Raw genomic sequence first — 144,179 nt, 5'->3', positions numbered from 1 at the left:
GTGTAGCAATACTAATAATTAAATTATGGGAAACACTTTAGTCTTAAATTATGAAATTCTCTGTGAAAGCAAATCTGGGTCTGTAAACAATGGCATTTATTTAAAAAAATGAACAAATACTGGAAATTTTGAATAAAGGCACATATTTCTTGAACACTGAGTGTTAGGTCTGTGTTTCATAACTTCTTTCAAAGTACTTTATACATGTAAACTTAAACTTCACAAGTGTTCACTGGTAGATCATTTATCTACAAGTATTTGCCAGTAGATCATTTCCCCCTGAGATAGGAGATGAAATCGAAGATATAACTAATGGAGCCTGGAATCATAGTTTTCTTACCAGGAGCAAATGTGGTTTCCCTCTGAATAGCCCCAGACTTTTAGAAAGAACTGGTAGGCATTTGCCTAACAGCAATTGCATTTAAGCATAGACAAAAAAAAAACCTCTGAAATAGGCTGTGACACACAGCAAGTGTATTAAGTGGCCTGGCATCACAGAAACCCGTTCATTTGCAGTGTACAGTAACCCCGCCCTGTTTCCGATGCTGTCCATCCCAGAGTCATGCTTCCTCAGCCACGTAGGCAGGGAGGCAACCTCACGCCTCCCAGCTACCAAGAAACTGCTGTCATTACATATCTGTTGATAACCGAGGGGCCAAGCATGCCTTGTGGATCTTAACTCAAGAATAGTAGTCTGCTCAAAGCCTTTGTGGAGCCTTCCTTTTCAGCATGACTCATCAGGAAGTTTTCTCAGAAACTTAGTGGCTGTCTGTGAGGTCCAGCCACTAATGACCTACCTTCCTGTTCAGGCAGGATATTTTCCCTTAGCCAACTACAGAAATCCCTTCTATAAAGAGTTCTCCCGCTGAGCCTTCAGGGGATTAAGTGCCTAGTGGAGTGCCCACCACCAGGGAAAGCTGGACTGGTTTCAGTTTATTTCCGAACTCTGCGGAATCCGTTTTTGAAAACTTTCAGCCAAAGCAGATTAACAGAATGATTACCGTAAACTATCTGTGGATTCTACCTACAGTTCTGAGGGCTTGCACTGAAGACTTTCCTCTCTTGAATGTGATGCATTTGAACAGGGAAGAGTAAAACGACTCATTTCTATGAATCTTGGCGTTGTATGAGAATCGGGTCTAAGCTAACCCAGTAGGATTTGTCAAGGGAAGTCTTAGTGATAGAGGAGCTATTTTTCTCAGTGTTTCCCCAGCCAGCAGGTTACCTGAGGTCTAGTTTATTTACTTCTTCCACTAGGTGGCGGGACTTTTAAGCAATGTTGCCCATGTGTCCCAGAAAGTTCTCTTGTTCTGACAGAGGAGTCAGAATTGTCAACATTTGATGCAGGTCAAGGAGTGTAGCTGGGTTAGCCTCTGGGTTCCGGTGACGGCCTTCCTCTACATTCCTCCCCGTAATGCAGTTTATTTTTCCAGGCAAACGTGCATTAAGAATGTGTTTTTTGTTTTTGCCATCATGTCTCAATTGCAGGAGTGATTTAAATCACAGATCTTTGAAACATCTGTGGTTTCTTGTTTTCAGGAGGAAAAGGAGCTCACTCTTGACTTTGAACTGACAAAGGATAGAACCTTCCATTTCCATTTAAAATGTGGCAAGGGAGGAAGATGGCATGTTGGTGTTGGTTGGAGAAGGCTGGAGTCTTTGGGCCTGAATAGAATGAAAATACTTAAAAACAAAAAGAATAATAATTAGGATGTGGCAAATGCTACAAATATGAAAGTCAATTGTTTTTATGAATTAGGATCTTGTGGGTTATTGGGTTCAAATTAAGTTTTGCTTAAATTTCATCACTGCATAATGGCCTTTTGGGCGAATGATTTTATGCCAGAGGCATTTGGGGTGATCCTGGCTAATTGAGAAACTAGTCAGGATGGTTTAGAAATCATATCATCACACACAAGTGGAAAATATTTCCCCAGCTATCTGAAAACAAACTGGTGAAAAATGAAAAGGTCAAATTGCCATAAACCCTTTGGCTTTTGTTATGGGCAGTTGTGAATAGCATCACTCACTCTCAGATAACTGGAGCTTGGGTTACATGAAACAATCCTTTGGAATTAAGTTGATGGGTGGTCTTTAGTTTGTTACTCTGGCACGTGGGTGCCAATACTTAATATTCATGATTAAATCCAAGGAGGAAAATGCTCGAAATTACAAGTTCCTTTTGTGTTTGGAGAAGAATCTAGTTTCAGCCGAACTTTTCATTTAACCAACGCGTTTTAACCTTCCTTAATGGAGAAGGGGTAGAGTTCCAAGTGCTATTAAATGTTTACCTTTGGTTCACTTGCTGTAGAATGTGACAGGTTTGCAGATGTGTTTCCAATACAAAGACGAGGCACCAGCTTCCTCTCTCTTCTGCAACACAAACCTCACTGAAGGCTACACAGCGCAGCCACAGCTGTTGGGAAAGTTCAGGCACAGAAACTCCCTAAACATGTAATCCATTGTCCTCCCCTCTGCTCCTGTGAATGTCTGGCTTCACAGACAGGTGCCCTTGTTGATAAACACCTCCCATGAAGGCAGCCAAAGGTGCAAGGCGTGCCTGTCAGTGTGAGTGATGGGTGCCATATGAATGAGTCAGTGGGGGGCAGGCGCTGGTGGCGAGGTGAAACCTGAGCTCCCCTCTTCCCTGGGGGCAGGACACCTGGAAGCTCCTCCTGCCACTTCCCCTACCAGCCCCTGGTCTTGTCAGCTATAGGCTGGTGGAGAGAAGCAAATAAATAGCCTGCGTTTGTGGAGGGAGAATGGGATGAGATGTTTGGGGAGTTTAATCCCAGCCAGTGAACTTCAGAAAGCCTCTCATGGCTGAAAACAAAAGCTATCAGAGGCAGTGCTTTGGTTTTCCATTTTGGTGGTCCTTACACTCTACAAGGCATGCCTTTGACCCCGCTGCCCAGCAGCCTTGCTTCTTCTTCCTGCTTCTTTTGCCCCTTGAAAGTCTGGGTTGAAGTCAGGGCAAGGTAGGGACACATTTGAAAAGAATGGCCGGGGTGAAGTCTGCTCAGCCTGCTGCGTGATTCCCTCGGTGACTTTTGAAACACCGGTTGGGTCTTCCCCAAGGGGGATCATACATCATACAATTATTTTCATACTTGCAAATAAGAATATTCTTTTCTTCTCTACTTTGAACTTATGTCAGTACTCAACCATGTCCAATATTTAGTGCCTGACAGTTTAAACAGTGTTGTAATTGCATGGCTCTGTGTTCAGTTATCTTGAGAAAGAAAACTTAACTTAGATGGCGTTAACTTAGTATTAATAAGCTAATCTCCTCCAAGAGGCAAAGCACTGCACAAGCAAGTTCCTAGGTTGTAGAGGAAAGGCTTAGGAATTAGGCACGTTTCTTTTAAATTTCTGTTCTAGTATTCGTTGCATATAAGCGACCTTAGATAAGTTACTCTACTTTGTGCCTTGGCGTTCTACCTCTGTAAAATGGGGATGTTACTATCTCTCTGTAAGCATTGGGATTAGGTGATTCAGTGAATGGTAAATGTGGAACATTCACTCCGATGCAGACTGTGGGCTCAGCACCCGCTAGCTCCTTCCTTCAGCGCCGCGCAGTAGAACCCAGTTTAAAACAGGGATTAGCTGGGGAGCAAGGCCTCCAAAATGTTCTCCTCTTGGTTGATTTTTCGTCACTGCAGAAAATGTTTCTCTGGATGCACTTGAGTTTGCCGCTGTTTTCACTCTCTCGGAAGGAACCCTGGGTCTGGAAAGCAGCGAACGTTCGGCGGCTGGGAAATGAAGAGGAACAGGAGTGGTGCCCAGATTGGTTTTTTTTCTGGTCATAGAACTTTTGTTCCCCCCCTTAATACCCATCTCCAGGTAGAAGCATGCATGTACCCATGTGACAGCCATTTTTGAAGATACACATGTGTTTCTGCCTGTTTAATAGAAATCTAGTTTTAGGGATAATAAAATGAGGTGACGAGAGCCAGAAGCAATGATCCTCGTGATTACGACGAGTGTTGGCGGACTCAGAAGGAGCTTGAGAACCCAGGGATGCCACCTTGTGTGGTCACACGGAGCAGGAATGAAAATCTAGATTATTTGATTTTTAATCCAAAGTCCTATAGTTTAGAAAGGATGTTTCAGCATACACATTGGTTTGTCTGGCTTTTCTCTCAGTTGCCACTCTTGATTGACTGGAAAGACGAAAGCCAACATTGAGAAGGTGGGGTTTTTTTACTGGCCTCCAAATGATCCTGTACCGGTCTGGAAGAGAAGGAGGCCAGTAAATTCAAATGGAAAACAAGAATCAAGGATGACTTCCCCGGGCTGGATGTCTCACACCAGCTTCTGTTTGGGGCACATATTAGAATATTGAATCTTGAGTTTGTCATTCATTCTATCAATTAATGATAAGCACAGACTCACTGATGTGAGGAATAATTCCTTCATTTCATTTTTTGGGGAATCAAAAGGTGTATTTCTTACAGGCATATTCTCGTACATGGATTTGTTTTGGTTTTGGCTAGTGTATAAACGAGGTCACAGTGAGATTTCTCAGGCTTCAAGCTAGGAATTAAACGTTAACAAGCAGCCTCCGGCCCTCACCTTCCCGCTAACCTGCGTTTTGCATCTTGTTCCAAGCGCCGGGTGCCTGCCAAGCACACCGGATGCACCACCAGCAGCAGGGACCGGAAAGGAGGCTTTGGCCCCGAGTTGGAAGGTGTTGTTTTTCCCAGGGTTTGATTTGCCTGGCATTCCTCTCCTGGCCCTTTTTCCCTTTTCCTCTGCAAGGAAAGGGCGGAATGGGGAGCGCTGGTTGCTGACGAAGTCAAGAGGGCGCGGAGGCTGGCGGGCTTATTACTTTTGGCAGATGAACGGTGTGATGTGGTTTCACTTCCCATTTGCAGAGCCTTTCTAGAAACCTGGACCCTGTGCTCTCCGTGAGCCCTCCTCGTCGGCTTCTACAGATTCAAAAAAGAGAGAATGGAAGTCCAAGAGAGGGAAAGGAATTTTCAGCAACAGATGTGAAAGGACAACAGGGGCAACCAGATGGTAAAGAGCAGGAGACGATCCTCGGCATGTAGACATTTCCTTTCTTTCCCGTAGAGAATGTGTAGGGTTTGCATGCCTCGTGTCTCTTGCAGCCCAGTGCAGAGAAATAGGGATGAGGACATCAGTGACACGGGACGTGTGTGGTGCATCCCGGGTTATAAGTGACCTGTTTGCAAACACTGCTGCATTTAAACAAAGAAGGTATGAAACACAAGGATAATTTTTTGAGTGTTCACATTAAAACCCCCAGAGGCAGGGTCCCGGACAATTGTGACGGGCCAGCGTGGCACAGAGGAGGTGACAGTGGCCCTGGCACCTGGGTGTCTGCATGTGGCCCAGTTCAGTCATTAGGCCTCTGTTTTTCTCATTTTTTTTAAGATTTTATTTATTTATCTTTAGAGGGGAAGGGAAGGAGAGAGGGAGAGAAATATCAGTGTATGGTTGCCTCTCGTGCGTCCCCTCCTGGGAACTGGCCTGCAACCCAGGCATGTGCCCTGACTGGGAATAGAACTGCGATCCTTTGGTTTTCAGGCCCGCACTCAATCCACTGAGCTGCACCAGCCAGGCTGTTTTTTCTCATCTTTAATAAGATAAAATTATGTTAGGTGTTCTCTAAGAATCCTCCTGACACTGTTATTCTAATTCCATGGGCCACTCCCCACAGTGGGGAGAAATGTCCACCCCAAACAAGGTGCCCTGCGAATGGGGCAAGCAAGGCGGACTGCTCTTCAGGGAAGTCCCTCCCTGGTTGTGGCAGCAGTTTGCTTGGAGGTTTGGAAAACCAGTATCTCTTCCAGTGTGCACCTAGCTAAAAAATACCGCTTTCAACACCACCATTCCTATTTCGAGACGGGCAACCCTCCCCGATGAGACTGACATGGGAGCATGCATGGCATGTATGAACTGCCCCGCGGTGTAACTAGACGAACAAAACCAGACTCGCTCACTGGATGCCGTTGGCCAAGTCTTCTGGAATAGCTGCCGTCTGCGCACATACATCCTTGCTACGTTGCGTGCAGAGAGTGTTCTCCATGGCTGGGCAGGAAAGTGAGCAGAGAGTGTGCAGAAAGGAAAGGGCGAGCTAGCTGTGCTTCAGCAGTGACAGAGGAGGGGGTGAGAGGGAGTAGGTGTGTGTGAGTGTGTGCGTGTGTGTGTGATTATGAGCCTCTGTCAGTGTGTGTGAGTACATGTGTATGAGAGTCAGTGTGCATGTGATTGTGAGTCTGTGTCAGCATGTGTGAATGTGCATGAATTAGAGACGGTGGCAATGATGGAAAAAACAAGTGTCGTGTACTCAGAGTTAAAAAATGAAAAGATTGGAGTGTTGCCCCCTTAACTTGGAACAGACGATTCTTCCACACACTTGTGCCTTTACACACCTTTCAAAAGGAGATCTTAAAACTAATGAGGGCAACCTGCGAGCAGCAGGAGCGAGAGGGCGAGGTATCCAGCGAGACTATCTCTTTAGTAGACTATCAGCTTCTGGGTTTTGGGTTTCTAGACACGTTTCTCCTGAGTTTCAGGAACAAAACTGTCACGTGTCCTTGGGAGCTGTATCTTTTTCCCATGCCTACTGTTCACTTTTTTTAAGTGGTATTTTGTTATTCATTTTAAGGATTCCATTTTGAAAGCAAACATTTTTAACATAAACTTTTTTTGGGGGAGTAGTTTGGGAAGTAAAGGTGCCAGGGTAGTACAGAGAGTTCCTAAAAATGCTCCCCCTGTTTCCCTCGTGAGCATACCTTCACTGCCAGGGCATGTTAGACAAAACGAAGACATTGACCTTGGCGTTGTGCTATTGACTGAACTGCAGGCGTGGGCAGGTTTCGCCAGCTCTCCGCCCCCTCACTCCTGTGCTGCAGACACCGCACTGCAGTGAGTCCGCCCTGCCTCCCAGAGCCCAGCAGAGGGGTCTGGGGAGATGCCTTTACAAGGTGTTGGCTCGTATCTGGTTTTCCACGTTGTTCTACAGGTAGTGTGGCACAGCGCTTAGCCAGACTTCGCTTTTCTGACCAGGCACCCGTTGACCCCAGGCTGGCTCCGGCGGCCCTCCTTGATGATAATGCCCGTGACAACTCTCTCAGGGCGCTCATCAAGCTGTGTGTGGCCTCACTTACAGGTAATGGGAGCCACTTTGCATCAGAGCTCCTTCAGGGCCCAGAAGAAATGCAGCCCGTTCAGGCAACATAGTGCACCGCACAGCGGTTGGTTATTGAGTGAGGGAGCCTGGGGCCTTTATTTATAGTGAGACCTAAAACTACAAGCCCCATGAAGGAAGGGACTCTCTGCTTCAGTCACGACTCTCTTTCCAGGTCCACCTGGTGCCTGACCCAAAGGAGGTTCTCAGTATTTGTTGATGGAACAAATGCATCACAAGGTGCAGAAGATGCAGAGCTGTAGGAACACCACGTTTGGCAAAGGAAGGGCGTTTGGCCCTCTCCGTCCCCACCCAGGTGGCCTTGGCAGTGAAGAGGAAGGAATCCTCCGTAGCGGAGCGGGGGGAGCTGGGGGGCCTCAGCTGTCCTCAGCGGGAAGGCTCCCTTCACGACATCACACCTGGCCATGTTTCAGAGATTAATGAACAGCTTCTTGTCAGGTTTAATATACGACTTTGACGATGTATCATAAATTCCCCGAGCTGCGAATTACACCTTAAGGACTTCAACGAAGTTCTAGTGAGAACCCAAGAAACAGGAATCGCTGTGAAATGTAAAAAGTGCCAGTTTTGAGAGAAAACTGTAAATTTTCTAGGACATTAGGTTTCAAAAGAAGGATTACACACAGACTAAACAAAGTAGAAGTCATAAAAATTTAAAGACACCACAAAACATAACAAAAATAAGATCCTTTTTAGTTATGACAGAATTCTAAAAGGAAACTTACACCAAATTATGCCACCCAGGCAGAGCCATTAATTAACCTAATGAGAAAATATGTTCCATTTCCACGGCCAGAGCACGTCAGGAAGCCTTTGACATTTTAAAATAGGAAAGAAAAAAAAAAAAAGAAAGAAAGAAAGAAAGGCAATTGCACCATTCTCGAAAGTTTTAAATATTAACTTATCAGTTCCTGAAATCTGAGGTACTTTTGATTATATCCTCAAGGACCCCTTGGGGAAATTTTTGCAATTGTTGCATAAATAAAATCTGGATTACAAAAGCAGTACTGGGGAAAAGAAGCTGGACTCTGTGAACAGTCAGGAAACGAAGGGTCAGAATTGTAAGTGCAAGTTTAGCTCCTGACCTTTGGGCAGAACTTCACAAGATGACCTTGAGCAATGAAGAGAGTTAAAGCAACAACCTCCCTACCCGGCCCCGAATAAAGACCAAAGCAAAGCATGGAGATATAAAAATATGTATCCTGAAACAAAACAACAGCAACACAAATCCAAAAGCCAACCCTGTTCTGTTTTTCAGTAATTCTGTTCGCCTAACCGTTCGTTGCTTCTATTTCAGCTGCAGTTCCCTCCTCCCCAGGTTGCCGTGTTTCTGCCCCCCCCTGCGCCCCCGCCGCACCCCACAGTTGTCCACCTGCTCTCAGCCTCGCTTGAGCGAAGGGTGAGACCCCGGCGGTTCGCAGATGCCCTCTTTTTTTCTGTCTGAGAGATGGAGATACTAGCATATCCCCTTTATTTCTCAGAACTTGTTTCAGGGGTTTGTGAGGTCATATGGGAGGTCGTCACACGGAAAGGGCCACGGGAGTCTAACGTGTTATTAGTCAGCACTATTCAGTCGCCACGCAGCTTTGTGCTTGCCTCATCCGAGTCCAGAAGGAATGAGTCAGGGGTTTATGTATTTCTCCCCAAGATTACTCTTAAAACTGAAATTGCAAAGTGGTCCCAGTTGTGAAAGTTGAAACCAGAGAAGGTACGAAGCCCGTAGGCCTGACTCACACTGGGCGGTGTGATGTGGCCTGGACAGGCTCCAGGTCCCACCTTCTCTGGTGACCTGTGGGGTAATGTGCCCTTTTGCACTCTCCGAGGTGAGAGACAGTTAACAGGGTCCTGGCAGCCCTGGAAATTTTGCCTCAAGGCCTGAGGTGAGAGATGTTTTTCCAGCCTATGCTGGGAAGCTAATCTAATTATTACTAGGCTATTGATCCTGTCAGTCATGTCAGGAGCGGTCACCCATTTGGTTTACCTGACAGGAGCAGAAGAATCGCCTCCTGGGACCACTGTTTTTCAGTCTGAGATACCATTGAGCTGTCTCTGTGCCTCCCCTGAGGACAGCCTCAGGTCCCTGGGAATGTTTGGAGGTGTCCCTGGGCTCCAGGGCCCCAGTGCTTCCTGGCCTGGTGTCCACACCTGGGCACCGAGAGCCTGGCTTTTTGGCTGTTGGACTTGCCCAAAGATCGTATTATTGAACCAGAGGACCGTTAAATGAGGCCTGAAGGGATTAATCTTTTTATTTTATTTTATTTTATTTTATTTTTTTTATATTTTATTTATTTATTTTTCGAGAGAGGGGAAGGGAAGGAGAAAGATTGGGAGAGAAATATCAATGTATGGTTGCCTCTTATGAGTCCCCTGCTGGGAACTGGCCTGCAACCCAGGCATGTGCCCTGACTGGGAATCGAACCGCGATACTCTGGTTCACAGGCCCGTGCTCAATCCACTGAGCTATGCCAGCCAGGGCTGGGATTAATCTTTTTAAATGTGAAAAGATGCTAAGGATTTTGATGTTGAAATTTCTTATTGATGGTGAGGATGAAACACCTTCAAATGAATTTAAACTCTAAACTCTAGATTTGTGTTCAATACATCCCACTTATTTTAGAGTTGTGGATCATGAGGTCAACGTTTGGAGCCAGTGGCTAAAACTCTTCAGTTCACCTGAGTGAATCTTGATCCTCAAACTCAAGGGTGCACAGGAATCCCCAGAGGGCCCTTCAAAACACCCAGCGCTGAGCCTCAGCGCTGAAATTCCTGGTTTGGGCTGGGGCCTGAGAGCTCTCGTTTTTAAGAAGTTCCCAGGTGACATGGATGCTGCCAATCTGGGGACCATGCTTGGGGAACCAGTGTGCTAGGAACATGGGCTGCAAGATCTGGGGTATAAATGACTTTTGTCCCCCCAAGTGTGGCCCTGGACTAGGGCGGATGTCAGCAGCACTTGCAAGCCTGTTAGAAATGCAGAGACTGAAGCCCACCCCCTACCCACCGGATCAAAACCTGCCTTTCCTGAGATGCCCCGGTACTTCTTATGGACAGGAAAGTTCGAGAAGTGCCACCCCCGGGGCACCTGTGATTGTTCTGGATTCTCAGGGTGGAGTTCTCTCTCTGAGTCATATAACCTTCACTCTGAATACAGCCCTGATTGGTCAAGGCCAGGCTCTCCCTGAGAATCAGCTTAATACAATGTGGTTTAAGGTTTCCCTCAACTCTCACTCCTGTCTCATCAAAGAGTGGATTGGGACCTGTGCAAATGGCCACAGAACAAAATCAAATGGCTTAGGCATGCTGACAGGCTTGCTCTTCCCTGCAGGAGCTGAAGGCACAAGGAGGGCCTCCGGTACTTCTGCCATGATGGTTGGAGTGGTTCCTTTTGAGTCAGAATCCTATGAACCAGACAGAAGCTTGTGGGTGCCCCCCTTGCAGCCGCACTGCATGATTCTGCAGAGCAGACCCGGCCACGCCACGCTAGGCAGGGATGCCTGCTGCGCTCCCTGTGTGGAGGCAGGTGCTCCACATCAAATAACACTGCCCCGGATCTGAGCAGCCCAGAGGAAAATGTCAATGAAACTAAACAGTTATGATAAGAACCAGTAGACCACCCGGTCCAGCCTGGCTCAACTCATCCCACCCCCCTCCACCTCCCTCCTCTGCTCACTGAGCTGAAGTGCCTGGGACCATCTTTAGAATTTCCAAAGCTCTTTCAAAGAACAGGCTCCACAAACCTGGGGAATCGGGGCAGATTGATGTATGGAAGGCCTTGGGCACCAGGGACCTCACCCAGAAGAACCCATCGGGATATGCAGTTGAGGACAGGGTCTTCAGATTACAGTTTACTAAATGTGCAAGATTTGGCTACAAAATCAAGCATTTTGTGTGTGTCTCGTGGTTTTGCATTGTTCTAGCAAGTCATTCATTCAACGAGCATGTATGTGGTGGTAGGATCTGTGGGGTAATACAGAAATGAAGTTCCTTGTAGGGCAAATGAGTGTGGAGACAGAAATAAAATGGTGTGCAAGGTTGAGAGAGTTAGGACTGTCCTGGGCACCAGGAAAATGTGGAGAGGAGTGGGTTGATCTCTAGGGAAGACATGGGCTACGGCAATGTGGGCAGAAATTGGTGGTGGGGGTTGTGGATGTACTCTCTTCGATGTCATTCACTTTCAGTCTCCAGAGGACACCGGGCTCATTTTGGGGATTAATGGTCACATGCCAAGGAAGCTGTGACCCAGGGGGAGAGCCTTGAAACCAAGGCGGCTGGAAAAATGAGCATGGGCTGGTGGGAGTGGCTTTAAATCACAAGAGGGCTTTCCCAAGTATTTAAAATACAGCCCAAGCTCTTCATCGGCGCCTACAAGACCTTGCATGACTGTCTCCCGCCTGCATCTCCAACCTCATTCTTCCCTTTGCTCTTAGCACTCCAGCTAGTGTGGCCTCCAAGGCCATGACAGTCCTTCCTACCCTCCAGGTCTTGGTTTTGCCTTCTATTAGGGATGCTCCTTTCCAAACTCTGCACCGCTTCCTCCTGAGATGAAATTGCTGTGGCCTCCCTGTTTAAAGTACCTCTCACTCCCACTTTCTCTCTGTGCTATCACCCTGCGCCTTTCCCTCTGAACTGTCCTGTTTCTCCATTACTATACAAGAACACACTCCAAAAATTAGTGGTTTAAAACAAAAGCTATACTTTTGTTATACCTCTACCTTTCTTTGGGACAGAAAGGCCCAAAGAAACCCTTTGAGGAAAGGCTTGGCCCGTGGTGTTTGCTTGGGGTCTGTCATGCAGCTGCAGGCAGGAGGTGACTGGAGCTGTGGCAGTATGGGGCTGGAGCAGCTGGTCCGGATGGACATCACTGTCCTTCTTACCGTCTCCTGATCTCTCCAGAAGGACTAGTTGTAGCTGGTTCTTCTGAGCATAGTGGGCTCAGGGGAGTCCCACTGCTTCTGTGAAGGCTGAAGGCTTCCAAAGCCATAAGTTTTTATGAGCAAAGTAGAAGTCATGTAACCTTCTATGGCAGTGGCATTGAAAATCATGTAGCATCACTGCTACTTTCTAACGGCCCTGATTTAAGGGTGGGGGAGTAAGACTACATGTTTCGATGGGGGGTGACTCTAGGGAAGCACCCGTGAGGGGAGATCTTGGTGCACACCACCGGAAAAGACAATCTGCCACAATACCATTTCTTTCAGCGTGTAATATAGCCTTCATTGTTACTTTCTCTATTGTCTGTCTCCTGAGAATGTGTGTTCTCTGAGGGCTGGAGCCTTGTCCCTCCCGATTATTCCTGTGCCACCAGCCTAGAAGGGTGTGCAGTCGTGGAATGAACACCCAAATGCCAGGACAAGTTGGTGCTTCGGTTTCTTTCATGAAACCAACCACATCACTAGTGAAATGGTCTTTCCCCTTTGACCTGCCCACTTTCTAAAGCATACAGCAATACCTGCACAGCAGCAGTAAGAAGTCTCCCCTGCCTCTTCCTTTGAAGTCGACATTTTCTCCAGTGCTACTGAGTCCTCATTTGAGAGACACAGACATTCTGAAGCTGTCTGTGCTCCTTGGCCATCTTGCCCTAGGAACGCATGACCCAGACCTAATTAGAAATGCAGCATTTGCTAATCAAGTACCTTCCTTCCTCCAGTCTTCTACTCAGCTAGCTTTCCCAGCGACTCTCCAAGTCCTCCAGTGCAGGGCTGTGGTGAGGGAATTCTCTCAACAGACACCTAATGAAATGATTTTCTTGATCACATTTTACCTGGCCAGGAAGTGAGACAACTGGCCACTGATTAGCCTTCCATATCATTTTCCATGTCTTGGTAAGAAACTGTTTGCTGCGCATTTTGGGGCTGCTGTGAAGTTTTGCTTTTCCCCCTCCACTAGCTCAACTCTCTAGTACATATGCCTCAAGTGTCTTGTTAAATTGCTTCGAAAGTCATTTGGGAACAAGTGGAATTGAGGTTGAATCGGTCCAGTCGAAGTTTCTCAGCAGATTGGGAGGTGGTGTGGGTCGTGTGAGCGCTTTTCAGGGATGTGCATGGAATGCACTTTGAGTGCCTTTGCACGGTGGTTGTCAGGTGAGGATTCCTAACAAATATTAGCATTGCTGCTCTTCTTCTACAGTGAGGATGGAAGCAAATTGGATAATGATGTAAGGCTGGCCGTCTGAGGTTCTAATATGGAGGAGCTCCACACTCCTGTTTTGCTTCTGTAGCAATATTCAGGTTGTCTTTTTTTCCATTAGGGGCTTTAACTTTGTAGAGCATTAACCGAACATGTTCTGTTTGGAGCAGTGTGACCATGCCATCCTCTCCCTAGTCCAGGCTACCTGTCTGCAAATAAACTTCTCTGAATCTGGGTTTGTATTTTGTTGCAGTGGCTTCTACCTCTTGTGAAGTGGCTCCTGAACACAAGAACAAAAAGAGGAGTAGAGACCTTGACCTGGAGATGGATAGGCAGGCCGACCCATGAGATTGGCATTGGGAGCGTGTGACACTAGGTGTCGGTGGGAAGATACTGTTAGGCTGGCCCGGTCCTGCACTAGGCCTGGACAGCACTGTGGGAATGGCAAGGAATCTTACGAGTGCCCAGGGTGACAAGTGATGATTCATTTACTTAGTGGACTAAGCGAAAACCTCACCTGGATTGTAACACAGGATCTCACACTTCTCTCTTGGTTGGCCCAGGCCCCAAACACGGGCCTTAAATAAATAAATAAATAAGCAATATGGATTGGAATGAATAACAAATTTTGCTCTACCTTGTAGGTGCTTTCAGACACAAGTAGTGTTATCTTCAATATCCGGGTGTTACTTCCCCCTCCGCGGTCTCAGCATTCTGACCGTGAAGAACCTGCCCCGGGCGCACCTGTGCGTTCCCAGCAGGGCCCAGACTGGGTGTCAGTGATGGTGAGTAACTGATGGTGGATTGCTGTGCGTGTGCGTTCTTAATGTGATCCTGGGAAGAAATTGCCGTTTCCTAGTCCCCATGTCAGGCTTTGTGGTGTTAATGAAACGAGAGAGTCCATACAGAAAGAAAGCCTCCAAGTTTCTTCTCTCCCTCCCTCCTTCCCTTCCCTCCTCTTTGTTTGCTCTCTCTCCCCTTCTCTGTCTTACTTTCTCTTTCTTCCTGTGCCCTCCTTCCTACTCCCTTCTTTCTTTGATTTTCTCTCCCTATAGAAATGTAGGGCTGGGTTCCTTTTATTTTATTTTATTTTTTTTCAAATCTGGTAGTCAAACTTTCTCCCTTTACATGTCTGGTTTGTGTAGTACATCGATATGAGGTTTTTTTTTTTTTTGAAATCTAGTTCTATAGAGGGAATCAATCAGGAAAGCACATTAATATGAGATCCCAAGTCAAAACAGGTGGAAGTGAGATAATTTCAAACAAGCTTCTAAGAAGCCAACCAAAACAAAGTCATTTCCTACAACGAAACAAGGGAGGATAGAGGCCAGTCTTCCCACATGTCCATGGTGGGGAGGGGGTTAAGTGAGCTCAGGCCCAGGGTGATAATACCATGGTGTTCTGTGAGGTAAACGGAACAGACCGCCCACGTGACTGCCATGTCCAATACGCAGCCTGCCTCTGAACATCCCTGCAAACTTCGTTTTTACCCAAGTTGGTACCAAAGCGAGTCCAGCTAGATAACAGGCAGACTTACCACCACAGTGTGACTGCGTTGCAGTGCAGTAAACTCATCACCAGAGACAGATGTTTGAAAACAAGACGCGGGTAAACATTATCATTAACTTGGCAGCACATCGCGGCCAGCAGCACAAAGCCCTAGAAGCCTGGAGTAATTAAGTCATTGTAATTGTAATTAAAAAACCAGATAGACAAATTTAAATGAACTCCAAGTCCCCCTAGTCTTTTTCTCCTTACCAGAAATAAACAATGCCGTCTATTTTGCCAACGAGATACTGGACCGGTCTGGTCCATCGACATACGCTATATTCTTATCCATGGAACACCATTTTCAAGGTCCTTTCATGGTGGTATCTCCTTTGATGTTGGCGAAACATGTGGCAGTTGTCCTTGTATCCAGTTTACCAAACATGGAATCAGCATAGATGCTGATTTCTTCCTGACGTTAGCTTTCCGACTCCCCCTGCCCGTGACATTGGAAAGACCACTGATCGGTGACGGCTGAATTCTGACTCAGTTTCCATTGCTGGCTCACAATCCCACTGCCATGCCACTATCCAGTCCAGGTTATTGTGGGCCATGAACTATGAACACCGGGTAATTTATATAGTTATCATTAATCCATAGATATTCTATATTATTAGAACAGCACGTGATCTTACATTATACCCGAATGTCCAGGGAGTATGAGAATTACCACATTGGCCCACCTGCCCTGTCTTTCCCCTGCTGGGGCACACTCCTTAAAAGAACACCGTTGCTGTCTTTAAAGACATCCTTGAAATTCCAGTGCGTGTCAGCTTCAGTCTCCATTTTGGGTGTTTCTTCTTGTGCATGTCCACAGAAGAAAGAAGTCGACCTTTAGCTTACTGCTGCAATACCTTTTTCTAACAAGTTGGAGGTTCCTTTCGAAAGATTTGGAACAGTGGGTCAAATTTCCTAAAGTGTTGCTACTCAGAGAATGTCCGTGGGGAGGTGACATGGATGACCCAGGATCCGGTTGGAAATGCCCATGCTCAGGCTCCGCTTCATACTGTGTGAATCATACTGCTCTTCAGCAGATCCACAGGTAACCGGAAAGAAAGGACATTTAAGGACCACTAGGACAGACCTAAAAGAGCAATAGTGCTCCCAGCTGAGGGCCCAGGGTCTGGGTCAGATACAGGGTCTGGGTCAGGCACATATCTGAGCTTAGGAAATGGACACAGTCTTTCAGATGTTTGGTGGCCTAGAGGTTTGGTGAGGGACACTGGCTGTTTGAGGTGTTGGACACTAGAGGGCACTAGAGGGTGACATTGGGCTGCACAGCTAAGTCAGCAAGGCCTCTCTCAGGGAAGCCAATGGGCGTCTTAATGGTTGTGCTACTAGAAGTTTTTTGGAGGCCTCCTCGGTTACATATACTACAGTTACTAAATAATGACCGATATTTATTTAGCAAGAACGGGGTGCCGAGCACGGTGCCAGGGCCTTTACGTGAACAGCCTCATTGAATCCTCAGAGCTGCTGCTATTGAGTAACGTTATGGACAAGACACTGGGTTCTGGGAGGTCAGGAAGGGCGTTTGTGGTCACACAGCTGACAGGTGGCAGAGACGAGGGAGCCCGGATCCAACTGGGGTGGGACGGTGAGTCTGGGACTGACTGGGGCACTGCTCGGCTTCTCTGAACTGCCCTCCACAGACCTGCAGGGCAGGCACCAGCAAGCAGGGCCTGTGACTCTGAAACCATTAAAGCAGAAGAACAAAGAAGTAAGTTACCATGCTGTGCATTTTCGATGGACTTCCTTCGTGACGCAGGGGCGCGCAGAGGTGACGTGCTCGGGCTCCAGGTTGACCCGTGCGATGGAGGAGCCGTTAGCCAGGTGCGGCCATCGGGCACGTGCAGCGTGGCTACTGTGACTTAAGAACTGAAGGTTTCGTACACTTAGTTCTAATTAGTTTACCTTCACAACCAAGACTTGAGTCGGCTCCTGGAATGGTGTTAAGTATGTTTGGAACAGCTTGGGTGTGGGAATCTACCTTTTCAACTGTCAAGTGTTTTGATAAAAATTTCCTGTCTGAGTTAATATGTGCTCTAAGTGTAGAATACATACTGTTTTTTCAAAGCCTTAGTATTAAAAAACGAATGTAAAATATTTCATTAATGATTTACACATTAATTACATGTTGAAACGATCATATTCTGGCTACCTGGAGTCATATAAAATATATTGTTAAAATTCCTTCCACCTGTTTCCTTTTACTTTTTGAATGTGGCTACTAGAAAATTCAAAATGATACATGTAGCTCGCATAATATTTCTGCCGGACCAGGCTGCTCTCGAGCCAGACTGTTGGATTCAGATCTTCACTCTGCCACTTAAACAGCTGTGTCCCTCCATTCCCTCCTTTAGAGAATGGCACCAGGGTACCTACCTCGCCTCCATTAACCTCCCAGCCAAGAAGGTTAAATGAGTCTGTATTGGCGGAATGCTCACTGGATGGCAATTCTCCAAGGGTCTTTTGTGTTTCTGCATATCTTGTAAGCAGAAGCACTGACTGCCTTTCTCGTGAACTACTTCTTCAAGGGTGCTTGCCTAGCAAACAGCCTTGGGAGACAGAGATAGCTTCACCCTCAAACACAAAGGTCGGGTAGGTTTGCCTGCTGTCCGTTATAGAAGATGTAGTAACCCTGAGCTCAGAGGTCCTCTTCTGTAACTCAACCCACTGCTGTGCAAATATCACTTGGCCCTTCTTTGGGAATTGGGGCTCGGAGGACTGGCTACTGGTTATGGCCTGTCTGGTGAGTAATAAACTGTTCTTCGTCTTTGACCCAGGAGTCTTGTGTCTTCTGCCGGTGTCCATGAGATCATGGCAGGCTGCTGGTTAGCTCCTGATTAGAGTTAAATCTTAGACCCTTCCCAGTGCTTGATGGTACTTGGAAGAGGTGCCTCGCACACAGCGCCATGTAGATGGTAGGTGTGATTGCTGTTGCCCCACTTATTTCCCCTGGGATCTGCTGGACCGCTATTGTCTTATGCCCTCCATGGCCACTTCCATTTAGGGAGAGACCTGTTCCCCGCTCTCTCTTTGGACCTCAACATTCCCCTTGGCTGTACCTTCTTGCTTATGCCTCATGGGCACTTCAGGTTGCATGAGGTGAGATCCTTAGAGAGCTGAATAGTTTTTATTTTCTCTCTTTAAATTTCCAGGAGAATTTTATAGAACAAAATATAAAGGCACATAGTGCACCCTCATGCCACTGGTCCCCTGTCTGTGTTTTCTCCAACACAGGAGGGCTGGGCATGTGACGAGCGTCAGCCCCTGTCCCTTCTCTCCACCAACAGCTCTCTCTCTGTGTGTGGTGCTACACCCCTTGTTACACTCAGAGGGGTGTGTGCAAATGATCACTGGTGAGGGGTTTGAGCCCTGGCCTGTGAACCAAAGAGTTGTCAGTTTGATTCCCGGTCAGGGCACATGTCTGTGTTGCGGGCCGGGTCCCCGGTGAAGGGCACGTGGGAGGCAACCACACAGTGATCTTTCTCTCCCTGGTTCTCCCTTCCCTCCCCTCTCCCTAAAAATAAATGAAATATTATAAAAAACCACCCTGTGCCTAGAGTTAAGAATTTTATTGGTTTTGGTGAAAGGCCAATGTGAAAAATTTTGAGCAAAGAGTATGTGTAGTAGGATTTGGAATAAGCTACAGGACCAAAACCAAGTTCAAGGGAATGCGAAGCATTTCACTGTCAATTGTATACAAGGGACCATCAAACACACATGTCACCCAAACGTGTTAACTGAACTGTATGAAGTGCCTTTAGCACTGATTTTCAAAGTAGCCAATATAAAGAGACAGACTATTTTTCTACAGGCCACTTAAATTTAATTAAAATGAAATAAAATGAAGACTTCGGTTCCTTGTTCAGATCAGCTGCCTTCAAGTGCTCGACAGCCACACGTGGCCAGCGGCCGCGTGTCGGGCGCTGCAGCTACCGGACGCCTCCATCACCACAGGAGGTTCTACTGGGCGGCCCTGCTCTACAAATACACCTGAGTGTTTGATCAGATAGTAAGTCTTGTTCCACAGTGAACAGCACTGAAAGTTGCTTCCAAGATATTTTGATATAATTCTAGATGTGTTTACAACTTTAAGTTTCGTGATTATATCTTGGTGTTAAGATGAAGGTATAAAATCTTATTTTTGGAAATTCAGTATAACAGAGAAGTTCGTTTTCTTTTTTTTTAAGATTTATATCTGAAGTATAGTTATTCACAGTGATAGCCTTCTTTTTAAATTTTCTTCTTTTGATAGGAGTTGTTTGTAGCTTTCTGTCACAACCACACACTACCTTGGCAGAATTTACGCAGCTTAAAACAAACGTGCATTTTATTTTACGGTGTGTGTTCCTTTAGCAACCCTGTTTATCTTGACCAGACAGGTGGAGCCCGATGTTCACGAAAATATTGCCCTTGCCTGGCGACCACAATGTGACTGCGGCTGTTGTCATGGCAGTCAGGAGCCCCAGTGTGATGACACTGATGACGAAGGACTGCCCGCCCCCGCCACCACGTAGTCTCTCTGTGTGGCACCTCCTACTCCACTAAGCACAGCATAGGAATTAAGACATAGGACATAACCGTTGTTTGCTTTTTGGAGGCCGAAAGTCATCTTTCCATCAAGCCTTTTCCAGTATCCCTAGAGTCTGCCCTCGAAGTCCGCGCAGCCTGTAAAGGGTGTTTAGATCCTCGTGCTTCCAAGTGGGGCCCACGGACGAGCAGCACGAGCGTCCCGTGGGAGTTTATTAGCGAGGTGCGGCCTCAGCCCCACCCAGCCCCACTGAATCAGAATCTGTGTTTGGCCCAGCGCCCAGGTGACTGGAGGGACGCTGAAGTTTGGGAAGCGCTGCTTCAGACAGACAAATGGGACCTCGGGAAGTCTCATGTGGTGTCTGGGGCATGGTGTTACGGGTTGGGTGGAATTCTGTCTCCCCAGTTCATATTTTGGAGTCCTAAACCCCAATACCTCTGAATGTGTCCTGATTTTGTGATAAGGTCTTTAAAGAGGTAATCAAATTAAAATGAGGTCATTAGGGTGAGCCCCAATCCAGTATGGCCGGTGTCCTTGTGAAAGGGGGAAATGTGGACACAGACATGTATAGTGGAGAGACTCTGTGAAGACAGGGAGAAGACGGCCGCCCACAAGCCGAGGAGAAAGGCTGGAGCACGTCCTTCCCTCTTGACCCTCAGCAGGACCCGGCTCCGCGACGCCTGGGTTCTACACTTGTGGCCTGCGGTGCTGGGGGGCAGTGAGGTTCTGTTGTCTTGGCCGCCCGGTTGGTGGTACTGTTAGGCCAGCCCCGGCAGACTCGTGCTGGCACTTCTTCCATGTCATGGATCGTGTGCCCTTTAGATGACGTCTTGCAGGCATGTGTGTCCCCATCGCCCAGACTATGGCATCTCTCTGTCAGGCAGCGTGCCTGCGACCGTCTTCTTGGGAACGCAGTTCATGGGAGAGAGAGGCTGCTGACAGTCGCAAAGCTGGACACTAAGGGCCCTAGAGGGAGTGGCAGCCTCCCTGTCACGTTGCCTTTCTTCACCACAGGGACAAAGGACAAGAGAGCAGAGAGTACATTTAAGAGTGAGAGCTTTAGGGGACATTACAGGATTCGAGAACTGCCTTATGTCTCAGCGATTCCACTTGTGGGAATGTATCTGGACGAATCCAAACACTAATTTAAAAGAATACGTGTACCCCTGTGTTCGCTGCAGCATTATTTGCAATAGCCAAGAAATGGCAGCATTTCCAGTTCTATCAATAGACAAGTAGATCGAAGAGCTTGTGTCCCACAGAATTGTGGGACGTACACACAATGGAATATTACTCCGCCACAAAAAAGAATGAAATCTTACCTTTCGCGACAGCATGGGTGGACCTAGAGGGTATTAATGCTCCGTGAAGTCAGTCAGACAGTGGAAAGACAAACACCATATGATGTCACTTATATGTGGAATCTAAAGAGCAAAATAAGTGAACAAACAAAATAGAAAGACTCATAGACGCAGAGAACAGACTGATGGTGGCCAGAGGGGGGTGTTGGGGCACTGGGTGGAAAAGGTGAAGGTATTAAGAAGTATAAATTGGCCCTGGCTGGTGTAGCTCAGTGGATTGAGCACGGGCCTGTGAAGCAAAGAGTTGCTGGTTCGGTTCCCAGTCAGGGCACATGCCTGGGTTGCAGGCCAGGTCCCCAGTAGGGGACACATGAGAGGCAACCACACATTGATGTTTCTCTCCCACTCTTTCTCTTTCCCTTCCCCTCTCTCTAAAAATAAATAAATAAATAAATAAAATATTTTCTAAAAAAAGTATAAATTGGTAGTAACAAAACAGTTATGGGGATGCAGAGAATATAGGGAATATAGTCAGTAACATTGTAATAACTGTGCATGGTGCCAGGTGTGTGCTGGAAGTTTCAGGGGAACACTTTATAAAGTATGTGATTGTCTAACCACTATGCTGTATACCTGGAACCAATACAAAATAATGTTGAGTGTCAACTGTAATTGAAAAATAAAACGAAAATAAAAGAATAAACCGTACATAGATGGGAGGACCAGGAAAACACTCAGAGGACACATCAGAGAAAGCACCAGAGAACTACAGAGGGAGGAGAAGAGGCAGGGAGACCAGAGAAGAACGAGTAAGAGTGTCTTCTCTAATTATTTAGCCACCACAGAATTAATAAAAAGGAGTAGTTACTGGGCTCGTCTCTGAGATTTACAATGTCAAGTTTGCAATATATATGTGCATCCCGGGATTAATAGCATTTAATAACAATAAGTGGTAGAGCTTCAAGGAACTGAGGTCTCACTTTATACCCAAGGCAAGAGCCCCAGTGCAGTGAGGGATTTGCCCAGTGCCACCCGGCTAATCATTTGGAGACACAAGGCCGGGTCCTCAGGCACAGCCCCGGGCCAGGGTTCCTGCAAGCGCACCTGGCGTACCTGGCGTTTGGTTGCCGTAGCACATGAAACAGGGTATCTGTGATCATGTCAATTGACTTTACATGAACCACATGGACTTTGCATCAAGTAGTTTTAATTATAAGGCTGTAAATATGTGAAAGGGATCTGATGACATCTTATTAAATTGCAACAGTGAGCTGGTTTCTGATGTGGGCAGAGTCCCAAGAAGAATGAACTTCGTAGTCAGGAGCGACCAGGCTTCTCTCTCCTCCTGCCCTACCCTTCTCCACTTTTAAACTCTGTCTGCCTGTTTTATCATAGAGAATATTGTATAGAAATCAAAGATAAAGTTGTGAAAATGCAGAAGATATTTCATTCCGGTTGATTTTCTTCCTTTTATCCTTTCCTTGATTTGAGTGATGGTAGGATTTAATCTCCAGAGAGAACTCTTTGGGACTGCAAATAGAAAAAACTATTTTTTCCTGATCAAGTACTAAGTGTGGCTGCTATTTTAAGTTGTACTTCCACTGTCAATAGTACATTATTCTAAAAATTCTTTTACAGAAGTGAGTGTAAAGAAGCCAGTTCATAGAACTGTCTCTCACATTAGCTATCAGTTTCCTGGACAAAATGGAAATGGACAGTTTTAATCGTGCAAATGTGAGCTCTGAAACTCCTTAGGGACAACTGTGGGGATGACAGCCTTTTGCTCTGGTCGCCACCTAGATCGTTTAAGGGCTATAGGTTGGCTTTGGAGGTGGGGACCCTCTGATCCCACTTACTGAGATCACAGTGGGCTTCGAGGCCATGGTTTTTTATCGTGCTCTCCTGAGGACAGTCTTGTCATGTCCCTTTGTAATTCTACCATGTTACCTCTTTCTTCGTATGTCTTAACTCGAGTATGTAACTCGCTCAGTCTAGAAAGAGAACACAGAACCCACACCAGGCATCCACCACAAAGGGACAGTGATGCAGGGAACTGATGGCACAGGTGATGGCAGAGCTACAAAGTCAGTGAAGGGACAGTGAAGGACCCGATCTGCAAGGGCAAGAAACCCCGTCTGCCTCTCAGCTGTTAGGAAAAGAATATTATTATTCTTTTCCTAATGGCAAGTGTGCAGGTGCTTCTCTGAGTGTTGGAGAGTCTAAAAAGAAGAAGCATGCCCTCTGGAGACTTCTGATCTGGTTGGAGAGACCACATCTGCGTGAGAAACACAGAGGGCAGGTGACACGGGCGAGACCCCTGGGATGGACTCTGAGATGTGGGAGAGAGAGCTCAATGCAGAGAGGTCGCCGGGGCTTCCTGGGCCACCGCTTCTCCTGGGGTCTCGTTGCCTAACTTACAACTTCTAGGGAGTCACCCAAACTAAGGGACTCTGTGAATAAGCTTGTTACACATTTTCTTCTCTTCGAAATAGTCATAGAGAAAGAGCTTTTCTTCCTGATGAGTCAGAGCTGTATTTATCCAAGGAGAAAGGAGACTAGATGAAAGCATTTTGTTCTAAAGAATACTGGCAGATTTAATACCCGTGTTCAAAACAGCATCCCTGACCTTACATAAATACTCTTGATGGGGTTAATGAGAAGCTAAGTGGCAAGGTCAGCAAAGTTTGGGGGAACCTGCGATCCCTTTTTCTCATGCCCCGCCCTCTCCACTTGCCTCTTCCCTCCGGATTGGTCACTCAGTGCTCTCAGCTGCGCTTTTACACTCTTCACTTAATTCTTACTTACTTGAGAGGATCTGATTGAAGTCTTTTACAGCCTCAAATAAATTGAAGCCAATGAAACATCTTATGGCTGCCTAATATACCCATAAAATGAAGCTGAACTTCAGCACTAGCATATATTTGGGGAAGTCAAATTTTAAAATTGGAATATGAAAAATGACAAAAGGCAAGAATATTCTGAAGAAGTAGTTTGGGTATAGAGTGTCTAAAAGTTGGTGTTCATATTATCAGGATGAACATTTAGGAACCTTTAAAATACTAAAATAAAAAAAGAATTTTAAAATAGCACATGTGTATCAGGTCGTAAGATAAAGTTTAATACATTTGATCATGTTAAAAGGCACAAAACACAGTCAATCTAACCAAATTTCAGGCATGCATTTACATAAATATATTAAATTAAGAAAAGAAATTGTACACTTAAACATCCTTTTCACCTAAAAAAAATCATTAAATCCACAGATCAACAATAAAAACCAATTCTCTGCATTTACCACTTCAAGATACAGTTGTTCTATTTTAAAGATAACACAAATACACTTGTTAGAATTTATATGCATTATACATATATTATATATTACATAGATAGTGTGTATACATATGTTGTGTTTGTACAGATAGATAAATATATATACATGGGTGTGTGCACGCGTACAGATACACACAGGCGTACCTTCGGCCATCTGTACTCCTAGTGCTGGATTCTAATGCTGAGCTGAATTGTAGCTGGTTGGGCGTGATTAGTACCTTTCGATTCAAACATGTTTATCATACCATTGAGCTCACAATCCCCCACGATGAATGTCCTTGCCTGTCTATGTCACATAATCACACTAGGCACCTCAATAAATATTTGCTGAACTAATGAATGGATGGATGGCTGAATAGAAGGCTGATCAAAGAGAAATGTGCATTGTAATCACTTGGTTAAATAAACCAGAGTAATTCAAATGTAGAGGGATTATCTGAGCCAATGACTTTGTATGTTTCTTTTCAGGTGAACATTTGTAGAAATCCCAGCTAGTACATACATCAGCTCCGCTCCCTCAAACATGCACCTGCTTTTATACTTGTTCACACAGCCTTCTGCCTTTTGTTAACAGGAATTCAAGCGAGGATTGGTTCTGGTATATTCTGCATGTGAGATTATGGGCAAATTACCCTAATTGTCAGCAACCTGAAGGAAAGCGAACAACTAGAAATACCAAAATGGATTGAAAGAATGATAAAGTCAACCATTCTTTAAAACCGCACCAAGTTAATCCCAGATAAAGCCCAGAAAGACTAGGGAGTTTCTTTTTAGATTTCTCTTATGCTTGTTAAGGATAATAGTTCAGTAATGTTTTCATTTTAATTGGATGGGTTTCTTTTAAATAAATAGTCTTCTTTCACATATCCTAGGGAATCAAGCTCCACAAATTTTGTAATACCTCAGTGTCATTTATCTTGTTACTGCATAGTTTTTGGTGAAATGCATGTCCAAAAATGTCCTGTTAGTGTATTTCATATCTGATAAAGTTGTCACCTTAATTTCTCAATAATAGTATTATGAATAGAATGTATTAAGTAGTACTAGGCTCTATTATACATAAAATTTTACTGTAGTATAGGAAAGTTATGTCTCAGATTTTAAGAATATGATGTAAAGAAATATCCAAAATATATTTTGGGGCATAAACTACCCCAAACCTGACCATACACGGTCCACGCATTGGAAAGCATTGTTAGCTACTTTTCAGTTCAAAAGAAAACGGACAAGAATTAGTTTCTAACTGTGAAGACGGTTTATTTTATACTTAACTATTATGAATCTCCCATCACTGTCAATGCTCTGTTATTTCTATCCTATGTGCTAAAAATTTTTTTAACTCAAAGATTATAGTCAATTAGGATAACTCACCAAACTCTTAAGTTAACTTGCTTATATACGTGTGTATGTAGTTTGATTTTTGATACATCACCTACACTCACAAAAACATCCTGACTAAAATGTGATGTCATTTCATCCTGACTTTGTGATGTACATGAAAGGTAACCTTAGAATTCATATTGATACTTTTTTTTTGTAAACTACTATGTAATCTGGCTAAAAAAAGCAGTAAGGTTTGAAGCCTAGATTTTTGTGGATACAAAAGATCCATTAGTTATTTCTTAAACTTTTCCAACCAATTTGTATATGACCTATATAAGGTAAATGATGGATCTATCTTGGGTAGATATTTAATGAAAAATTTAAGAAACGTATGTGCTAATCTGATAAATGAAGAAATATCTCCCAGCCACACTATAGTACCCCCTCATATGCTCGGGAATATACCTTACTCTCCTAAACACTTATTCTAAGGCAGCTTTCAAAACTTATGAGGAGATATTTAAGAGAAAGAAGTGTTGAAGTTGGCTGGGACTAGTGTTTGACAGTTTCTATGGTCATATTTTTAATGTTGGAATGCTTCTGTTCTTAGGTTTCCCACCTTTGACATTCTATGAAGTATTGGACGTATGACTAGCCCGTGTTGCTGTGGTGAAGAGAAAAAAGGTAAGAAAATAAACATAGATTTTTCTTGGATATTCTAAAGAGGAACTGTCTGCAGGTATTGCCAGCATTCACAATAATGGACCCACTAACTTCCTGGGGGGTGTTAGAGAAATATATACATTTTCTGGGTATGGAATGTGAGTTCTCTGCAAATTCAAGTCTCATCTGAGGTGGGAAAACAAGATTCTAACGTCTCCACTGAGGAACTATTTCCTATTCTTTCCTCATAAATTTGGAATAATCTTCTTCTTGGAAATAGCTACTAATTTTCCCTACTGTTAGCTGAGGCTCTTTGCTGGGGGTATTTGCATGTCCCTTCTGTGTCTATGAAGGAATTCCGGCTGAACCAGAGCATCTGGCTGGTAGTCATTTCTGCTTTTGATCACGTCTTTCAGTGACTGTCCGAGATCAGTCTGGGAAGTTCATATTTATTTCCTAGTCTTCATGATACAGAGTCTGAGCAAATGTGAGACCAGGAGAGGGTATTTTCTAGGAAAATAAATAAAAGATCATAACCAGCAAAATCAATAGCAACCTACCCCAGGACATCTTCATTATGGGGTGTGTTAAGGACATGTTTGTTCAGTTAAAAAAAAACAAACAAATAGAGAAGGGAGAGGTTAAAAGGAAGAAGGCTGTAGTAGGATGGGCAGGAAGGCAGGGAGGGGGAGGGAGAGAGAGAGAGAGGTCTTGTAAGTAACATTCTATAGAGATGCTCAGAAATTTTATTGATCAGCCATCTACAACTGCCTGTGCTACCTTATTTTTTCTCTTAAAAATTTGGACTTGGTTTCTCTTTTATCTTTTAAAACTGAAAGTTAGACTAATAAAGTTTAAATTAATGTGTACTTTAAATGATCCTAGGTGTACCATCTAACCTCATGCCTTAATACCTAGTAGGCTTTCGTATATGATTCGGAGATACAAACAATATTCAAAAGAAATATATTAAAATTGTTAGTACATTATTATCTAATTATTTTCAAAGAAATAAATACAGAAGTGCTTGTTCTGAAGTATGCAAATGAAAAAGTTTTCTATTTAGGTTGTATGTATATTACATACTGGTGTAGGTTTCTTTGCTCTTTAAGAGCTAATCCCTTAATCTGAGAAAACATCTGAGTACTCTTTGTGATAAAGTAAATTTTTTATAATAGCCACATTAAAACAAAATTCCATGAAAGGTATGGGTGAAAGTACTTTTTATCATCACTCAGGTTTTCGAAATTGTCCTTTCTTTTCACCTTAATAATGTGTCAATCACCATATGTAACTGGCAAGAAATCAAGGTTCTACAAACTAGGGAAAAGTGGTGGAAGCCGTGGTAGAAAGTTTTTTCCCCCACTCTTTACAACCTACCATAACAGCAGTTCCTATTAAACTGGCACCCAAATATTAAGCTCTAGAACGGACAAAGGCATAACCACATACCTTTTCCTACTCCGCTACTTTAGTTCACACATCTGTGTCCACAGCAAGGGCGCTGTTCTTTTCCATCTGGACGGGGTGCTTTCTGAACCGAGTTGGCACAGATGCCGCCACGGTGTGACGTGACCATCGCTTTTCCTTAGCTCACACTTTTTAACCAGTTCCTCTCAGCCCTTCCCTATGAATCACTGAAGACAACTCTCCAGTCACATATTTTAAAAACCTACTTGAAAAGTTCCAAAGATTTAAGAAATGACCACCGAGTTCAAAACACATAGCCATCAGTTTAACCTCTGCTATTTGTGACTTTTCTGAGAAGGGCAAGACGTGACTTTCTGTTCTGTGCTCAGGCATAATGTCTGCAGGCCTCGCTCTCTTCCTTCTTGGAAGATGTTGGTCTTTCATCCCAATGACTCACAGTAGCAAAGGCAAAGACACCTGGGGTGCATGTGTGCCTGGGTCAAAATGTGGGTCTGGGCAATTTAATACAGATGTGTTTAAAGAGGAGAACTAACGGCAATATCACACCTTGTTTTTTGAAAGGGTTATTTTGGAAGAGGTGGAAAGATTAAACACGTAAGCAGAAAGGCTGGATTTTCAGATTTTGCTCAATCTATAGCAATATCGTTATTGTTTTCAGGGAAACAATGACTGCGAGCACATGTAATAAGACTGCACAATTTGACAGGTTCAGACAGCTGGCTCCCTCGCAAGAAGTTCACATTCTGTTAATGTCACCATGTTGAATAAGGGATGATTAGATGGTAAGGTTCATTCACAAAAATGGTTGTCAGGACATTTTTTTTTTAATTGTAAAACTTTCTGTGATGGAATTCAGTAAAAGGGCTACGAAGAGAAAGCCGTGGAGACAAAAGACTGCTATTAACCTACAGAGGAAGGCTACTGCAGGGTTCACTGCAAGATTGTCACACTGTTGGTCCAATGAAGTATTAGCGTGACTAGCAGGGACCACCCCTTTTCTGGGGTGAGAGGGCAATTTGGTCCCCATGCTCATTTAATCCTGAGATTTCTTTGAATGGACTGTCAATTGAATCTAAATTGTGCAAAATTATGCATGCACTTTTTAATGCAGGCCATTGTCCACTAGGCACTGAACCAGGATTTCTCAACCCATTTCCATTTGGCATGAGGTCACTTGAAACTTAAGTCATCATATACGGAAGACAAGCACAGTGCACTTAACCGATCTTTCCACATTGTGGTCCCTGCATAAATGCTCCCTGTGCTCTAATTGCATCCGTCCTGCTTTAAAACAGTAGAGAAACACTAGTGACGAGTTTTATTCTTTTTAATTGAGGTTCGTATTGCTAAAAGTAAGGAGCAGGTTTGGAAAGCCAGCCAGTGCAGCATAATCTATACCGCTCTGCAATTCAGATTCCAGAGGAACAGCGGTTTACTGAAGGGCAACCTATAGAGGGCATGTCTGTGTGTGTCATGATGGATTTTTTTCAGTAGTGCAAAGAGGCCTTACAGTTTTGTCACAATCCAAACACGGAGAGCTGGCCTGGAAAACCATTAAGAAAACTGTCTATCAGATTTTTTGCAACGTTAAGCTAGAACATAGCATTGCTTTCAAAACCCGGGCAGAACATTTACAGAAATTCATTCATACATTCACCAAGGAGGATTTTCCTTGAGTTCTGAAGGGACGTATACACGAGTCATATTTGGCAAGAATTACTATATTAAAAATTTGTCCCAGTGACTGCTTACACAACCAAGATTTGTTAAAAACGAGTGAGTTCTTGTCCAGCGGGGTTCGACTGAGTGTGCTCTCTGTGACATTCTAATCACAGCCACTGACAGTCTCGCTATGGTGGAAAGCACTTGACCAAGGTCTGATGCTGGAATTTTATAAGGACTGGCTGTTTTGTTGCTTTTTCATCCATCATTAATGATTACATGTTGGCGCAAGGATCCACTGCTAGGTTAGACCCACAGAACATTTAAGACTGTTTGCTTTCTCACTCCCCTGCTTTCCAATTAAGTTGGTGAAAAATGTAACTTTAGTATTTTACAGGACAGGGTAAAGGTGTTTCATCTAGGTGATGTCTATATTATAAAAATAAAATAAAAATATAAATATGTAACACAAACCCAGTGCCTATTGTTAAATAAAACATACAATAAAAGCAGACCTTTTAGGAAGATCGGTTTTAGAATATGCTGTTATGATTTAATTATAAAACACTTGAAAACAATCTTGATATTAAGCTAGAGTAACCAGATTTCTCTGCCAATAAAAAGGTAAGTGCATAACATTCTGTAATTGGATACAATGATAAAAACGAAGATTACAATTTTATATCAAGTTGCCCACACTGAAATCCATCAGGGAGTTCTGAAACATTCTCACATTATAGTCCTTTAATATAAAAATATTGCCTTTTTTATTAGTTCCATCAGATTGCACGGTAATGTTTCAAAACTCCATTAAAGTTGACTTTAGTTATTACAGACAGAAAATTCCTGGGAAGTCAAATAATCTCTTCTGGTGACATGAAAATGCCGTTATCAATTTACAGTGGAATTTCTGTGCGAACTGCTCCACACGAGGAAATATATGTTTTTAAAGCCCATCCGTTCTGCAACCACACGCACGTCCCGGGTTGTGAGTGGGCGCGTGTCCGTGTGCATGTGAGCAGATGCACCAAGACACACACACACACACACACAGATTCCGCACGTTTCTGGAAACTACTTTTAAATTAACAAAAGAAAATGAAGTCACAGGAGTGTGTAGCGGGGTAACAGTCTTTCTTTTTAATGACAGGATAAAAAATAAATGCCCACTGGAAAGGAATCTTCCAACAGTCCCAGAAACTATACAATGTAACTTGTTAGATCCAGCAAATAGGATGTCATGTCAATGATCTGGTCAAGAATACCTGCCCTGGTCACTCGGCGGACGTTTCTGTCCACTTGTTCACACTGAGGACCGAGGTACCCTTTCTTACAGAGGCACTTGTTGGGTCTGATGCAGACTCCGCCGTGGCGACATGCTGGCTCGCATTTTGCTGAGAGGGGAAAAAAAAGCAATAAAATCACACTCACATTGTGTGTGTCAGAAAGAGCCCACATATTTGATGAGTAAGGGAAGGGAGGGAAAGAAGGTGGGAGCCAAACACAAACTGACCCAAAAGATAATAAAGATGGGGAGGGAAGAGCACTCTCAGACCGACAGTTCCCCGGGGGACGGACCTCAGCGGAGAATGGGAGACCTTTCCGGAGAAGCATAGGTCATGGGAAACAAGTTCAATCCCTTGCATAACTGACTCTTTAAAACGAGGGTTTCAGTTCTTTCAACTCTTGGCCCCACTGGGGCAGTTCCAGCGCAGGGCCTTCCAGGTAACGCTCTGAGCCCACTCCACCAGGGCGGGGCCTCAAGGTGGAGAAGGCCTGGCCCAGGAGAGAGGCCCCCGGGCTCGAGCCTCTCCGGTGCAACATAAAGGGACGGTCAGTTCTCGACTGGCTAGATGGGGTGTCTACCACTCAGACTCCCAGGGTCCCTCCTCCATGCTCCCAGCAGGGACCCAGCTCAGGCTTCGTTTCTGTGCATTTGGAAGGTCCTCCCTGGGTCAGCGCAGTTGGCCAGCCAAGGACGGTCTTTGCAGTCCTTTTCAGGGCTGCTCTATAGTAGAGATCCTCTGTATAGAAGGACCTGACCAGCACAGTATCGGTGGGAGGGCGAAGATTTGCTGCTAAAATGGGATGGAGAGAGCAGAGTGGGTCTGTAACTTAACCAGCTTTTACTGATGGGCTAAATCGGGGCGGGTAGCCTTGTAGGCAGAATTGAATTCCTTGAATGCATTTCCTTATTCGTTCAGGAGACAGGGTCATTTTAATCTTTGTAAATACATTAATCAAAATCCAAGGGAAGAACAAAAAGGAAACGGAGTTTTTTGCTCCTTTAAATTTGTGGGAGATGAGTCCGCTATGTGAGTATAGGAATAAAATTCTTGCTTGGGTTGCAAATATCACAAATAGTTTACTTTTATAAAATGGTTCTGGTTTATCTTCAAATTATTTAAATAGATTAAGTGGAAAAATCAGGGTACTTAATAGAACTCCATGTTAACTCAGAGAATATCTGTGTTCATTTATATCATACATTATTATTAATGTCTGTCATGGTGTATATATAATGCCACCCATATTCAAAAAATTTGTTTACCTTCAGTTTAACCATAGCCTTGCTAGAAGACACTCAATAAATATGTGTTATCTAGTAGTTTGAGAAGTTAGGCAAAATGCAAAGTTTGGAAGAAAACAGAATGGACACGACATAAATGGAGCAGACAGAGTACATATCGTCAGGCATCGGGGGAGCAGATATAGTAGAGGGGAGATATAGTATCTGAATTTAAAATATGAGTGCAATTGAACCCCGATTCTTATTTTTTTATCAGCCAAGGGAAAGGGGGGCAGACTGGGACATATAAAGTGTGAGCATTTGTTTTAAATAATGTAATTACTTAATTTCTGTTGGATTTTAATTCTGATAGCTCTTTGCTGGATATGTAACCATAGTATCAATCAATCATGTAATGTTATTAATACTGAAGCAATTTAAGGGCACAATGCTGATTGTATATGCGGCTTTAAATATTGGCCACTTTTTGTCACACAATATATAAAGTAGGCAAGTTAGGGTTGTGATTTTTCTGTAACAAATACATGCTTAGGATTAAAAAAGATAAAATTTATGAGTTGATAGGGCTTTTCATTTTCATTGGCAAGAGATACTTTAATATTTGAAATAACAGAGACAAGATTGTTTTGTAAGCAGTATGTACACGCTGGTTGTGGAAAATGCACTTTTTTATCCCGATGGCGACTTTTTTCCAGTTTTATTTGAGGAATAATCGACATACATCACTGTATGAGTTTAAAGTTTCTGACAGGCAAAGCAGCATGTGAAACAGATTGTGAAATGATGACCACAATTGGGTTCGTTCACACCCAACATCTGACACGGAGACAGTGCAAAGGAAAACTATTTCTCCTGAAAATGCCTTCTCAGCATATACATCTTCAACTCCAAGTATCTAAATGTATGTAGGTTTTTTTTTTTTTAAATTCCACACCAAGTAGAATTTGAACATCATTGCATGTGAATGAGGAAAATCCCAGTTGAAGGACAGAGGAATCCTGGGATGCCTCCCTATGCATCCGCACACCTGGTTGATGGTTTACAAGGAGTGGCCAAAAGGAGTTAAAAATCTCACATATGCCCCTAGGTAATTGCGTTTCCCCCTTTTATTTAATAACACCCACTGGATACCCTGGTTTCGGTGCATTGTAGCCAGAGAGCAAGCAGTGAAGTTTGAGAGGTGTGTGTGGGGTGTCAGGAGACTGTGGATACGGCAGAGGGGCTTTGGCTGGTGGGAAATCTCCCACCCAGGACTGAGGGCCTAGACGGATGATCTGCTTTTAATTTTTACTTTTTGAAAGGATGTAATTACTTAAAAGTCTTTTATGTTTATGACTAACTTACGTATGTGAATTGTTTGCATTAAGAAAATGGGGAAGGTTTCATTTACTCCTTCTGGAGCAGACCGAGCATTAATAGTACCGGAAATGACTGAAGGTTGAACACTTGATAATTCTGGAACAAATAAGTTGGTGTCAAGTTCTTGAGTCCCTTAGGACCCTCCCATGCCCCGTGTTTCCCGGGGACAGTGGAAATACTAACCGATCCTGCAGAAGTCCCCTTCCCATCCTGGGCTGCAGCAGCAGGTCCCCGTGGGGGTACAGTAGCCATTGCGGCAGAGCCGGGAGCACTCGGAGGCCAGCGTCTGGGCAGGCTGCACGGTCGCTCGGCACGCCTCGGGCACCAGGGGTCTGCATCAGGAGACAGTGGTGGAGAGTGTGTTGTGGCTGAAAGTCACTACTGGGAGGAAATCTAGCGACTCTGCAGCTGACAAAGCATCACGCCTACTTTCACAGCAGAAAGGCTTTTCTAAGCATTCTTTTAAGTGACTCAGAAAGGTCAGCAACTCACTTTCTTTTTGACAACTTTCTAAGAATAGAAAACAAACTAACCCATTTTAAACCAGAAAGAACATGGCAAACATCCTAAAAATCTTGATCATGATCAAAATAAATAAATTAAAAATGTAGTTATATTGATATTTTACATTTACTGGCTAAGAACTTCTAGTAATTACACATTTAAAAATAAAGATGTATAGATATTTTTAAACTTTCCCCCCAGATCTACAAACATTTTTTAGGAATAGTATCGGAAACAGGCTTCACTTGTCATTGACATACTTGGCAATACCGCACAGCTGAAGGTATTCATCAAAATGAATGCTTGTAGCCTAAAAACCTTGGGAATCCATTTTTGTTTCAGTTTTACATTCGTTTTCAGAGACTTTTTTTAGACTGAGCTTCTTGAAGGGCTATCCCGTTGCACGTGTGCAATAAATAGCCCTATCAACTAAAAATTCCAACTCCTCATGTAAAGAATGATAGGCACATGGGTGAGCGTGTATCTATACATTTAAAATTTTAACATTTTGTCCTCCGACGAAGAAAAAGAATGCTATTGGTAGCAAAGAGAAACATCTTATCTGCCGCATAAAAAGTCATCAATTTCCCTTTATTTGCCCTATAACTGCCGTCCTTCAGAGAGGGATCCAGATGCCTTCAGGGGAGTTTTTCAGTTCTGGCTGCGTCTGGAGGAAGAGGCTATCTTTCAGGCTGTGTCGGGCTGAAGAAGGCATGGGCTTCTCACTGCCTGCTGATCTTTGGGAGAGGACGGGCGTGGTGCGCTTCCTGTTGGTGCCTGTGACCTGTGCCACAGGCCGGTGAGAAAGGAATGCAAACGAACGCCCTCCCCAGGCCACCTGCCATCCTTACAGCCGCCAGAGCAGTGGTTCTTTAAGGACCGTATCAAAGAAGGTGATAATTACAGGTCAGAACCACCATAAGAGGTAAACGATGTAGCTTTCTGAGATGAGAAGAATTAGGCCCTTTAGACGCAGCCTTCCCCAGTTTTGCTCCTATGGGCTCTGTGAACAATAATAATTCGGGGGCAGACCCCAGGCTGTTTCTACCATGACTCAAAACCATATTAAAAAAGCACAGTGACTGCTGTAGCTTCTCTCACCCATAAAAGTCCCAATCTAAGTTGAAAGTACTGTGTTTTACAACTAAGGTGACAATGCAGAAAACCCCTTACATCCATTCAACTGCTTATTTAAATATAGAAATGGTCTGTTTCCAGAAAGATCCCTAAGGCATTCCATGGACTGAGTGTATTTTCACTCCAAAAACATTAATGGATCGCTCCCGTGGGCTCTCCAAGGGGGTCTTTCCGGGGGTGAGGGCAGGGGTGGGGTAAGGTGGAGAGGATGTTCAGTGGCTACACGGAGCGGAGTGGGGGCATGATTTCTGCCTTCTCCTCATTGTTCCTGACTCGCTCAATCTGCCCTCCTTCTTTCCTCCTCGGAAATTCTCCCTCCGTGAGATGGTGGTGGCATTTGTGGCCATCCGAGGAGCCATCTGTCAGTAGCCATGAGGTCCCCGAGTCACCTGCCGTGATCACTTACTAAGTGGCATTGAGTACACAGGTGTCATTCAATGTTGACTGGCAACTGAGATTCTGTTTATCCAATCTCACACTCAACAACTAACACTCAAATGAGTGTTATTCACTCATTTGCCCTTCCTCTAACTCATTCGAGAAGGGAGACCCAGAAGCAGAGTGTGTCAAAAACATCTTACGTGTTTCGTGGGACCCAAGACACAGAGGCGCGTCACTTGTGTGTACTCAACAATGTGGCTTATATGCTTAAGCAGATGAGTCTAAAGACAAGACTCCATTTAGATCAACAGTGTAGGTGGCTACGGTTAAAGGGCAACAACCAGAAGGTGCTGCCTGCTTGAGGCAGAGTGTAGGGGCGTAGCTTCACGTGGGAATCCACCGGGAAAGGAAGTCGGACACGAGAACCAGCACCCAGTGCTGAAGAGCAGTCCCTTGGGGCGGCTCTCTGATCCTCCTTTGCACGCTGACCCCCCAACAGGATGCCTTGGCTACTTTTTATCAAGTATTCATACATATGGAAATACAGATCTGGATGGAATCTAACTTGTTTTTCTGCCTAAGATTTAGTAAATGTTTATCTACCTAAGGGTAACATTATTTTATATTTGGGCTTGTTTACTTTCACTTATAGAAGATGGTGTGGCTGCCACATACAGTTTGATCTGAACACCTCGGGCAATCATCTTTTTCTTTCTTTATGAAGTTAACAATGAACATTCCTCGCGTAGCATGTCCAATACATTTTCTCTTTCTCTTTTAAACTGTTATTCTATTGACAATACACTTACCTGAAAATTATATAAAACATAGCCTATTTCTCATAGGATTTCATTTCTCTTAAAGAATGGGTTATCCTCTCTTTTTCTCCTTCCCCATCAGAATGAGAACTTCCTCAAGATAAAACCTACATATTCAATCATCTTCAAGTCCAGTCATTACTTGGGCAAGTGCTGTGCTCTCCGTGGGGATGAGATACAAACAAGATAGAGTCCCGCTCCCCATGGCAACGACACGGGGAAGGCAGACGTGCAGACACAGAACTGGAACTGAGTGTGAGCTCTGCTGTGACACGGGCACAAATGAAGTAACACGGGAATACGGACGAGGGAGCAGTTAGTGAGGGACTGAGGGACAGTCTGGAACAATGGCATGTAAGCCACCAAAGTATTTTGTCTCCTTCAACTGCTTACAATCGTAGGAGCTAGGAAAACACTCTATAGGCATCCAGTAAATTTTTGTTACGTGGAATTGAATGCATACAGTAGAAACTTTCTCAAGCAGTTTTTCTGGACTATAAAGCACATTAAGATAAACTCCCAAATTTTGATGTTATACTTCTTGATTCATTTGTCAATGTTGACAAAAGCAAGTCATTGAAGCAACAGATTTTTTAACTCAACTAAAATGAATGAGTTTAAAAAATGATGCTAATAGGTAGTTTTTTTCTTTAGAAAGTACACTTTCCTCTAGAAAACACCTTTTTACAAATTTCTGTGGCTGTTTTATGTGAGCTAAAAGTCTGCCTTCGTCCCAAGCACTGTAGTGTCTGGTGATGTCCTTGCAGCAGAAGGGTAAGGTGCCCAGAGGTTCGATGCTATTGTCTTCCACCGGGCAGGGGAGAAACACGGGATTCACAGAAATGTCTTTCAGAGGTTTCAACTCTTTAACAAATGAGTCTCGTTTTCGAGAATATATCCCTCACTACTCACATTCTCCATTTTATGTCTTTTTAACAAATACCATTTATAAGTGGGAATTCAATCGCATTTTCATAACAATCTGTACAATTACTCTAGGAACTGATATTCCAACATTTAAACTATCCAACATTGATAGTTTAAGAGGGATTATAACATACATATAAGAGGAATTATATAACCATTTAACATGAACATGAGCATTAAATAACTTTTTCATAAATTACAACATTGCATCATCGTTTCTGTTTACTTTGAAACAAGTGGTGGTCCCACACGGCACTGCACGGGTCACGTAGGTATGGTTCACACGTAAACATATGCAAATCTTGGTAAAGCATGAACAAAAGCCCAGTTATATTTAGGCCATTGCTCTGTATATTGTATCCATGCTCATCCACTTGTTAGAAATGTTTACTTCGCTCTCGCCCCATTTTTCTGTAACTTATCTTTAAAATTTCAGATGCTGTATTACAGCTCAGAAAGGATTTGCTAGTTAAAAAGGCACTGTGCACCACCACGTGTGAACTACGGCCCGTTAAGAATAACAGATAACCTGGCAGGTATATCCATCTGCAGTTACTGGCTATGTAGGAAAATCACAGCAGTGGAAATGTGGAGCACACTGCCTTGTCATTTAGACTTCTGATCCACCATGCTGAATGGACTTTTTATAGGGCAGATACTTGTTCGTGACCTCCAGCGCTAAGAAATTCTGTCGTGTTTGAGAACTGGTCTCTGGTGGGGCCCGTGTCCCTGTTAATAGCTGGAAGGTCAATGGAGCTGCTAAACAGTTTGTGTTACCGTCAGGGTGGCCATGAAAACACCGCCCGCAGCAAGAGGACTTGGCAGCTGGGTCAACAGGCGCGGTGGGGATTTGTCAACCTAGGGGGGCCACTTGCATAAAACTTTGACTGATGAATTGGGACGGGACTGGCTCCGGTGGGCTACAGCCTCTCTATTGTGCATGACTTTCTCCGGGAAGGCAGAGCTGCCTGCTGGCTCCCTGGGACATATGCAAGGGATAAACAGAACCGACTTCCTCTTACGGAGTGATTAAAAAACAAAACAAAACCCGCACTCTTCAGCATACAGTATAATAAGGAGTAGGATGAAGATACTTTAAGAAAACAAACAAAGGGCGGTGAGTGGGGAGCCGCTCGCTTGGAGGGGAGCCACAGGGAGGAGGCAGGAGGAGCGGGTTTTGATCTGGGTCACCCAGGAGTTGGAGGTGCCCCCTCTCTGTGAAATGACCCCTCCAGCCTGGAATTTGCATTGTGAATTTGTAGACCTGGTCAGGGAATGGTCTGTCGGGCTTGGTAGGGGGACAGATAAGCAGTAGGTTAAAATGCTGTGTGACTGCGTATGTGGTAATTAAATCAACGTGATTAAGAACTTTGTTGTGCAAATTCCTGGAGAAACCATCCCAGAAACATTAAAAAACAAACAAACAAAAAAAGCCACTTGGCTTACGGTCATCTGAAACAAAAATGAAAGAATCTTTGTCAAAAGTGCAAAGGAGAGTACTGTCTGACAACAAAGCTTGGGAAATTCACAGCTCTCTAGAATTCTCCGGTTTCTGTCCTGCAGGAGCAAAGCTTGACTCTGAAACGATTTCCGAACCAGCAGGCCTCCAAGGCGTGTCTTGGGTGTTCAGAAACTAGGTGTGAGTACAGCTGCATGGGCACTTTCACCCTAATTTGGAACTAATACCACCTGAAATGTCGAAGAGATCACCTGAAAGTAATTCTTCCTGGCATGGAATGCACACCAACAATACTGAAGAGTTTAATATCTTTTAAATGTATTATTTAATGATCTTCAGAGAACGCTGCAGAGGGGAGGCAGGGCAGCATGATCACCAGCACCTGACCGGGTTGGGGGGGGGCAGAGGGGCACTCTGCAGGAAGTCGCTACGGGCAGGGGCTGGCCAAAGGAGGTTCAGAGACAAGACCCACTGAGTCCCAGTCCCACCTGGGGAGACTTGCTCCCACTCACGACCTGTCTCAGCCGCGGTGCTAAGAGAAACTAAAATGACTCCTCAGCTCTCATGCTCACTGTCCTGGAGTCTGCTTTCTGGAGCTGCTGGCAGAGACAGCACCCCAGATCGGGCATGCGGGACCCAGTACCACAGACCGTGGGGGACCCGGCACGTTGGCCCGACAAGCTGGCTTATGGGTACAGGAGATGTGACTGCTCCGCTGCAGAAGACCCTCCTGGGGAGTGTCCCATGTTACAACCTGGAGGCAAAATTCATCCCTTTTTCTGGGTTTTCCTTAAAGTAACTCCACAGTTCTAGTGAAGCCTTAGAAAACCTGGTTGTATCCTCATTGAATTTTCTTTTTCTTTCTTTTTTCATGTTAAATAATGGCATTTGGTTTTTATAAGAGGTTACCTGGCTACCCTTTTCTGAGGAGGAGGCGGCCCACTGTAAACGACTGTACATTAGTGCAAATGGTTATGTGATGTGGAGCCTTGGACCGCACTGTTCTCATGGATGGAGCTGATGATGCTGGCACCTTGGCCACGTTTGCCAAAATGGCTTAAGAATATTGCATATGGTTTATAAACTTCCTCATCTTTCTTGAATGTGAGTGAGCGGTGTGGGGCGGTTGTGTAGGGAAAAATAGAAGGAGCCAATCCTCTGGTAAGAAAGAAACTTCTATGACATCTAGTATAGAATATAAAAATTTTATAATTAGTCATTCTCTTCCAGGGCCAGGAGTCAATTGATGTTTGAAATTTGCTTTGAAAACATTATTCTAACAAACCTGGCTCCTCCACAAGAATACAATTAACCTAAGATTTTAATTTGAGGTAGATTTTTGACGTAACAAGAAAGGTCTCTATATTGTTTTTTCAGTCAATGAGGCCTTTTCTTTCATTTCTCCCTCAAAAGTTTTAGAAAAACACTTTGCTTTCAGGCAGACATCCTAAACACTGGGAGACTAGTAATTAGCTTGTGTTTTCAAAATAATCTCGCTCACATACACTAATGTGTGTACTTCTAGAGAAGTTCCACTTATCAAGGCAGAAATACTATAATAACAAACACTGGCATCCAAATCAAAACAACGTGAGGCCCCCAACAAATGTTTATGAAAACATGTGTTTTCCTACAGCCGATTTCATTCTGAAGAGTACCCCCACACCCCCACACCCGTCTCCAGTACAAGGACGGTGTCTCTGGGACTCTGTCACTCCCCCCACCTTCCGAAAACCAAACAGACGTTGTAACCCTGGCCCACACGTGACACAGGCACCACAGGGGGAAGTCGGGCCTTTCAGGTATGTCACTCTGAGACCACCCGACTAGAGGAGGCCCTCGGATCACAAAGCCAAGGTCCCGCATGGCCACCCTGGTAATTAGACCCTAATAACGGGTTGAAGGTGTAAAATTCACCTCGGTGCACCACCGACAGACTAAACAATCCAGATGAAGAGAGAAAGATTTTCGTGGGGAGGAGGGAGAATTAATTACACTGCTACCAGGAAGCTTGCAAAAGCAAATCAGCTCTGACACACGTAATGGAAAAACAATGGCTATTTTGAAACTAATGGCATCGGATGGGAGTGAAATCCCTAGGCCTCATTATGATTCATTAGATTGATGACATTTTTATGAATTAACATTAGTTTGAATTTCGTTTTCCACATTTCCAACTTCAACCATTACAGAGATGCCCGATATATATATATATATTTCATTCATTACTTTGTTTTTCTCAAAGAGAACACTGGTTTCATACTCAAGGAAGAAAAGAACACCCCCCCCCCCACTCTGGCCCCCGCAGGGCATAGAGGGGTACTTTCCTTACAGTGAATGAAAATGTGTCCCCTGAGAGAGGAATGCTATCACTCACTACGCGATCGATGCCTATATGTGGTACTGTGGAGAGGCTGTTTAGAATTGAGGGGTCTTCGTTTTGTTCTGCAGTACCAATGGCAACCTCTGTTTTTCTCAGAAAAGACAGTGTTTTGTGGTGTGGTAAAAGGACAAGAATCTCCATTTTGTTAGTTGGAGACTTTTTCAGAAAAATGTGCACAACTTACAACTTGCAAATAATTTAAAAACGGAGCTAAATTATTGCTTTTAGTAAACTTTTCAGATTTCTAGAATTTATTTTTCTAAAAGACTTGAAATTCAGGAATTTAAATTTGCAGAGGGGCTTATGAAGATAAGTGAGTACAGAACTAGTCTGAAATTCTCAGCGTGGTGTTGCGCGGCTCCGACAGCTACTGGTGTTCAACACTAGTCGTCCGTGTGAGGATACAGAGGTTCTGCAATAGTGGTTCCTCAACTTGTGGCCAGTATCTACTGGACAGTACATAATTTCAGTGGCTTCTGATGGTCCAGTTTTATACATGAAATTAACAACTGACTCATTATGAGTCAAGATCATTTGAACATTGTGTGTGTGTGTGTGTGTGTGTTGGGTGGGTGGAGAGGCTGGGGGGGGATAAATATACTCTTTAAAGGATTATAACATTCAGCTCTTTCTGCTGAGGTACATAACAAAACACTCTCAGTTTTCATTTGTTTCGTCACAGAAGCCTGCATGCGAGCTCTGAGCTTCCAGACAGTTTGGAAATGAGGCTCAGATGTTGAACTGCCAAAATAACTTATCCCGGCCGCCCAACAAAAATCAGAGTGGGCAGCTGCAACATCTGCCAGCACGTTTCTTAGTTTTCTCCAAAGACAAGGAGGGTTCGTTGTTTCCCACGGGAGAGCTGAAGCCACTTGCCCACAAACCCAGGTCCTCCTCTGCTTTTAACTGAGGACTCATTCCACCACCGTAATGCTGCTCCCCTGGGACAACAGGAATGGCGTGAATGTGGGGTGGCAATAAGGCCTTTAGGTTTCAGTGCAGCCCAGCCCGGCCCTCACGGACTCTCAGGGCCACCCATGGCCTGTGGACAGGACAGACGCATCCATCTTTCTTGGTTGTTAATTGCAACTTGTCTGTCATGCACGAAAACAATATGGAGAATAACATTTCTTGACTTAAGTGAATATAAAAAAATCTTACCTTTTGGGGTCGACAATTTTGTAGAGTTTTCCATTGTGAGTCTGGGTCATACTTTTACTACTTGATAGAATGTAAACTTCCCCTATGTAGAGAGATACATAGTAAATTAATCCACAGTATTACAAGGCTTTACTTCCTGTTCCCTGGCAGATTATTTTATTTTTTAAGATTTTGTTTATGTATTTTTAGAGAGAGGGGAAGGAAGAGAGAAAAAGAGGGAGAGAAACATTGACTGGGGGGGCCTGGTCCGCACCCCAGGCTCATACCCAGACTGGTAATCACACCAGCGACTTCTTGACTCACAGGCCGACACTCAACCCGCTGAGCCATGCCAGCCAGGGCAGGCATTTTATATGTGCAGTATGTGTATGTGTATATGTGTGTGTGTGCGTGTGCATACACACACAGCCCACCTCAGGAAGACCACCTGCCTAAAGACCATGCCCATTGCACATGTCCACCTTCACAGCCCCCCAGACTGTGCTCACTTCTCTTCGCCTCCCCCTACTGCCCCAGTGCAGACAGACAGAAACTTCTCTCCTGGATTATGGCAGCAGCCTCCTGACTGACCCCCTGCTTCTGTCCCGTCCTTCTACGTTTTCTCTCCACATACCGGCCGCGGTGAGTCTTATAAAGCCAGTGAGACCCTCTAGGATGGAACATGCTCTTCTTTCCCATCCTCCAATGGCCTCTGATCTCTCTCAGAACAAGAGTAATTTCCGAGAGTGGCCTGCACCGTCCCCCCCTATTGCTCTGACCTCATCTGCAACGATTTACCCCCTTGTTCACTCCTTTCTAGCCTCGCTGACCTCTCGGCTTCGAACACGTGAGACACATTCCTGTCCCAGGCTCCTGCCTCAGGTCCCGCTCCCTGCAGATCACCAGTAGGTCCGCCTTCCCACCTCCTTCAAGTCTGTGCTCATGTATCCCCTTTCCTGGCTGTACTATTATTGAAAACTGCACAGTCCCAGCCTCTAGCAATCTCTGTCCCTCTTCACGAGTTTTCTCTCCTAAGCACTTACTACCCATTGGCATACAGTATATTTTTTAAAAATTATTTTTAATATATTCCTTTAGAATATAAATTTCATGACAACAGTTAAGATTTTTAAAAAATCTGCTGCTATATCCACAACACCTAGGACAGAGCTTTGCACAGAATAGAAGTAAATATTTATAGAATGAGTGCTGAATGGCAAGTTTTATCTTGATTCGTCCTGCCTGAGACGGAAAGGTTCCATCACCAACGTTGTCATTGTTAATTGATAATTTGAGGCCAGATGGAATTGGGCGTACTTCTTTTTAATGTTCAGCTTTTTTAAACAAAATAAATAAAAATCTGGAAAGAAAGAGGGAGAGAGACCTTGATGCTCAATCCCAGCTCTAACTCTTGGCACAAGGTCATGTCCACGACAATGAAAGGTGACCTTTCAAGGTCATGACAATGAAAGGTGATGAAGGAACAGCCCTGGCAGGAGGTACCCGCTCTTGTTGATCACCAGCACTTTTGTGTAATTCAGTGACTGGAGTGGGCCACAGGAATGGGGAGTTAGCAGCTGTACTTATGATTACATGTTTATAGGCCTTTAAAATTTATATTTGGCTCTCATTCATGAAACAGTCCTTGATTTAGTCAGTGCTTCTCCATTCCACTCTATCATTGTGTACTGAGCAAACCCTACTGCTTTCTTAACTCTTGAAAAGGATGGATGAGTTTACATGAAAAACACAGACTTAACAGAAAAAGTAAAAACGAAGATGAAAAGCAAAGGAATGTCAGTGACAAGTTCATGTATTTTTATCAAGTACTTTAGATCGTTTACCTCATTTGATCCTTTCAACAAACCCATTGTGATTTTATAGTTAAAAAAAACACATAGAAAAAACAGACCATCAATAATTTTTGTTTCAAAAAATGCAAAAACTTACTCATTTTCTGATACGGCTCTTAAGCCGAAGTTCACATTAAAGCATAATTCAGGGAAAGTGCATTTAATTAAGAAGCACACACAAGGTTGTGGCTTTTGGACAGTAGGACTGCGTGTGCTTCCTTTGTTGGTCCTGCTCCCGACACAGTAGTCAGGGCAGACAGACACCTGGGTATTTGGACCAGTGGTGCTAAAAGGAGGACTGATGGCAGGTCATTGGTAGCCAGGCCTGGGGAAATCTAAATGCCTCAGTTACAACACCTAAATATTCATCTCTAACTCTGCCACAAGCAACTTAATCCTACTTTGTATTTTAAATCAACAGTATGCCAATGAAATTTAAATTACCTCAATTTACCAAAAAGGGTTATCTTTCTGGTTCCTATGAGTGGGGTAAGAAGAATACCAAAGGGGAAATTAATTGTAAAATGCTTTCAATGCTGGAACAAGAGAAGGACAGATTGGATTTCTCTTCTTTGACTCATTATAACCCTGTGGCTCTGAAATATGTGTTATACGTTTCAGGAATCTTGTCCGAGTTCCTCATTAACCTAAGTTAAGTCACGTGCAATTATTTCTGATGAATCCTGTGTTTGTTACAGGAAAACCAAAGAGAAAATGTTCTGATTTAGATGGAAAACACAGCTCTTGCTCAATACTGAGAAACCCATCTCCGATGTTAAAGGGGTATATAGTAGTCATGTCTGCTTGTGGGGGTCACTGTTTGTTTAAAGGGAGTCACTATGACAGTAACATTTATCTCCAAAGTTTAAAATTAGTATCATTTCCACTCTGATCACATTCCAATTTCAACTTCTTTTTGCAGACATTTTGATAACAAACCAACAAATAAATTGTATGTTACCCCATAGACCATCAATAAAGAGATAACTTCTACCCCATTGGAAAGCAGGTCTACAAACAGGTTATTCTGCACAAATTTCGTGCCCTGGTGGACAAAAATTTTTTTTAATTAGGAAATAAGGGATAAGGTGAAATTCAGATTGCATCAAAATTTTAATTTATTCCAAGAGATGTGGATAAATAGAAAAGTTTTCAGATAAAAATATAAACAAATGACTCGGATGCATCAAAAATATCACTAGACATTTAAAATTTTCCCTCTTTTCAGGACTCAAAACTTATTTGTTCCTGCCTCCCATTTCCCCGCATTGGTTACTTTCGTATTTCTGGAGTGGAAACAAGATGTAAAGACCCACACCCCCCCCCCGCCCGCCCACCCCTGAGACAGGTTATTGAGAGAGTTCACAACTGGACCATCCGAAAATTCTACAGCAGGCCCCCTTCGCTGGTACAGTCCCAGTGAATGGAGAACGAGAAGGTCATGCTTATTCTTCTGAGCAGGACACCACCTGTCCGGCAGGGGGGTGAGAAAGGAACTCGGTAAGGACAGTCTATACCGTACCTAGTTCGTCTTCTCCAAATCCCAGCACTTGACCGGAAAAGTATCCACGACAGGAAGCACCGTTGCCAAGACAGAGTGGTTTTTCTTGCCATTGCCTGGTCACGGGGCTTTGCTGGAGAGTTAAGAAATTCCTACAACACAAACATGCCATAAACCCACATGACTTTGCTTAAAAAAACACAATCAGATGTTTAAAATAATGCTCAATACATAATTGTTGTGCCATAGGCCTGGCTCCTAAAGGGAAAAATGGTATATGGCCCCTAACATGTGGGAATTCTGTGAAATTCCATGTGGGGACAAAGTCCTCCAGGATGAGATTTTGTTGGTGGGGGCACTGGAAGTACCTGTGCTGAGAAAAGCCCTCCCCTTCATCCAGGGAATGATACCCCCTCTCCAGGACTAGACTCCATGCTGAGCAATCAATCAGAGAAACGGACAGGGGAGGACCGCGGGGACAGTATGCTTTTCTCGGTCCTTGTAGCCACCAAGCAGATCAGCTCTGCCATTGGCCCGAACGCCAGCAGCGACTTGGGAAACAAGATGCTTACTTGGGGTTTCATCCCAGAATTTCTTAAAATTATCCACAAGGTGACCTCTAAACTTTAGGCTAAAATTTAACTTGGAGTATTTCTACTAATAGACACAAATTAACTTGCCAAAAGTTGTGAGTCAGGCAACAGCAAAAATTCTCGGCCTTCCAAGATAAGCTTTAAAATATTTACAAACTCATGTAAAATGACAGTGTTTCATATTACTCACCATCATGGTAAACTTATGGTAAAAAGGAAGGGAAGAGCCTAAATAATATGAAAAGCCCTTCTGAAGTCTTCTTTGTGTTTAACAAAATTAGTTTATGAACTTGATCAAGTCTGTTTAAAAAGCATCTCTTAGGTTGTTCTTGAAACCACTGTACATAGTGGAAGTAAAAATAAATAATATTTGTATGTGTCCTGGAGCTGACTCCCAAAGGGAGACACCCATTTGGACATCTCATGGCAGTCTGCTCGCTATTCCATGGGTATGTCACCTACCCATTGTGGGGTCGGGACACCTACCCGTCACGGTCTCCAAACACGTAGCTCCCATACAGCCTTTCCGACTGGCAGCCTCGGTAAACAAACCCGCCAACCAAAGGACCGTTACTGAATGGCTTGAATTCTAAAAGTGATGGCTCACTTTCTGGAAAGAAAGAAACAGCAGCATTAGATAAAAGTAACGTAGGCCATGCAACAGTTATTCCAGTCATTTACTTTTAACTCTGAAGTGTGTTCCGTGGTGCACAAGGTGGGGCTTTGCTATAGAGATTTAGTGAAAACAGTTACTCCTTTGCTTAAATGGTATAAAATATAAAGGGCTTCCATGTACAGAGAAATGAAGTGGGAAATGCTCTGAAATGCTTGCTGCTGTTGTAACTGCCAAGACATAACAAGGTTTCAATGAAATTCAAATCTGGACACTTTGGAAGTCATGGTTATTTACTTTAGAACCAAAATACTTAAAATAATAATTTTTTTAATGTTGAAGTTTTTGTAGGAAGCCTTCTGTATTCACTTAATAAATTGTATCAGACCTCTGTTAAGTTATAACCCATTTAAAAGCCCACACTTCAATGAAAATAATAATATAGTACATAAAAGATCTTTAAAACCACATTTGTACATTTAAGACATTGTCACTTAGTCAAGTAATATCTTCATTTAGAATATTTGATAGTTTTGCTGATTGACAGAGTTTTGTGGCTAATAAAGTCGCCACAGCCATTGCTTCTGGGTCCCCTGTGTACGGACCTGGCACCGAATCTTTCCACATGTGTTGTTACACACTGAAGACACGTATGCTAACTGCAATGGGAAAGAGCTAAAGCCAGCTGCAAATCAGCCTGAAAAGTTCTTATGCCTTATCGGGTACACCATGTGCTTAGTATCAGTAAGGCACTATCAACAGGCAGTATTTCAGGCACATACTTGTGTGGAAAGACAGTCATTTTAAAGCCCTCCCCCACCCCAGGTGGTTATGGTGAATACGATAGTATAGAAAATAGAAAAACAGGTTTTAAATAGCCAGTGCACTGAGAGGTGGAATAATCAAATGATTGAGGACATAAACTCGGGAGTCAGGCTGCAGGGGTTCAAACCCAGGCCCTCCCTGCCACTTAACACTGTGTGACAGGTAAGCTCTGGTGTCTCAGTTTCCTCATCTGGACAGTGTGGCCAATAGCGGTGCCTATCACATGGGCTGTTCTGTGCATGGAAAGAGTCAAGTCCATACTGTGCTCACTACCGGCTCTGGAGGGTAGTGAGCACTGTGGGTGTGGTTATCTGGTTTTTCTTTTTTCAGCTTTACTGAGGTATAACCGACAAACAAAATTGTAAGATATTTAAAGCGTACATCATGGTGACTGGATATATGTATACTTTTTTGAAAGGCTCTGTGGATGCATTTTTAATACACAAATGTAGGGTTGCCAATATTGTGACCAGTTTCAGCTGGACCCCCACTGATGTGCTTGCAGAATTTAGCTTAATTGACAAAATATAGCTGGAACTGCATCCAGCTCGTGACTCATTAGATTTGTTTTGCAAACCACATGATTCTTTGCTTTGGCTTTTGTAGGATGCACACACACACATACAAAAATACCTGAAAAAAGTAAAGTAACTGAATACCACATGAACCAACACAGCTGTTTCACTCCTGGTACTAAATAAATATCTGTATTGAATGAGTAAATAGAAGAAGCAATCAATTTAATAATCTTAATTTACTATGTTCCTGAATTATAATGTTTGATAAATTGCTTCCTCCAAAAGGGGTAAATATTAAAACATCGAAAATGTTAAGCATCTTTGACTTCATATTATCCAACTTTCTTTTTTATATGTCTCTAAGTAGTAGTCATGGCATTAAAAGGAATGTCTAAACATCCCATTTCCATGACTTGGGTAAGTGACGTTTTTGTAAGGCTACTACTTTGTTTTCTCAAAAAAAAACCACCCCACCACATTTAAAAATTACATTCTTATTTGAGACACTTATAATTTTCCTAATTGCTAAGACTAGTATGCTGGTTATTGAAAAATTTCTTACCTTTAACACTTGTTCTTTTCCTCTGCATATAAGATCTTAAGACAAGTTCTCCCTTACATATTAAATAAATAGAAGGTATTCATCTTGATTCTCAGATGAGCAAAATATAAACTCACTTTTGAGGGTCCATTAAATTTGGGGGACCTACAGAGCCCCATTCAATCTACAGGAAAGGCAATTACCCAGATGGAGCCCCCCCGGGGCTTGGAAGTGTCACAGGACATCTGGAAAGGGAGCTGTCTCATGCCCCACTGTTGGGCCAGTGTTTTCCTGCCTTCCCAATGCTCATGTGGCAGAAATCCTTTTCTCTTCCATTAATATACTAAATAAGATAAAACACGAACTAAAGCAGAGCCAACAAATGATGCTCTACTTACCATAATCTTTCCCCTTTATTATCTGTAGGATTCTGGCTGACGATCTGTTCTTTCCATTGGAGTCTGAACAAAGTATTGTTAAGTTGATGTTTACGTCGGTGGGGTGCCGATCCACAGCACACCTGGGTAGCAAACGGGATGCCCATGAGTTCCTCTGTGTACCTTCCGAGCTCTGCCCGGAGAGCCCTGATGGGTGGGCTGGCGAGGGCCCTTTGGGCTGTTGAGTTTGGCTTCTCTAGAAGAGGCTGAAGGGAATATCCTGATGTGTTTGTTTACTTTCCTGAAGCGTTATGATCTCTAGAGAATATTTCTTAATTTCCCCTAGCATCTTCCTCCATCGCGAATGTGCCTACTGACTCAAAATACTCGTTACTCCGTCATGAAGGGATTTCACACGGACACAGAGCTGCTGATGTGGAAGAACAAGAGCCAGCTGCTGCGTCCACCCACGTGTGCAACATAAAATACAAAATTAGTGATAATATTCATTCTGTGCATCTCCCATGGAATCGCTACCTTCTCAGACACAGGCTGCTCTACCAAAGGGAAACACGTACTCGAATTTAGGGAATAAAATAAACCTGGCCCCATGACCATGGGGGGCCGGTCAACTGTAAGACATTACAGTTGACTTTTGTCTTCAGGTTCTGGACCAGAATTTACCTGTGACTTCAGTTACTGACTGTGAACTCCATGAGGACAGGAGCTACTTTCAGCCTGTGTCTCTGTACCACCCAGCCGAAACCTGGGCATACAAAAGGAGCTCACTATTTGCTCAATGTTCAAGTCCATGAGGAGCTAGCCATGAGGGGTTTGGATTGGGGGAAGAATGAAGTTGAATAACAGAATTTTGAAGTTCTCACAAATATGGAAAACAGTGTTGCATTGTTTTTAGGTTTGTCAAACTCGTCGTTGTTGACACATTGGGCCAGATGATTCTTTGGGTAGGGGACAGGGTGCTGTCCTCGGTATTACAGGATGTTTAGCAGCATCTTTGGCCACTACCTGCGAGAGGTCAGTAGCACGATCCCTTCCTCCAAAGTAGTACAAACAAAATAATATTTCTGGATATTGCCAAATCATCCATTAAAATCACTGTTTTAGGCCACACACACATACAAAAAAGCCCTCGGGGCAATTAAATAAATTAAAAAATAAATCTGAGAGAAGGTTCTGGGTCTCAGGCAGCATGTAGCAATTATTTAAACAACAACAAAACAAAAACTACCGCCTCCAGATGATCTAATTCATCATGGGGACACTAAAGCCCGATCTGCTAAAGCCGGGTCAGCAGTTCTGCGGCAGCAGCCCCTCCACCGTCCTCTCTGATGGAAGGGTTCGCAGCTTACAGTGCCTGGCAGGGGTCACGACACTGACGCTGTGACTTAAGGTGAAACTAAATACATACGGGGTGAGAAAATGTCCCCTATCGTGCTTTTCTTTTAAAGAGGAAACTATAACAACAATAACAACAACAACAAAAAAGGTCTGACCTGTTCCTGACAAGAGCCAGCACAAGGCCAGGCCTCCCCACCCCCCTCCTTCAGCTGCTGGCAGCCAACAGGTTTTTTCTCTGGCTGAGTACTGGCTCCACTGAGAACCACATGACCTTTCCGACCTTGAATTTCTTATGTAAAAAGAGTCTGAGAGTGAAACTTCTGTATGATACTATAACAGGAGGCACGTGTTGTTATACATTTGTCCAAACCTACACACCATGCTTACCACCAAGTGAACCCCCCCGTAAACTGTGGGCTTGGAGCGGTTATGATGAGTCAGTGGAGGTTCATCAGTTGTCACAAACGGACCTCACTAGGAGGGGAATAGCAATAGTGGGGGAAGCTGGGCACACGTGGTAGCAGGGGGTCTGTGGAAGACCTCAGTACCTTGCACCCGCTGTTGTTGGGAACTGAAAAGTGCTCTGAAAGAATTAAAGTTTTATCAGAAGGTGGGGGCCTGAGGCCAACTCCCTCAGAGCACTCCCAAGACACGTGACCATGATGGGTGTAAGATATGTAGCTCGGTCCTGCGTACCAAGGTGCTTCATAAAAGTCTGCTTTACGTATAGCCAATCATTGTTTTAGTTCCCCTTCTGCTTTATTAAATCTTCCTCTGTTCAAAATAATCTTGGAGGGAAGCATGACTGTGCCTTCCACCATCTGCCACCAGGGGAGGAGGGACTTGCCTGAGCAGCTGTGCTGGCGCACGTAGGCCCGTAAGGCACCTCACCCTGGGCTTTTACCCTGAGGTCCAGGCCCTCCCCACCCCCCTTGGGAAGCTGCTGGAAGCACCAAGCACCGGTGGGACATGATGACTCAGGCTGCTGGACTTCAAAGTGCTGCTCTGTGGTGGCATCTGTGAGCCCTGAGCTGTAGCAATGGAATGTGACAGCTTCCTCCACATCCTGAACCCACCTGAAGTATTCCCTGTTGCACAGAGTTTAAGATCTGCTGAGATGCCAAAGAGGAAATGAAGTGTAGACTTGGACTTTGATGGGGGGGAGATGAAGGGCATGAGGGATTATAAAAATAAAAAGTTCGAAACATACTCACCTTGCACACAGTGAACACTCAATAAACATTAAACAGCAATAATACTTCAGCTAGTAAATGAATGAATGTGGCCGAGAGCCCTTTGCCTGTGGACCAAGTGAAGCTTTCATCACAGAATAGCTGCATGAGCCCTCACAGCTTTTTAAAGTGTACCCCAAATTTTTCACTCTACGTCCTTCCTAGTATGGCTTTCTTTGTGGTTCATTATAGTAAGTAGTCAATATTTCATTTAGAATTCCGTTAGTACTTGTAATTTTTTTTGAAGGAAAAGAATGTCAACATTTAGTCAATTCCTTACAAATCCATATTGAATCATCACTTATATTAAGTGAAGCTATGATAATAAAAGCTGTAATTTACTTAAAATCGACTATGTGTGTCAGACACCCCATTTCATACTTTACTTATACTATGTTTTAAATCATTACAACATCCTTGCAAGGTAGCTCTTATCACCCCTGTTTAATGCATAAGGAAAGCATCATTTAGTCGGATGGAAGGAGAACAGTGGTTATGCCTCTCGTTATTCAGGCTGAAGTCTGAATCATTACGTGGGCCTCTCTAATAATAACCCTCCAAACTGGAAGGTGATTTTTCTCCATGAATGTGTCTAATCTGCCGTCCAAATCTGCTTCTGGCATTAATAGAATCCAGGGCTGACTACTGGCTTGGATAACGAGCCGGTGCGATTTCAGAGGCACAGCCTCGCACCACGCTCTTGACTGCCCTGGGCTGGAAACCCTGTTTCTTCTCCCGGGTCCTGAACCCCAGCAGGCATTCTCACCTGCCTGGGTCGTGAAGGCCGTGGGCGAACACCTCCGGGGGCTGGTTGGTGCTGTTGAAGTGCGGGTTGCTGCGCGGGATGGAATAGGGCACGCTGCACACGTCCGTGTCCACGTCCAGCCGGAGCACTGACCCTGTGAAGTCGCTGAGAAATGGGAGGACGACATAAGTGCTTTCGCTTTCGTCACATACTTCACCTAAGCCAAATGTGGAGAGGCTGCTCTGCAGATCGCCCCCCTTTCTGAGACATGATTATTCAAGTTCCAAATCACAGACGGGGACGTCAGCTTGGCTGCACAAGACGGGGGCGCAGGACCTGGCGCTGCTCGCTTCCCAGGGCTGTGTGCGCACAGCCCAGCACAGCCCAGCGCGCAGTAACTCGAGTCAGCGCACCTGGCCCGGCACCTTGCAAAACTATGCCAACCGCATGCTACCCAATGCCTGCCTCTCCGTGTTCCGAGGGCAGACACCGAGAACCAAAGCAAGGCCTTTAACCACGAAGACACAGTGCAAAGACTGCCCCGCGCTCACGGGCTCTGATCCTTTCTTCCTGGCCCTTAAGACATGTTAACATCAAGTAGAACCTGCTTTTTGTTTTCTGTTTTTCACCTTAACCCGTCCATTTCCTCCATGTCATCCAGCGTGATCATCCCGTCGCCAAGAATGATGTAAAGAAAGCCGTCGGGGCCGAACAGCAGCTGTCCTCCCAGATGCTTTCTGTGCAGCTCTGCCACTTCGAGAAACACCCGGGCGGTTCTCGGGTCCACTTGATGGGGGGTTTTCCTGACGGCGCGGAGGAAACAATAGGACGACTGTTAGAGCCCTGTGGTGAATCCCCTGGAAAGCAGAGTGTGCACCCAGGGAAGCAAACACCTGGCCCGTAAAGAGGAAACACGTACTGGAGGTGGGGCTAATAAAAAATGACCCCCAAATTACGTTATTTTCCAAGTTTCAGAAGTAGCACCGAGGGTGAGAGGTAACTGAGGAAAAGTACCAAAGCTATTTTTCACATTTCTCTTTCAAGTCCCATGTGGGGTTTTAAGCAAGGTGGAGAGTTATGGGTTTAATTATTGCCACCGTTTGGTTATCTATTTATAATTTCTAGACAAAAAAAATGAAGAGATATAGAGAAAATAAGGTTAAAAATGTTTATGCCTGCACGCGTTTCAGGGATACCTGGATACGGTATATTCCACCACTCGGAGAATGTGGTCGTGAGGCCCCATAGCCCACCGCTCCTGGTTGGTGGTGTAAGACACATACAGCTTTCCGTTTTTCTTGTAATTGGGGTGGAATGCAAGGCTTAGCAGTCCTCTTTCATCTCCTCCCTGCAGTCCAATGAAAAACACAAAGAATCGTGAAGTTAATTATGTTCTTTGTTGTGTTTCAACTGGAACCCCAAAAGAGTCTCTTTCTTTCTTCTGGATAATCTTTGCCCAAACTCTTTTCTTTGCTTCCTGCCTACTACACAAAAAAGGATTATGAAACATTTCACTTTGCGGAACTCTTTCAGGGTCAGGGCGAGCCAGTTGCCCTGTGTGGTCACCTGTGCACAGGACACTTCCACTACTTTTGTCGAGTGATTTGTGTACATAATCTTGGGAAGCTAGGATGACAAGTTTTAAGCGCTGGGAAGAATTCTCTGCCGGGTTACTAGGTTGCCTGTAATCCATGGAAGACAAATAAAAAGGTTCATAATCAGCAGTCACTTCTAATCCAAGTCTCCAAAACCTAAAACACAGTGTGGGCTGCCAACTCCCACTGTCTTGGCATTATGTTTAGAAAACAGTTAAATTGCTTGTGTAATATGTAAACCTTTGTTTTACCCCGGAGGCATCTCCATCAGTTGTCACAACGATGGTGGTCTGTTCATCATAGCGAGGTAATAAGCAGCCTTGGCCTATCTACATAGAAATGAGGTATTTTTACATGGATCCCTTCACTGCTAAGAGTGTTCTTTATAGAAGGATGGGGAATTGGGAGGAGAGCGAAAAGCCAGGGCTGGGGGGGGGGGGTAGAAATATGAGAGAGGAGGGGGACACTAGGAAACAAAAATCCCAAACAACTTTCTTTTGTTATTATGTGAATGTCAAGGACTGTGTACATGAGGCATGCCAAATGCTGTACCAATTAAAACATCATCATGTTCCTAAATAGAAAGGCATTTTATCTTTATTTTCTGCTAATTCAGCTTGAAACTCAGCGTGGCCTTAGCATTTGTTTTATCCCACAAGTAGTCTAGGAATTTCTATAAGGAATCAAAATATCTAAAAATATCTAGATCAGAAACTGAGGTTCATATCCTAGGAAGCCAGAGAGCACTTTGCCGTTTGATGTTACCCAGAGTGGTGAAAAAAGCGACATAGACCTTGAAGGCTGCTAGTACATCCCCTTATACACACCCTCATTAAAAACACGCCTCCTACGGCAAAAAGTTATAGATCGCTCCTCAGAAGCATTAGAGGAGGGCCCACACTGTCCGATACCGCAGCCCCTGTCGATTATGCTCAGTACCGAGGCATTCTTGTGCATCTTGTTCCCAGAACAGCCTGTGTTACTAGCAATGCATAAATCTCTCTCGAGTTTGTATTCTAACAAAGATTTGAGAATTTTAAGATTTAGGCATAAAAGCTCAGTTTTAGTAAACATTGTTGATTCCCTGGATTAAAGCAAAAATGCTTTCAGGTATATGCCATCCAAAGGGGAGACACCTGAACTGTAAGACTACAGTTCATACGTAAATAAGAAAGTCGACTCGAATATCCCAGAACGACCAAACCATTGTTCAAACGTCAAACAAAAAAATCAGCCTCTTCATTTGCATATCATGATATGCTTAATATTAACTTTAATCAAAAGAACAATCTCACTGAAGAGTAAGGCTCTCATGACTATGATTTATGTATGAGCCTCTATCTTTCAGATTATCTGGTTATGATGAGTTTAAAATCAACTTGATGTTGCTGGTTGGCTTTTAACTTTTCCATTAAGCACATGTCTCTGGCCTTGCTTATGAGACTTTGAAAGCCGGGATGTGTAACTGAGGTTCGGTTGCAGAAAAGCCACTGCACATTTAAACCCCCTTGACCGCGGGCTGAAGAGGCCTGGGGGTGGGGCTTGGTCTGTGGCTAATTCCTCCTCTGGGCACAGTTCCCTCTAAAGCTGCAAGTGCAGGGGAAGCACGTTTGTGTTCCACTCTGAGAAGCTTTGCTTGAAAGTAGTTCTTTTGTAGCTTTTAATCAAATTGTCTGAAATCCAATTGGAGTTGGACAGCAACAGGTTTCGAGCTGCGTTGGTTGCCTTTGGGGATTTAGAAATGCAGAATTCATGGACTTTGGGGAAGACTGCTGGGAACAGAGATGAGCTCAGATCCCAGGTGTCACCTATCACATGACAGAATTTGGGGACATCGTTGATATTGATGAAAGTGACAAATATGGACAGAGAATGAGACATTCGAATGACAAGAAATAAATCAAAAAAGCAACTTTAAAATGTCAATAATTTTGAAATTTTTAGATTATCAGATTTACATTTGTTTAATCATTACATAGGATTTCGTATTTTTACATGCAGTATATTATTTATACAAATGTTTAAAAAATAATTTCAACCTTACAGAGAACTTGTAGAGTAATATAAAGAAGCTCCATATACCCTGTAACCAAATTCACTAACGGTTAGCACATTTTCCAAATATATGTTGTCACATGTACATATATGCACATAAGTATATCTTTTTCTTTTCTTTCCATCCTTTTTACACTTGTTTAATCACTAAATATGAATTCATATTTTTAAGTCAATGACCAGGTACAAAATAGTGTTCTGGCTGGTTAAAAAACATGACTAATTATTCTTATTGTATAAATATCCTAGAGTGTCTCTTGAAATTAGCTCTTCAAATTACATAGTATAACATGACCCCGAGATGTGCAGAGACCAGGAATGAGGGGTCTCTGACAGCCAGGGGATAAAAGTACTGACAGGCCCACCTCTCCAATGCAAACCTATTTTTGAGGTCTGGGTCATTTTTCCGGCTCTACATGAAGTGTGCTGATTGGCCACTGAAGGCTGAACTGTGGACCAGGGTCAGAGGCCGCAGCACCAGAAACACCACTGGGCATTTGAGGTCTCAGGGTTCTGTGGCTGCTGCAACTACAGCCTTTACCCCCAGGCTGCTGCCCCAGCCCGAGAGCCTGACCGGCTCTCTGGGGTCTCAGAAAGTCCTTGTGCCAATGTCACCGACTCTCTCCTTACTCCTTCCCATCCTTTCCCCTTACTACGTGCAGTTTTTGGAAATGTCAAATCATGAAACTGCTTCTAGGGAGCATCTGGAGGGCGTGAACCCCTGGGGATTAGCTCAGCCAAGCTGCTAACAGGGAGAAAAGTGCATTCATAGAATGGCAAATGGAAGAGGGCTTTCAAAAAAGACACTGACTTCTAACACTGTGCTTTTGAAAACTGGTAACTCACGCCCAGAATGTTCATGCTTACCCTCGTGCACAGCAGCGATTTGTCCAAATGTGCACAGGATCTCGGACTTTGGACTGCGTCATGCATACTGAGCACTTTGAGCGCGCCCTGTGCTCCTGGGAGTGTGATTGCTGTGCAGCCCATGGGCAGCAAGTGATGCGCAAACACATTAGGGCTTCCTCCGTGTCCGGGTCACGGTTTTTTGTTTTTGCTTTTTTTAAACTGACTGAAGCCTCCTTGGAGCATCGTCAGCTCCCAAGAGAGCCTCGTTCCTTCCCCTTTGCTCAGCCTGCCCACCACTACATCAGCCTTTAGACAGCCCCACGCCGAGCACAGACGACTCTTCAAAACAGGGAGTTGAATGACGGGAAAATAATGTCCCTATACCCTTTGGAACTTTGAGATTGAGCCATGTTTCAGAGTAAATCATAACCACCCCCACCCCCAGGGGCACTTAGTAAGTAGTTAATTGCCATTCAGTTATCATTCAGTTCTCAGGATAAACTTCACAGGGTCAACAGAAAAGAGGCAAAACTCCCAAAGAAAGAGTATTGATGACTTTAATGTGAGCACAAGATCAGATCTAGTCTTACGGTTTGGGGATATTTATACTCTTCTCTGATGAACAGATCAAAGTTCTAACCAGGTGACTAAGAATATTTCTGGTCTTTGAAGAAAACAAGGTATCTAGTATTTGAAAAAGAGAAATAATCACAAAATGATTATACCACAAAATGTTATTTTTTTCCTTTTTTAGAAAAATTGTGAAGGATAGTCTTTCATTGTGATACAGTTTTGAAGAAAACACTTCCTTCACACTTTCAGTGGGGTTAAGGTTCATTTTTCCTGATTGCTGTCCTCTTTAAAATTTGCCTTAACCAGAAGCACCGTTTTCCATTTTTGCAGTTTTTCTTAGTGACCTTTTGGCAACGGACTGGCTTCCAGTTTAGTAATCCACAAATCAGCCCTATGGTATTGGGAAATCGGTGAAGCATCCTCTAAAGTTAACAATGCAGTGCTAAGTTCAAGATATTCCTTGTTCTTGCCTTGTCAAAAAAAAGTTTGTATTTAACATTTATTCAACAAATATTTATCGAATGCTCTGCTATGTGTTAGGCATCGTGCTTGGCTCTAGGGCTGAGACAATCTGTGGAAACCAACTCTTGCCCTTAAGGAGCTTATATGTGGCAGCAGATGACAAAGGGCAGCTCTCAGTTCTTTTATTCCCCCCATACTTTCTCTTCGGGGGAGGTCGAGAAATGCTACACTTTCAGACGCATGCATGGCCAAAGACAAGTATTAAAGAAAATAAATAAAATATGCTGGGTAACTCTGACGCAAAGGCTAATGAGTGTATTAACATCTGAGGTTTTTTCTACTTGAAATTTGGTAAGGAAAAGAAAAAAGCTCAGTTGTGTCAAAGCTCAATTACATGAGGAATTAGGCAGCGTCTTCAAACATTAAGATCGTCTTCTAATTTATTTTACGTCCATGACACAGGCACATGGGTATGAATGAAGACCCCCAGTAGAATTGCTGCCTTCTTAATAATGGAGCAGCTTCTAAGAATTACCGTAAGAACAGAGTGGCGGTAGCGTTAACTCTATAAAACACATGCTTTTATTACAGGGCAAGTCATCACATTCCCTTTGTTAATGTCACTCACATGTCTCCATTTTGTGGGCACACATCGGGGGACTTGGCAACCACCATGGTCCCTTCCTGGTGCAAACCTTCACTTCTCTTAGGCTGGAACCTCTAGCTCTTCGGAAATGTGAAATAGACTTATTTTGGAATTGGTAGTTCAAACACAACACCAGATTTTGTTAGTTTTCTGTCACGCCGTAAAAAATCATCACAAACACAGCCGCCTGAAACCATGCAAACCTATAATCTTGAAATCTGCAGGTCAGAGTGCAGCATGAGTCTCGTTGGGCTACAATACAGGTGCCAGTGGGGTGGCACTCCTTTCCGAAGGCTCCAGCAGGGGTGTCCAACCCACAGCCCGTGGGGCGCACGCAGCCCAGGATGGCTATGAGTGAAGCCCAACACAAAATGGTCAATTTATTTAAAACCTTTTTTGCTCATCAGTTTTCATTAGTGTTTGTGTCTTTAATGTGTGGCCCAAGACAACTCTTCTTCTTCCACTGTGGCCCAGAGACACCAAAAGGTTGGATACCCCTGCCTAGGGGACAATCCATTTCCTTTCCTTTTCCAGTTTTTGGAAACTGTCTGTATTTCTTTTGTGTGTTCTCTTTACTCCATCTTCAGAGCCAGCAGCAGTGGGCTGAGTCCTCATCACACAGCACAGCTCGTGCCTCTGACCTCCTCCCTCTTCCAGTTTCCAGAATCTGTGATGGTGCGGCATTTCCCCCAGGTAGCCCGGGATAATCTCCCCATGCCGTCTTTAGTAATCTAATTCCACTGCCGCCCTCATTTCTTTTTGCCATGTAGGGTAACATGACATAGTCACAGGTTCTGGAGATTAAGATGCAGACATCTTTTGCAGAAGGTCATTATTTTGCCTGCCACTTGGACATATTAATCTGCTTTTTAAAAAACGATCTTTTATTTATGATTTACTTGAGCCATCTTGGCCATGGCCACAGTGAGCACCCTGAGAGAGCTTACTGGTGAAGCTCAGCTATGAGTTTACAAGGCAATACGTAAGAAAAGGTCTGTCTTTGTAAGCCTTTGCTTTCAGAGTCGTGGGGAGGAGGCTGTCTGCTAGCGTGGGCCTGGGACACCGTCAGAGACGAACTCAGTCAAGAGCAAAGCTTATCCTGTGTTAATCACAGGAGGCAAGAGTTGAGTGTCAGTTCTACTAACCCCAGGATAATAAGCTCACTGAAACTGTATTATTTTGCTTTGTTCATAAGTTTTGAAACACTGTAGAGTACTAATTTCTTCCCTATCCCTGGGGAAGATGAGAGGCATTGCTTTTCACTGGTTCCAAAGTCTAGTTTGGTCTCAGGAGAGGAGTCAGTCCCTTGAGGATCTGCAGTTAGCTTGGGGAGTTGTTGCGTGATCTGTTTCTGGGATAGGACGAAAAATACATTTGGTCTGTAGCCCCAGTGCCCGGCACACAGCTCCTAAAACCAGTGGGGTTCCTGAGTGAGGGGAGCATCTTTTGTTATTCATAACCCCCTGCCAGCCTCACTGGGGTTTATGCTAAAAAGGTGGGTCCCTAGCAATCTTCAGGATAGAGGCTGGTAATCAGAGGAACCAAAAAATGTGATTACAGGATTGGAACTTTCAGCCTCACCTCCACCCACCCCCAACCTGCTGGGAGGCAGGGAGGACTGGAGGCTGAGTTCAGTCACCAGCAGCCAGTGACTTAATCAATGATACCTATGTAGTGAAACTTCCATAAAAACCCAAGCAGTGGGGGATGGAGAGCTTCTGGGCTGGTCCACACACGGAGGGGCTGGGGGGGGCGCATCTGGACTGGGCATAGACACGCCCCCTCCCCCATGCATTGCTTCCATTCAGCTGTTCCTGAGTCATGGCCTTTAAAACATATCAGTACTAGTAAGTAAAACACTTTCCTGAGTTCTGTGAGTTGCTCTAGTGAATTCCTGAGCCCAAGGTGGGGCACTTAAGGAAACTCTGAGTTTGTAGTCAGCTGGCCAGAAATGTGGGCAGCCAGGGCACCCCATTTGTGGTTGGCACCTGACGTGGTGGCAAGCTGTGGGGCTGAGCCCTTAACCCCTGGTTAGCGTCAGGACTGAGCTGGAGCGTTGGACATCCAATTGCTGTTGATAACAGTTAGTGAGAGGAAAAAAAAATCTTATTTGGTGTCAGAAAATGTTACCTTCTCCCCACCCCGCCAAAAGAACACAGAGATTCCCTAGTCCATCCTCCTGTGTAGGAAGAAGGCAATCATGAATAACTGTACTGAAGTGAAAGAATATATGAAGTAATTTGGAAGTCTTCCTTTCATACCAATCTGACTTTGGAACTTAATGTTTTTATAAAATATCTTGCGTCATTTTATTATTCACTCTCAGCTTTTCTTACCTCCACTCTTCTCCGAGGGCGAAACCAGCCTCGGATGGCCTATCCCTCATGGTACCAGTTTTCCCCATTCCTTTCAAATTTCCTCTATTTTCCCAGACTTGGCTTTTCCTTCAGGTACGCCCTTCACTCACTTGAGTCATTCTCTGGTTCCCTGACCACGGAATGCTGAGGATCAGCTCAGCTCTTCAGGGGCTCTTTCTGATTATTGGTATTTACCTGCCGCTCCAGGTGCTCTAAGAAAGTACGTGAGATTTTCAAATGCTGGCAGGACCCAGACTTGCCGCCGCCCCCCCCCCCCGACAAAGAAACAGGCTCTTCTCCACATGCAAAGCTGCCGGGTGGTTCCCAGCAAGGCAGCATTTCTAGGAAGGGTCTCATGGGGTATAGAATGTCTGGTGTGTAGCAATGGGTCCGTGTCAAATGTGTGTTTAGGGTTACACCTTTTATCTTCTGCAGGTAGCAAATGCAAAGACAGATTAGAACATGTACAAATGGGAGAACAGAATATATTCTAGATGGAGACCAACTACCGGAAAGTCCCATTAGCTTTCTTCAGCAATTCTCTTCCCCACTCTTTCCAAACGTAAACAAAGTCAGTCAGTCACCTGGGGTTTAGGTTACAACCTACACAGAGGGAAGATACTGGAAGTGGTTATCATCTAGATTTCCAGCTTCTTAGCTGCTGCTTATTCCGTATACTAATGTTCTTTTGACATCTCATACCTATAGGGGAAATGTATAGGTATACTCAGTTATACACTTAAAATTGACTATGGTCACAACAGTTGATGAATGACTGTGCATGATTTATTTTATATAAGCTACATGTTTGCCACATCAAATTGATTTTCATATTTGCATTTTTCCTTTGGCATTTTTCCCTGTTTGAACTGTGGGATCTGACACATGACGTATAGTAGTTAGCAGACTGACCTGTCTTTCACCTTGTGCAGGTGGAGCGAGCCTCTACTGCACGCTGCCCGAGGAACCCAACACGGTGTCAGGGAATGGCTTGAACACTAGGGACTATTTGTCTCAATATGTGGCAAGTATTAATAATGTGGTTTTCCAAAGTTCAGTTTTCCAAAACATCCTCTCTAAAAGATAAATGCTTCAATAAAATCAAACTGTGAAACATCTTTTTGAAATGATAAAGTAACAAAATGGTAAAATGATGAAAAGTCTAAAGTCTTCTCAAAAACAAAATCCTAGCACTAAATTTTTTTTTGAAGAAGGAAAATTTATAGAAAAATTGCCAACACATAGAGAAAGCAAAGCTCTTATGCTTGTGTGTTTAGACTTCATGAAAATACATGGAAGGTCTCATAAAAATGACAAGGGTATTTATGGGAACTTAAAAGAAATAAAAGTGACAATTTAAAAAGCTTTGTAACTACACTTAATTCTTCTATTACAGTCTACAGGTTTAATTCTTCTTAGGCCTTAGATTTTTTAAAGTATACATCTCTAGACTGTAAAAGGGTCAATATTGGGCAGTTATATTGTTAGACATGACAAAACCTCAGATATTAAGGTAAATTAAGAACAAGATCAGTTCTCTAGACCATAAGCTTCCTGAAGGCAGGGCCTCATCTTGGGGTTTCTGGCGTCTTACAAAGGTTCTCATCTACAGTAGAGACCTCGTCATAAAGGTTGGCGTGCACTGAGCTCTTAGTATGTGCCAGAGAGGATGCTAAGTATTTAGCAAGCATTATCTTCTTCAACTTTATAACAATTCTAGAGTTTAATGCAATTTTAGGTCCTTATTTTCTGGGAAAGGATTTGAGTATCTTGCTCAACATGTACAACCAGCAGTGGCATAGATGGTCTATGATTGGAGGACAAATAATACCAACTATTGTTCTATCGCCCCATCGCATACATCCTACATGAAGAAATGAACCAACAAAGAATAGACTGTCTTCCCCCATCAGCACCCATTGTTCTCCGAGTGAGGTTTCCAGAGCCCTACAGGGGAATGAAAGGAAGCTCACAGCTGAGCCATTTTCTCTTGTGGGAGATATAATAAAGCTTATATCTGTTATGTTAACACATAAGTTAATTTCAGTTTTAGAGCAATGTGCTAAAAACACAGACAATCGGGGGGGAAAAGTCCTGACTTGTATACTTTTCCATGACATAAATTCTGTCTCCATGGCCAATTTCAAACGGACATCGTGATGTCACTGGTTGGTGTGGGAGGTGCCAGCCTGATGCAATGAGCCCTTCCAAGCCCGCGACCGCATTGAGGAATTTCTATTCTCCTTCAAACCCCTTTGATCCTTTCCCTCCAGTGATTCTGCTCTTTTCTTTATTCTCCTGTTTTAAACTTTTTGTCATTCCCGTTCCTTCCACCATGTAGCACCAAAATCTTTTTGTAAATTAATCTGGGGTTTAACTAATCCCATAAATCATTAATTAAAGAAAGTAAACATGAAAGAAAGGGTATCTCCTATCAGATTTTTCAATAAAACATAGATAAAACCTAGCATGCCACTGAAAAATAGAGCAGAACAAGCCTTTCAAGGAGTTCACTTGGCTATTGAATGGGGGAGAGGGGCAAATGAAAACTCCTTGGTAAATATCTTTCCTCTTTCACAGAAGGTTGCTCAGATAAGAAAGTCACTCTGTAAATTCCAATGTGGTATTTGCGTTGAAATTATAGCTTCTACAACAGAGACGTAAGAGCCATCCTTCAATTCCATTGATCAATCATCTAAGATTTTGGAAGAGAATGTGATTTGGAGGTAGAGAATATGTAGCCTTACATTTTAATCAGATAAGGAATGCATTTAAATTATGTAGGAAGTATTATTATCTTGCTGCCCACCATCCAAAGAACTTTTGGACTTCAGAAAATTGCAGGCATGGGAAGGCACATTTATATTTATATTTAGCATCTGGCTCAACACATAGTTTTGGTAAAGATCTGTCTCTGTCTCTTCAGGAGTTTTAGATGGTATATGTTACCAGCGGCTTATTAATGAATGATTTGCAAGACCTGAGTTGAAACATATGTATTTGGCCATGGTAGGGATATTACTTTCTTTTCAGTTAAAAAATGTATATGGTATTTTAATACTCTAAAATTAAACATAAGTAATATCTTTAGAAAACAAAGAAAAGGTGTCATGGAAACAAATCAACCCCAACACTTGTGTTCTCTAATAATACCAATGGTAAGTCACAAGGATACTCTCTCCCTATGCAAAACAAACTCTATGTAAAAACACACTTCCAAGATCTGGTTATGCATTCTTAATATCAGCAAACAGTTGTGACAATTACTGCAGGGCAATATTTCCACATATTTCTATAAATAAGGTAGTGAATTTTGATTCAGATTTGGATATCTGACTATGAACTAATGAAGAATATAAGATCTCTCAAGGAGTGTATAAGAATAAGCACATCGTTAAAAATACACGTATCCCCCCAAATTAGATAATGCTACAGGATAAAGAAAATATTTGCTTATGTTTGGGGAGTTTCAATTTTTGCTTTTCTCACTCTTTTAAAAATTTCCTTCTTACGATCATTCTTAAAATAAAATCAATTTTAAAAGTTATTAAATTGACAAATATGGGGCAAATCTTGTTGAAAAACAAGTAAATTCCTTTGGAACAAGGGAGACAATTTAGAAAATGTATTAACTTTTTCAAACCCAACTCCCCCACCCCTAAATTTATCTTGTTTGATGCATAAGAAAAAGGAGGTGTCCTTCTGTCGTCTTGCAGCTTGGAAATATCTTTCGTAGGGTGACTGAGCCTATAGTAAAAAAAATAATTTTCCCATTGCATTAATAAAAGTTTTATGAGCATAAGGACTATTAACTTTTATAAGAATAAGAGTAAATTTTTAATGGAATTATTTGGAATATTAAATTTTTGTATTAAAAGCAAATGAAGTAAAATGACTCACAGGATTTCATTTCCCATCTTGACAGCTAAAATCTTTGTGGCCTAAAGTCTGACCATTTTGTTTTAAACCTTAAACCCCAAAATATAAAACATGTTTCCTTGATAGTTTCATCTGATTTATACTTCTGTAGTTTGAAAAATACTTTTTTTCTCCTGTCAGAAAATGGAACAAAATTGTTTTTAATGAATTCGACCTCTTGCTTTTATGAAGTTTATTTTTTAAGAGGTGCGGCTATTGTGGTGGCCACAAAGCTAAAGCATTATCTTCACATCGCTATAGAGAAATATAACCCTCATATACTGGGGTTTCCTAGTCCTGTTTCATTACTCTGTGTTATGATGTATTTCCTATTGTTACTCCAAAGAAAAATTCAAATTGACTTATATGAGAACAAACATTAAACAATTAAGTAAGATTATTGCTTTGAAAAAAAACCCCAACAGTTTAGACCACCGAGAAGCACTAATAAATTTAGGAAAATACGAGGTTTCCTCTATGTGACTTCTCTTGAGAAGTTATGTAATAGATGGCTGGGACTTCAAGGTCATATAAAAATTATGGTACTTTTAAAATTATTTTCTGAGTAGAGTTTGTGTTTATGTGATTTATATGTCAGTTAAACTTGCAATTTACCAGAAGAACAAAATCAAATTCTTTGACTCTTTGATATTTTCATTAACCACTATTTTACAAAATGATCAAATGCAGAATTTTAGCAACATTAAAAGACTAAAAAGTGATCAATCCATTCTTACATTTAAAAAAATCACTCTAATTCCAAAATATCATTCATTACAAATCAGCATTTAGACAGCAAACATTTCCCACGCCTCAGATATCCAACTTGAGCAACTCCTTTTGATGTTTGGTATATTCCATACTTACACGAATTCTGAATAAAAACAATTAATATATACTTCTTAAAATGCATCTTTAACATTAAGTTATGTAACATTTAAAATATAAAGTTTTGCGGTTTCATGTTTTCCATGATCAGGAAACTACCACATTATTCCATTAAGATGAAATAAGTGTGGGAAGTTACATATTGCAGGTAACTGAAAAATCTGAAGTCAATATTAAAGATAGGAAAGTAATTATAAAATCAGAGTGGAATTTATGAAGAAAGACAAAAGGGGGAAGCTTGGATTTCTTAAGTCTGAAAAAAAATGTGAGTACCCTTAACTTCTTTAAATACATGAAGGTTTATTTTAAGCAGGACAGTGTCTTTCTATTCACCTTTTCCATGGGAGATTTACCGGTAGGTATTTTCAATGCAGAGGAAGCTGTGTTCCCTAGAATTCTTAATGTAATGGGAATGTACTTTACATATGTAAGAATAATATAATTTTGGACCAAAAGTCAGACCTTGGGGGAATTTCTGTTATTCAAATTGCATGAGATTGTGTTCTTAGTTAATCAAGAGCCAGTGACAGACCAGTTTCCTAACATGTTCATCATTTAACCTATAGAGCAATCTGGACAAAACGGATGACACATTAATTCTTCCTATCTTCATTCACAGAATCGCCACACAGAGACCAGTGCCTGGTTCTACCCTGGGGCCAGTGACACGTTTGTGAAGGTTCCAGCCTCCTGAACACCAGGCCCACTCTCTTCATCATCTGCAAAGTCATTGCCATCCACCCTTGCTTACTGCGCAGCCCTCTGCCCAGACTCCAGCCCTCCACTCAGTCATCCGGCGGTCAAGGTGGTAAGCCAGTTGCTTCCATGTCACTGTGCTCCAGTTGCTATTCATTCGTGTTCCAGGTTATGGACTCAGGGGTGTGGATTGCCTAGGGTTGCAACGGGGCTTCCCCACTTGTCAGCTGTTTGACAGGGGAAGGTTACTTAGCTTCTCTGTGTCTCAGTTTTATCACCTTCAAAACTCGAGTGGGGTGGGATGGGGGGTGCACTTCTTCTCCCACAGGCTGTTGCGAAGTAGTTAATGGACAGAGTATCGAGTGGGCCCGGGCACACTGTAGCTGCTGGATAGGAGCCAGCCACTGTTACTGCCGTGGCCGGGCTACTGTATTCTAGTTGGGGTCAGAGACTTTGAACAAGTGAGCCTGCGGGTCAATACATATGTTCTGAAGAGGATGATACAGGGGAAGAATAGGGTGTTGCGGGAAAGCAGGTCGGCAGAGTCTAGTGCAGATCATGATGTCAGGGAAGGCCTCTCTGAGGATGTACATTCAGACCGAGACTTCCAGTGGCCAGAGAGATGGAAGAAAAGTCCAAGGAAAGAAAGTACAGCGTTTCCCAGAGAGACATTTCACTGAGTGTGATTCTTTGGGAAGAGGGAAATGTCAGGGAAGAGGGCCAGGGTCGTCACATTGACTGGGGAGCTTTCTCTGAGGGCACGTGTCACAGGGTGGAACAGACGCGGGTCCTACACCCTGGGGATGGGTTCAAGTCCTTGCTTTCTGACCTACAGGCTCTTTGACTTTGCACGAGATTAGGTGCAAAGGTACCTTAGCACCTTTGAGTTTCTGGTTTCTCCTTCCTACTGTAAATGAATGATAATTTCTACTTCATAACGGTTCTTTTTAAATGAAAATATACAACGTAAAAATTTTAAATTACTCGCTCTTGGTGGGCAGTACCAGCTGTTCCCTTCTCAGGTCTTTTCCTCCTCGTTGTGGAGGGTGGAGGCGAGCTTGCAGTTGATGCACAGGGCGGTGGATGGTAGGGGTGCGGTCCTTAAATGTCAGTGCAAACGGAGTTTGAGAGTATATGCAGGGATCAATAATCATTTATTCGTTTATTGATTGTTCTGTCAGACCTTTGACCCCAGACCAAGATGCCTCCCCTAAAATGTATGAGGTCAGCTCTAAAAGAAATGATAATTCAATTTGTTCTCCTGAGCACTTTCATTTTGATGGGAAAAGCTGGTTTTTTTCCCCATGTCAACGGTATCAAATGGAGAACTATAGTTGGCTGAAGTGTTTGCTTTCTCCCCTTATTTGAGGGCACATGTGGCAAAGTGACTCTGGGAGTGTGAGCCCCGGTGCGGCCACCGCCGGGACACTTGGTTCTCCGTGTGAGATGCTGGCAGCAAAGCTGCTTGTTTTACTCTCTATTTTTAATATTTGAAATCGAAGGAACCAAGTAAAAAAGGCCTTCTTATATATAAAATCTAAGTTTACACAGACGCATTTCATTATGTAAATAAAGATACTTATGTTTATGAATATAAGCAATATAAACACAAATACATTAGCAAAAACTACATAAATATTTCAAGAATCATCATATGGTTAACACAGCAAATTTCTACAAGCAGCAATTCATCAGCCTAAGTACGACATAACACGAACTCATCAACAATCTCAAAAAACTGCCTTGTTCTGCTCTTTCTTAAATAATTTCAGATGCACAACACACTATGTTCCACGTGACACCTATATGCTTGGCTAGCATAGGGAATCAGGAAAGATAAAATTACCTATCAAAAGTAATATGCACAATATAAAACTTTTTTAGGATCTTTTTTCTTACTCTTATAACCAAAATGTAAGGCTATATCAAAGTGAATATTAAAAATCCAGGTATCTTGGAACCCATATTTTCTATGACTTAAAAAGTTATTTTTTAAAATTGAAAAATTGGTAATCTTCCCATCGTGTGACAGACAGTAGACCATCACAGATATAAGGAGATATTATCTCATGTGCTATCATACATCATTCCAGAACAGTCGAGAGCAGGGAAGGACCCGAGATGGGACTGCCCTGCCTAATGCTGGGGAGACCCGCACCCATTGCCGCTCAGCTGGTCAAACACAGATAAAGCTAAGTTTTCTCTGACCCAGTGCATTTCCAGTTATAAATCTAAACAAAGGTAAGGGAACCGTGGACAAGATGAGGGGCAGCTTGGTCTTCTTCCTCGGCTACAAGAGTTTTTGGTTTCTACTGGCCGTGTGCGATGGTAAGAAGAGCCTTCCCCTGCTCTCTTCCCACAGGTTTGTAAAAGACAGATGCCATCATTTTCTCTTGCCTCCCCAAACAGCAGCAAAACCAAACCACACTTTCTGACTCTCGTCACTTAAGCAGTAAGTCCACATGATTTAACAGGGAACACCAACCAAAGGACAGCCCGAGCTTGTCCTTCCGGCCTCAGCTCCACCATTCTGGCTCATGTCCTCCTTTCCAACACAGTCAAATTCGATGCTCCCTGGGCTTCACATCCTGATGCCTTTACACTTGGTGGTTCCCTCTGAATCCCCATTTCCGTAGTTGCTCCGGGGGGAATGCCCTGCGGTCCTCTGTGACTTGAGCTCAGCACACCCTCTCTCGACTCCGTGACCTTTGCACACCACCATGTCATTTGTGCTGATCGTCCCTCCCAGTCTTCCTACCCCATGAAGAAGAGATCTGGAGTGGAAATCAAGTCCGTTATCCTTTGACTGTGTCCCACCATCCAGTGCAATGGCTGCACCTACTAGGTTCTCAAATGTTTGTTGAGTGTATGAATAAAAGACAATAGGACTGTTAGCTCCAACTTACGCATTATGCACACAATTACCCCACACCCTTTCAAGGCTCAATTTTATCAATGAAGTCATTAAAAAGAATTAATTTAGAAAAGGTACTAGGGCAAAGCTTCAGTAGTAATAGAATGTTAACGACTTCCACTCGGTATTAGTAGAACAAAGGAGCATATTGCTTATTATGAGAAGCCTTTCTCTGATAACGGCAAATGGCTGGTCTATAAAATATTAGCCTGAGATTGTTTTTTGAGTTGTAGGCTAATCCAAGCAGTACTTCAGACAAAAATAAAAGGTAATTCTTTCCCATTGTGAGTTTTAAGAAAATTTGCACTTTACTACCATGCTGTTTTTCATGATAAAAGTGTAAAAGGAACACTAAAGATAATATCATAATCTTAGAATTACTGCCCAGGATTCCTGTTACTAGCAAACACCAGGTAGAATATATTAAGGAATAACACTAGACAATTTTTTTCTTTGTAACTATTTGTTTAGAGCTTCAGAGCAAAAACACTAATAAAAGTCAGTCATCATTATGATGTCATTTTCATAATTTCCTTAGAAATAAACTAGCAAGTACAAAAAATATTTATAATGTACGACATCATCTATGTGCCTTTCCATTGCTTAAACGTCAGGTTATATTTAGTGAGGCTTCCTGTTTGTTACAAAGAACACTTTCTGGGTGAAATAAAATACATTAAGAAAAGCGTTCTGAAGTCAAATTATCTTAATAAATCACAAGTAACTGAGCAGATGTAGCTTAAACACTTTGGACTGAGACAAATGTATGACCTAATCCAGCAATGTATGCAAAGATTGTTTTCATTTCTGCAATCAAAACTCTTTGGAAAGATTTATCTGTCACCAAATTTGTCTCGGTATCCAAAACCAGGTCCCAAATGATATTTGCCCACTGGTATGGCATGGGCCCTGCGTGACATTTGTAAGACACCAACCTGTTGGAGAAATGAGTGCCCAGCTGACATTTATAGTTACAGTTTTTGGTGCTCCCACTCAAAACCCACAAAACTTTCATGGCAATCACTCACATCCAACATATAAGTAATGACCGCTTACGCCGGATAGGAGACACGGGAGAATTGAGTTTGTGTAATGAGAATGGATTCTCAACCCTTCCGCTCTTGCAAGTAACTTCTTAGATGATGTGCTTTCTCATTTATCCCATTCTGTAACTGTTTCATCTGGCAGAGTTAATTAACATCTACCAGTTTATGAGTTCTTTGGCACTTAACACACTCTGGTGGCATGTGTCTTTTGGAGTACGAAACAGACTTGGGAAAACAAAAGAATAAAAGAGCCCCAGGTTTCTTCAAATACATTAGAAGGGTATAACCCTTCTCCCTACGTTCTAATATATGGACGATCAATTTATTTTGGTAGAAAAATCAAACTTTCCACCCACCCAGGAAAGGGAAAAGGCTTACCTCACCACATGAGCCTGTCCCCCAAGACTTTCATGAATAATGTACTTCCACCTGTTGGCTGCCTGGGACACTCTGTCAACCAGCATCAAACTGGGGCTCTTCTCACAAGCCACACGTAACTTCCTTGACAATTCCTGTTGCTCAAGGCCAAAGCCAAGTGTAGCTTCCTTTTCAGCTTCAACAAACTCTTCCAAAGTTGACCCATGCCTAGGGTCAGAGGCTGACGGGAGCAGGAGCATGACCCAGGTCTAACCGAGTACTGGTTTATTATGTAATGCTCGTAGGAGACAGCACAGTTGGGAATCGGTGCCGATTCTGGAGCAAATCATCTTCAAATGTTCACAGGTTGGATGGTTGTTGGATGGATTTTGCACAGTTACTTGAGTCACACAGACATGAGTTTGAATCCTAGTTACTAGACTGGGAGACTGCTAAGTTTTCTAAATATGAATATTCTCCTCTACAAATTAGGAATAATAACAGCCAGGTTATAGGACTGTTGCAAGGATTAAGTAGGGTGAGTCTTTTAAAGTCTCTGGAACTAGTAGGACTTGGCAAAGGTGCATGGCCTTCCTTAAGTTAAAAAGTGTGTGCAAATACAGTGTAAAGTACCACATTTAGCTTTAGCTTCGATAATGCTGAAATGACCTATTGGCCAATAGCAAAAATATTCCAAAAGGCACCTGGGACGTCTAAAGCACTCACGAGACCCAATGTCCTTTCTGGCTCTGTGGTAGGAAGATGATGTGGCTGATGGTGGGAGGAAGGGAGACGCCGAAGCACCAGCGTAACCTAGGATGGTTCTGCGTAGACAGAACCCAAGCACTGCACGGGGCTGGCATCTCCATTCCCGCATAAGGCTCAGTGACTTGTGAGCCTGTCTAATAAACTTTCTTAGTTCCTCCTTCTAGGAGGCCAAAACGGCCTCTGTGAAGTTGGTAGAAATTAAGCAGGAATGCAGCATTAAGTTTTACACTAGCGTAGGACTAATACCTTGTCTACATTGAAGGGACAGATGGAGAAGACTGGCTGTGTAAGAGACGGATTTGCCTGGTGGTACATTCAGTCCTGTGATCTGTCTGACCAGCACCACTGTGGGGTCGTGCTTCGCATTGACCAATGGTCCTTCTCCTCCTCCCCAAAATACTCCACTTACATGAAAGCAATGTTTTCATGTATTGCAGTGTAGCCTTCTCAGGCAGGATACATAAGGAGAATGGTATTAGGATATCGAAGGAGTCATCGCGCGGGTAGCTGATACCTAGACAGACACATGAGTAGAGTAACCCAGTTATTCAGCAACAACCAGTGAGTGGTATGAGGACCAATTACGTGAAGTGACAAAGCTGCGGTATGTTACCACAGAATAAATTACCCTTGTCTTTGATTATAAAATAAACCTCGATCGTTTATTTTAAACCACTCTGTCAGGGAGCCTAAGAGACAGAGAGCAATGGAAGGAAGTCCCGTCTAAGCATCTTTGTTTTCTGTGTTTACGCCTTCACACGTATTCTGAGGAGCTCTGGTCCCTGCGTAGCCGACAACTGCAGGGGCAGCTTTGTGGAGAATGCTGTGGCCATGGTGAGCCCGACTTCTCTCCACAACTTCATTCCTTTGTCCCCTTCTTCTGTGCAGAGTCTTTCCACCTTTAACAACCTTTTAATAGTCTGTACTAAGTCTATAACTTAGTAGTCCAAGTTCTTACCAGAAACTTTAAGTATAATTTAATTTGGGTAAGCAGAGAGCAAATGCCTTCCCCAAAATTCCTTTTAGGAACGCGTCCTATTTTTCCTTGGTCTTCAGTATTTCCCATACATCTGGAATCTCCCTTCTCTTCCCCATCCTAACTCCAACAGAATCTTTAATCCTTAAGGCACACTCCTCTTTTGAGAGATATTGACTTAGGGTACTCAGGATCGCAGAAAACAAAATATTGTATTTAACCAGCCTTTTTCCTTGAACAACTCTTATTCTGTTCCTACTGATTTTTTTTTTCTAACTTTGCAACAGTTCCCCAAAGACTGCTTCTCACTAATTTCCTGGCTCTTAAAAAATTCCCTGTCTTTAAGTTTGGTGTCATAATAATACTTCTTAGGGTCCCCAGGGAGGATACTGACCTTAATTATATTATGGCCACTGTAATTTGGTGGGTCAGCCACACTTACTTCCTTAACCAATTCATATGCTACTCAGGGAGAAACCAAGAGTAACCTCTCTTTATGCTTAAGCAACCAGCTGTTCCAAGAAAGCGTTGTTTATAGTATTGAGAAACTGTTCCTCCAGGCCGCAGCCCAGCGCAATGTTCAGTTGGCAAAGAGAAGGTTGTGTGTTGTTCAGCAGGGAAGTCTGTCTCGTTCGACCACCCAAGAGGGCAGCAAAAATAAGTCACCTAGTAAAGGTGGTCTTTTATACAAAGGTCAGACAGAACTTTACTGGAAACTTTGGGTGGACTGGAAAGTCCTGGCTTAATATAGTGAACTGCATAATTTAACATGTGCTCAAGTTTTACTATATAAGCAAAACCTACCGAATGATCGATGCATGCTCACCTCTGCTTTTTTCTTTTAAAAAGCCATGATTATTAAACAGGAAGAAACATGAAGCTAGATGGCTTGTGCAAGACATCGCTTCCTTATCCCCACACAACCCTTCATCAGCTCCCTTCTTCCTTCTGCTTTTCTCCCCCTACTTCTCGTGGTAATTGTCTGTGGTGACATCCACCTGCTGTTCCTGGGGATTGAAAGGGAGGGAAGTGCGGAGAAGGGACGGAAGCAGGAAGCAAGAGGAAGTGGCCGGGTCATCTGTTGCTTTTCGTAGACACAGAAGAACTAAATGCAAGTTTACTGGCATTCCCTCAACTTTGACAACGCTTTTGCTTTTGGTAATTTTGTTGCCATCATCAAGGTTATTGGTGTGTCTATTTTATAGTAAATATTTAATGATCAGATATGGTATAGTTAAGGATACTCTGTAGTTTTACAATGTGTGAAACTTAGGCTGACTGTGTATCCTAGTTTGCCTGGACACACTTCTGCTCTGTGTTCTGGTAAAACAATTCCAAGCCTCTCTCTACTCTCTCTACTGGAATACCGGAAGTATTCCAGTGAAGATGATAAATTAAAAAGTCACCCTTACTTTAATATATATTTCAACTCCTGGGCAAAGGAGGAAAATTCTAAAACTATATTTTTAAATGAAAGTATCAGCTCTGCATAGTCAGTGGTGCCAAAGGCTAGAGTGGAGGTAGGTGACGTCAGTATGGTCCCTGTCCTCCAGGAACGTGTGGCCGACAGTGGCGGTGGCAGCTGTTAAGGCTGTAAAGGATGTAGGTCCCCAAGAGCAGGCTTGGGCTACTGCATATAGTGCAGAAGGATGCAGCCGTATACTCAGGGGCGCGCTTGGTGGGGAGCAGTGGTATCGTCAGGGGGTGAAGACAGCGGGGTTGGGACTCGAGATGTACACTGTAAAAGCCTGGGTGTGCCAATCACCAATGGAAATCCCCCGTAAGTCATTTAGAGTAGAAAGTTGCAGAGTGCAATCAAACGCACCCCTACCACTTTATTCTCACTAGTCTCATATATGGAACTCTCAGAAATCGTTCTTTGTAATGGTGTCCTAAAAAATGCAAAGCCCTAGGAAATACAAACCATAGAACAATTAGCATACTTTCTGATAGAAAATGTACATGTAGAGAAATATACCAAGTTTTCAAGATATCCCTAATCTGTTCAAATATCACCGTGTAAAGGGTAGTCTAGCATCTTCAAAGATTTACAGCAGAATAACTTCTCCGAGAGGAGTGTTTTGAGAATAACTGATCTGAGATAAGCCAATTTTTTCTTAAAAGGCCAGATAGAGAATATTTAAGGCTTTTCTGTGCTGGCCATAGAATCTCTCTGTACGGCAACTTCTCAACTCCTCTGTTGTAGCTCAAAAGTAGCCATAGATAACATATAAACAAATGGTGTGGCTGTGTTCTAATAAAACTTTATTTATAAAAATATACGGTGGGCCAGATTCTGTCTATAGTTTGCCAAGTCTTAATCTAAGTCATTATTACACAGTATGTCTTAAGTGTACTTTACTCTGGTCCACAAGCCATATAATATCCACACGTGCGGTATAACTTATTGCAAAGTTTAAATTAAGCTATTTAACTATAATCTTAAATTTAATTTCCAAGAACCAGCTATTGTAACCACAGTGATCTTTTGTTAATTACTTAACATTACTAAAACAAAAAGAAAATGATATAATTAGTGCCATTTTTTAAACCATGGGTCAACTTTTATATTCACAAACTCTTCATAAATATCCCTCACTTACTCTTTATTTCTAAAAAATGAAGAATGAAGTGAATAGCATTTGCTCTGGTCATTTATCCCAAGTGGGAATGAAGATTGAGAAAATATTTTATCTTTGTTCAAGCTGATCCAACATTCTTCATTTTAAAATGAAAATGAGGAATATCAATCAGACCGCAGATCAGTAGTCTAAGCAAATGAATAAGGTTTAAATATTCCTAACTAAGAACATAAAAAGTCCTATGATCCAACAGTGGAGCTCGATTCTGGAAGGTGCTATTTGCATGTGGGCCAGATTACAAAACCGGAGCTTTGTTTCCAGTGCCCAGACTCTCTCGGGTCCTACCTTTCTTTCTCTGCTTAAAGCGATCTATTTCTACCCTTCTGAACACACACATCCTCAGGGTTCCTCCCCATCCAAATCTGCCCTTGAGAAAAGAGCTGACATTTGTTCTCATTAAACTAAAAAGCCTGGTAAAGAAAGGAGTCAGCTTTCTCTGGAACGTTTGCATTTTAACAGAGGCCAAGCTATAAAAACTGGACTGATGATCTTTAAAGAGTGCATTTCATACATCCTTGCTTTTGTAAATACAATTTTAACTTTTTCTTAGTATCTTAATATGCTACTTAAAAAAGTGATCTCATCTGTATTTTACTTTGCACATATTTCCCCCCCTGCAAATAACTACCAACAAACAACACTAATGTTCCCATTTCATCTCTCTCTCCCCAGAGAAATCCCATCTAACTGAAATATCATTGAGAAGTGGAGACAATTCTTTTTTACTTTGGTATTTGCAGATGTCTTTGTGTGTTTCTAAATTTATTTTTCAACTGAATTTATTGGGGTGACATTGGTTAATAAGATTATGCAGGTTCCAGGTAAATAATTCAACATCACTTGGAACATTATATTGTGTGCTCACCACCCCAAGCCAACTGGGGTTGTTTTGAAAGAAACAAAAGTCGTACAAGGTGAATGGGTTGGCAACAGGTAGTGCCACACAGACCCTCCCTTTGTGTCCAGGGAAAAGCACGGCATCTGCTTTGATTCCGAGCATCTGAACGGCCGACAGATAGCGTCACCCCAGCGTGAATCCATTCGTCACGCTGTCTAGCCTTCAGAGTGTGTCATGGTATGAAGTTCCCCCTCCCCGCTATCAGTTTCCACTTCCCAGTAAATCAGTCTTTAGAGCCCCGCCTGTGTCCTCCACGTTTCTAACCCACTGTTCACCGTCACTCAGAAACATGAACATTCTGGGAAAACCTACAGCAAAACGGCAGACTTGTTAAATAAGGAAATTTCCTTTACATATAACTCAATGTCAGGAGGGCTCTGTGTGCCTAACCAACCTCAAACGAATGACTGCGCCTCCGCAGGCTTTAATTTCCTCAACTGTAGAACGATTCCAGAGGTTCCCTTCGAACTTCTAAAAGTCTTATGATTTTGTAACGAAAGCACTTAGTGACGGCTATTTTCTTTGACGCTCAAGAGCCATTTTTGCTTGATTTCGCCTTCCCAGCCCTGTCTCTGAAAGTCGATGTTGAACCGATTGCCAGCCAAGTGAGACGCTAAAGCACAGTGACTGAGCCGTTTGCCGTCTCCGCCAGGCAAAGGTGAACCCCCCAAAAGCTTTGAAAAGCTTTTTAAAGAATAGGTTTAGTGGAAATTTCTTTGTCAGAAAAACTAGACCTGAACTGCTGTGAAGCAGTTTATAGCTTTTATTTATTCCACACAGTCTGAATATTCAGATGTTTTCCTGCAGATTATTAATACTGACAATAATGTCACAAGCTGCTGTCCCAGGCCCCACTGGGATCGGCAGGTGATACGTCATGTGTGAACCAGGCTGACTTAGTATAAATCTGAGAAATCACTGAATTCTGAAACTTACCTAGCTTCAAGGGTTTCATTACAGGATGGCAAGGGATGGCGAACTCAATACATTTCTAATGATGATCTGAATACTACAATATTTTAAACTTTGTATCTAAGGATAAACACTGTTTGGTACTGTTTTCATCAAAACTTCATGTGCGTTCTTTGAAAATCAGTATTTTCCCCCATGTACCTTTTCAATTATTATTTAATAAGAATATTCAGTTAATACGATGTTCCCATTCCATTGCAGATAAAGGGTAAGTTTATGCATTTTAGCATCTTTAGCAAATTACTACCATTTTAGATGGTATTAACCGTGAATCTCTATCTGAGTGTTTACGGTTAACTCACTGTAATCCATCAACAAATACAGACAGGATTTCTGGACCCTTCCCAGTCCCTCTGGCTCAGTTAGAAGTCCAGCAAACCTTAGCCTATGAGCAAATCACCGGTGACTGAAGGACACACCTGCAGCCACCGCCCCCATGGAAGGCTGAGCCGCGTTGGCTTTGCAGGTCTGTAAAGCTCACGAAAACAGTACGTTCCTTCAGACAGACCTTTGTACAACAGATGATGCCTCTGAGCCGAATTCCACAGCTCTGTCAGCTTTTCGACCAAATGGAAAGTAGCTTTACTACCATCTTCTGGCAGACAGCCCTCTGGTTGGATCCCTACCTGGACCTTCCCATCCACCGACACAATCAGGTGGCAGAATGGTCTGATAAGGAGCCAGGGTGGTGAAATAAAGCAGAAGGGTCACATCCTCTCAACTTTCTACGTGAACACATTCAACACTGCTTTTAAAGCCTGTATCAAATCTAGGTTTTGTTGGTCTGCATGTCTTACAAGTGCAAGTAGACACGAGCAAGAAATTAGTAGAATGTGCACATTAAGAAAGTACCATTTGGCCTGGTCAGGGTGGCTCTGCTGGTTGGGGTGTTGTCCTGTACCAAAAGGTTGTGGGTGTGATTCCTGGTCAGGGCGCATGCCCAGGAAGCAGGCTCGATGCCCGGTCAGGGTGCATGTGGGAGGCAACTCATCGATGTTTCTCTCCCTTTCTCCCTCCCCTCCCCTCTCTCTAAAAATAAATAAATAAAATCCTTTTAAAAAAAATTTAAGGCAGCATGGGAATGAAGGGAGGTGGGACTGACTGTTGAGAGCCTGGGCTGGGATTTGAAGGAGTCTTACTTGTCCAATGCATAGGATCGTCTGCTAGCAACAGCCCTTTGATTTTCCTTTTGGGCGTCACCCCTTCCGCACTTGGCCTTCAGTGCTTCAGACCGGGGATCTTCAACCTCTTCTCACAGCTCACAGAAACTAATTACTAACATTGTGCACCACACCAAAAAGTGTGTTTTTTACCAACCTGACAAAATACAGGTATAATTTTGATTCATTCACACCGATGGCTATTGTTGTACTGGCTGTTGGCCTTTTCTTTTGGTAACAGTCTAAGGGGAAAGAGGTGAGTGCCTCTGACCAAACAGGCATTGCATGTTTGAAAAATTCCTGTGGCACACCGGCTGAGAAAATCGTTGCTTCAGGCCATGCTGACCACACCCCCTGGCTGCAGAGAAGGGCACCCAATTCAGGCTGATCGTGGGAGCCCGTGATGGGAGCCCTGGCGTGGCATCGACTCGGCCACTCGGGTTGGAACTCACAGGGAAAAGCCCTCTTGCTCCTCCAGCTTTGCTGAGATGGCGGGATGTGGGCCTGGAGCGGCTACAATGTGTGTCATGGGAAGAAACCCGTCCTAGGATGAGGCCACCACGGGGGGAAAGGAAGCCCTGGCAGGGGAAGCAAAGCCAGTGGTTGTTTTGTTTTGCTTTCTGACTAAGCCCCGTGTGAACTGAGTTTCTGGTTTTCCTAGGATTGTCTCCCTTGGTGTTCACTTTTATTCATTTTCCAGTCCCTTCTAGATTCAGTTCTTAAGCTGCCTCACCCTGCAGACTAGGAGAAGCTCCCAGAACCGCTCCAAGGGAAAGCAGGGCAGTCCCAGCAGCCTGAAAACACCAGCTGGTACCACAGGAGCCTAACACACTGCCGGGGGCTGGCCATATCTACTGTCACCCTGTGCCGCTGAAGGAAACCCAGAGTCCCTAGCTGAGCGTGGAAGACCCCCTCTGGGCACTGTCTCTTGCCTCAGGCTACCTACCTAGTCTGATCTCACGCCCTTCATGATGCTTCCTGCATGGAGGGCCCCTCCCTTTGTCCACACCCTTGAGTCATTCCCTGTGTGAGGTACCACCACCCTTGGATGGAGTCACCTGCTCCTTCCATGGGGTTCTCCCAGACTTTGTTTATACTTAGCTTTGATGATAGCACATGCCAGGTCATTTATTCTACCTTCTCCTCCTCATTAGATCTGACTTGCTCATACTCCTATTGCTTTTCCTGCCCACCGTGCATTTTTTTTCTGGCTGGAGAACTTTGGTTTTCCTGCAGGGCACTACCTTCACAGTCCAGGTCCTGTGTTTGGGGCTGGGTTCCAGAGATGGGCCCAGTTCAGTACCTAACACACACCATGAATGAGTCTCTTCGTCCATGTTTCATGGTAATTGAATAGCAAGTCTCCAAACGATGACAAAGTGAAACAGGCTATAGTAGTTGACACCATCAAGGTACTTTCACACGAAAATTTTGGTAAAACCAAACGCACCAATGAAAACCATGAAGTCATATCTCAGCAGTACAGGACATGATGACAAAGAAATGCTTTGGGAAGGATAAGCAAACTTCATAGGACAGTTTGAATATTAGTATCTTAATATGTCATCTGTTTCATTCTATCACTTTCAAATGTGTTTCAAAATGGTGACACTGAGTGCCATTTTTTTCAAGTAAAATCTTCCTGCAGTTATCAGTGAGTTATGGCTACATCGTGTTTTACTATGACACGTGTTAGGTGTGTAAATACATAGACTGAATGTGGAATATTTCCGTAATCCCTTTGATTCATGGTTCATATTGTAGCGTAAGCAAAGCCAAGCAGTGAGAGCTTTGCATTTGATAGCAACCCTCTGAGGAGATCAACAAAGATCCCAAGATAAACCACTGGGGTGGGGCCGGGGGCAGAAGACACTCCAGGCTGATCTGGAGGCAGTCCCTGGCTGTGCGTTCGAACATCTGTGTCGTCCGTCCAGTATTTTCCTCCCTGTTTCGGGAGTGTTCTCTGTTGACAACTCTTTTACCATTGAGTTTCACTCCTGGGTGGCATTTAAGCTATATTTAAATCTTACATCTTGTTTATATATGCTCTGGAGCCAGATCCTTCGGTTTACAGGAAAGAATTTGCTGAACCCTTTCCTTCCCCACTAAAACATTACTGAAGTTACATTAATTGCTTCTATGACTGCTAATTGTTGATCTCCTCAAAGGGTTGCTATCAAATGCAAAGCTCTCACCGCTTGGCTTTGCTTACGCTACAGTATGAACTATGAGTCAAAGAGATTATGGAAATATTCCACATTTAGTCTACGTACTTATACACCTAACACACTGTCTGGTTAAAAATTAGGTGTGTAGTGTTTTGAAAAGTTTATTTTATTAATATTTCATTCAACCACCCAGTGTTCTATTATACATGTACATGTATAAAAATGTATATACATATTTTTGAACCATATAATACACTTATAGACAGTAAAACTGAGCAAGGAAATACTTTTCTTTAGGAAGGAATTAAAAATACCAGCCCATGAAATGTCATCCAAAAGTAATGGGAAAAGAAGAAAAATTAGACATTCATGGAACTAAAACAATGGAACTAAAACATAGACATCTGGGTTTACATACCTAAGTCATGCCCTAACCATTCATGGGAAATTAATGATTGCTTTATATTTTATATCTGGTAAAAAGCATTATTTTCTAATGTTTTCAGTCTAATATAGTCAAATAAGGGTGTTTTTTTCAAACAAAACCGAATCAAAATTCCCAATAATTTCCATGTACATTATTGCTCCCAAATAGCACAGTAAAGCCTTGCTCACAATGGTCACGACAAAAGAACTGACAAAGCCTGTTTTCAAAAACTAAACATTCTTTGAAAAAATACTTTTATTCTGATGGAATATCATCACTCACCTTTAATGGCTCTTCTCACTTTTCAAGTGCCACAATAAATTCAAATGAGCAAAATTACGGGGATTAAATTTTCTACTGTGTTTTCCAAAGGGCACCCAAGACAGTCATCATTTAACTACGGATCTGTTTTATACTTCAACTCATGAAGTGTCCGGCATTTCAAATGAAACCGTAGAAACAAACAGCTTACCGGCATGCTTCACCTGGGAGTTTGAACAACAAATGTGTGGTGAGCACTGTCTCCTGGCTCAGGAGAGGTCTGTCTTTTAATACGGTATCCTCCCGTGTGACTAAATGCCTCCCAGAAACTTAGCATCAGAAATGCAAAGGTTAGCTAAAGTTAAAGGTCATCCCCCCAGCAGGCAAGAGGGGGCCAGCTTCCTACCAAGTTTCTATCAGACCCGCTTCCCTCGGGCACAACATAAAAGTAATTTACTGACAACTCACCTTACCAGGGGTCACTTGGAGCCTCCAGTCTTCTGGAATTCACTTTTAAGAAGCATGATTAAGTGGGGACAACTATTGGCCCTCAAGTATTTATGCTGAGAACAAATGTCTGTCAGAATTCAATTCTTTGTGTGTGGTTGGTTTCAGACTTAAAAAAGATGCGTGACCTGATGAAAAGCACATATATTCTCTTCTCCAAATTAAATCTTAGCATGAACATTGGTTAATTGATTTATTAGGTTTAAAAAAAATACTCCAGAAATCCGAATCGCCAAAACAGCCTCATAAAAATAGGGGATGTATTTATTACCAATGTAGTTAAAATCCCCTCAGTCTCTCCTCGTCCGGTTTTGACTCACACTGGAGGGAAAGCATTTCAAAGAAAAATGAAGATGCCATTGAAGCCAAGAAAGTCAACGCACGTTAAAGATTTTGCAAGAAAAGCCATTTCCTGATTAAAATAAATCTCCTGCTTTTAGTGTTTTTGATAATTTTGACATGAACTATTTGGCTTAATATCAGGTAGAGAGGGGTTTTCCACATTTAAAAAAATGACTAAAGGTTAAAATATGTGTGCACTGGACAAAATGAAAACAGATTACCTGACACTGTGTGTGGGAAATAGCTCGATCTACACAGTGCGTGGAAACGAAACTGGGACATTCAGCGGCAGAGCACACAGCTCGGTAATAACAGGGGAGGAGGAGGCATACGGTTTCCAGGAACACCCACAATGAAGATGATTCTTTCCAAACAGAGAATTGTTTTGGAATAAGTTAGGTTAATTGGCACCACGGGATTCCTCTCAAGGAAACAGAGCCCTGAAAGCTTTATGCGTGCAAGTAAGATGATCAGGCGTGAGCCTCCTTCCCGCTCCGCCTTTCACATCTAGTTCACTCCGTTCACAGCCGAACTCACTTCTGCAGACTCTCTTGCAGGTAGAGAAGAGCAGACAGCCTCCCCCCCCCCCCCCCCAAGCTTAATTTACAGCCCGAAGGATTGATTAGCTAAATGAGGGTCAGTGGCCAACAACAAAGGGAAAAGAACCTCACTGAGAGTGTATCTGGGAATTTCTGCTTTTGAAAGTGAATTACGGGGACTTTATAAATCAGGTCATTATTGTTATAACTTAAAGAGTTAGAAATTCCCCACAGCAACAAATGCCCATCCTCCTTAGCAGAGGTCCCTAGTCTTGTATTCCATCGTCATTGCAGTCCTCTTTGACTTTAAGATTCCCGGATTTTGGGCTCTTATATGTTAAATCCAAGTATAATTATATTTAAAAAACAATCATCTGACCCCCCTGTTCTTCTACTTAAATGTGCATTGCTGCAAGGAGGAACGTGTGTGTGCACTTGTCTGCGGTTGCAGCTACCATTTTCCCGAGTCACCGTTTACAGCCGGCACAGCGTGAACCCTCCTCTTCACGTCACCAAATCAGTGTTCCTCTGTAACGTAAAGCCCTCCACCCACACCCAGGAAGGGTTCTATGTTGCTAATGTGCTAAGTTTCAAAATTTGTCTTTTAAAATAAACCGTGAAAAAGAAGGTACAAATTCAGTAATCACCACATGTAAAAATGCTTAAACACTTCTAGGGTCACTTTCTAAGTATTCCTCCAATTTCTGACCCACTGCAAATTGGAATGGACAGGAACCTCAGCTACTATAGATCTTTCCACTCCCCAGACGAAACCCTGAGGCTCCAGTGGGCAATGGCTGGCCTAAGGGTGCACAGCACGTTCAGAGCAGAGCTGGTGTGAGGGGTCGGTATTGCACCCGCTGTCTGCTTCTGGTCTGGCCCCTCCTACTCTATTTTTGACGTGGCTCCTATTTACTTGTTTAAAGGTTTGTCAGATCCTGTCACTCTTCGGTTCAAAATACTCCAATGATTCCCCACTTCACTCGGAGCGAAAGCCAAAGACCCTCCAGTCCCTGACGCATGCTTCCTGACTCACCAACACTCTGCACTCTCACCGGCTCAGACCCCTGTTCTCTTCCTTCACTCAGCCCCATGCTGTTTCCTCCTCAGCACACCAAGCACTGCCCACGCCAAGGTCATGGTGGCCACTGTCAACCCTGTCATCCTTGGCCATTCACCAAAACCCTGAAGTCTCACTTACAGTGAGTTAGGCTGCTTCTTTAAGTTTAACTGGAGCAAAGGAGAGTGCACCTGTTTGCCAGGGTGGCGGGTGCCCTGTGGGCTCTGCACGGGGAGAGACTGACTTGACTGGGTGTTTGGGTCCAGTCCAAGCTGGGAAATTGGACTAAGGCAGAGTAAGCAGCACACTGAGCCCAGGCAACCTCGGACTTCCAACACCAAAGCCCCACTGACTGCTTGCATTTGTCTTTACCACAATTCTCTTGCACTGCTTTCTATTTTCACAGAATTTTAGAACTAGAAAGAACTAAGGCAGCATACAGCTAAACCAAAGATAGGCTTCCGAGATCCCAGAAAGTTAAGTCCATTGCTCCAAGTCATTCAACAGCGGGTAGAACAGGTGCCCGTGGCTTGGCAATGGTTAGGTGCCATGGCCCTGCAGGGCCAGTTCCCCAGCAGAGGTGGGATATTCCGGGGACGTGACACATTGGGATCAAATGGGTTGACAGTTGATGCTGTCACCAAAAGTTTGACTTAGTACTACCTCTAATAATTAATTATTTATAAGGGAAGTAGCTCACCTGGGCAGTCATGCCCAGAGAGTTTTTGGTTGTTTTTGTGCAGAGGTTTTATATGTATCAATATTTAATCAAAGCCAGAATCTTAAAATACACAACACACACACACACACACACACACACACACACACACACAGACATTATCTTTAGGTTGCAATTTAAAAACTTATGCAGTTAAGGAAGTATGCCAACTATTGCGTAAATCTTTTTGGAGCTAGCCACATTACTGCAAGTCACGAAATCCTAGCTTCGACCAGCCCCAGGGTACTGCTCATAGAAACCCTGGGTGTAAATACATTATTAATGTCATGGGGTCAACCTGATCTTCCAACCCCCTGGAGATTTAAACAGAAGCTTTAATGGGAGTACAGGGAAAAACCACAGACCGAGTAAGAGAGAGAGTGAGCTATGTGGCTTTTTCAACCTCAGGTCACAGGCTTCAGCCCAGTCTAGGCTAGTAATTGATAACTTATGACAGATGTTTGGTGACCTGTGTGTGGAGGGGAGTCAGTTCAGGTTTTGTTTCTTTCTTCCTGAACAGGTGTGTTCACATCCATCCACAAAGACGCTTCCACTGTGGGGGTCTCGTCCCCCAAGCTTTCACAGAAAGGCTAAACGTTTCATAGGAATTAAATTTGGTTCTTTTCATCTTCTTAAGAGCGGTGCTTTCCTGATTCCTTCCAACCTCTAGCCTCTTCCCTTAGTCCTGAGGACAGAGTTTTTTCTTTTCTTCTTTTAAGGAATTCTTCTGGCCCTTTGGCTAAGGGCTCTTAGAACAGATGTGTTTTCCCCATCTAGAAATAGCCTGAGGACAGATGTCATTTTATTTAAGTTTGTGATCCATTTGGATCAAAGGTGCTTTAGGATAAGAGGCTGGTTTAGAAACAGCCTCATGAGATTTTGTCTTTTAAAGTAGAGTTTACTCTTAAAGAGAAAGAATGTTTGATATTTGAACGGAGAGTTCTCAGGAATGTTGTGGCCCTATACAAACCTTTAAGATCATTTGTCATAATGTTTTATTTCTGCAGTAGCTTCAGTTTATTGGGTTCGGTTCTATAATCAGATCAAATAACTTCAACTGCTAGCAATGACGGAATTAATTTAGATCAAATACGTTAATGGTCTCTTTTTCTGTTCTTATCCAACTACATATATGTATACATTTTATCTTAAACCAATAGTGACTTTTTTTTACAGATTGTGTGTGATTTGAATTTTAGGCTTGTGGAATTACACAATATTTAAAATGAATGAATGGATGAACTTAAAATCGCATTGTGTATGGACCAGACAGAGTAAAATGGAAACTCACTCTCCGAAGGGTTCAAATTTCACCTCCTTTTCACTGTGACTCCTGTGAGCTGCTGTGGCCACAGGCACCGCTATCTGGCAACAGGAAGTCATGCGAGGATAGAAAATTACATGACTCAGAAAAAGGTGTCCTCAAGCTTTTCTCATTATACTTAGTACAGAATGGTCTCGATGAATAGCACTTTAGTTTTCAAAGCCTATTTTGACTGAAAAGTCCAATGCTGTTTTTAATGTCTAGGCAATGATCCAGGTTTAAAAACCACCTTAGACACGTGCCCAGTTCTGGCCACCTTGACCTGATGATAGTTCAACACAATCATAGACTTTATAGATTTTAAAATAACTAAATGTTAATTGATGAACACTACCAACAAATCTATTAAAATATATTGTAGTACCGTATTTTTCAGATCATAAGATGCACCTAGGTTTTAGAGGAGGGAGATAGAAAAAAAATTTTTGAAGCAATGTGGTAAAAATTTAATAACATAAATAACACAATATTTCACCAATGTAAATGTAAACAGAACTCTACAGCAGCATTAACCACCATAATTCCTCCCAATTAAAAAAATTTTATTTATTTATCTTTAGAGGGGAAGGGAAGGAGAGAAGGAGAGAAATATCAATGTATGGTTGCCTTACACAGGTTGCCCTGTGTTCCCTACTGGGAACTGGCCCCTGCTAGGAATTGGCCTGCAACCCAGGCATGTGCCCTGACTGGGAATGGAACTGCGATCTTTTGGTTCGCAGTCCCGCGATCAATTCACTGAGCTACACCAGCCAGGGCCCTCCCCCCAATTTTTTTGGGGGGGTGCATCTTATAGTCTGAAAAATACAGTAATTGATAACATTTATTATATATAAATATCATCATTGTATAAATACATCTATATATTTAATGTATTAATGTAAAAAGCAAAGAAGCTGGTAAAAGCAAAATGCTACTTAGGCTCCCCAAGTTGGTCAGAGGAAGGCAGCAACACACCCAAGGGCAGACACGCCTGCAGCTTTCAGAACTTTTTTCCAGAGCACCCGGTGCCTGCGAGAGGAGGCGTGACTGTCGTGGGCTGGGTTTTGAGGGGGCGACAGCTCTGGTCGCCCCACGGGTGTGTCCTCATGTCTGAGCTGCAGCACATTTCATGGACAAATCAGGAGACATGTTGTCGCTGTTGCGTAACTGAAACCTTCCTTTAACGTCCTCTCTCCCCTGACTCCCTGGAACCTTGTACTGATCGGCTTCGAAGAGGAATTTTTTCCCGTTTGAGTAGAACACTCTCTGCATCATAGCAGGATGCGTTAACTTCCCGGCCCTCTGCCTGATGGCTCCCCTCCGGGACCCTGAGATTCTACATCTGTGCTGTGAGGGGCAGTGGCTAGTGAGCAAAAATACATGCCTTCTTAGTTTTCAGTCCCAGTGTATTTCCTTTGCAAATCCTACAATTTATTAACTCTTGGGCAGATTGACACAAACCGTGTTCCAAAATAAACACACAAAAAGACATACATTACTATAATATCCAGGTTTAGAAAAACTACTCTGAAAGCAAGGAAATTCTGATGAAAGGTAGCTGCTGGCCTCGTGGGTCAGCTGGTCTGTGCTTCATCATGGTTAGGCCCGTGCTCTGACAAGCCCCAGGACCGGGCACTTTTGCACCACGAGGTAGGTAGTAGCCATGCCAGACAGCTAGTGTCAATAGGTGATGCTGTAAAAATGAAGGTGTCCTCCTTCTCTAGTTACACATTGAAATAAAAATATATTCTTGATGTATCCGTTTGAATGAAAACCCACACGCATCTATCAGTGTAGTTTTATTTCCGTGGGACTGCCGTATATTTTTGGTGCAAATGCTAACACTGTCACAGAATTTCCATAAATTATTATTCAACCCCATATTAAGGGGCCCTGTTAATACCAGGGAGTATATTCCCTGTGGCCACTGGAGCTTGTGAGTCATTCTCGGAGCTGGCCCATTCTCCTTTCCTTCCCCTCCTTTTCTTGTTAGTAAGACAGATGGTGGTACCAGCTAGTGCTTATAAAGTACCACCAATTCATGTGAGATTGAGCATGGACAGTACTGGGTGCAACCTTTCATTACCTCTGTTTTGCAGATGAAGAAACTAAGGCTGCAAAGGCTAAATAACTTTCCTAGAGCCCCAATTCCAGAATGTGGTGTCGATGCAGAGTCTGGGACCCGCGCCTGCCTGCAGGTCTAGGCCCCCAGCCTCCTCACTGTCCTGCCAGCCAGAACAGGTGGTACTGAGTGTACCAAGGCTGGCTGTCACCAACCTGTTTCTTAAACATGCTCCTCAGTCTGCCCCGTGTGGTCTACCCCACCCCCCCAGAGCGCTGTAGCAGGGAGCCCAGCCTCAGCCAGGCTGCGGTGGAGATCCGCCCCTGGTGATACACTGACTGCGTTATCACAATTTACTTAACTTCTGGGCCTCGGTCTCCTCATCTGTGACATGGACCTGCAATCCCTGCCTCCCAGGGTTACGGTAAGGATTACAGAAATAATTTGTGGATCATGGAAATAATCTTCACAGTAGGTGCTTTAAAAAAGGCAATTGTGGCTAGTAAGGAGGAAGGCCAGAGTGCCCACACTGACAAGACGGCTTGCTTGGAGACTGGAGCATTGGGAAAGAAAAGCTACGGAGTGTCTCTGACAGGGAGGGCCGTGCTACCTACTCCAGGTGAGAGAGTGTTGTGTTGCCTGCCACTTTGTTCCCATCAGATGAAGCAGCCGCTGGAACCAGATAACAAGGAACATCCCCAACAGGTCTCTCTCTTGCTGGTCGGCCGGTGAGATGGTGGCTGCCACGCCCAGACAGGAGGTTTTTTAAAGGTGGCAGAGACCTTCTCAGGGCCCAGATGTCTTGGTTTCTTGCTTGTTGTAAATGATTACCGTTGGACTTGTCAGGTTTAGAGACTCTGTGTCCTCTGCCCTGCAAGCCTTAGGTAAAAGTACAGACATTCCCGTGCACACTCTACTCACCCCCCTGTGCCTTAGGAGACCCAGGCAGGAGCAGGCAGGCCCCGCCCTCCCCACCTGGACGCACTGCGCACACCACTTCCGGGAGAAGTGCCTCGGGCTGGAAAGGAACAGGCAGGGTGCACCTGCCGACGCTGGTCCCCGCTGCCTGCACGCACGTTCGTAGTGAGGAAACCACGTTATCCACAGAATTGCCGATGCCAAAATGAAGGCGTGCGAACACCGCACGTGACATAACGGGACAGAAAATTATACTGGGATGATTTCACCTCCCTAAGGGATTTTTTGCTTTTCTCTGTGGACATTCATAGTAGATTTAAAGTGAAAATTGATCTAAAACTGAAAACATTTTTGACAGAGTACAGAGCATTCTGATGTAAAGTGTCAGCAATATTCAATAATAAAACGTTGTTTAATATCATATTATTGATATAAAAATGATATCGTACTTTGATATACAAATTAAGTGTATTAAAAAATTTTACTTGTAGACCTACATTTTGTTTACATTTTAACTTAATAGTTTGGAACTGGAATTTTAAACTACGAAAAAAAGGAAGACATTGGAAAATTTTAATTTTAGGGGAGACTATTCAGTTTAAAATGGCAGGCCACTTTTGAATACATTTACCTAATGGTTATCTCCAACAATACAGCAATTCTCTTTTAAGGTGAGGTTTGATAACTTTGAATGCAGTCATTTGCTAGATCAAAAACCTTTAACATTCCAAAGTGGTGATCCTTCCACTGTAGTATTTACCACGGATACTCTGCTGCCTTCTGTCAACGAGGCCATGCTTTCTTCCCACCGAAGGCACACTGACAGTGGACTTCTAGCAGTTTTCCCTAGGAAGCATTTGCCGCATGGCCCAGCCATCGCCGCACGTACGTATGAGCATGCGGTGTATTCAATGCTAAGTTTGAACAGTGAACTACTTCTAACTTATGCTCCCAGTCATAGCACTTTAACAAAAATGCACTACCAACTCCTGGGCTATCGTGAGATCCCAAGTTCAAGACACAGGACAATGGGAAAGTGTTCTGACAAACTTCAGAAGAGCAGGACTCGGAGCCCTTGGATTTCACTCCACTGTCGACGGTCACGATTCTGAGTGTGATGTACACGCACGTGAAATCAGAGGCCGCCCCAGCAGGGCTTCCCCGGGCGCACCAGGCGTCCTCCCCACATGCTCCTGAGGCTCCCAGGCACCCAGGCTGCTGTCTCTCAAGAGCCTCATCTCAATGGGCTCAGTCACCCAGACAAGCAGCAGCTTTTATCCTTAGTCCTCACCCCATATCCCACCGCAGTAAAAGGACCACTTCAAAAAGCATCTTTTGAAATGAGGATCCAAGTAGATAGAGAGGGACAGGGGCCCAGTCACACTCGTCCCAGTGACGAACAAGTCTTTCCACGTTGCCTGCTGCACGCCGCAAGCTGAAGGAGCTGTGCCCGGGAGACTCACCTTTCCTGCCTGCTTAAGAGAGCTGGTAGCAGAGACCAGGGGTTGCTGGTTTCCTTAAGGGGCCACCATGCAGGTGACAGGTGCAGGCTTGTTTTCACTGCTGTGCACATGAAACACTAAGGCAGGCTTTCAGACCCTTGGTGGCCAGGGAGTGTTCGGTGAAATTATACTAGAGAAACTTCTGATGTCCTTGTCATTTTTTTTACAAGAGAGTCTCAGGTATTTTTAGTAGACTACATATTTAGGGAACAGGAGTGATAATGGTTTTGGCAACTAGGTGAATACCAGGTTTCGAAAAGGGATGAAACCAGGAAAAATTTAATGGGCAAAGCAATGGTCCAATTAGAAGTAATTGTTGAGATTTTTAAATGCCATTTTTCAAAACTTTCTATCAAGAATCTTACATGCTGCCAGAGTAAACTCACCTCCTCAATCAAAGTAAACAAGTACTATGTGAAAGGTCAAGTGAATGCCTAAAGATACAGGACAAGTGACAAATGGCATCCAACTATTTGATCCCAGGGATTATTTCAGTATTAGGATTTGGGCACAGACTGGGCTACTGGGGATGGAATAATCTTTTCCTAAATGAAATGGCAGTTTCAATTCATATAGCACAAAATTTAATCCATTAATCTAGCTCCACAATTTATTTTCTATAGCAAAAAGAACTTGATTCTTTAGTTTGTGCTTTGTATTTCTGCATAAAACTTTTGCTCAAAGAAACTACAGACAGTTATGCTCACAGGCTACTGAAATCTCCCAAGATCTGGGCAGCAGAACCTGGGTGTGTCAAACAAGACAGCATTTTTAGCTTCAGTTAGGGCCCACGCTGGGAGGCGCTGTCCGAGTCCCCGGAAAGACTGGTTCTTTGCTGGCTCCAAGAGTCAGGGCTCGTACATGTTTAAGGGGATCAGCCAAGTCCAGTTCCTGCCACAGAAAGGTCAGTCCTTTTTCATGTGACAGACAGCGCTATCATTTCTTAATTGACAATTAGCAGAAAAGGAATTTCAGATTCCCTTCTAGCCAGCACTAACTTTAGGAACTCTTGTAATCAGAAATTCTGCTTTATGTTTGATTGAATACACTCATGCTGGTCATTAATTAATATCATGGAGGAGCCCACTGTGGTTTGTCTTGTTTTCATTTCAAACATATGAAGGCTGGGTTTAGTATACATTATTAATTCTGGGATCTGAGTATTGGCATCAGTACTGTGCTCTGTTAAAATAGCTTTATTCCCTCTCTTGGGATTTTAAAACAGAAAGGATAGTAAAGAAGTGATATGTATAATAATTTATAAAAATTCCTATTTGCATGACCTATGCAAAATGTTGACAAATAAAGGACATTGCCATGCACACACTAACTATTCATATATCAAGGAGCCTGAAAACCTACTGTGAGACAACCATGAGTCTGTCTTCACCTCAGCCATCTCTGAAGGGCACACCATGAAAGCCAACTGTGTGCTCAGCTCATGAGCAGATTGGCACCTGCCCCATCATCCCTATAGTTGCCTCTTCCGATACTTCTAACCTATGACTTGTGGCAGGAGGTCCGTGGAAACTGACATAAAAGCCAGTCATGGTGTAACTGCTGAGAGTTAAGGATGCGATCCCATTGCTCATTATACAGTCTACACTCAGATATCCATGCCATAGGTTGGTACCTTATTGACAACCTAAGTGTCAAATACTAACAGAATCCAACATACTAACAGTAAGCAACATGAAGGTGGTGCTTTAAAATAGGCTATATGATGTTCATAGGGTGTTCACAGGACGGCTGCAGGCAGCAACAGAGCATCAGGCTTTCTCATTCCTATCTAGGGAAAGAGAAAGCTCCTCCCCAAGCACAAACCCAGCCATACCCTCTTCCTGGCTAGAAGTCACCAGTTGCTATAGGTGACTGTAACTAAGCAGGATCTGTCCTTGGAGCTGGGCTCAGCTCTCCCTGGGAAGGGAGATTGCTGAGGGCTATCCTACTGGATCCATTACATTAGACCTCACCCTACACATGTAAGATAATAGATTTGGAGTTGGTTTTAAGGCCTGGAGCTCTCCTAGGAGAGGAGGGCCAGGCAGAGTGTGCAGAATTCCTGGAGGCATGCAACACATGTGGCAGAACCACGGCCTGTGGTGGCCTGGCTGTGCGGTGCTGTGCACGATGCAGTGTCTCAACGGCACAGAAGGTGAACCTTCATTCGGTTTCCCAGTGAAGGGGCACACATTTAAAAAGAGGGACTCGACAGGAACTCTGAGGCAAAGGAAGACATTCTTTTGACAGTTAAAGGAGAAATAAGAACATCGGGTTTTTTGTTGTTGTTTCTTACAACAAAATTTTCAAGTATTCTTAGCTCATTTCTTTCACCTACACTTTATCATATGTATCTTTTCAATGCCAACATTTTTACTAAAACAATATTTGAAAGCCATATATTGTGCTTTCAGATACCTGCAAACATAATAAGTTAGAAGAAAATGGCAATGTGTGTGTGTGTATATATATATATATATATATATAGTATATGCCCTGTAAGTCAGTAATGCTCTTTCTATGAATGAATCTTAAGAAAGTCACCCATGATCAGGTTAAATAATATATAGGAATGGTAAGTAACAGTCTTTACAATTTTAAAGAGAAAAGACATCTTAAACATCTCATAAAAAGGAAATGGAATTTTTAAGAAAAATTTTCAAATCTGGTAACATACACATGGCATTTATTGTTAGGTGAAAAAACAGAAGTCTAAGGAGGTGGTTATATAGTTTGATTTCAGTTTTATCTTAAAAGTTTTTAGGATAAAAACTACAAGAAAACATATTCTTTTCTGTGTTTCTGCAGTTATTAATATGGACCTGTCTTACCTGTATAGTCAGGAAAAATTCATTTATTTTTATATAAAAACTGGAAGAAAGTATATCAAGATGTTAATAGTGATATTCTTTAATTAATGGGATTATAGGAGATAATTTAAAAAATACTTTCCCCATTTTTTTCTTGTTGAGATAGCCTAGTTAGCTTCCATAGTAAGAAAAATACCCCCCTTAGTGAGTAATGAATGCCCCTGTACCTGCTCCCATGTTCTTTGCTCGCTAGTGACATTGGCAGTGAGCTATCAGAACCCATTCAGAATAGTTATTAAACTCTGATGTGCCAAACACTAGTGCTTCATTTCAAGAGACTTTTGATTATGTGCAGTGAACTCTAAAGAAAAATTTTATTGGAAAGAAGTTGAAACTGTGGAGAGTTAAACAGATTTTCCAAATGATCTGTGTCTTGGTGCCAAAGTCCTTTTTCTTAAAGAACCGAAGTACAAGGCGCTTTTCCGAGGCAGTATGTCTCGGTGACCCTGTTGTCACATGAATTTGAGGCTGGTGGTCCCAACAATAAGGCATTTCCTATATTCTAATTGAGTCATTCTAATTATTTTACATGGTATGCACCAAATACAAAGGTGTCAGAATATATTTGTATTTTTCCCAACTTGTTTGTTCTGGTTGTGATGTGCTTACCTTTGAGTAGAGTTCAACAACACCAGGAGGAATTGATTTCTATACGAGTGGAAGAGTATAAATCCTCCTTTCATGGTTTTTTTAGTTAAGAAATGAAAAGGATAGTCAGTTACTCCCAAGTAATATTGTTTCATTCTAAAATAGTCACGGATTCTACCTGCCTTAATTTTAGAACACCAAAATTTGCTTCACAGCTGAGTACTACTAATACTATACTGCGTTACTCTCCCGTGAAACAAATTCAACCATTTTATGTACATGCCTACTAGGCGATTTAACCTGAGCACTCAAATTGGAGAAGTGGGGAAGAAGGTGTGCATATAGGTTATAAAGATGGCTTAGCGTAGGTAAAAATATTTGACTTACCTGTAAAAACATTGCACAAGGAAGTCACAGTGTACGGAGCATCTTTCATGACACAGGCTCAGAAACAGATGTGGTCAGGCATGGCGTGCCATGGCCACAATAACCTGAGACCTCTTTGACTCTACCAGCAAGTGCTGATATACAATTCCACATTTCAACAAATACTTTATAAAACCAAGACTTACTTTAAATGTGAAAATTACATCGGGAAAGCATGTCAAAACACCAATCTGGTTGCACTGCCTAACAGTCACCAAATATCATTATAAATTTAATGTCATTGCCCCAACTCAGTTGCCATAGTTATTGTTCCCTTATGTTGTCTCCTTACTTTCTTCTTAAACATTCGTTTATTATAAAGAAATACCTTCAGCAGGGATAACACTAAGATAAAAATTAACATAGCCAGAGCAAAGATAAAGAAAATTGAAAAAGCCAACCTTTATTCCACTTTGAACAAGTTTGTGAATGTCCAAATAAGGCTCCTTGAAAATGTCTCCTTCGGGCGTGAGTATCTTCACGTACCCTTCTTTCTCCAGGATGAAGAGCCGGTGCGAGCCATCCCCACTGTGGAGGGCGCCCACGGGCTGGCGCAGCCCGCTCACCACCTCCTGAATGCAGAAGCAGCTGTGCTTGTGCTTTCTAAACAAAGAGAGGAAACCACTCAGCTTTGCTTAAGGTGGGGGAGGGAAGGATGCATTTAGCATCCTTTTCAAAATACGTTTCCTCTAGGAATCAATGGTTTGGACAACCCTGAAGGGCTGCTAACCCAAAGGCCTGATATGATTCTTTTCAACTGGGGGGGGGGGGGGGAATCCCTGCCTCCTGTTGGAGAGGAAAAGAGAAAACCAAAACATCAGGGGGAATACTTTGTCAAGTATGTGATTGTCTAACCACTATGCTGTACATCTGAAACTAATACAAAATAATACTGAATGTAAACTGTCATTGAAAAAATGTTTTATATTAAAAAAAGGCCCTGGCTGGTGTAGCCCAGTGGATTGAGCGCGGGCTGTGAACCAAAGGCCCACAGTTCGATTCCCAGTCAGGGCACATGCCTGGTTTGCGGGCCACATCCCCAGTGGGTGCCAGGTGAGAGGCAACCATACATTGATGTTTCTCTCCCTCTCTTTCTCCCTCCCTCCCCTTCTCTCTAAAAATAAAAAAAGAAAATATTTTTTTAAAAATTTAAAAAGAACTATCATTCACACATCACTCAGCTTCAAAAATTACCAAAAAAGTATGTATTTTAAAACTTCATAAGCTCATTATCTCATCTTTCAGTGACTATAATTAAAACGAGCTTTACTCACAATAATTACACCTGCCAGAGAGGTACTCAGAGAAAAACTTCTAAGATCTGTTTATAAAACTCTGATTTGCTAGTAATAATTTTCCTGAATATTTCCACAGTGCCGTAATGTAACAACAACAACCATAAATTTCAAGTTAATACTCATAAAATTCACATGATTCATGGGGAAGCCAAGCTCATAACAGAAGATTAGTAGCCTAAGTATTAAAAGCATTTAAGCTAATATGATTGTAGAGAAGCAAACTACTTTTTAAAAAAGCATCAGAAGGATATAGCTGCTGGACACAAGCAAAGACAGACAATTCACTTTCAAAACCACAACATCTGTCAAGTTTTTAAGGAAAGTCTCAAGGGAATTATCTTTATGAACCTGCTGATCTCTTCCACTTTGTCATATTCTTCCATCTGGTCCAGGTAGTTGGATGCTGGTCCCCTGACTTGCTTTCTCGGGAAATCCGGAAAGCAGAGGCCGCCATCTCTTCCCGCGTAGTAAAAGCAGAACTCCTCCGCAGTCGTTGGAAGAAATCCTTTAAGAAATGTAAAAAGACTCATTAGCTATTTCGTGTCATGTGAACACACCCTGTCTGAAAGATAAACTATACGAAAAGAACTTTTAGAGACTATATGAATATTCTAGGAAAGTACTGGTATACAGACAAAAATAAAAGGACAGAAAACAATTTTTTTTGCTTGGAATTTCCATTTTTTAACCCAAACGTAAGAAGCTTGGTAAAAGTGATACAGTATTGGGTATTTCAAAGGGCTCTTACAAAATACACATTACATAAGCCCGGCATTAATCTTGTAAGTGTACCGACTTGTTTTCAAGCTTCCCTGTTACCATATGTTGCCCTTGTAAGCTTATCTGGTCAGCATTTTTTGCCTTCCAGTACTAGTAACTTCCTAAGAAACACAAGTTAGAATCAAGAAACAGACCATTAGGTGCTAGTTTGAGTCATTTTATAACTCTTATTCCACTGTCACTCACAAGTGATTAAATAACAAACCTAATGACGATCACAAGGTCAGTATATGCTATAATAAATGACTGATTCACTGTGTAATGATTAAGCAATAAATTGATGCTAATGACAGAGCCACCATTTCCAAATATGTAGGCACCTTTTTCCTACACCTCACTAATAGGAGATCATGATTATTTTGTAAGACAAAAGTTATATTTAAAATATCCTTTTGATCTTCAGAATAGCTGGCATACCATTCTTCGCTGAAAAAAATTACAATGACCCAAAACAAACATGCAAAATAAGCATCTGAGATATATCATTTTTCTTACTATATTAACACTTTTTCTGAAAAGAAAATAGCTATATTTGAATAAGAAGAGGACTTTATGATAAAACAGAATTCTGACATTCTTTTTATGATTTGCGTTTAGGTGTTGGTTTTTTGGGAGGAGAGCATATTAATTAATAATTCACTTCCATATTCTACTATCAAAAGAGGTTGTTGCTACCAGAGTTGACTTTACATGAAGTCCTAAATTCTTGCTTTTGGTCTCATACCTTTAATTATGTTTAACGTCTTGATTTTTTACCCAACATATCAAATTATCATACCCCTACCAAGAATGTGATTGAGTAACTCAATTGAAGTTCAGAAGCTATATAACACATTCCAATTTGCATGGATTTCTAAGAACAAGAATTTGAGGACAACCAAGCGAAGCTTAACACGTGAAACTTATCGATGAAACATGTAAGGCATTCCAGTTCATTTTCTGTTAGCTTGACCTAGGTCCCCTCAAGTCAAAAACTAGTCTTGGGAACTGGGGATCACCAAATGAACACTTGGTGTAGATTTCTGACCTAACTTTTGGGTAAAACGTCTCACCCCTAAATGTCTGAGACAGATTCTTCAAAAAAAATATCTGATTAGGCTACTGAGAAACATCTTCCTTCCGGGGCCAGAAGAAGGAGCTAAGGCAGCTGGGAAGGGTGGCCCCTGGAAGGGTCCCTGGGAAGGGTGGCCCCTGGAAGGGTCCCTGGGAAGGGTGGTCCCTGGAAGGGTCCCTGGGAAGGGTGGCCCCTGGAAGGGGCAAGGCAGCTGGAAGGAGGTTATCTTTCTCTGAAAAAAAAATCAGGGGTTAGAAATTGAGAAGAGGAACAAAGGCTGCAGCCACAGTTACTCATCTGCAGTAATTCACTGTTTGAAAGATCAATTTCCTCCTCAAGTCTTTAATGGCTAAGCATGCAGAGGAAAGCTGCCTAAGTGTTCAACAAGTCTGCTTGGGTAGAAAGAAGGGAAGAAACACTGAGTTGCTAAATCAAACTTTGTGAATAGTTTTGGGCTAGATCTTTTTCTGTTTGCATATGCATGTATACTTATTATATAATCTCTCTCTATAGCTATATAATTTATATCATATATAAAATATAGGTTTATATAATGAACGTATTTTATAGAGATATATATTCACCCTCAAACAAAAAGACCCCTATACCCATCTCCATACATTTAGGAAGAGCGTCGGACTATAGATATATTTATAATTGATTGAGTAAAGGAGAAATTTTGGGCCACAGGAAAATTTTAAAGCATAATTCGGAAGAAATTTTGGATTTGCCTTTTAAAAAAAAACCCTGCATTCCAGCCTTACAGTCTGCAACCCAATACCATCTTAAGGGGAAATGAAGGAACAATGCAGGTGGCTGATTCCACTTTATAAGGAATTAATAACTAGGGACAAACATGAGGAAATGAGAAATCAGAAGATTAATGGCGCCAATTCATAAACTCTGCAGCTCCAGAGGTACCATGCTCCTTTGGCAAATTAAAAACAAAAGAAACACAGAAGGTTGGCAATGAATTACCCCAAGCTTCTTACAGAATCTAGACAGTGAATCATTTAAGCGAGAAGAGGGAGCCAATCAGATGACTCGTACATATAATATGGGAATTTTTCTTACAACCAATGAATGCGGTAGATTTTTCTGGGAAGAGCTAAAAGATCTGGTTTAGGATGTTGGGCAACCAGTTATTGCCAGGGAAGATGCAATTTACCAAATGGCACCCTTCTGTCTGGGAGTCTACACTGAAGAGCATCTTACGCAAAGGGAGTGTTTAGCTCCCCTTGGACCACCATAATAATATCACGTCTACTGATGATGGAAGCTCACTGATTGTTCCAGTAACTCTATTTTTTGTTTAAACTCCTGATAACTTATCAACTCTCTGGGACCCGGAACTGTTCCCCTGGATCAAAACCCCACCCCAGGACACTGTGAAGCACCTTGTGAAACACCATCGCGTAAACAAATACTCTGAGAAAGATTTTAACCGCTCACTCTCCTCTCAGCGTGTATGCTAGAGAAAAGTTATTCTTCCTCCTTACGTGTGGCATTCATCATGATAAGGAAAAACTGGGCACTCCCCGCCCCTCCACTGTTGGTATGGCCTGCGCTCCAGAGCCCTTCTCCAGTAGGAGTAGTGGATTTGATGTGTCCATCCGTTCCCTCTGGTTTGCTGTCCTGGGGCCCAATAAGACACGTGTGTAAGAGAGCTGACTGGGGTCGGGAGTGGCTGTGGACTAGAGAAACTCAGTGGAATCAAATCCTTGACCTTGGCCTCATCAGCAACGGGATTAAACCAAGTGAACTAATTGGGCACAGACATGTCACATCACAATAACCCACAGATGATGCTCTAAGAGTGATAAAAATCATTTGGACAAGTGTAATGGGAGAAGCAAGGCTTTCCAGAGTGAAGTACGCCATTATTTAATGAGCAGCAAAGCATCCACTCTGCTCATCATAATTAAGGCGAAAGAAGAGAACTGTGGTATCAGAAAGGAGCTCCTGTGTGGGTGTGGGTGTTTTTTTTAAATGTCATTTCAGTATTTTTTGAGTTTTAAGAATTTACTTCCTGAAGTAAATTCATAAGTGGAGAATCTCCTTAATAAAACTCGAGTGCATCCTCACTATAGCGATTTTTAACTTCCTTTCTTGTTTTTGGGAAAATAAGCAGACCACGAATACTTAAGAGTTCAAGTTTCTAGAAAGCAGCTTTCTTTCGGGGGCACATGTGTTCCCAAGTGGCCAGTGTGTTCTGAAAGCCGAGAAGGTGGAGCAAAGGGCGGGACCACTTAGACACGTGTTTCTTCGTGGATCGGGCAAGGGAGACATGGCGTGTCTGTGGAAGTATTTCCAACCCCGTTCAGCAATTCCCTTAGCAGAACACATCCCTCAGGTACCTTCCTCATTAGGCTTTTGATTCGCAGAAAACTTAAGGTATTAAGGTGAATAGTCAAAATATGTTGACTAGTTCCTTGTAAAAAAAGAATCATAGTTGTTTTTTTTTGCCATTTTGAATTTAAGGAAAAAGTAAACCACATCATGAAATAGACTTCAGAAGGTGAAAATATTTTTAAAAACTTGCCTTTTGAGCAATTTCTGAAAAATTCTTGTTCTAGAATTCTCAAGAGCCTCCTGGGTTAGGAGTTAGGGCTAAGGGCAGGATTACCCTCTTATGCATCATACTTTGGGAAGCAGTAACCCACATGCCAAGGATCAGTGTGGCTAACACATTGATCAACAAAAGGAACGCACAGAGAGCATTATTACAGCTCCCTCTGTGGACGCATCGAGGGCAATTATCAGCATTTGACAGATTCAGAGAGAGCCCCTCTCTCTACTAGCTGCTGAAGCCTGCTGGCCTGCCCCGGAAAAGCGCCCAGGCGGCTCCGTCCGCCGCTGGAGCAGAGCTTTCATCTGGTTATCTTTCAAGGCAGCCTGGGTGGCCACCGAAAGCACTTGACATCTTGATGCACTTCAGCAGTTTTACATATATACAAACTTTGTAGAAAAATAAATTTGTCATTCGTCACCACATCTGTTGATCTGGGGAGTGAGGTGCTTGCCGTTCTGGCTCCTGAGCTGTGCGCTGTGCTCTCTCCCACAGTGGATATCGCTTTCTGGTGTTTGTTTTGGAAGCTAAAATAACTTCAGATACAGGAAGACCCCCTCAGATGAGCTCCTAAGTCCAGCATGGGTTGTCTTTATCTCAAGGAGAGAGAGGTGGATGAAAATGCTAAGTGTCGATACCACTTTCAGCCTAGGGTGGTAAAGGGGAACCTTCTAGGCTTGAAATGCGCAGCGAGCCTTCATGGGACCCAATCTGTTATCGCTTCTCGACAAGCCATCTAGGCAACCGTGACCTGTTCTCCTTCGCTTTGGGGAATGTGATAAAGAGGAAGAAACAGCTGGCTTCAGGAAAGCCTTGGGAACATGGCCGTAGTTTATAAAGACAATAATAATATTTTCACATGGAATGCGTTTACATATATGTTACGGTACAGCAAAGGAAGCAGGCCACCCTAGTCAAAATGTTTTCCTAGCTTATTAGGAGAGCTCTATAAAAAAATGCCAAAGAAATCTACACTTTTCTGGGTCAGAGAAAAAAGGGAAATGTACATAGCAGTTCAAAAAAAATTTTCTCCCAGGGCATCCCAGAGTTCTTAAAGCTTGTCTTTTCCTTCAGTGCCATTTAGTTTCATAAACTGTTAGCTTCAGTAGATTTGTTTGTGTGCGGCTTTGCCTAACTAAACAGAATCTGTCTCGTTAAATTCTTTTCTACCTCTGTGTTGATTCTTCCAACTAAACCAACAACCAAAGTTTACAAACTTTTGATGGTAAAATTAATCAACACCCAAGACTCTATATGTTTATCAGGGCCCAGCACGTGGTGGGGACCAGGTACCTTTGGAACACTGTGTGTGTGAGAACTTCCGCATGAGCTCCATCACTTCCCAGCTTCAGTCACGGCCTTGGGAGCCTCCTGAGGCCCAGTGGTCCTCATCTGTCAAGGGGAAATGACTCCACCCTTCCCACCTCCCATGGCTTCTGAGAAGCCAATCAGTCCTTATATGTGAAAGTGCTCTGTAAGGCATTGCTTTTGGGGGGATTTTGAGTTGTATTTTATTTAAGGAAATACTTTCAGAGTCCGTGGGCAATCTGCATGTATGTGTCAGCCACGCAGAAGAGGAGGTTGTCTTGATACTGACATGGATGGGCCAAGACACCAACCAGAAATGTGTTGGTAATCCAACTGATAATACGGTGAGTGTGAAGATCACCAACTGTATCATTTAACACACAAAAAGAAAGGAGAATGTTTCCAACAGAATCAACATACTGCTTATGGACTGAAATGACAGTCATCCCCACTGGCAGCGATAAAAGGTCAAATTTGAAAAGGCTAACGACAAGGAAAGAACAGGTATTTTGAAAGATGATATTCATTTTGCACTCTTGTACGCAAGCATTTCGGAACAGGTGCCTTGGAAGGATATTCTGCAGCGGTTGATTCGATTTATGCATTTCTTTACCTGGAAGGTGGCCTCGGCAAGTGTAAAAGAATTCTTTGCAATAGTCTTTGCAGAGCAGGGGGAGTACGAGGTCTCGGTCCAAGGCTTCCCTTTCAGGTGAATGGAACAGGCTCTGAGAATGTGGAGAGCAAAGCGCACATTTGATTTCTTCCAGCAACTTCCCACATTCGGTGTTATTGGTCACAGAAAATATCTGAAAGCCGTAAATCAGAAATAAACTTTTTAGTGATGTGAAGTTAGGTTTAGTTACTTTTTTTTTTTAATCACGTAAGTAGAAAAGTATACTTTAGCCAATGCAGTCGTCTGAAAAGAATTGCCATGTGACAATAGAGACTGCCTTTATAAGGATATAAGTACTCTATCGCATGGGATGCAAGGACCAAGACTAGGGATGGACAAAAGTCTTCTTACTCTCGTAAATCAAAGTGGTTTGTCTGTCTTTCAGATGCAAAAGATTAAATGACAATTACATGTAGTCCCTTCAATCCTCAAAGTGCATACTGACTGACACTCATCTTTAAAATTCCAAATACCTTTATCTAACTGTATATAAAGCAGAATTTTTTAAAGCATAGTTTATTTGTGTCTTAGGTAAAAATATATTTCACTCCTGAAATTCCTAATATCATAGTCTCAAAGATGTGAACTTGAATTACATTTTTCTAATTTCAATTAAGTTTCAACCTACAGATTGCATAGGGAAAGTTTTCAAGAGTAGGAGAAAATCCTTCTCTTTTCATGTTTTATACCTGAAGCTGAATCAAACAGGTTTAAGAGCAATTTTCATTATTCATCATCCCTTAGCCAGGAAAAACTTTCTAACTAACTCCTCAGGTATGTTATATGCAAAAATAAACACAAGAGTCTAATAAAAGTACTTTCGTATAGTATTTAGTAAGTTCTAATGGGAAAAGGTATACTTTTATCTGTATTTATACAGTATTATATCCTTTATTTCAATAAGACCACTTTCAGAGTAATTGATTCAGGGAGGTTAGATCTCAGTGTCTGATACTAACTTTAAAAGAACTGACCTCAGGAGACCCTGGAAGGAATAAAGAGGAATAATATCAGCACAATATTTGAGATGTCCAATGTGTTGCTGTCTAAATCAATCACTGATTTTTCATATTAAAAAACACCATAATAGGATTGAATTTTATACCTTTTCCCAACTTACGTAATTACAGCTATACTTTATCATTTCTTTAGAACTATAAACTGAAATTAATATTTGAATCTCTAGATCATTGTTTAAAGCAAACATTTCATCCACAAACTGAGATTCTTATTTGAGTACGTTGTCTGGCTTCTATTTTTTTAGAATAAAGATATTCTAGGTGATCACAAAAGTTGGGTCTGAGAGAGCAAAGCAACTAAAAAATAGTCGAATACAAGCATGCTGAAATTTTAGCATGCAGTAATGAAAAACTCAATAGAAGTAACCCAATTTCAGAAAAAAATATACAATATGCAGTAACGATCTACAATATTCAGGAGTCATTTTTAATGACAATTATACTTACATATTAACTTTTATCAATTTGCTTGAATGACAATTGCTTAAATGGTTCAAGTTTCCTAAAAGGAAACATACACCAGACACACAGAATTTGCATTCCAAGAATGTTTTAAATGTCCATTATTGTCCATACACTGACAGCCCTCACCAGATCTTTCAATATTAATACTCTTGGACTTTGTTCTGTCTGTTTATCACACAGCAGTCCTCTGAGCACAAAACCACGGCAGGGCGCCGAAGCCACCTCTCTGGCCGGCTGAGGGGCTGCAGTGCCACTCACTACCTTTGGTTCTATGGGGAGTGCACAGGCTTCCATTTCTTTCATAGCTGGGACCAAGTGATCCCCAGGGACCCGAGGCTCCCAGCTGCTATCCAGGAAGAGCTTGATTTCAGTGCCTGAAGAATTTTGTCTTTTCCAATTTTTGGAATGTGTCCTGGCCACAAGACCTCTCATCAAAAGTTTCAGGGCTAGGATTCAATAAATGATCTGAAATCAAGTATGATATTATTCTCTGTAAAGCGGCATGCTGTTCCCGCCCAGCAGGATGGTAACATTTTGCTCCGTGTGAGGTCTGCAGTGTAAATACCCATTTGAAGATAGATAGAGCCATCATTCTGGCTTTGGTTTCAATGAACCAATAGTCTTACTGAAGTCAATTAAACCGACTCAGCCCAAGCTGCAACACTGTTTTGGACAGATGTGTACTGCTGTGTGTGTGTGTAGGGTATTTTTTTTTCTTTTTGGCCTATGTGTCTGTGTCTATATAGGTCCTTAACTTTATGCCTGACAATGCCATCAATCTTAAGAAGAAATTTAAGCCTATTTCCTGTTTCGATTTTTAAAAGCCATATACGAAACCATCAAATTATAGTGGTTTAAACTCAATATACTTGGGAAATCATGTAAAACTTCGAAACATTATTACAGCATGCCTAGTAATGATTGTGGCTGTTGCTGACTAATTTATAACATCTGGCAGGTCATCCTTTAATCTTTAGCCACATGGAAATAAAATCCACAGAAGAAAGGTAAGATAAATCCTGGAATACACAGTGAAGTGTGGCCTACAACTAGAGCTTATCAACAAACAGTAAAATGGGTGACAGAGACCTTCTGTATTTCTCTTTATTTATCTAGCAACTAAACAAAGAGAATAAAAAGGCCCCCACATGGGCTTGATGAGTGGACAAAAGGAGAAAATGCATGACAGTATATTAAGATGTCACCTTAAGATCACTTGGTACATAAAAAGTTATTTCTAAAAATCTTATGACTACAAAGTTCTTCAGCTGTTGGGTAGAACCCATGGACTATAGTGCTGGATTATGTCATTAAAGAGTTCAGTTTCAATTTTAGGCTAATATGTAAATAGATCATTGTACCAAGGCAGCTGTTAAAGGGACCCCAGGATGAGTTATTTGTTTAGTTGGATGTGTTCAACAATAGCCTTTGTCCCTGAAAGAGCCAGAGCAAACAAGTGATTGTAAAAGGGCACACTTGAAAACAATTACTTTTCACCCATTCCTTGACAGCTTTGGCTGTGAAACCACCCAAGGTAGAGAGATCTTCTGTGGCTACAGTCTAAGTTTTAGAAATGGGAGTATTTCTGCTAGTTGCAGATTCCATTTGGCTAATGGGAATTAGACTCTTTTAGCATGTTGTACTTAGGAGCTGCAAAAATATTAAGACAATATAACTTCCTAAATTTTGGCAATCATTATTTACAATGGTAGTTAGCCATCTCATTACAATACAGAAACTATTAAGAGTACAAAAACTTTAAATATAAAAGCATAATACTTTGGCTAAAGAATTGAACTCAAAGCTAGTTCATTACATGAAAGAAAATGTGTTAGTCTGCAAACTGGATTTAATGGCACAGCTGAGCATGTTCCATACTCCTACCCAGTTTGCTACTATCTATTTGTCTGTGAAGTTTTTTTTCCCTCCCAATAGGAAAAGGCTACCCCTGTCATTCCTTGAAAGGTTGCAGAAATATTTCTGGGTGAAAAAATTTTTTTCATAAACAAAAAAGAGCCCTTTCAAATAGCCATCCTCTCTGCTGTGCACACATTATGAAATAAGACCCTCACATATATTATAAACCAAGAAGGCTTAGGGAAAGAAGGGAAACAGTGAAGTTTATTATAAAATAACATGTTTTAAAAACTATTACAACCTGGGAGCTAATGTAGGTCAAGAATGCCTAGGCACAGCTATATCAAGTCTCTGATTTGAACAATTTGAGTATTGTTGGTTTACAAACCATTTGTAATGAAGCCAGCAAAACCTAGTGTACCAAATTTAATTCAGACACATTTCCCAAATTAGGAGGGGTTTGTTGGAGATTGGAAGGATGTAAAACAGAAAGGAATGTGGATAGCTAACATGGCAGATTACTTCCTAAAGAATGATTTCTTTAAAAAAAATCGATGTAACTTCTCTTAAGGATTATAACTCCCATCAGCCCCCTCCCCCTGCTCCCCTCCAACCTTCACTACATTTAGTTCAGAACAGAGTTTTCACTCTTCATGCTCCTGTTCAGTACAGCAGGGGGCTGGAGATCATGGTGTACCCATAGTACATGCTGCACACAGGGAGACTCGATGGGAAAAATTGCTAAACCTTCCTCTGCATCTCTCTGCTCCTTTGGGGATCCTGGTAAAGCCCTGCCGGATGATGTGAATGTCGCTTTTCTGTAACTTAATTCAGTTACGACACAGGAGCTTAATGACATTGTTTTGAATAAAATGCTGGAATATCTGTTCCCGAATCTCAGACTCCTGCTGCATATGGTAAGAATAAAGAGGGAGCTGCAGCTGAAAACCTGCAGCAAGACAGTTCGCACTCATCTGGGAATAGAGCGCGCTGGACAAATGCTCCCTCAAAAGGCATGAACATTTGGACAGAGCTGGGGACTGAAAGAGAATGATGTTCTCTAGTTTCACCCATTAGTGAACCAACTAACAAACACAATGGTGTTGTTGTTATTCTTTTGCCATAAGCAACAGGACGCTGTGTGTGGGCAGCAGTTTAGTGGGGAGGAGGATAAGTCGACCCCTTTTTGTCCTATTGATTTTTTCCTATTTGCATGACTTGAGCAAATTAAATGATGCAATATGGCTTTTTGTTACAAAACAAAGTGAGAGATACCACCCAGACACATATGTTGATTCGTAGGAGCTGTTTACATGAGAATAGAGTGAAATCTACCGTGAACTGAGCATAAAAATTAGATTCAGCCTGGGTATTTTTCTTTCTTTCTTTTTTTTTTTTTTTTATTATGCCTGGGCCAGCAAGACTGAAGCACAGGTTTTCCAAGAGTCTCTCAGACCTTCACAACTGCAGTGTTGTAACAGAGACATTCTTAATGAAACCTAAAATGGGGAAAGGGGGGGGGGAGCAAAGACACCTGATTGTTTATTTCACGTGCAGCGATTGTTAATGACGTGCGCCCCAGTCTTTCTTGGGAGTACAGTAGACAGCACACACTACCGCATCCCACCAGGGCACGGGAGATGTTGCAAACTCAAAAACAAGTCTGTCTTTTCACTCAGCCAACATTGTTTTCCTATTTGTTTAAACTTATCAACACGAGGAAAATGTCAATGCTCTTACCCCTGAAACACGTTTCCAGGGGAGACTGTCCCAGACAACGAAATACCACTGAGAGCCGGAACTGATGATATTACCAAGCATTCCAAACAGAGACGGAGGATGGTCTCCGGTTTATGTGGTAAAGACGCCCCAGCAAAACCTTTCGCCAGTGTTTCGGGTTCTCCACTGGAGTCCCAGGAGTTCCCTTTTCGCTGTTTAACGATTGTAACGTTAGACAACCCCCTCTGACGGGGCTGGGGATCGTAAACCAACCACGCTTCAACATCCTTCACGATTCAGCCCTCTCCCTAACCGAGCACGTGGAGAAAGATGCGTGGAGAAAGATGCACGAATCTTTCCACTCTAGAAAAATAAACCGGAAACCACAGCCACCTTAATTCAGTTTCCCTGCAGCCCAGGCCCGATTCGATCCAAAACACACTGTTCATCGCGATTCTTTTAAAATATTTACCCAGCCCCGAACGCGGGTACCACGGAAGCTTTTCTGAGACAGACAGTTTTGCACAGCATCCCGACCTCGGACTCTTGGGGGCGGGCGAGGTGTCTGCGCGCCCCGGAGGAACGCACAACCGAACCACGCTAGCGCTATAAAAAAGTTACCAGAAAGAACTTCCCAAACAAGTGTCGCCCTCCTCTCGGCCACCAGCGTTGCCGGAGCCGCAGGGAACCCCACCCGGCCAGTACGCCAGTCTCGCGGCGGCGAGGCGGGTGCGTGCCTACCTTGTGATCCAGGCGCCCCAGCCCAGCGCTGTCACTCCGCAGACAGCAGGACAGCCGAGGGTAGAAGCCACCGCACAGCATCTCTCCCCCACTGAGCAGCTCCAGCTGGGACATCATCCTCCTGTCTCTCCTTTTCAGGCGCTTCGGGGGGTTCCCATTCAGGCACCTTCTCCTCCTCGCTCCGCTCCCTTCGTTCCTTTCCCCAAACTTAGCATCTCCTTCAAAGAAGCCCAGAGCCACGGCCAGCAGCAGCAGCTTAAATGAGAGCATCTTCAGCATCGTCTGCCCGGAGCGGCCGGGGGTGGGCGCGGGCGAGAAGGGGGGAACGCCACTGCCCAGCAGGGGCACTAGGGCGCAGCGCCGGGAGGAGGCTGCAGGGCGGCGGGACACTTGCGAGGCAGAGGAAGGTGGCGGGGACGGTGCAACTTGGCCAAAAATAAAAGACGATGGTCCAATGCCTCGGGGGAGCCCGAGGAGCGAGAGAAAGTTGTGCGGATGACACCGTATACAGCTGTGCCAGTGTCAGTGGGGTTAGGGGCTTTCTGCTGCAGCTGGGCAGTGGGAGGAGGAGGAGTTGGAAGAGGAGGAAGAAGAAGAGAAGCCGGCCACAGAGGTTCACTTGTCCGGGTAACAGGAGTTGTTTAGGTGAGACAGTAGCAGGAACAGAACCGGCGGCGGCGGGGCAGGCGAACGCAGGGCCAGCGCTGGGCTCTAGATGATGCTGAGGTCTCCTCTGCCGGCGGCTGCAGCTTCTCACACAGCCTCTCATGTTTCGTTCCCTCTTTTCTTCTTCTTTTTAACTAGCGCGCGGGGAGGTGCTGCCACCGCGCGCCCCTTGACGTCACCGCTTCTCGCGCGCCCCCGCCCGGACTGGGGGGAGGGGACCGGGCGGCCCGGGCGCGAGCGCGTCCCTGGGGCCCAGCGACCTCCGGGATGCGCCGGGAGGGGTCGAGGGCCTCGGCTGCGGGCGATGGTGGGGGCCCGGCCGAGCTCTCCGAGCCAGCCTCGGGGGCGCGGAACGCAACGCACCCGCCTTGCCCGGGCGCCCGGGTGGGGGCGTCCACCGCCCTGGTCCTCCGGCTGGTCGGCCTGGAGCTAGGTCGTGGTCCCGAGAGTCCCTACCGTCTCCTTTCTCCTGTCCGCAGCCCCTCCGCTGCGACCCCGGGCTAAATAGGCGGCCGAGCTGAGGCTCCAGGAGAAAGTGAGTAGGAGTGGGCCGCGGGAGGTGAGGAGGGAGGGGCCCCCCCCCTCGGCCTCCCAGTCGGGTCCCCGGCCCGCCCCTCACCCCGGGGGAGCTGAGACCGCTGGAGGTGGCGGGAGGGAGCTTTCCGGCCCCTTCCCCGCTGCCGGCCCGCACGGACTCCCCCTGTGCCCCCGTGATTTTCAGGGTGAAGCTCTAGTCCGTAAAGATCCTCCTTGGGGTCTGATTGAGTGGCGGGTGCAACCCAGATGCTGCGAGCCGCTGAGTAGGTGGAGACGGTTTGAAGACTTCGGAGAAGAGTGCCCGTCCTTGCCTAAGGTCCTGCGCGCTACGGAAACCGCGCGGACGGGGTGCGCGGCGGAGTCCGACCGTGGGAGGGACTGCGCCCACCTGGGCGGGCTGGCCCCTGACGCCCCTTGAGGGGCCCCCACCTGTGCCCTGGCGCTCTGCCAGGCCCCGCCGGCGCTCCCCCGGAACGCAGGCTCCCCCCCGCCCCAAGTGGAGGAGAGGCGAAGAAGCTGGCTGCGAATCAGCTTCATTTTCAATGGGGAAAAAAAATTTCCTGGGGAGAGTTCCCTGGGGGTTTCAATACGGAGGCGTTAGTTCTGGAGGAAAAATTTGTAGCAAGTTTGTTGAGGTCCAGAAGCGGGATGCCTTATGTATTCCATGTACCTAAATAAATTAAACTCCCCCCCCCCTTTAGTTAAACATAGTCTGCCTAAAGTAAGAGTTTGTAAGAGGATCTGCAAGTTATCAAGAGTGGTGACTGGACCTTTTCGAGATCCGCACCAGTTGGCATTACAAGGACTGAACACAAGGCGTACCCAGTGCGACTTGAGTGTTTAACAGGGAGATGACTTTTCTAGTAGATGGATTTGAAGAGGAGATAAGGATGTTTTCCCTTTTTGGCAATGGAGGACATGTTGGCCGTATTGGGATTTGCTTCCCTGCTGGGCATAAATTTCGCCAAGCTAATGTGGAAGTTGGTGATGGTGGGGGTGGGTAGCCGATTGAACTACTTACTGTTAAAGTGGGTCCGGTGGCTAGATGAGGTTTCTGGCCCTTCCACTTCCTGGGCCCGTATTTCCCAGTGGAGCTACACCCCCCCCCCAAAAAAAAGATGACCAATTTAGAATAAGTGAAAAGAATCTCCTGGAATATCCAGTCCAGTACTGAGCTCAGTGTGGGGCTGCCTACAAAAACTCACCATTTCTCCCAGGGGCTGTTGTGGATACACGTGAGTCCTATGTACACGTGATCCCAAGGTTTCTTCTGATCCACAGACTGCTCTGACATTTTCCCTGTTTTGAGGACTTATAAAATAAAGCAGAGAGTTATAAAGATTTTAAGAGGATAAAGTCCCATTTAATAAACAGATCTGGAGATGAACCCCATCAAGACTGGATCACTTACACAATCTCATCAGGTTGTTTAAAAACCAGAACCCAGGGACCCAGCCTAGGTGGCACTTGGCTATCCAAGGCTCTATACCCCAATACCAGTTTTATGATCTTTTTTTCAAAATAAAAATCTTTCCAAAATTATGTCTCAGTCGTTTCAGATCTCGCTCCAAGGGATGAATTGATCTTAGTTGGTTCAAAACAGGCCTTCCTCATGGTTGTACTTTGAGACTAAGGTCACTTAAAGGTACATTAATTGTGGTTATAAAACAGGCAGCTGTTACAACTTACAATCCGAAGTTTTGAGATATAGAGAGTTTATTAAGAATCACAGAAACGAGACAGTCGTGGCAGTCGATAAATTGGGTCACTGATGAGACACCTGAGCCTATTCTCTTGCCACTGATAGATCCTCCAAATGGTCACTAAGCAGTGTTACACAAGTGAACTAACTTCTGTTTTTTTAATTTTTTTGCAGAGGGAAATTACAAAGCTCAACTATAGCCAGATTGACAGCATAACTGTCTAGGAATCAAGCATCAGCATTCAGTTATTTCCTAAGATTAAACCTCGAAAGCTCCCTCGGAGGCGGCACACCAAGCATGGAAAAGGGGTCATCTTTGTCGGGGACGACTCCCTCTTCCAAGAAGAAGAAGGGACCCCCCCACCTGCCCATTCCCATCCAGATAAATCAGTCTTTTTTTTAAAGCAAGGGATGGAGCTGCACAAGGTTGGCCAGGTCCCCATGTCCCGCTCGCACCAGCACAGAGCAGCCCCATGCAGGACAGCCGCCTACACATGGGCAGTGTCCTGAACCAGGGCACGTGGCGGAAGCAGCGGATGGGAGCGAAGTCCTGCTGGAGCTCCACTCACCAAGCACTGTGCATCGGCATGTGGCCACGTCTGCTGCAGACCGCGTGGCTCCTTCTTCTGCTCTGCACCAAGGCCCCCTGGATGGGCTGGGAGCAGCTAGGACTATCCCGCCCCCATGCACCAGTCCTATCCAGGATTCTATTCCTTACTTCAGAGAGAAGAACGATTCTCAAGAACAGTTTAGGTTTAATGTAACAGATGATGAAGGGGAAGGGCAAAAAAGATGAAGTATTTGACACCATTGAAATTGAATGGTAAAGCTCCAAATATTACCATGTATATGAATTATATATGCATATATTTATATGGGTATGTACTTATAGTTATGTTGATATACATCTCTATGTATCAGAAGTTAGCCTGACTTCAATTTGGTAAATGTTGAAAATAAAATTATTTTCAGTATTGCGATCAGTTTTGCAGATGGATTTCTGGACTTCATGGAAGGCAGTAGGCACTATTTCATTCCATTTCTACAAATTTATATTAAGTGTCAGCCACTGTGCTAAGTAATCTGTATACATTAATGAAAAAAATACAAGCATTCTGCTTCTAGCAAGTTAATAATCTAGCAAGAAAGACAGATGATCAAGTCCCAAATTTATGGTTAAAATGAGGGTAAAACCTATGAAAGAAATACCAAGATAGAGCATAACAAGGCACACTCATTTCAGATTAAGTATCTGGAAAAAGCCTCTTTGTGAAAAGGGCATTTCGGCTGAGACCTGAAGATGAGGTGGAAGGAGCCTATGAAGTGACTCCGTCCTGTCACTGAAGGTACAGAGCCATTTGAATCCCAAATAGAATGTGGTATGTTAAAGGGAAAGCACAGAATGTAGTCGGTAACTAAGAGAGGAAGGCTCTAGGCCAAATGCATCGTGTAGTTGAGGGATCAGGTGACCGATGGGGTCATGCTCATGTAGTTGTTTCCTTTTGCAAGTACCCTTTCTTCTTTCCTACCTTATCCTCACAGATCTTTAAATTCCAGCTTCTCACTCAACTCCTAGGAATTATTCCAGTTGGAATGGCCCACCAGCCATTGTGTCTCATCTAACCAGCACGTACGTAGTACATTTTCATTGTTTCTATTTGTGCGTTGTTGATAACCCTGAGATTTTTTTTTCATGTGCAGGAGTTGACTATCCAGGACATGGTAGGCTCCACCAGGACAGGGGTGACATTCCCTTCTGGGGTGACCCCAGAAAAGGGCCCCATTCAGCCTCATCACACAATGGCAGCCTCTCAGCAACTGCTGCCGACTGGCCGATCTTGTTCGGCAGAACACTTCTCAGAGGCTGACAATGGAGGAAACGCTTGCATGGTACAATGTTAAATTACGAAACAGGAAGACTGCACATTATCACTGAGGAGCTTCAGGAGACATGGCAGCAACACAGCCAAAGAGTAGGGCACGTCTTTTAGAAATTAGGGACTGGTTATAAGTCAAATACAGTGACACAATGGGAGGGCTGCTGGTGGGGTTCTCTCTAGTTACTCATTCGGGCTTTTCCCCAAAAGCTGGCTTCTGTGTGCCAGGCCCTGCTGTGGGTACCGTGGGCACAGCAGTGAACAGAACTTGTCTCATGGAGCTCAGGTGCTATCGGGGGAGAAAAATGACAGTCTGCCAGAAGACGAGTGTGGTGAAGGCGAGGCTCATGGGAAGGAGAGCGCGGGGTTGAGAAAAGCGTTCTACACAGTTTTACACTTCCATGGCAGTTACACTGGGGACATGTTCTGAGAAATGTGTCATGTGAACCACAGAGAGCGCACATACACACACGGAGATGCGGTAGCCTACTATGCACCGAGGCTCTGCAGTCTGGCCCATCGTCCCGAGCCTACATGCCTGTACTGCTAGCATATCACTGCACAGAACAACACAAGACTGGATCAAGCAAAGAGAAAATGACATGGTCAAGAGCTTTGGTGAACACCAGACATGCAAGGTGGCTGCTGGCATCACAGGGCATACTGCTTAACAGAAAACGTTTGTATAAGTGGGAAGAGTACGCTCTACCAACAAATGGGATATCACAGTAAATACATAAGGCAGTAACATAGTCATTAATTGTCATTATCAAGTATTATGGGCCGTAGATGATCGTATGTGTTGTGCTTTTGTAGAACTGGCAGCATGGTAGGTTTGTTTACATCGGCATCACAACATGTGAGTAAATATCTTGTGCTGTGACAGACATTGTGATATTACCATGGCTGCGGCGTCACTAGGCAGGAGGAATTGTTCAGCTCCATGATACTCTTGCTGGGCCATTGCTGTACATGCCATCTGTCGTTCAATGAAAGGCCGATGTGTAGCACATGGCTGTGCATTGTCAGCAAAGGTGTTTACAGAGGTGGGGGCACAGGCCAGGGCATGGAAATTAGGGGAAACTTTAAGCAGCAAGTCACGTGCTTGAAGGTGTCAGCAAGCACAGGGAACAGCAGGTCAAAAAGCACGAAGCAAGCGTGCTTGGTGCATTGAAGGATTTGCAAAGAGACCCAGGTGGCTGGAGCAGGGTGGGTGACAGAGGAGATGACCGGAAAGGAGGGCAGACAGGGAGCCGGGGGCCTGGAGAGCAGAGAGTCAGGTAAGCTATGCTGTGGACTTTTGACTTTCACTGTGAGTGAAATGGTGGTCGCTCCAGGGTCTTGCCAGAGATAAAGAAATTCTGCTAGTTAGTTCCTATCTCCACAGAATGATTTATGTATAAGGAACTGGCTGAATGGAGATCAGGAAATGGAAAGAGCCAAAAGGGAGCCCTGGAGGACAGTAGTAACTGCCCGGAGCAGCTCCACCCCTGGGCACTGGGGAGCAAGGCAGGTCAGGGCTGACAGTCGAGGAGCTGATCTGCGAGCCCTGCTGGGACCGAGGAGATGGGGCTGCTGCCCTGTCAGCGTGCCCCCCCCCCCCAGTTGGTGAGATGAGTTGATTATGGGAGCTCTGGCAGAAAACTTGAGACCGAACCAACTGCCACTGTCAGGAGGTATTAGTGTCCTAGGGCCACCCCACAAAGCACCACACACCAGGTGGCTTAAAGCAACAGAAATGGATTCTCTCGCAGTTCTGGAAGCTAGAAGTCTGAGATCCAAGGGAGGGCAGGGTTGGTTTCTTCTGAGGGATCCGAGGGAGAAGCTGTCGGGGCCTCCCTGCTGGTTCGGGCAGCCTAGGGGTTCCTGCCCTGGTTTTGTAGATGGTGTTCTCTGGGTCTGTCCCTCGCGTTCCCTCTGTGCGTGTCGGTCTCTGTCCCCACTTCCCCTTGTTATGAGGACCTCAGTCACAGTAGATCAAGACACACCTCATCTTAACTTGATCATCTGCAAAGACCTTATTTTCAAATAAGGTCACAGTCCCAGGTGCTGGAGGTTAGAACTTAACCACCTTTTTTTTTTTTTTGGTGGGGGTGGGGGAGGACACAGTTTAATCCATAACTCAAGACAAGGGCTCACTGCCAGGGTGGCGCAGGCAGAAAAGCAAGATAAAAGCAAGAATTAAGGCCCCTCTCTCATTCTCTCATCCTTGCCTCCCAGTCTCCTGCTGGTGCCCTGTCTTAGGTCAGGTCGTTAGGCAGAGCCCCAAATGGGGAAACTTAGGCAAGTAATTTATTGAAGGAGCACACTAAGAAGGAGAAGAAGGCTGAGTAAGGACGAAGCTAAGAATGGGAGCTGCTCTCCGGTTTCAGCCAGATTCCACAGGACGTCTAGAACCCGAATCGCACCACAGAATCCATCCTCACCTGAAGCAGGAGTGGGGTGGGGCAGACTGATTTTTCTAACCCAGGTAACAGTTACCATTTGTGTTGCTCCCTAGAGAGACATAAACCTCCAGGTGCCCAGAACAGTTCTCGGGAGAATGGGCGGCTATACTATATATTGTTGAGGACTTTGTCTATTTCGACTGTGGGCGTAAAGTTGTTCATGATGTTTCCTTGTGACCCTTTTTATTTATATAATCTGTAGTAATGATCATTGCTAATGTGTGTCTTCTATTTTATTTCCTGATCACTGTGGCTAGAAGTTTATCAATTTAACGCGTTTTCTCAAAGAATAAGCTAGCTCTTGATTTCATTGATTTTGTCCATTGTTTCTGTTTTTTATTTAATTGATTTCCCTTCTGATCTTTATCGTTTACTCTCTTCTGCTTATTTTGGGTATAATTTGCTCTGGTTTTGCTAGATTCTTAAGATGGAAACTAAAGTAAATAATGTGGGACCTCTTTCATTTTCTTTCTCCTTTCTTCTTTCTTTCTCTCTTTCCTGCAAAAAGCCGTATTGTTTCCATTTGGTCCAATGCACGGGAGACGGCTCCAGGATGGTTAAAAGTCTGCCTAGGGGTTGCAGGGAGAGGCTCAGGCAGAAGCCAGACATGGGGAGACGGAGAGGGGCCCCTCAAAGCCTCTGGCTCCAAAGGCTCCTAGTCATGCACGAGGCTGAGCCTTTCGAAGAGATACTTGCCCCGCCCAGCCCCGGGGCGGCCGGCCTGTACAGGAGGGTCAGCTGGTCTCCCATCTGCTTGATGAGTTTCACCTCCTCACCCAGGAAGTGGTTCTCCAGTGACTCACAGCTGAGGGTCTGTAGTGGGCAGAAGCCAGGGTTTGCAGATCCAAAAAGGGTCTGGCTCATGTACTTCTCCGAGGCCAAGGTGGCTTCCCTGGCATCCTGAGTTTGCCCCCACGGATCCTGGGAAGGCTTCTGGACGTCCTGGAAAAGAATGCCCCCACCCCTCACCCCCGCGTGGGTTTTGCACCGGTAGGAGTTGCTGGGCCCCTTGCCCTTCTCCTCCACCAACTCGCGGAAAGAGAGGCCCACGCCCTGCGGAGCCCCATCGTCGTGGTGGGAACAGAAGCCCAGAGAGGTAGGTGTCGGAGGCCCGCTGGTGCAGGGTGGCCGGGCGGTTGACGGTGGCCTTCACGTCGGTGGATGATTCTGATGAATTTGGGAGCTCGTGGTCGTTCGGTCATAAGGAATTAAGGTCAAAAACTGGTGTTGGCTGGTCTCGAAGGCTGAGGATGGCTGAGGTGGTTCCTCTGGTAGTGACTGGAAGAGAGTTTGGAGGGCTGTGGGAGGCTGGAAGCAGGTCCCTGGGTCTGTCCCATCCAAACACTGTTGAAGCAAGAGACAGATCCGGGGGCCGCCGAGGGCGCTGCCTCCCATTTTCTAGTGCAGGCCTTCAGTGCTGTGTCTTTTCAGTACGGCTTTAGCCACGTCTGACCCAGTTGGAAATGTGTTTTCAGTTTCATTCTGTTCAAAATATTTTCTGATTTCTCCCTGGCGTTCTTTGACTTGCAGGTTATTTAAAGTGGTTTATATACTTTCTAAATACTTAGGGTTTTGGGGGGAGACCTTTTTGTTGTCGATTCTAATTCAATGCCAATGTAGAGTAAATATAATATGTATGAATTGATTTTTAAAAGAATTTTTGAACACTTTTTATGGGCAGGACAGTGGTCAGTCTTGGTCTGAATTCTGAGTGGAATTGAAAGAATGTACACTTTGCTGTTGTTGGGTGGAGAGTCTATAATTGTTCAGTAGGTCGGTTTGGTAGACGGTGTTCATTCTTCCACCTCCTTGTTGGTCTGTCTGCATGTTCTATCAGTTATTGAGAAACAGAGGGATATTGACATCTCTGACTATGGTACAAATTTTTCCATTTCTTACAGTTCCAGCAGCCTTTGTTCCATATATATTCAGGCTCTCTTAATTGGTTGCATGAGCATTTAGGATGGTCACATTTTCCTGATGAATTAATTGCCTCCTTTGTCTTTATAAAGTGTCCCGTAGTATCCTTGGTAATAATGTTCGTTCAAAATCTACTTTGTTATTAATGCAACTACCCTTTCTTCTGATTCATGTTAACAGATTTTTTCCAATTTTTCAATTTTTATTTGTCTTCATATTTAAAGTGCATTTACTGAGGGCCGATACAATTGAGTTTTGCTTATTTTTGTCAATATGACAATTTATAGCTTTTAATTGAGGCATCTAGACCCTTTATATTTGATGTGATTATGATCCAGTTGAGTTTAAAATTCATCACCTTATTGTTTTTTATTTGTTCCATTTATTGTTGATTCCCTTTTCATTCTTTTTCTCTTTGAGATTTTATTTATTCCATTTCTTCTCTGCCTTATTGGCTATGAGTTTCTTTTTGTGTGTGCTTACATTAGAGTTTGGAGTATCTTTAGGTGATTACAATGCATCTTCGGTTAACAGTATACCATGTCGTGTATAAGAAATTTAACATATACTTTTATTTCTCCTCCCAGACCTTGTACATATGCTTCCCACATGTTATAAACCTCAGTGCATATTTTATTGTTACTACTTTTTCTTTAGAAAGATATTTACCTTTTAGAAAGATTTAAAAATAAAAGTAAAACTTTTATACTTATACACATGTTGACCATTTCTGGTGCTCCTCGTACCTTAGTATAGAATTTTCCTGAAGCGTATGTGTTATGAGTTCTTATAGTAAGTGTCTAATTCTGATCATTTTATTTTCAGCTTTGGTGTGTGTGAAAAAGTTTTCATTTTGCCTTTTTAAAAGGAGAAGTCTGCACTTTTATGGGTACGGGGAGGGGGAACCCAAACAGAACAAGGAGTTGAGGAGAGATGCTCCTCAATGCTGGTCTATCTGTGCCTCACTGGCTTGTAGGTGATAGAGAACTCGCGTAGTAGTAGCCGGTTATCTCAGGCTTGATTTCCAACAGGCCAGAGGTTGGAAACCGTCCATTGTACATGCCCACTGTGCTGCCCACCATCTCCCGAAGGACGATCACGTCCCACAGGTGTTTTCACCGTGGGTTTCTCCATGGTGGCGGGGGGAGCCTTCTTGGGTGCACAGACAGCAGAGAGTGCTGCTTCCCCGCAGGCCTGGGCTTAGCTGCCACTGCTGCCGTGTGCAGTACCCTGGCATCAGCTGCTCACGGGCACATCGAGCAGCTGGCGGTGATCCCCGCGGGGGTAGGTGAGCTTGCAGAAGGTCTGCTTCTTTTTTCTGCTCCACTTCCACCATCTTGTGGGGTCTTTGGAAAGAACCACCCCTTGCTTTGGGTTTTTGAGAGATAGTTTTGCTGGGTATATAATTTTAAGTTTAGAGGGATTTTTTCCCCTCAGTACTTTAAAAATACTGCTCCACTGTCTTAATTAATTTTTTTCCAATGAGAACTCTCTCTCGTTCTTATTTTGTTCTTTTGTATATAATGTGCCTTCCCTGCTACCCTGGTTGCTTGTCACATTTTTCCTTTGTTGGTAGATATAAACCCCTTAATTCTAATCTACCTGTATTTTCTTGTTTCTTGTGCTCAGGGTTTGTTGAGTTCTTGAATTTCTGGGTTTATAGATTTCATCAAATTTGGAATTTTTTTATTATCTCTTCCATTGTTTTCTCCTCCCGTGGGGACTTTAATTATACGTGTAATAGGCCACTGGAAAGTGTACCACAGTTCACTGAAGCTCTCTTAATGTTTTTCTTTATTCTCTCTGTATTTTATTTTAGATAGTTTCTATATCTTTAAGTTCACTAATCTTTAATTCTTCAATGCCTAAACTGCTGTTTAACCTATTCCACCTATATATTTTTACCTTCAAGCATACTCTCCTTTTATCTCAGAGAGTTAGATTTGGACCTTTTAAGAGTCTTTTCAAGTCTGTATCTACCTGCTCAATCTTTCTACTACTTTCCTGAATGTGTGGAATATAGTTAAAATAATTGTATTAATGTACTTGTTTGACAATTCTATTATCTATGCCAGTTCTGGGACTGTGTTTACTCATTGATTTTTTTTCTTTATTATGGTGTATATTATCCTACTTCTTTGCATGCTTGATAATTTTTTATTTAACTCCAAAGGTTTTGATTTTTATCTTATTAGATGCGTACTATTATATTCCTGTAAATATTCTTGAGCTCTGCCCTGAAGCTTGGTTGAATGCCTTAGTGTAACAGCTTGATCTCATCACTTGTGAAACCAGGATCACCTGTAATCTAAGGCTAATTTTCCCCACTACTGAGGCCATGCCATCGTACAGGTGTTCTGGCCAATTTTCCTTGAATTATCAGGTTTTCCCCTCTGGCTTTTCAGAACATGAAATGTCCTTGCACCTGTCTGAGCCCTGAGCATCTGCTCCTTTCAGGTGGTTCTTTTCCTTTCCTCAGGTCATTTCTTTACAGTCATATGTGCTTCTAACTATTCAGTTGAAAACTCAAAGGGGATCCTCTTTGAGTGGGTCACCACCGCTCTTATTCTGTGCAGCTGCCTTTCTCAGGAAGCTGTGTTTGGAACCCCAGTTCTTGGCCTCTCTAGGCTTCATGTACCTCTTCTCAGCTCAAGGTTATTGCCTTGTTCTATTCAGGTTCCCCTGCCCTGTACCGAAGCCTAGAAAATGTGGGCTGTAAGCTCAGTTAGAAGGTTCACCTTGTATGTTTCCCCTCTCTCAGGGATCAACACCCTCTGCTGAGTTGGTCGATGTGCAATGCCTAAAAGCCTTGTCCAGTTTTTTCGTTATCATTGTTATAAAATTATAAATGAGGACAGTTAAGTTTTTTTCAGGTGGTGTGGTAAAGTTGGTCCTTGTTATTCCATCTTGGCTAGAAGCAAAAGTCTAACAATATCTTGTGTGTGTGTGTGTGTATGTGTGTGTGTGTGTGAAGGTTTTTAATAACTATCTCAACTTCTTCAAAACTGTTGGATCTAACAGGCCCAGTCACCAAGTCAGTGGGGGATTCATAGCTTCATATAATTTGTATCCTCACAAAGTAGCTGGCAAGAGTGCATGTCAATGATTTTCCATGTTTGCCCTTCATTATGAGTAGTGATCCTAACTACTTCTCCCATTCTTATATCAAGACCATTGAGCTCTGCCCACCATCCTTTGTTTCCAGAGCCACGCCCAGGTCTTCTTCCAGGCTCTCCATTACCCTGGGGAACCCTGACTCTCAGAATGTGTTTTTCTTCCTACTCCAATAGCAAGAGTTACTTCTTTTGTTTATGCTAGACAGAGTGTTAAATTTATTTAGAAAACACACAGACACAAAAAACCCCTTCTTCTACTTTTTTTCTTGTGCCTGGAGGGTAACACCTGGCTGTGGATTATGAATGTAAAGATGGGGAAATCAGCAGCAAGACTTCAATAAATGCTGCTGTTCTCAGCCCCATACTGTACTCTGCTGCCCATCACACCTGGCATCCTTGAGTCTGCAGCCCAACCCCTCCCGAGTTCTGAAAGGCAGAATAGCTCCCTCTTGAGCTGCAGCCTCTTCATATGTATTCTGGCTTTTGTCTTTTTCTAGTCTGCTTCACTCTTCCCCTTGCCTTTGACCTTATAGAACTGTGTTGAAATAGTTCATCCACTGATAAACTCCCTCACGTTCTTCTCACTGCTGTTTTTGACCCTCCCCTTTTAGCTGGCATATTCCTATTTTGATGGGATCTGGGGAGAGTGAGGAGATAAATTCATATGCTTAGTCTGTAACTTTGAACTGGTGCCGGCTTGGCTGGGAAATAGTAATCTTATTTGTTTATATTCATCTTTCTTCAATGTATGTATTGCTCACATTTATTTCACTGTTTATTTTAAAGATGTTTTGGGTCTTTATTTACGAGTTTGGTGATATTTTGTGACCATAAATATGCTGTAGGAACTTAATTCTTGCTTATATCAAATTAGCCAATGGGAAAATTGACTTCTTTTTACACTGTTTCACTGAAATTCATAGTTTCCAAGAACCTATCAATGATGGTGAGGACTTAATGTATATTGTAAAATGATTACCACAAGCACACATCTATTACCTCACAGTGACCTTTATTTCTTGTGGTGTCATAAGCCAAATTATATTTCTGAATGTATTGATAAGTTTCACAAAAAAATGTATATTGTTTACTTAGGTCGTGTTGCCTTTTCAAGCTTCCTTCTGTGATATTTACTCTTAGTTACTATGTACATGTAAATAACTATGGTTAAATCATATGAAATAGAATTTTAATTCTGTAATTAATTTTAATTCTATTCCATTTATATTTAATTTATTCATCACTCATTGTAATTATCATGCTACATATAACTAATTATAAAACAACTGTGAGAGATTACATATGAATGACACCTTATTTATTATACTTTGCACATTATACCTACTTCTTCAGCCGAATATAATTTTATTGCTAGGTATAAATTCCTTAAAAGCAGCAGCACCCATTAGCAGATAGTATTTACTGAGTTTCCTTACCAATAGCTGGCCTTTCTTAAATCTCTGTAATCGGTCTGTAATCATGTCAGAACCATGATGGAATGATAGAATCACATCGGAATCAGATGGGTTCTCTCTGCAACATCCCCTGCCCCTGGCCACAGTTACCTAACCTCTTCTGTGCAGCCCGCCCTTCATCTCACAGTGTGCTCGAGTCTCCAGGTTTCCTCTGATGTGCCATTGAACATCTCCAGCTCCACACATTGGCTAGAGCTGGTGTCAGTGGGAGAGAGATTGGGATGGAGCTCCCTGAGCGCTTGGCAACAGGAATCTCTCGTGTAGATTTCTTGGACGGCTGGCAGTGGTGTCTGTTGGAATTGTCTGGTCGATTCACACTTACTAATTTTTTTAAAAACAGCCTCATTTAATCATCATGACTTAAAATGTTATTTTTATAGTACCCACTAGAGTTTTTCCTTAGTAAATGTCAATTTCTTATAATACCTGAATCAGCTGCAGTGTGTAATTTGCTAATATGTTTTCCTTTGATGGAATTGGAAGAGTGAGCTAATGGACTGAGGGTGTGCAGAAATGGGACTTAATTATAAAATAATGGAAAACAGTTGGCATCCTGAAATGACCTCATAAACAGAATGATCACAACTGAGATGATTCAATAACTAATGATTACATCAATTAAGTTAACTCATTTGTATCTCGACCCTACGTCGTGATGTGATGTGAGAAACTACAATACCTTAACCATGTAAACAATTAACAAAATGTGGAAGACATTATAAATTCACTGAATCGAAAGCCCACACAGCTATAGAATTAATTACTTTTGTGTGCATTAGGTGTTGTGGAAACTAAGCATTAATTTTCTGGCTTTGATTCATATCGAGACCACCCTGTAGGGAAGTTTAATTCCTGGATGAGTATCTATTTATCATTTAACTACATGTTTGGCAACCAGTCTATAAAAACAACATATGCAAATGAGTGTTTACTGATGACTGAATGAAAACATGCTGTATTTCTAGATGTATTTAATTCAAGCATAATGTAAAAATGCTACGACTTATTTATTCAAAACAGGCTACCTTAATCAAGATACAGAAGTAGTCCTCAGAAATATAAGCTGTGTACAATTGTGGCAATTTGACAATCTGGCAGAACATTTCTTTAAAATATAAAACATCAATTCAGTATGAAACTAGTTAGATCAAACCTGAATATATGATCATTTACACATTTTAAAATAAATATTTAAAATATTATTTATCTTATAAATAGTTGCCCTGCAAAAACGGTGTGTTATAAAAACCTTTATTGTGCAGTTAAAACTGTGGATTTGCAATCGTTTTGTGGTTATTTGATCTGGAAGGGGAGAGATATATTCGTGAAGGAAGGTCTGACTGAGACAAAAATTTAGTCATTACATTTTAGGGCCAAAGAAACCATTACCTCTGAGGCAGCTGTATATCTGACTTGATAGAATGTGATATAATTAAAAAATTGTCTATGTGGTGTGGTTTGAGACCACAGAGTCTACCTCATTTTAAAATTCATGGATAGCATGTATCCGATTTATTTTCAAAACGAGCGGTTTACTTATAAAGAAGTTCTTCAGGTCCTGGTTGGAAATGTCTCTGAATTTTACGTCCTACCCAAGCGCCTGAAGTTCTGCAAACATTTTCATTTATTAAATGTTGTAAACACCTGGGCACTTTGTAGACATTACAGATATTTTTACATGCATAAACTTAGAATAAATGTTGGATATAAGAGAAAGCTTTCTAACTTTAAAGTCTACTTGTATGTCATAAAACCATAGGTTCTCCAAGATTCAGCCTTTTTGGTGTTCTGGTTTGTTTACTTTACATAAAATGTGATTTTTCTATTTAAAATATCTGAAATATATGTTCTCAAAATTAACTAGTTCTTGAAATATATTCGGATAGTTATAAATGTCAATTAACTAAGATGTCAGGATTCCTTATTCTTTAAAACAGATGATTATTTTTTTCCTTTTTGGTAAGGGAATGGAGAATTTTGGGTTTATTTTTGGGAGCATGAATCCAAAACATATGGAGCCAGACTTTATTTTCCTATGAAAAGTAATTCTCTCCTAATCACCACGTGTGCATTGTTTATTGCTTTTAGAGAGTAGTTTAGCATGATTAATACGCACCTGAGGAGGAACGGCTGCACAAGGGTATAGGAACACCCGAACAAGGCAGGGGTTCTGCACGTGAGACCAACCCCAAGGCCAGCGCTGCACACGGGGACAGGCCTGAGCTAAAGTCCGTGCTCACAGTCAGGAAAAGGAACTGTTTAAATGTGTTGATCTTGTGAGGTTTGGATATTGAGTTGGTATATCCTCAGGGGGAAAATGAGATCATGTGTCCGGAATTCAGTGTTGCGTTCTGTACATTGGCAACCTGGCCTATCTCATTTCTCTAGAAAACAGCACTTTTTTCTCCCTTCATGCCTTCTGGGACGTAGTGATTTCTCAGTTCCATTGGTGCTGTTCTATTTGTGTAAATGAATGGCTGTTTTTTTCATATAGGTTCTTCTAAGAGCTTTTTCTATCCAACACCTGTGTGACATTTCCCTCCAGTCTTTGAATTCATTTGATCAATTATTTTTGTGACGTGGTTTCTTGTATGAAAAGCCAGTACAAAGAGCATATTTGAGCCCATTATGTCAGGTGCAACGATAAGTGTTTAGTATATATCATCTCATTTAATCATTGTAGCAAAACCCTACAATGAAAAAAATGCATTTTACATAAAAAACAAAACCTCAGTGAGCCAACGAAACTTCTCGTGGCCACATAGCTTTGTAAATGACAGAGCCATGGTACAAACAGGTACTCAATCAGTTTTCTGCGGTGATTCCAAAAGCTGGGATTATTGTTTTATTCTAAAAGCAGATGTCCCCGCATTGTGCTCATCTTCTCGTTATCGATCTGAGACCACACCTGTCTGCATGTGCGCTGCTGAGGACCTGCTTTCATCATCTGTCTTTAAGCCTGAAGCTCACTGCATATATAACTTCTTCCTCTTCTCAGAGGAACAGACAGTCCAACCTGTTTCTCTGAGATGTCTTCATTTCCACTGACACCTTCCTTCCCCCTACCTCCTCCACCTTTTTCTGCGATAACACCCTGCGCTTTGTCACCACCTCTGGTTTGACATTCCTCTCGTTGACCGCATCCTCTCTATTAGTTATGTCTGCTTCATAACAGTATCATCACAAACTTAGCAGCTTAAACACTGACTTGTTCTATCTTATAGTTCCAGCGACTTAGGAGCATGGCTCAGCTTCAGGGCCCCTGTACACCGCTCTGAAGGTGGTGGCTGGGGCTGCAGTCTCTACTTTGAAGCTCCTGTGATTGTTGGCAGCTTTCAGTTTCTTACAGGCTGTGGAACTGACCGTTTCTTCTTGTGTATTGGCCAGAAACCCCCTTCAGCTGCTTACCATGTGGCCCTCGGCGTGGGTCATCTCGCTGCATGGCAGCTACTTCTTTAAAGTGAGCAAGGAGGAGAGGGTGTCTCTCACAGTGCCCATTACAGCCTTGGGTAGTGGGATCACAGAGGTATAACCATGTTATGTCCCATCCCCTTGGCTGTATCCTGTTGCTGTGAAGCAAGTCAGAGGTCCCACCCACTCTCCGGGGAAGGGGATCTCACAAAAGTGTGAAAGGTGCCCCAGGCTGCTAGTACTTTCTTTCCTAACTGACACCATTTCACACCTGCTGTTAGAAGGAGGTCGACACCCAGGAACAGAAGGAAAGTAAAACAAAGGTGAGGTGCCCTTAAAAAATACATAGGCAAGGAATCGTCTAATCAAATACCACAGAGGAAGTTTTTTGTTTCACTTTTACTTCATTACTAAATTAAAATCCACTGGCAAAAATCAGGTTTTTCACATCTAGTGTCCTGCTGATAAAACAGCATATGCTGAAGGGCAACTCTTGAATCGTGTATTTAGAGAAATAGGACTCGCTGGTTCCCTGACAATAGTTCCTGATGGAGCTGGGGGGAAACTCTGAACCCCAGAAGAATCTAACTTTTAACTTCGACCCATCAATGTGTAACTGTTAAATCAGGCTGTAGACTATGACCTGAACTGGCAGGGTTAGTAGGAATAAAGAAGAAAATCCTCAAGGCAGTGAAAAGACTGGGACTTTTAATTACATTACAAACATGCAGAATAATTGTTCAGTGGCCACCCATTTAAAAACAGCCTTAAAAAGAATAAAGAGTCTCGTCCAGGTACCAGGTTGGGCGAGTAACATTACTCTGACTGAGAGAAGCAGACGAATGTGTAAAACCTTTCCATTTTCTCAAATGTGTTGTGTTTTGAAAACCCCCTGCATGCCGTTTCTCTAAAGAAGTTCTCTCTAAAGCTCCACAGGCTTTTTAAGGAAAACTTAATAAACAACTGTTTTCCTGGCCCAGTAGAACCCTGCGCTATGCAAACCACGAAGAGAGCCATGATGGGGGGGGCGGGGGGGAGGTGATGCTGGACGCCCGCTGGGCCAGGTGGCGGCCCCATTCCCTGGGCAGCCGGCTCCCGCACAGCACCCTGGGAAGTCAGCGAGAGGAAATTAACGCGCCTCCCAGAGCAGAGAAAATTGAAATGTGCTGAGTTAATATTTTGGATCATAAAAGTCACTCAAAGAAAACTCTTTCAATAGGGTGCCAACCAGAGACTGGTTATATAATTCTTATATAAACCTTATTTTTTTTCCTCTTGAAAGGAAATTTTGGGTTTTCTCAGAGTAATGGCGCTGCTGAACATCCCCAGAGTACAATGTGAATAAGCCACCTTTACAAGCCATGTTTAATTTTTTCTGATTGTAAAAGAAATGCACTGTTGATGTAGAGAATATGGAAAATACAGAAAATCACAAAGGGAATGAAAATCATAATTTCTTCTATCCACCACCCTAAGATAAAAATAAAGTATTCTGGTATACTTAGAAAAAGTTGTATTGTTTTGAAGCCAATAAATGTGGTACCTCTTATTATCGAAAAATCTGAGTGTATTTTATCTGAGTGATGGGCATGTATAATTTTTAAGTTGAAAGACCAGTGTTTTAAATAGACACTTCAAAACCTATAAAGGCAAACTGGCTTCGTGCCCTTGAAAAAAGTCACCCTGGAAAGAAAATTAGACACGTACCCACTGATGCATCCTTAGCACACAGAACTGAAAGTCATTTGCTTGGAATTGCCCTATAATGATTTTATGAGCCACAACATAAAGTCATCTTGTGATTTTATATTTTATATTTTATAACCTAAATGCTCTTTTAAAACAGTTCTTTTTTCTTTCTTTTTTTTTTTTATTTCTCAGGTCATCTTTATCTAGAGAAGCAGAACAGAGTTACTTGTAGGTCATTAGTAGGAAACAAAATCTTTGGGTAAATTGTTATGGTTTCTAGAAGTGTATTTCAGGTGGGTTCAACCTCAACTACTTCTGCTAATGCGAAGTGACATCTCGCATAAATACGCACTAATTTTATGTTGGTCATCAGTTTCAGTCTGTGCAGTGTGTCTGTTCCTGTCGCATTTGCTAAAGAGCAACTCAGCCATTACAACACCGACACAGTTAAAATGCAGTTCTCAGTGAAGCGCTGATGGAGCCAAACCCAGGCGCCTTCAGAGGTTAGTCATTGCAAGTGCAGAAGTTACGAAACTTCGTGAGACGATGAAGGCCACCGCAGGGGACTGCGTTAGCGTGTCTGGGTGAGTGGCCCTGAGTGGCAGACAGCTGTGGCTGGGAAGTAAAAAGACTTGGCGAATAAGGCGAACTATAGAATGTCTGTGTGACAACACCATACTGGGCGTCCCACAGATGAGCTGGTGGGCTGGGGATGAGTTTTAAACTCGAAGGTCTTTTCATGGAGAAGACAGGATTGAGAGACCCAACAGACAAGCTCTTTGAAAAAAGAAACCATGAGTCAATTCAGCTTTCCACGCTGCTGAGGACTGTCATCTTGGACTCACCTTCTTTGGTGTCTGTGAGGTCAGGACATTCCAACCATTTTCTTACTTCTCTGACTACATTCAAGCAGACCATACTCCAGGGATCAGGAATTCTCTTGAAGAGCATTAACTAATTCCTGAAGAATGTTGACTAGTTAGTCCTGTCCCTACACCTTGTTCCTGGTCTGTGTTAGGTTGGGTGTGGTAGTAGAAAAAACCGTTTGTTAAAAGGGCAGGGGACGGAAACTGAGGTCCCCACTTTGTTTGCTAACCCGTGTGTCTGTCTAGTGCTTGTCTCTGGAACTGCTTTGCCAGTTTCTCGAAGACAGGAAGGTATTTTGCAGCCACAAGACGCCCCACACCATACACGCATGGCGCATCGTTGTTGATCACTTTTCTGTGTGACTTTGCCATCGCTGGGAGGAAGGGACCTGTGTTGGTTGATTTATAACCGCTGCTACTCGGACTGTGCCGTGGCGTCTGGAGAAACCATGATCATCCGCAGCAGCTTTTCTTTCCCTCTTGACTGGATGACTCAGCGCCTCCACCGCTGTCATCGTTCCCAGGACTAGCCATTCCGCATGACTCAAAGGGAAAGGTGGAAATGCGCCTCACCCAAGGCAGCATAAAAGCAAAGATAATATAATAAATTAAGACACTTGCTGAAACTCCACAGGAAAAGCCGTGTTTCTGAGAAACGCAGATGTTCCGTTTCTCGCAAGTTCTTCCAACTGCTCCCTCATTTTCTTTCCTTCCAGAGACTGTTTTCTGAATGAAAGGGTAGAGGAACTAGGATGGTCTTGGTGAGTGATGGCTGTGGAGCCTGCTACGATAATGTCACTGCTATGTGCGTGTGTTCTGGAGCATCCTTTGGAAATCCTGATGCTGGTAGCCGAGAATCTCCTAGTCAAGGCAGGCATGTCATGTGCAGGCCACCTTGTTCAAATTAGCAGCACCCTGACCAAACTAAATTATTTTATAAATGACATTACCAAGCACAAGTATTTCTGGTCAATTTACACTTAACTCATTCAGAAGATGTGTTATTGCACTTCTTTATTAAGCGGATGAAAAAATCATCTATCAATTTAAACTTGGAGAGACTACTCACACATATACACTTTACCAAGGCCGAGTCTTAACTGTTTTCTTTTCCATCGGGTTCCGCAAAGGGAAAATGTAATCTTACAGTCACGTTCTAGAGAAGCCGTTTTATTTAATTACATTTAATTTCGTTTGCTTGAATTTTTAAGTATTTTGTTCATGAAATACCAAGGACTGCTGGTTTCCCTTTCCTGCTTTCTAAGGGTATGGCTTTTTTAAAAATAAAAGTATTAATATGATTTGATGATTCTAACCTTTGTGTTGATATTTTTCTTCCTGTGATGGTACTTCTTATGTTGTTTTGCAACGTTTGCTCTTTTTTTAAAAAAATTTTATTTAGTTATTTTTCAAGTACAGTTTTTTGTCTTTCTCCCATCCCAGCCCACCCCGCCCTGTGCTCCCCACCTCCCTCCCATTTCCACCCCCCTTAGTTCTCGTCCCTGTGTCCTTCCTATTTGTTCCTCCAAATCCCTCCCCTTTTTTCCCCTTAAATTCCCTTCCCTCTCCCCTCTGGTCACTGTCCCCTTGTTCTCTATTTCAGTGTCTTTGTTTTTATTCTGCTTGCTCGTTTGTTTTGTTGTTTAGCTTCCTGTTAAAGGTGAGATCATATGGTATTTGTCTTTCAATCCCTGGCCTATTTCACTCAGCATAATGCTTTCCAGTTCCATCCATGTTGTTGCAAAGGGTAGTAGCTCCTTCTTTCTCTCTGCTGCATAGAATTCCATTGTGTAAATGTACCACAATTTTTTGATCCATTCATTTACTGATGGGCACCTAGGTTGCTTCTCTTGGCTATTGTAAATTGTGCTGCTATGAACATTGTGGTGCATAGGTTCTTTGAAATTGATGTTTTAGGATTCTTAGGATATAATCCTAGCAAGGAATTGCTGGGTCAAAAGGCAGGTCGATTTTGTCTCCCCCCTCTACTAATAAAGGAGAGTGACTGTATCATGTGTACACACACGCACACGCACTCAGTGGCTGGTATTGTCCCTGTTACGTTTTACCTGTTAAAAGCACAGAAGCTGGTAACATTGACCCCCAGTGGTCTCCGACGTCAGCTATTTTGCTTTGTCCACGAACTTCGGGAGCCACGGGGTGTGCCCACGGAGCACGTACAGTGCCCCTCCACCGGCAGACCCCGGGGAAAGGAAGCTGTCACTCTAGGATGCTTGCCCTTGGGGCATCAAGAAGTGTTTGCTAAAGGTTGAAGCAGGTGCTGAGAGGCCCCATGCCCAGTTAGTTAGAAATGTGCCCTCCCTGCAGTATTTGGAAACTGAAAAAATGAGGAGATGGCTCCAATAAAAGAAAGAATAGAATTTATTGACTATTTTAGTTGCAGAAAAAAATTCTGTGACTGTTCCCTCCTCCTGCCCGGTAGCAATATCAGCGAAGCAATAGCCATTTAGCTTTATCACACACGAGGGCATCCGCAGGTCTGGAAGGCATCAGTGCCCACAGGTTTGCCCAGTAACGCCCACTGGCGTTGCTAGGAGGTTCCATTAAGCCCGGTGCCTGGATTTCATTTCTCTTCCTCTCCTAAACTCTTAACCTCTTAGGCTGTCTTCTATCAGAGAGTGCTGAGTATAGCCTATTCGAGCTCCCCATCTAATGAGCTGATTTTTAAAAAATATTCTTATACCAGAGAATTTGGAAGAGAACCTACACTCCCATGTGCCACGACCACAGTCCTTTAAAAGAATCACTGACTTCCATCCAAACGATAAAAAATCGATACACATAGCTCCCAAAATAGCAATGAGGTCTGTGAACAGTTGTCATTGAGCAAGTTTCCACGGCAGGTGCAGGTGCCAATGTCTGCCTTGGGGGGGACGCCACAGGGGCTGAGATGCAGTGACTGCCAGCAGCGAACGCCTCTCCAGGGAGACAGCGGTACCTGCGGGCGTGGCTGCGGCCTGTGTTAGGTGCAGTGGAGAGAGGGAGGCTCCAAAATTTACCGGGGCAGGAGAGAACACATCTCAACCAGACACTTCCACCAAGAAAGTGGAGTCATGTTGCCTCAAAGGACAGTGAATATTTTAGTACCTTTTTAAAAATGAAAAATATTTATGTCATAATAGTCATATTTTCTGCTATTTATGAAAGACTGCATTTGTGACTGATGTAGGAGAAGATGCCAACAACTGGAGCTATTCTATTTTTTTATTGAGCTCTAACTGACAGATAACGTTATGTTGGTTTCAGATGCACAGTGTAATGACTTGATATCTATGTAGTGAAATGATCACCACCATAAGTCGAGTTAACGGCAGTCACCATACAAAGTTAGAAAAATATTTGTGTATCCTTTTTATTGTAAGAAGGAAGCTACAGCTCAGACCAGCTTCACTAAGAAAAGGTTTTTGTTTCACGTGATGAGAAGACCAGAGGTAAAGAGGGCTCTAGGCTCCGTGGGAGTAACTCAGGATACCGGCCAGGTCCTCTCCGTCCCCTCCTCCATTCTTCATCCTCGCTCTCACTTTCACCTTCGATTGGATGGTAGTAGTTCAGGAATCACATCCAGATACAGCCTCATACAATTGAAGGTGAGGGACAGTCTCCATCATTGGAAAGATAAAGGCATTACCAGCAGATTCCCTTTACATCTCGTTGGCCAGGATTGGGCCATGTAAATTTTCCTACACCAGTCTCTGCAAAGGACCGGAAATTCTCAGGGTTGGAGTCGACTGCTCATCCTTTGCAGTGGGAAGTGTTTGGGAGCGTTATCACAATGCATAGTATGCAATTGAAGAGGCAGAACTGGAGGGTCGAAGCTTCCTACTGAAGAGGACATCACAAACAACAGCCAGGAGTCAGAAAACACCAGGCATGAGAATAAGCATGTGAACACAGATAAGATGCAGAAGACCTTACAGGAGGAAGAGAAGAATGAAGAGAAGAAAAACAATGATAATTCAAAGTATCATTAATAGGGATTTAAATGCCAGGCATTATGTCCAGAAATTTATATACACCATTATGTTTAGTTCTTACAATGATTGTTTTGTGAGGGATATTATTACCCCATTGTGCAGATGACAAAATTGAGGTTGCAATTGAATCCTGATTCTGACACTTGCTGTGTTATTCCAAGATGCAAAATGCCTAGGAGAGATGTGTGTGTGTGTGTGTGTGTGTGTGTGTATATCCATGAAGTATGCTATTCATAGAAGCTGATTTGAAAAATCTTAAGTTGTAGCAATAATAGACATTGTAGATTATGAGAAATGTATATATATGTATATATGTGTGTGACCCCAATAGGTGACAGGCACAGGGATCAACAGGTCACCTGAGTTTGGCACATGGGCCTTACCTAATTCAGGAGGGGCAAAAGCATATTCAAGTGTCCTGGGGATCAGTAGTCCAGATTTTAAAAATTTAGATAGATATACCAAAAAATGCTGGTGGCTATGGTGCCTTAAATTCTCAATAACTGTGATGATAGGTAGGACAACTCAAATGATACCATTTTATCAGTAAGGTGGGGCACCTAGTAGAACAGATTTTAGAGTCAATAAAATCTGTATCCACATTTCTGCTCTGATATTTTCTGAGACTGTAGGTAGGTTACTTAGTCTGAGCCTATTTATAAATCTGTAAAATGAAGATAGTAATGAGACCCTCATAAGATTATTGAATCAATTGAATAAAGCAGTGCGTATAAGCTCAGTGCAAGGAAGCACTCAATAAATGGTTTCTGTACTTAACAGATTATTTCAAAACTTAAAAAGCTGATCTCTGCTATTTCTGCACCATCCTTTCCCCAGAGAAGAGGCTTAACCAACCCACAGTAAAATCCAGTGCTATAATTCCGATCCCATGTCTATCCTTTTCCTAATGAATGGGTAAATAAAAGAAAAAACTCAATCTCTGAATAAGCAAGTCCACAGCCTGGTGAGAACCCAGGCACAGGCAGGTGACTGAGGTTTTCCAAGTGCTTGTCCTCAAAATGAAACTTTAAAAACCAGCCTGGCATTGCATGCCATCCAATAGCACTTGTGCTGTAGTGCTTTTTGGAAAGAACTAAGTGGGGGGAAAGAAATATTAAAGCAGTGGAGCTTAACCAAGCCTATGAGTGCGCAGAGGAAATCCTTTATTTGTTAAAGAAATGACACTCTTACCTTTGCAGAAATGGGCCAGAGGCCAGAGGGGAAAAAAGGAAGAAAGAACAGGTAAGATGTGCTGGCATAATAGGTAGAGCCCCCGAGAACCCCACACAGGAACCTGCTTGTCACCTGCAGCAAGAAGCAACAGAAACTGGAACCTTTTTGTCACAATTGACCTATTTACTGCCCAGAGGGTCCAGCCAGAGACAACTGCCATGTTGACTGAGCAGAGAGACGTCTCAGTGGGGCCTGTAAAGGGAAAAAAATCCAAAAGGACTTTGGGGCAAGGAGGCGGGGGTGTTGGCTGCAGGAAGACAGTAAAACACTTATATTCAGAGGTGGATCAACTATAGTTTCTAGGCTGTGTTTCCTGAGGAGGCCGGGAGGGGAGACCACAGCTTAGCTGCTGTGCAGAGCAGTAGGCCGCCGCCTTGCTTGGCCCGGGCCACGAGGCCTGGTTTATGGGGGAGCAGAAGGAGAACACTGTTCGGTACTTCCTGGCTCTGCTCCGCAGTGCCCAGTGGTCCAAAAGAGACACACACTCCCTCTCGAGATGAATGGGTATGAAACTGTGAAGGTAAATAGGACTCGCCATCCCCCTCTCCGATTCAAACACTCAATTGAAAAACAATCTTATAAAGAGAGCTTTATTGTATAATAACACCAAGAAAAAGTGGAGAGCTCCCGGGGTCAAGTCCGCAAAGACGTTATTTTGGCAGGCCTGGGACCAATGCTGTTATTCAGCACCTAGAGGGTAAATAGCGTTGCTCCGAGTTGAATGGATCTGAGGGTAATGGCAGTGAAGAGGTGGATGAAAAAAAGATATGGCGTTGGGATCTTTAGGCACTCTAGGCAGGCTAAAAATCTTTTCTGAAGGGGCAAAAGGGCAGAGTGATGTTGGGAAGCTTGGTTGTGAAGTTATGGGGTCTACCGTTAGAACTAGTGTTGCGGAAGCCACAGGTGGCAGCAGGAGGCTGGGAAGGAGGCAGGTGCAGGAGCCTTCCACCACCCTCCATGGCTTAGACTGTATCCCTACCTTTAGATACGCCATGGAGTGTGTTCTCAAGAGGAAGTGATGAGACAAGGGAAGGGAAAAATGAAGGTCAGGTAAAGGAAAGGTAGAGAGTAACGAGGGCACTTTGAAATCTTTCCAGATGCAGAGGTGCAGCAACATTCAAGGAACTGAGATGTTACTCTTCCTCTCTTCACTGCTCCTCAAGCTTTGAGACTGTGGCTCTGTGTTGCAACCTCAAGTCGTATGATAGCTTCGGGAGTGAATGATTGACAACACTAGATCGTACCCAGCTCTCACCCCCAGCCAAGAGCAGTGAGCACTGGCAATGGCTGTCCTAGGTCCATGCCCAGATCTTTCTGCAGGGATACTTTTTCTTCCTTTTTCCTCTTCTTCTTCCTCTTCCCTTCTCACCTCTTCTTTCCTGTCTTCTTCCTTTTCCTTGCCTTCTCCTCCTCTCCTTCTTCTTCCTCTCCCTTTCTCTCTCTCATTGGCATTGATTTTGTAATTACATTTATTTTAAATCCGACCCAGGGTGGCAGTCGTTTATTTTCAAAATGGTTACATAAGAAAGGAGAGCCAGGTGTTCTGGCTTCTGGAGTACAGAGCAGCAACTCAGGGTCCAAGAATTGACCTGCGCCAACCCCTCGGGCCACACTCTGTCCTTTGCCACTTGCCCCTTAGCCTCAGATGAAAGTAAAAGCATGGTTCAGTGCACAGTTATGAGAAACACCAGGCTGAATGCTAGACCCTGGCATACACTGCACTCAGAAACATTGACAGCTGAAGAAAAGAATACAGAGCCTTTCAACAGCATGGCATTGGGGAAATGAAGGCGGTTAAGCAGGTGTTAGTTCACAGGTGGGCACCCTCTTCTTCACACCTACTTTGAACTAAAACGACAGCCTCTTAGCAAAGCCATTGAAGTGACAGTGTTCTGACAAACGTTACAGAAAGAACATTGAAACAGCACTCTACCTCGGTACTATTATGCAAAGCCTCCAGAAGGTTCCCTAGGATTAGATTAATGTGCTCTTAAGGTTTCAAGGTCTCCTCCTTGAAAATGAAATAAAATATAATTAGTTACTAGGTGGCATTGGAATTCTAACGGTGATAAAAGAGAAAGAAAGATTCTGGAGTCAGAGTGCCCTGTTTGACTACTACCAGGAAGTTACTACATTAATGAGGAAATATTGGACCTAAAATGACTAAGTTCATTATTTGTTTTGCTGCTAAAACTTTGTTTGGATAACTGAAAAAGATGAATCAGAAAAAGGAGACATTCATGTCTCATCTGGAAGGAAAGGCCTGGTTGTGTCTGATACTGGAGGACAGATTTTTCTGGGACTATTCATTCTCATGAAAATATTACCTTTGTGTCTCTGCCAATGGGAGCATTCTAATTTGTGATTCAGGGCTGTTCCTCCTGGTGTGGTGGTTTTGTTATCCTCTGAAATTCATCCCTTTTCTTCATCACTTCTTTTGCTTGCGAACTCCAGCTGATGCGTGTGGCCGAGTGCTTTTCCGAGAGACGAATGGAGCTAAAATCTCCGTTGGTCCTCAGCTGCAGGACCACTGACGTGGTTCCGAGGTTATACACTGCCTCCCATTTGCAAATGGACTCGTGCATTTCTTACTTGCAATTAGGCATGAGAAAGGCCTCTTCCTTGGAATGGAGCCCTGATTTAATGCATTTTGCTGTACATCAGGCTGAGTCATGAAAATGACACCTGGCAATACAGAAAGGGCATCTTGCTCCTAAGTTAGTCAGTGGGTTTGTCTTGGGGTCTGGGAGTTAGAGGCTGGACCACTGGGTCCAAATTGCCGAGTTCCACGATGCTCAAGGAATCTCCAGAAAGTACCAGGATCCAGGGATGCACAGCTGCTTTGGGAACTTTATTTCGACTTTGGCCTTCTTTTCTTCCAAAGGAACATCTACTCCAGGTGTTTTGAAATGTGCAGGCAAAAATACAGGGGTCGAGAGGGTGGCAGTCATTCAGAAAGTCCCAAAAGATACTAGTGGAAATTCAGTTTTATGCAGTTCTGAAAGGGCTCACCCCGCTCATGTAGGTTCCTGGACGTTCAGAATTCTTCCCTCTGCAGTGGTTCTGAATACATTCCTACAAACTTCTCTGATCCAAAGTTACACCCTCCAGAGATCATTCAAATTCCCAGAGCCTCAGCTCACTTGGGTATAAAGAAACTGAGTATTTATTTGGTTTACCTCCATCTGTGTCTGGCTTCTGGTCCATATTCAAGGATGCCTGGTACCTTCTAGTCTCTTCCACCCATTCTAGAATATTCATTTGAAGGCCATAGTGATTCAGAAAGCTAAAGGTGATTTATATTTGAGAAGAAAGATTATGGTATATCACCAGAGTACCTTTTTCTGAATCTAATAAACCACTCACTTTTTATTCTCCAGAAGATAGCATAGCTCAGTGAATTGTTAGGGTCACTCTCTTCTTAACAAGGAATTAGAGATCTTGCTCTTGCAGTCAAATCAGTCCTGTGTCTGTGGGTCTAAACTGCTTATATTCCTTTGTTAGGAAGCTGTGACTCCACTCAAGAGTCATGGTATACTTCGGATGCCTGAAATGGATTCTGGTGTCTGAAGGGAGAAACTCTTGTTTCCTTGATGTGCATTGAATATTAGGACTATTATTGCTACTGTTAAATTTAACATGTAGTTTTGAATTGGTACATTAAATAGTTGTGCTATTATGATTTATAGGAATAATGTCCTCAAGGTTCACTCATGTTGCTGTTTGACATACTTTGAAATGCTGATTTCAGTTCCTTTGGACATGTACCGATAAGTGGGGTTACTGGATTACATGGTAGTTCTATTTTTTAGTATTTGAGGAATCACTGTTCTGTCTTCCATTGTGACTGCACCATTTCAAAGTCCCATCAGCAGTATGCCAGGGCTCCCTTTCTCCACACCCTGACCAACACTTACCTTTTCTTTTAATAGTCATCCTGACAAATATGAGGTGATATCTCATTGTGGTTCTGATTTGTATTTTCCTGATCATTAGTGTTATCGACTGCCTTTTTTAGTATCTGTCGGTTATCTGTGTATCTTCTTTGGAGAAATCTCTATTTAGTTCTTTTTGCCCTTTTAATCAGTTCATTTATTTTCTGTGAATGACTTGTAGAAATTCCTTATATATTTTGGATATTAAGCCTTTAGCAGATATATTGTTTATAAATATTTTCTCTAAAGGGACCTACAGATTCAATGCAATCTCTATAAAAATCCCAATGGTGTTTTTTACAGAAATAGAAAGACAATCTGAAAATTCATAGGGAACTGCAATAGATCTCAGATAGCCAAAGGCAATTTTGAGCAAGAAGAACAAAGTTGAAAGCATCCTACTTCTTGATTTCAAAATATATTACAGACTTCTTTCTGGTCAAGATGGCAGCATAGACAGACATGGCTCACCTCTTCACAGAACGACATCAAAACTACAACTAAAATATAGAACAACCATCAGTATCATCAGAAATTGAGTAACATGGAAGTCTGACAACTACGATTAAAGAAACCACATCTATCCAGACTGGTAGGAGGGGTGCAGACACTGAACGGCTTGTTCCACGCTCACACGTGGTGGGTAAAAATTAAGGAGGGGTATCTCAGGAGTGAGGAGTCCCGCTGCCCCCCCACAGTCCCCCAGCCCAGGGTTCCAGTGCCAGGAAGATGAGTCCCCACCACTGCTGGCTGCAAAACCCAGCAGGGATTGAGTCAGTGGAAGAAACTCCTGGAGCCCCAAGCAGTTCCTCGTAAAGAGCCCACCTACTCGGACTTACTCCCTGCAAGCTTCAGTGTCAGGATAACAGCTTGAAGGGCACAGTGGCATATAGGGAGAAACTGAAGTCTGGCATCAAGCAAACAGAGGCCATTGTTCCTTTTCTAAACCCACCCCCCACACATGCAGGGCCACAGAGCTAGCAAGCTGGTGCCGTATATGAGACTGTATCAGTCTTGGAGATACCTAGAGATTCCACCCCACCCAGTTTATGGGCCCTGCAAACTGCTTTTCTATATGAATGGCTGGTCTTGTCTCCTGCTTCCCAACTTTCTGAATCCTATCAAACAACAGCTGGCCTCAGTGAGCCCTAGGCCCAGCACTAGCATCAGCCAGCCTAGATTCACAGCTTGGCTTTGCCTGCAAGCCTCCAAGCCCAGCACAAGTATTAACCATCTCAGATAGCTTTTTAGCTCATGCAGGGTGGGCCCAAGCAAAACACAGGTGAGGGCTGACCTTGGCCTGTACTACCTGCGAAACCCCATGGCCAACACACGCAGTGGACAGACCATGTCCACCACAGACCATGTTGGAACACCACTACTCTGCCCCTGCATAGCAGATCCCCCATGGAGGGTGGATGATGGTGGTCAGTGGTCATAGCCAGTCCTTGCAGCTGACTAGCCTGGGTAAATCCCTCCCATTGGTCTGCCAGCCAAGATTCAACTACAAGAAAAGGGTGTACTCAGCTCACACAAAGGGCCCACCACAAATACCCAGCTAGGGTGATAGATAGTAGAGGCTGTGCCACTTGACCCAACAGGATAACCACTATATTAGGCCACACTACCAAGACACAGAGTCAAAGCAGCTCTACCTAATACATAAGAGCAAACACAGAGAGGCTGTCAAAATGAGGAGACAAAGAAATATGGCCCAGATGAAAAAATAGATCAAAATTCCAGAATACAGAGCTAAACGAAATGGAGATAAGCAGTCTATCAGATGCACAGGTCAAAACACTGGTTATAAGTATGCTCGAGGAACTTAGTGAGGACCTCAGCAGCATAAAAAAGATCCAGTCAGAAACAAAGGATTCACTAACTGAAATAAAGAACAATTTATAGGGAAACAACAGTAGAATGGATGAAGCCAGAAATCAAGTCAATGTTTGGAATATAAGGACTTAAAAAACAACCAATCAGAACAAGAAAAGAATTTAAAAAAATGAGAATAGAATAAGCAGTCTCTGGGACAACTTCAAGAGGTCCATCATTCACATCATAGGATACCAAAAGGAGAAGAGAAAGAACAAGAAATTGGAAATCTATTTGAAAAAGTAATGAGAGAAAACTTCTCTAATTTGTTCAAGGAAATAGACATGCAAGTCCAGGAAGCACAAAGAGTCCCAAACAAGAGGGATGCAAAGAGGCCCACTCCAAAACACATCCTAAGTAAAATGCCAAAGGTTAAAGATAAGGAGAAAATCTTAAAAGCAGCAAGAAAAAAGAAGTTGCCCACAGGGTAGTTCCCATAAGACTCTCAGCTGATTTCTCAAAAGAAGCTTTGTGGGCTAGAATGGATTGGTAAGACATATTCAGAGTCATGAAATTCAGAGACCTACAGCCAAGATCATCTACTCAGCAAAGCTATCATTTAGAATTGAAGGGCAGATAAAGAGTTTCCCAGATAAGAAAAAAAACTAAAGGAGTTCATTATCACCAAACCATTATTATATGAAATGTTAAAGGGACTTATTTTAGAAAAAGAAGGTCAAAACTATGAACAATAAAATGGTAAAAATACATATCTATCAACACTTGACTCTAAAAAACAAACTAAGCAAACAGTAACAGAGGCAGAATCATAGATATGGAGAGCATTTTGATGGTTGCCAGATGGCAGTGGTGTGGGGGAATGGGTGAAGAAGTGAAGGGGGTTAAGAAGTATAAATCAGTAGTTACAGAATAGCCATGGGGATGTAAAGCACAGTATATGAAATAGAGTAGCCAATGACCTATACACCGGATGCATACACATGAACATTGGCGGAAGCATTGCCTGAAGGAGTAGGGGTTCTGGGTGTGGTGGGGGGGGGCAAAGGGGAAAAATCAACTGCAATAGCATAATCAATTAAATATAATTTAAAAACATATATATTATAAAGCTACAGTAATCAGAACAGTATAGTACTGGCATAAAACCAGATGCCTAGACCAGTAGAATAGAATACAGAGCCCAGAAACACATGGTCACGCTATCTTTGACAAGCATGACAAGAATACACAATGGAGAAAGGATCGTTTCTTCAATAAATGGTATTGGAAGAACAGGATAGCCACATGCAAAATAATAAAATTGGACTCTTACCTTACACCACACGCAAAAATCAAGTAAAATGGATTAAAAGACTTAAATGTAACGCCCAAAGACATAAACTCCTAGAATAACACATAAAGATCCTAGACATTGGTCTTAACAATAATTTCTTGTCCATGACACCAAAAGTATAGGCAACAAAAGCTAAAGTAGATAAGTGGGACCACCTCAAACTAAAGCTCTTCTGCAGAGTAAAGGAGACAGTCAACAAAGTTTTGAGTTGGCCACCTACATGAATGCACCTACATTATACTTTCATTCTTTTGAAAATTACTACATGTAATTTTCACGGCCCTAGTGAAAACTACATACATTTATGAGAAGGCAGAAGCTCCCCCGACTAGGACACAAAGAGTCTTCCCAGCTACAGACTCTTCGCAGAGAGTCTGACCGCTACAATCTCCTGTGTCATCTTCTGCCCTCTTTCCCCACCCAGCCCGTTCTTTGGCCACTTTCCTTCTCTGTGCTCCTCAGATTGTTGCCTTATGCCTCTCCCCACATTCTACGACATCCCTCCCCCACATCCATTTGTTTCTGATTTATTTATTTTCATACACTCCTTTGGTTATAGAAATAATTGTTTCTCTTATCTCTCTAGCCAGGCTGTAATCTCCTTGGGAGTGGGCCAGGGTCCATGATTTAGATTCTAAATAAGTGCTTGTTGAATAAATGCATAAATTTCGTGAGGCCCAAGGAACTTAGAATAGCAGGAGGTCAAAATTGGTTTCAAAAAGCCTTGCACTGGATATTTATTGGGTATCTCCATAGCATTCATTTCTTCCTATTCTTCCCTCTAACAAATGCCAGAGTTTCTGGGGGCAGGCACATTTCACCCACACAGCTGAGGCCCTTCGGGGGTAGTAGTCCCCGTTAGTCTAGTCCCAGTAAAAATGCAAGTATATTTTGCGTTTGAGACAGACTCATCGTCTCTGAGTGTGTATGCTCAGATGTTGGCAGCTACCTGGTAACCATGAGTGTAGACAGGCTGAGAATGGTGCTGACACCAGGCTGGAGAGAGAGAGAGAAGCAGGTCCCTGATGAGACCACCAAGGGAGAGTCTGAGTCCAACCCCAAAGCCTGCTGTCTAACTCCCACTCCCGGAATCAAACAGTCCCTTATCCTTCCAGTTCATTGGAGCTGGGTTTTTCCGTCCCTGCAACCTGAACCGTTCTAATGCAGACCATTATGAATTAGCGCCTCAGCAATGATCTGAGAACAGGAAACTAAGGGCTTGGGTCCCGCAGCATCTTTGCAACCAAGTGGAGACTAAAACCCGGATCTCCGTACTCCTAGTCTAAACTGCTTTTTATTAAATCCTACTGTATCTCATATTTTTGATGCTGCTGCTTTTGTTTCTAATCAGCATATGATCACTTAAAATAACCTCTTAACTGTTCATGGATTTACTACTCAATAGTGAATTTGCATATATAGGTAATATGGCCCAACAATTATTTAAATTGATACAGCTGAGTTTCACGAAGGTAATGTGCAAACTTATGCAACATAATTTTCAAATGAGGCATTTAAGACTTGGCTTTTTAATTTAATTCACTTTTTTAAGCAGGAGTGTAACTTGAGCATCTCTGGCCTTATTCCCGCCCTCCCCCCCAAATTACTGACACCGATTATAGGAATATTGTAGTGAGTGTATAGTTCTGGTTAGGAAATGTCTAGTTCTATAAATTCTCATAGGAACAAAATATTAACTGTTATATCAATAGTCAGATGTCTAAGGTGAAACACTTATCATAGAGAGTTTATAGAAAGTGCTTCAGACAATTTGCCATGTAGTCAGCTTTAATGAAGACACTGACAGGCATGCAAAGCCATGTTATCCAGGGACTACAGTGCTTAGGCACATATATTACATGTTTGGCTGTGAAACAGCAGTTGTACATTTCTCTAGGGTTAATGCGCTGTATTTACGTTATTTAGCAATGTCCCTGCGCCCGGCCAGTGAGCCCCTGATGAGTGTGTATGGCAAGTTGGACTGACCACGGTATAAGCTCTGTTGAATGTTTCACAGTCTAAATAAACTCACCACCATGACTTGGGAGCCAGTACGAGGCAAAGTTTATCATTTTTGGTTCTTGTAAAGAATCAGTAAGAGCATTCTGTTTACTTATGCAACGAAGAGCTTTTGGTGGGTCCAGGTTCCTGCAGGCAGTGGGGAGACCAACTGCTGAATGGTAAGAGATTGTGAATGTCCTCTCCTCACCTGTGCTCTCTTTCTAGGGCGCCGTTCTTTCTTGTCCTTCACCTCTCCATGAGCAACAGCTACATACTCATCACTTGCCCTGACCCTTGGAAAAAAGACACGTAGTCTTTTCTCTTAGTGCCATAAATGCCACTCAGTGAACCAGCCACTAGGTCATGCTCATGTGCAGTGCAATTTCCTCCTTCCCAGGCTCCAGCCTCACCTTGGTCATGACTTGAGCCGGAGCTGTCCCTTGGGGAGTTGGTCGTCCTACACACTAGGCTTTTGGCGGCTGATAAACATAAAGTCATTATTTTCCATGTAGGCTGTTCACACAAACATAAAGTACCCAAGTTGGAAAATTTTATCAGGTAGGATCAAATTTAATTGATGAAATTAACTTCTCCATAAGTTATAAAAGAATATTTAATTACGGAAATATCCTGATGTTTTTATTTGCTCCCATAGAATATAATGCTTTTATGAAAAGCTTCCCCTCATATAATACTTTTCCTGTACATGTTTTTAAGGAAAATTTATGCTCTTTTCCAAGGCTTTATAGAAAGTGTATTACAGTACTCTCAAAGTTGACATCATGAGAGAGAGGATGGAGAAACTTGAAGATAAAGAAAGATTAGGAAGCACTGACAAAATAAGATAAATCATAGTAGAAAACAAACTAGCTCTAAAATTGTTTTGTTGATCTTTGGGAATAGAGGAAAAAATGTACAAGGAATCTCAGCAGATTTCACATTTAAAAAGTAGGCTGCATCTTACCATTCCAAAATTATGACCTAGTGCTATTTTCTCCGAGTGTTCAGAAAACCATACTCATGGTCCAGATGCTCCACCTCTCAAAATATGCATGGGTTAAATTTAGACAGAAGGACATGTGTCGGATTTGTAGTTGATCATGCTCACTATGTCAGGGCAGGAAAGGGCTTCTCTTTTTAAAGCCCGCTTGCCCTGCGTGAGTTCGACCTAAAAATGCTGAGCATGCCTACCCTAACCCAGCATTTCTTTCTGCCCTTAGAAATTGATTCTGAACTTCACACTCAGTGCCTAGCACCATGCTTGGTGCATAGCAGGGCCCCAATAAATAGTTGCTGGAGAGAGAGATAAATACTCTTTTGGAATCTGTTGTGCCTCATCCTGCTCTGCCTCCCAAGGGAGTGAATTCCACGGGTGCTTCTGGGGATAACTTGACCTTGGGCTTCCCTCTTTGAAATTTCAAGGAGTGCCTCATGGTCTAATATGCGACAGACCAGCCTGTGTGGTTTCTTTCCAGGCCTAAGGATGCTGATGACTGAGAGAATGTGCTTTGGAGTCAGACTGGCCCACTGTAGGGTCCCTCCCTGCTCAGCTCTGCCCTGCTGTGTGACCTCAAGGTTGGAGATCCCATGTCCTCACTTGTAACATGGGGGTGAGAATACCTCCCCCCCAGGCCAGATGGAAGGACTGAATGGGATTGAAAAAAATCTAACATACAGCCTGACTCACAGTAAACACATAGGATATTTATTAGTATTATTTTAACTTTGCCCCTTTGAGGAAGACTCCCGCCTCCTAAAGTTTATTTTCATAAGCCCCTCAGTCCCTGAGAGCATTCTATTTTCTTTTCTCTCTAAAGGGTCAGTGGCCATGAGTCCTTGCATATAATATTCCAGGGACAGCCCACTGTGGTTTGGAATGACATTTTCACATTTGATATCTGGTACGTTATGGCTCCTTTTGTCCACAGCAGAGCATTAGAATCTTACATTCAGTGAGCAGCATACTGTACTTTTAGAACACTTTCTTAGTTTTAATTCCTTCACTTATGAGTATTATTTGGATATTCTTCCCAAATGCAATTCTTCCCTTATGTCTGAGCCACGGCTCACCTGACTCCTTGAATGCTGTGTGGTAACACCGTTTAGTTGGCCGTTTCAGTTGTACTTCCTTCCGTCTGGAAACATAGATGGTTCTTCCAAAGCTGAAGATTTTAAGAAAATAGAAATCGGAGCCAGCGCCGGGGCCGGTTCTGGGAAGAAACATTGTGTTAGCACAGCTGCACCAAGCTCTCCTTTTTGTTGTTGGGCTAGAACGTGGTGGTTAGGACTTGGGTTTTTTGTTTTTGTTTTTTAAACAACTTTCTGTGTAACTAGAACATGGACCATCTGTTTTCATATTTATGCAAAAATTTCTACTTTCTTTGGTTTTAATTTTGCTTACACATTTCTGACCTAGAGGAGTTCTGTGTTTTGTCTAGTTAATGCTGTAGTATGTTTTCCTCTTTGTGATTTCTTTCACTGATGTTTAACTTAAAAGTTCTGTGGCTACTGCGTTCAGGTAAAAGTTAATCAAAAGTCTCTTGAGAATAATGGGTGCCTTCAAAACATTGTTCACATTAAATTTATCACTTCATGAACCATTTCCTTGTCATATGTAATAGTTAAGAATGACTTAAAAATAAGTAATGAAATATGTTTGCACCATTTATTAAATAATTCTTTGTCCTCTACAGAGTTGATTTTAAAGCCATGCTTATCATGTACTCAATTTAAAAAGTATATTCTAGCATCTGTCAGTGGGCTACCTCTTATATAGTTTGAGTTCCTGATCCCTCATTGAACCAGGGTTCTACTTTCTTTATTTTTGCAGCTTCTAAGATGTTCTGGGGTCTTAAAGTCCAAGTCCCCCCCCCCCCATTGGTGTATTCTGTCAGCTCCCTCTTCAGAATGAATCCAAAACCTGACCACTAATATGCCCGAAGCCCTACCACTTAGCCACTCCCACGGTCACTAGTGACGTGGTCACTACGCTGCCATCAGCTACTGTCCTCTCGCTGCCTTTAGAGCAATGACCAGTATTGAAGTTATTCTTACAGATTTTTCACCTTGCACCCCAGAGTCCATTCTCCCCACCACGATCAAAGTGCGGATTTCAAATGCAGGTCAGATCACGGAAGATCAAGACCACGTGGCTTCCCTTCTTACTCAGGCAGAGTGCGGTGCCTCTGAGCGCATGAGGCCTGGTCTTACTTACTCCTTGTGCCTGGCTCACTCAGCGCCCGGCACAGGCCCCTGCCTTCCTCTGCGGGCCCCCCCACTTTCTGTCTCCTCTGAAAACAGC

At 43.1% G+C, this 144,179-nt stretch overlaps 1 protein-coding gene and 1 long non-coding RNA gene across 2 annotated transcripts; one reads left to right on the top strand and one right to left on the bottom strand.

Moving 5' to 3' along the window:
* Window positions 1–29,179: 29,179 nt before the first annotated feature.
* On the bottom strand, window positions 29,180–107,727 carry HHIP (hedgehog interacting protein). The gene is made up of 13 exons (XM_037162353.2): window positions 106,840–107,727; window positions 100,979–101,171; window positions 95,003–95,159; window positions 93,758–93,959; window positions 53,090–53,241; window positions 52,523–52,696; window positions 51,915–52,058; window positions 48,579–48,700; window positions 46,170–46,293; window positions 45,112–45,242; window positions 41,758–41,839; window positions 33,171–33,319; window positions 29,180–30,492 (listed from the first exon to the last, which is right to left on the bottom strand). Exons 1-13 carry the CDS (start codon window positions 107,116–107,118, stop codon window positions 30,299–30,301), a joined length of 2,103 nt encoding a protein of 700 aa, XP_037018248.2. The 5' UTR covers window positions 107,119–107,727; the 3' UTR covers window positions 29,180–30,298.
* LOC119061716 (uncharacterized) lies at window positions 107,711–110,682 on the top strand. Its single transcript, XR_005084837.2, has 3 exons — window positions 107,711–108,040; window positions 108,227–108,358; window positions 109,919–110,682. It is a non-coding gene; the product is annotated as an uncharacterized LOC119061716 (long non-coding RNA).
* The last annotated feature ends 33,497 nt before the right edge of the window (window positions 110,683–144,179 follow it).

This window comes from Artibeus jamaicensis, unplaced genomic scaffold, assembly GCF_021234435.1.
Source record: "Artibeus jamaicensis isolate MK-2021 breed Jamaican fruit bat unplaced genomic scaffold, CSHL_Jam_final scaffold_537, whole genome shotgun sequence".
Taxonomy (NCBI): domain Eukaryota; kingdom Metazoa; phylum Chordata; class Mammalia; order Chiroptera; family Phyllostomidae; genus Artibeus; species Artibeus jamaicensis.
This window is presented reverse-complemented; position numbering and strand designations above follow the sequence as displayed.

Bases quoted from the DNA above. Each gene is read 5' to 3' on its own strand.
- HHIP (XM_037162353.2), bottom strand. From the start codon at position 107,118: ATGCTGAAGATGCTCTCATTTAAGCTGCTGCTGCTGGCCGTGGCTCTG. The intron at 95,160-100,978 runs GTAAAGAAATGC...CATTTCTTAAAG, and splicing joins TTGCCGAGGCCACCTTCCAG to GATTTCTTCCAACGACTGCG. The intron at 45,243-46,169 runs GTAGGTGTCCCG...TTTGTGTTGTAG, and splicing joins GTGTTTGGAGACCGTGACGG to GAATTTCTTAACTCTCCAGC.